Source organism: Prionailurus bengalensis, chromosome C1 (genome assembly GCF_016509475.1).
Source record: "Prionailurus bengalensis isolate Pbe53 chromosome C1, Fcat_Pben_1.1_paternal_pri, whole genome shotgun sequence".
Taxonomy (NCBI): domain Eukaryota; kingdom Metazoa; phylum Chordata; class Mammalia; order Carnivora; family Felidae; genus Prionailurus; species Prionailurus bengalensis.
Window position 1 is genome coordinate 201,494,978 of NC_057345.1, and position 144,179 is coordinate 201,639,156.

General features: G+C 43.1%; 3 protein-coding genes across 6 annotated transcripts in view; 1 reads left to right on the forward strand and 2 right to left on the reverse strand.

The window, feature by feature from the left end:
- Nucleotides 1-24,170: 24,170 nt before the first annotated feature.
- On the reverse strand, nucleotides 24,171-87,397 carry MREG (melanoregulin). Of its 2 annotated transcripts, none has more exons than XM_043577755.1 (5): nucleotides 87,271-87,397; nucleotides 66,253-66,412; nucleotides 28,603-28,693; nucleotides 27,105-27,268; nucleotides 24,171-25,795 (listed from the first exon to the last, which is right to left on the reverse strand). In XM_043577755.1, exons 2-5 carry the CDS (start codon nucleotides 66,343-66,345, stop codon nucleotides 25,661-25,663), a joined length of 483 nt encoding a protein of 160 aa, XP_043433690.1. In that variant the 5' UTR covers nucleotides 66,346-66,412; nucleotides 87,271-87,397; the 3' UTR covers nucleotides 24,171-25,660. The 2 variants fall into 2 exon arrangements, with proteins under 2 accessions (XP_043433690.1, XP_043433689.1); XM_043577754.1 differs by lacking the exon at nucleotides 87,271-87,397 and adding an exon at nucleotides 83,129-83,608.
- A 14,224-nt stretch (nucleotides 87,398-101,621) lies between these two features.
- PECR (peroxisomal trans-2-enoyl-CoA reductase) lies at nucleotides 101,622-130,142 on the reverse strand. Of its 2 annotated transcripts, XM_043577758.1 has the most exons (8): nucleotides 129,896-130,142; nucleotides 125,645-125,778; nucleotides 124,772-124,937; nucleotides 119,512-119,593; nucleotides 114,874-114,970; nucleotides 112,699-112,809; nucleotides 105,428-105,539; nucleotides 101,622-102,257 (listed from the first exon to the last, which is right to left on the reverse strand). In XM_043577758.1, exons 1-8 carry the CDS (start codon nucleotides 130,017-130,019, stop codon nucleotides 102,172-102,174), a joined length of 912 nt encoding a protein of 303 aa, XP_043433693.1. In that variant the 5' UTR covers nucleotides 130,020-130,142; the 3' UTR covers nucleotides 101,622-102,171. The 2 variants fall into 2 exon arrangements, with proteins under 2 accessions (XP_043433693.1, XP_043433695.1); XM_043577760.1 differs by lacking the exon at nucleotides 105,428-105,539 and having other exon boundaries at nucleotides 129,896-130,084.
- Nucleotides 130,143-130,147: 5 nt separating this feature from the next.
- Nucleotides 130,148-144,179, forward strand: part of TMEM169 (transmembrane protein 169) — a 22,978-nt gene continuing 8,946 nt past the window's right edge. Inside the window, exons 1-2 of one of the 2 annotated variants that reach the window (XM_043577761.1) lie at nucleotides 130,148-130,258; nucleotides 132,978-133,034. The gene's annotated coding sequence lies outside the window, so the exon portion shown is untranslated. The remainder of the gene's footprint in view (nucleotides 130,259-132,977; nucleotides 133,035-144,179) is intronic. The other variant, XM_043577762.1, reaches the window with a different exon arrangement.

Here is a 144,179-nt window from a genome sequence, read left to right on the forward strand (position 1 = left end):
GATTCTTTTCCTGAAAATATAGTATGTCTCCCAAAAGAAAATGTTTACTATTAGACAATTAAACGTATAGACGTGTAGGGAAAAATTATAGAAGACTGAGATGGACCAAAAAGAGAACAAGCTGTCCTGGGTGGAAAACTAGGTATTGCCGAAGTATAATCTTTTGAGCTATTTGACTCTACAAGGCCTCTGTGCCTTTCATTGACTTTGAACTATTTTACAACTCTGTAAATTGTACCTGATGGTAATGAAAATGATTCTTGTCAATAGACATGCAAATGAATTTTGTTCCCTGAAAATACCATTGATTTCCCCTCCCCTGCTGTGGAATGAGCCCAGTCCTGCATCTATTTGTAGGTATATTGAAGCATTATTGCTTTGAATTCTCCTTTGAACCACTTGCAACATCTTACTGGTTCCCTCATTAATTAATGATTTAAATAACATCACTAACATGTTAACTTTATACCTGAGATCCATGGTTATATTTTACTGAAAAATCACCCTTTGACACAAGGAATCCAGTAGGCAGTACAAAACTGTTCTTTTCTCACTGAGGAATCTGTGGAGTTCTCTTCAGGTGGGCATTGAAAGCTCCTCCTCTCTGGTCTCCATCTTTGTTCTCTTCCCATCCCCATCCTTAAAGCCTTCTCTGTCTTTTTAATCATTTAGCCCCATGGCAGGCTTTCAGCCAGTCAGTCCCATCAGAAGAGAGGGGAGAAGAATATTCAGATTCCTCCTTTTCCTCAGTAGATAGATAGCAGCAACAGAAAATACAAACATTTGTATTGCTAGTTTTGATGCCCCATCAGCCCAAACTTCTAGTGTGCTGTATTAATTCCAATTATCAAAGATCTCCTCCAACAAAGAGGGTAGGAGGGAAGGCCTTAAAATTCCATCCTGCCACCCTATACTACCTTTCTTTTCCTATTAAAAAGGTGTGAGAAGTAAGTGAGATGATTCATTTTCAGAAATACCAGACCCTTAGACATTTCACGTCCTGGTTCTCCTTCCCCCTCTCCATTTGGCAGGCTTATTTTTCTTGGGCTTTGCAATGAGCATTTGCCAAAGACCTGAAGTCTCTGTGTCATCCCAAGGAATGTACATTTGTTCCAATCAGACTACTTTTGCCTTACATGGGCATAAGTGACTTCTGGTTAAGGCTATAACCTCTATAGTCTTCAGTCAATGAGGAATCAGGGAAGGAACTTTGCACTAGGAGATAAATTTCCTGCTGTAACTGCCCCCAGTGTGCCTGTCCATCAGACACCTGCTCTCGCAAGAATGTTGATTAAAGCCTCGTGTCACTGTGCTCCGAGTCTCCCCGTCTCTCGTTTGATTGGGTCAGTGGGCTTCTTCCTCACAAAAGGCATGATGACAATTTATCTTTCCGTGAATGAAGAGGGCTTCTACTGATCCACTCTACACATTCATCCAGTTTCTATCATGGCTCTCAACCAGTTCTCAACATCAACTGAGCATTTGCTGCATAATACATATTGTTCTATTTGCTGGAGATTCATACAACTCAAAGAGCTCACAGTTTTGAGGAATCATCTCCACATAAGTACATAGTTATAATAATATGTAGCCACATAACCCTTAATAAATCTATACATTTTCAGAATGACCATCGTGAAGATGTCCAGTTTTTGGCTAATTAACACAATTCAGGATATGTCCAGTATATGGCTAATTATATACAATTAAAGCACTCAGGCCTAGGGTCTTTGACTTCTTTGCCATTAAATTTGAATAAACCCAACTACCTCCATTGCTAGGACCTACTGGAACACAAAACAGTAGAGATCAGAGCTTTCAGATGGCTAGCTATCAAATTACTACTCACAATCCAGAAAATGTCAATGCTTAGTTTGGCTTTCCAAATGACCATCCCAATATACAGGATTAACAAAAATATCTTCAAGAGCATTCAAGTGATTGGGCCACTGCACTGAGACTCAACATTTGGGGGCAGGGGGTCTAGTTCTACCTCTTGGGTGCCTTTCTAAAGTGAATGGGCAATTTATTCCCCTGACCTCCAAGAGGCTTCCAGAGTTTGCCATGTTTTATGAGCGATTTTTAAAGTGCATTCTAGACCTCCCTCCTTTTCCAACTGTTCAGGCTTCACCGGGCTTTTAAACTTTCTATTTCATTACAGTACAAACAACTCTACAAGCAGGCCTCCTGCTTCTTCCCTCAGGCTACGTGGAATTATTCATACTCAAGGTCTAAAGAGGAACATCAGCATGAAGGAAAAACAGACTAAAGAGTGAAAACAAATTAGCAATCCAAACAGCCCTCTCCCTGCCTGTCAGGAGCAGGCCTTTGGTGTCTCCTCCCAGAGTCAAGGGGTTTTCTGAGTCAGAGATTAAAGGATACATTTCCAGGGCTCAGAGAACACTCTGTGAAATGTATATCCACCCAAGGCGACCAGGGCAAATTACGCATGTGCAGAACCACGGTGTGCTCTAAACCCTGCAGGAGTCTCCAAAGCCAGATGAGCCTGGCCTGGATGTTTGGTATTCTGCACCCCTGGGCACAGGCCCAAAAGTGCATTTCATATTTTCCTTCATGCTTGGATAGGAAAAAAAAGGGGGGGTGGGGGAGAAAAAGAAGAAGAAAGGTAAGCCATTAAGCTATTTTGGGGAGTGTTGTAAAAACCTTACCTTAAAGCATTTATTCTCAACCCAGGTGATCTTGCCCCAAAGGGAAATATTTGGCAACATCTCCAGATATTTTTGATTGTCACCGCTGGGGGTGGGAGACATTACTGGCGTCTAATGGATAGACAACAAATGTGGGTAAACTCCCTACCTGCACAGCTCAGCCCCCACTACAAAGAATGATCTGGTCTACATGTCAATAGTTCTGATGTTGAGAAACCCTGCCTTAAAGAGACCAAGCAGAGAAAACTTTTTAAAGCTCCTCTCTCTCTCTCTCTCTCTCTCCCTCTCTCTCTCTCTCTCTCTCACACACACACACACACACACACACACACAGCTGGCTTCATGAGTATGAAACCCATGATGTTGCCTAAGGCAACACACTCAGAGTCCCTGGATTTGAGATATCCTCTTCTGTCACTGTCTGGAAATTAACAATTTTGAACAAGAGATCCCACATTTTCATTTTGCCCTGGGCCCATAAACTACGCAGCTACTACTGGATGCAAATGCATGCACATCGAAGACTTGGCCCTTTGCTGGGGCAGGACCGTGACTCCTCCAATGCACCCTCTTTGCCCCAGCATTGCCCTTCATCATAGCAGTGGATGTTCTTGTTCTGTTTTGAACCCCCTTTCCTGGGGTATGGCAGAGCTGAAGGCAGAAAACATACCCGTATTACAGATTTCAAAGGGTCTGCAGACTCCTCCCTCCTTCCCCATCAGACTGTCCAGGACACCCACAGAAGGCATCAAAGGGCAGGCTGCATTATGTTACACGTGACATAAACAGACGCTGGAAAGGAGCTGGAAGGCACTGACCATGGGCAGTATCCTTCCTGCAGAGTCCTGAGATAGGACTTGCAGGAATGACAAAAATAACACAGGGCAAGCATCTTAGTACCTGAAATCAAATGAAATCAGCTCTCACCTCTATCCTCTTTTTGCAAGTCTTTCTTCATATGATGTTCTCCATTGTTAACAAACCTGTAATATGCTTACAATGCCCTATGAAAAACGCAGCAAGTTGCCTACCATCACTTTTTGCTTGCCAATCACCTTCAACGCACTACCACGGGTCCATCAGCAGCTATTTTGTGAGCAATCGTGAAGGGATGTAACACCCTGTTCACAGAGATCTCGCTCAAGTTTCCAAATGCATTCCTTAAAATGTCCTACTTGTGAGATAATCTGTGATGCTTTCAGGAGAAAACCATAAGAGGAACAACAAATCGGACAAGTATGAGAAACCCTGCCTGAAAGGTCCAGGTCCCTTTGTTGGAAACCAACGTCATGTGTCTCTGCTGCCATCTGCTGGTGAACCATCCTGCACACACGGCCGCTAGCATCTGCCAATTGGGATTCCCCCTGCTCACGTTAGAACTGCACTTACAAAGTCAATGGGCTTTGAAAAAAATATTAAAGCACAAATCACAGCCGCTGCCACATTAGTAAACAGTTGAGAACATCAATAATAATTTCCAAGTTTGCAGGCAATTTCACTTAAAACCGTACACACGGAGCAGAATTCAACACCGTGGTCCGTGAGCAGATAGCCTTGACTGGGCAGGGGACTCTTCGGGGACCCGTACAAAGACTGCGGGGAAGGGCCAAGGGAGAGAGTCAAAATGCTCTGGTAATAACAGCTTGAGTTCTTTAGAGGTTTTTGTTCGCCCTCAGGAAGGAAAAAAGGGGCCTGCTTTTCCAGGTAAAGTAGAAATACAGTCAATAACCTTTCTTAGGTTTCATCTAAGGCATGCCTACTTCTTTCTTCTCTGTGTATGGAAACCCAGGCCAGATTTGCAATAATAACGATGGTGGTAGCTGTGCAGATCCCCAGGGGCAGGGACTCGATTCCATTCACTACTGTATCCCCGCTAAAATAGTGGCTCATAGTAGGTGCTCAAGAGATACATGCTTACCAAAGAAACACTCAAAGCTGTCGATTACTGACAATATATCTTATGTCAAGTCCTTTACATTTCTTATCTCATTTAATCTTTATAGTAACCTGTGAGGTATGTATTATTATCCATGTATTATTATTTTTAAAGCTTGTTTATTTATTTTGAGAGAGAGTGTGTGTGTGCACATGCACACGAGTAGGGGAGGGGCAGAGAGAGGGAGAGAGAGAGAATCCCAAGCAGGCTCTGCATGCTCAGTGTGGAGCTCGATATGGGGCTGGAACTCACAAACCATGAAATCATGACCTGAGCCCAAGTCAGACGCTTAACAGACTGAGCCAACCAGACGCCCCTATGTATTATCGATGCAGAAATTGATATTAAGCACACATGAGAATGGCCAGACTGACCAGAGGAAATTTGTGTTATGTTACCAGTAGCCCACAGAGAGGCTGCATAATATTATAAAAACCAGTTGTTGAAAAAAATTACTTTGCACCACGATGGTGCTCAGCATTACTTAACTTACTCTTAACAGTTCAGTGAGATCAATATTACTGGATATTGCCATTTTACAGATGAGGATCAGAGTTTAAGCAATTTGCTGGGCTTCCAACTCAGGACCGCCTCACTGGTGCAGCTCTTTCTCCCCACACATCTTGCCTCTTGGGCTGTATGTCGGGCTGTACTTCTTTCCCCAGGAAGTCACCGATGAGAACAGTGTGAGTCAACTCCAGCATGGAAGGCCCACCTACCGACTAGCTCCAAGATACTTCCCCCTGAAAGACTTAGCAGCCTGAGGACAGAGTAGAAAGAGTCCTGAGGTGGCAATCTAAGGAATCAGGTTGGTTGGTTTACAGTGGAATAGAGTCTCTTACATACAGTAAAAAATATTTTAAAATTTCTTGGATATACACGCAAGAACTTATACACAAATGTTCACAGCAGCATTATTTATAGCAGCAAAAAAAATGGAAACAACCCAAAGCCCATCAGCCAACCAATGGATAAATAAATTGTGGTATATCCATACAATAGAATATTACCCAGTAATAAAACGGAGTCAAATACTGATAAATGCTACAATGTGAATAAATCTTGAAAACATCCTAGGAAGTGAGGAAGCCAGGTAGATACAAAAGGCTACCTATTATATGATTCTACAAATACAAAATGCCTGGAATACATACATCCACAGAGACAGAAAATACATGAGTGGTTGCCTAGAGTTTAAGGTAGGGACAGGGACAGATGTGAAGACGGATGACAGAGTGGCTGTTGAAGAACACAAGGTTTCTTTTGGAATAATGAAAATCTTCTAAAATTGATTGTGGTCATAACTGCATAGCTCTGTGCTTTAAAAAAAAAAAAACCACTGAACTGTATATACTTTAAATAGGTGAGTTGTATGGTGTACGAATTATACCTCAATAAAGCTATTACAAAAAAACCAGTATCACATGCAGGCTTAGAAACAAAATGAATAATTATTAAGGGAAGAAAACTTTTGATCCTGTCCCTCCACCTAGTCTCAGCAAATGGCACCACACTCTTCCACAGTTAGAAAGCCATGAGGAAACCTTGATTTCTCCTTTTACTGGACCACCTCCAAAATCCAAATCCATCAGCAATGGCTGTCCATTACATCTCCAAAATCTGTCTCGAGTTTTGCCCATTTAGCCTCATTCACACGGCCTCCACCCCCCCACCCCTCGTTCCTCACGGATCTTGCCATCCTCTGATCCATGTTCTATAAATTGCAAGAGTGACAGTTTGAAAAGGGACAACAGATTGCCACCTCAGGACTCTTTCTACTCTGTCCTCAGGCTGCTAAGTCTTTCAGGGGGAAGTATCGTGTAGCTGGTCGGTAGGTGGGCCTTCCATGCTGGAGTTGACTCACACTGTTGTTCTCATGGGTGACTTCCTGGGAGAAGGAGTACAGCCCGGCATATACCCCAAGAGTGGCTTTCCCTGGCACAAACCCCTTCAGCAGTTGCCTATTGGAGGATACAACATCTACTTCACCGTTGCCCCAACACTCCACCTGTTACGAGGCTCTAGATGTACTGCTCTCCCTCCCATCCCTCATTTAGGCCAAACTCATTATCATCTCCGGACCTTTGTATGTGCTATTCCTTCTGACTGGACCAGCCTTCTTTCAAATCTTTGTGTGACTGGGTGTCACTCACCCATTGGGTCTCAACTCAAATGCCCCCTCTCAGAGATGTCCCTGACTTGCCCCATATAGAGAGGTCCCAGTATCCAATTTTATGGTCCTTATTTACCTACCCTTGCCTTGCCCATTAGAACCTAGGTTTAATGTTTTCTTTATATTATACTTATAATTAATATAGACATCTTTTTTAATGAAAGAGTAAATGGAAGCCCATAGAAATTCCTACATTTTGAGATTGGTTAGAAGGGGGGGTCCAGTGAAGGAGTCAAAAAAGGAGCTATGTCCCTGCAAACTTAAATTCACAATCATGGGGAAAACAGGATTATAAGATCCTAGTGAGACTACAAAAGATGTTACAATGATTTTATATTTACAGAACTCAAACAATACCAATAGAATACAAGACAAGGGGAATATCTGCAACATTTTATTGAACATAAATTTGTAATATGGGTTAAGAATAATTAATTTCCTCACTTATTATCCTGGTTTGAATTCAACGTTTTGGGATTTCCCTCATAAATAATTCTGAAGACATGCTTATAAATTTGTTCTGATTTGTGTATGTATAATATGAATTAAAGAGGCTTTTTCTTCTGGGTGGGGTTCTCAATCCAAAAGTTGGATGGTTTTCTAAAATTGAACATTTGAGACTTTGAGTTACTTTTCTCAAGGGGTAATAATTTATGCATATGGTTCCAAAATTCTTACTGTTACAGAAGAATAGCACAGCATATTTTAGAATAATTGTTTGGGGATATCAATAAGAAAGGTTCAATCAAATGAGGGGCAGGGAATGAATGATGAGGAAATGAGGTAATTGGGCAGATATCCTGGAGAACTTTGACTGCCCAAGTCCCTGTTTTTCATCCCTCCACCATGCTGAACCTGAGTCCTGCTTGTGACTCAGGAGGCCTGAAGGGAGGGCTAAAGATCAGTACATTTGCAACCCCAAAGGCATTCGAACATGAAGTCAATGTCGGAAAACACAGGCCAGGCACTGTGAAAAGATCAGGTCACATTGGTACTAAGATCACCAGGATTTGATGCTCCCCAAGAGGAGGCCTTGTCTGGGGGTGACAGTCAGAAATGTGTGTTTCATTGCACTATGACAAATGTTCTGTGCGCATTATGAGGGAAGTAAAGAGAGAGCCGTCTCTGAGTCCGTCATATTGGTTCTGGAAAGATGAGGGAATTTTGAGGGCTCATATGGAGCAAGGGCTCTCTATTGTTGTTTGCAATTTTGTGTTTCCAAATAACTTTTAGTGATCTGCTTTGTGAGAGAGGTATTGTCTTTACCACCCATCAACATATCATAGTGTGATGTGGTCTTAACAGGCCTGTGTATCTTTAGTGCTCAGTTTGCTAAAATAATAATAATAATAATAATGGTGGTGATGAAAGGAAGCTAAAAGGACCTGATAATGTTTGTAAAAGCGCATCCCAGCCCACACCCTGAGTGAAGGGAAACCAAGGTACCATTGTTGGATTAGGGGTTTGCCTGTAGTCGCTACAGGAGGGGTCAAGGATTTGAAGGGATTTAAAGTTAGTTCTGAAGATGGAAGATGACCGACTATAAACAGTAAGAGTTAACACAGCTTGCATTTAAAAATATTTGGGTTCTGTGAATGGCCCGATGTCTAGGGGAATTCTCACAGGGGTGTTTCCGTGTTGGAAATGCAAGCTGGAGAGGACCTTGTGCTGTCTTCAACCCTGGCAACACCCAATGGTCTGCCAATTTTACAGCTTTCAAGGGATGGCAAATATATTCTGGTAGTTCTCAATTCCTTTGGAGAATAAAACACCTAACAACACACGCATTCACAATATACACAACTATCATAAATCTAGCTATCGCTAAATGTAACGATAAATTTTTCTCTCCTTAGAAGATTCCTGCAAACGTATCTTAAAAGCTTTTGAAAATGAATGTGTAGGACTGGTCTTCAAGGGAGAACACAGCATATTCAGATATGCACACATATCTGGTAGAAATCAAGCTGAAGAATAGTGTGATAGAAACACTTTTTTGGGGGAAAAAAAACTGGGCTTGAATCAGACTGTACCATCAATTAGTTGTAACAATCTGGGCAGCTGCTTAGACCTTCTGATCCTCAATCTCACTATTGTAAAATGGAGATGATATAAAACCTGCCTGAAAGGAACGTTAAATAGATGATTATGTAAAATTTGGTGGTTTTTAAAGTGATGGGATAGGTTCATGGGGTTTGCTATATTAGCTTTTCTACTATTGTGTTAAAACTGTTTAAAGTGGAAAGTTAAAAAAAAAAAAAACTGAGCAACTAGTAATGGAGAAAAAAAGCTCTGGCGACAATAAAAAATCAGTGGTTGCCAGGGGTTAGGGAGGAGGGAAGGACAAATAGGTAGAGCGCAGAGGATTTTTAGGGCTGGGAAAGTACCCTGTATGATACCATAATGATGGATACATGTCATTATACATTTGTCCAAACCCATAGAATGTACAACACCGAGAGCGAACCCTAACGTAAACTATGGACTTGGGGTGATAATGACATGTCAATATAGGTTCATTGATTGTCGCAAACGTACCACTCTGGTGGGAGCCGTCGATAATGGGGGAGGCTGTGCAAGCATTGGTGCCGGGGGCTGTATGGAAAATCTCTGTACTTTCTCTTCAGTTTTGCTATGAACCTAAAACTGCTCTAAAAAATAAAGGCTATAAAAAGAAAAAAATTCTGTAATGATGCCAACAACCTGGCCTATTGAGTAATAAAGACAACTCTTAGGCATAAATTCCATTACAATATTCAAGTAAATGCCAAAGGTTGAAAACAGTCTGATATGCCACAGAACTAGAGAAACAAGTAGGCTTGTGGGTAACTTGAGTCTTTTTTGGGTGGAAACTGATAGGTACAAAAATGATCTTATCTACAAACCTCTAGTGTGAGCTGGTTGATCTTTCTCCTTTAAGAAATATTCATGCCTCTTTATCGTTCTATTACCTGCCAATTGTCAAGTGTTCTCTCGAAAATGACAACCTCTGAACTTTACTTTTTAAAAACCCTCTAAATCAATCATTAAATGAGAGGAAAATTAACAAAACTTTGTGTATTTACTTAAGCTTTTTTTTTTTTTTAATTGCATCATCCTTACTGAGACCAGGGGAAATTCTAGTATCTAATAGACAACAGAGTGAGTCAACAGTGGCATCTAGTGTTCAACCAGAACCTTTCTGCAAAGCCTCTGGACAGAGACAAGGCTCCCTGTGTTAATGTGGTGCAAATCTGTGACATTTAATCAACTCTCTGAGATCACTGAGGCGCATACACCTGAGCATTTATGGTGCGATTCCTATAGGAATTCATAGGTTGTCCTAATTCCAGAGACACCCAACATCTCTCGGACTTGGAGCATACCTCGAGTTAAGGAGCTGGTTCCATCCCCTCTGCCTCAGCCTCTCCTTCATCCCAAGTTCAAAGACAGGATAATAAGCCTTGAGAGTTCCTGGAGGACAAGAACCCTGGGTGATTGCTTAAGAGCCTTCTCTTGGAGTAAATCGAACAGATCTTGTCAACTTTGGGAAAGAATCTTGGTTTTGCATTAACTTTTTCCTGAGATGCTGAACTCCTCAATGAATAAGAAATTCTGGGGGAAACCATTTGACCTATTACCTTGTATAAAGGAGGGGCTATATTTTCTCTATAGATGCCAGAGGTTTTCAACATTTTTTTTTTACTAGAAGTGGAAACTTTTAGTAGAAAAAGTGAAATATTTAGAATGACAATGTTTCAAAACAGATAAATTCAGACAAAATAGGTGAGATATAGCTGCTCTATTTTAAGCAGGGGTGGGTGGAAGAACCGGATCCTCAGTCACTCAGTTTTCCAGAACCCCACCCTTTCTCTCTCCTATCCCCACCCACTCTCCTTCAGCCACTCCCCCTTGTATCCCATTACCTCAGCCCCACCTGATCCCAGGTTCTGAGGCTTTTCTGCAGAGCCCTACTTCCTCCCATCACAAGCCCTTTATTTTGTTTAATGTTTATTTATTTATTTTGAGAGAGAGAGAGAGAGAGAGCACACGTGCACAGGTGAGTGGCAGAAAGAGAGGGAGAGAGAGAATCCCAAGCAGGCTCTGCACTGTCAGCACAGAGCCCAACACAGGGCTTGATCTCACAAATTGTGAGATCATGACCTGAGCTGAAATCAAGAGTCGGAAACTTAACTGACCCAGCCACCCATGCATCCCATAAGCCCATTAAACATAGATCTATTTTCTTAAGGTGACCGTCAACACAAAAGCACCTGCACAACTGTGCAAAGGATACAAGGTAATATAATATAGGTAAAAGGTGTAACTTAACACACAAAGCTACAGCAAGCAGGAGGCTGGACAGCATTTCCCTAGTTGGAAAGACAAGCTTTCCTTTCTTTCTGTATCCAGGAAGATGCCCCACCCTCATCCTCACCGCCTTGCTAATGACATCACATTTTTGGACGAGAATGCTATCAGATCATTGAGAAACTGCTGTTCTTCCAGGAGATTCTATATGCTCCTGCTCCTCTCCCCAGGACTGTCCACCTGTCTTCCCATAGGTATAATGAAGAAGTGTCCATGCAAGCAAAATTCTGAAGATTACTGGAAGGAGAGTCAATGGTCTGTGTCTCAAGGTCAGTTTTCTAGGGGCAAAATCCCCCTAACAGTCCATGTGACATATTCCTAAAATTTTGTACCTTGGAGCTTTCCCTATAGTTATCCATTCATTCATGTCTTTATTCCCTAAGAAAGCATCATGGAGTGCCTTCCAAACTATCCCAACAACAAGATCAGCATTTTTATGGCTGAAAGCTACTTATTTCTCTTAATTAGGAAATTAATATCATCTTCGAATCAAGGAACCAACAGCCATACCTTATAGCTAAAATGTCATTTGTGTGGTTTTATCAGAAAATAAAATAAGAAAAAAATCCCTTTGGTCCCTTTTACTCAGTCGAGAGAGAGGCATGAGCCTTTGGTAAGCTCCATGTGACAAATTTATTGTCATCCCTACAGAAAGTTTATTCATGAGAATTGACACTTAGTGATTCCTACAGACAGACAGGATTTCTTCTCAGTACCTCATTTTAGGATTTCTCAACCTCAGGACTATTGACATTTGGGATCGTTCTTTGAGGGAAGGGGTGGGGTCTGTCCTGCACACTGTAGGATATTTAGTAGCATCCCTGGCGTCTATCCACGAGATGCCAATAGCACATCCCCCCAGTCAGGACAACCAAAAAACGTCTCCAGACATAACCAAACAATTCCTGGGGAACAGAATTACCTCCTTCCCCAGAGAGAACCACTGCCTTCTGTGAGTTAATAATTTAATTCTTACAAAAATCCCTATAAATTAGATAGCTTTATTTCTCCTATTTTATAGGTAAGGAGACCAGAGTTTAGGTAAATGCCCCAATTCTACACAACCGAACTCAGTTTAGAGCCCATAATCCAACTCCAGAGTACCTGCTCTCAACCACTCTGCTACACCCTCCTCTCAATTCCTAGCCCGCTTATTGCCCAGGACCAACAAAACTCTCAGAAGAGCCAGTAATACGGCTGGCACAGCCACAGTCTTGTGAGAACCTGCCGCCTCTCCCAGAGGGCCATGCTGCGAAAAGAAAGACAAAAGTTAAGTTAGATCTCTTTGAGGTTTACCCTTCTATGGGAAACCATTTCTCAGGCCATGTGAGCTTAAAGGTTGCCGTAAAGTTTCAAAAGCCTTCACAAGACAAAATTTCCCTACCTCCACTCATGGTGGAGCTCCATCCCCCACCTTTAAATTCCTTCCAAAATCGTTGGGTTCCTGATTCCTTGTGGGACCACAGCTAGAGCCACCACAAGCGGGATCTTAGCGGGTACAGTCTGTGTTGATCAAGTTCCCTGCAGTAGCTCACTTGAACGTCATAACAAACGTCTTTCCCATTCTGCTCCAGAGAAAACTGAAGGTTAGTAAGGCCATCCACCTTGTTGGTGACAAAGCTGAAATCTAAGTGTAAAAATCTGTGCTTTTAACTACTAAGATAAACTGTCCCCTTGGCCAGCTATGGTGTCACTGGTCTTTGTGGTGAATTGCGGCTGCCCACACCTGAAGCAGCAAACAACATGCTAAGACCACGGCCTTTGCTGTAGAAAGCACTCATGTCATGCCAACGGCTCACTCTTAGGCTACTCTCGGTACCACTGGTGCCAAACCACAAGCATTTCCCAGTGTTCCAATTTGGGGGAGGGGGGTGGAGACATAAGAAATAGCTTGTTTTGTTTTCTTCTTTTTGTGTCTCCTCACTCTACAAGTCAGCTGTAAGCACATAGTGTCAAAGGAGAAGGAAGACGTCAGTGACAAACCAAGCCTCCCCTCTATCACTGATCCTTTGTTCTTGAATTAAACTCTGCCTCTTGACTCTCTCTTCTCTCGGGATCTGATCTTTCGTCATTCACCCTCTCAGTCAATATTTCGTTGAGCTCTTCCATATGCCAACCACTCCAGGAGGCACTGGGGATAGAATCATGGGCAAAGATAGATGTGGCACTTGCCTGCTTCATGGAGCTTGCGGTTTATGGAGTAGACAATCATTAATCTAATCACTACACGAATAGAGTCAAGATGACAGCTGTGTTAAGGACCATCAAGGAAAAGTGCATGATGCACAGTGGGATCCAAGCTAGTCTGTAGGATTGGGGAAGGCTTTGTTGATGAACATATGTTGAGCCGAAACATAAAGATCTGAAGAACAAATAGGAGGTAAGAGCAGTAATCAGCTAAGGGAAAGAGATGGAGTAGAGGGGACCAGAGAGAATGTTCCAGAGAGAACAGCAGGTGCGCAGGCTGCGAAGTGGGAAGAAGGAGCAGAGCGTGTCTCCGCCACGAAAGGGACCTGTCGTAGCTTCCAAAACTGCAGAATCTTATGGGCGTGTGTAGGAATTTGGAGTTTTTTCTTAAGAATATTGCTTTTAGGGGCGCCTGGGTGGCACAGTCGGTTAAGCGTCCAACTTCAGCCAGGTCACGATCTCACGGTGCATGAGTTTGAGCCCCGCGTCAGGCTCTGGGCTGATGGCTCAGAGCCTGGAGCCTGTTTCCGATTCTGTGTCTCCCTCTCTCTCTGCCCCTCCCCCGTTCATGCTCTGTCTCTCTCTGTCCCAAAAATAAATAAACGTTGAAAAAAAAATTAAAAAAAAAAAAAAGAATATTGCTTTTAGCAGGAGGGGACATGAACCCATTTGCATTTTTAGAAGATCACTTCACTATGAAAGAATGAATGGAAGGATGCAGAGAAGGCATGGACTATTTGCAGAATATAAACGCACCACAGCCAGTAGCCCCCCCCCCCCCGAACCAGATACTGCTGACTGCATGCCCAATCACCATACTCCCAGGATTCTGGTTGAGTGCAAGGTGGTTATGGGCTCAGTTAAAATTCTGCACCTTCTAGTCATGGCTAGCCCAGTGACTCAGTTTTAGTCATGGCTAGCCCAGTGACTCAGTTTTAACCAATTCTATTTTATAAGTGGAACTCTTTTTTATTTATTTATTTATTTTTGAGAGACAGAGACAGAGCATGAGCAGGGGAGGGGGAGAGAGAGAGAGAGAGAGAGATACAGAATCCGAAGCAGGCTCCAGGCTCTGAGCTGTTTGTTAGCACAGAGCATGACACGGGGCTCAAACTCACGAACTGCAAGACCATGACCTGAGCTAAAGTCGGACACTCAACTGACTGAACCACACGGGCGCCCGCCCCATAGGTGGAACTCTTTTAGGCAGGCACAGCTCACAGGCCCTAGGCCTTCTCCTTCCCTGAATATAGAAGCTAAGACTGGAGGTAGCCACCCTCTTATGGCCATGAGAATTAAAGTCACACGTTGAGGAGCAGGAAGCAAGCCACAAACTGCACAGTCGATGCATGGTCTGTCCAATCCCAGAATTCTTGTTGCATTAGACAAAGAAGGCCCTATTGCAGAGGGTTCGCTACTATTCACAGCTGGGCCCGATCGTTGCCTCACCCACTGATCCCTCAAACATCCTCACACTTGCCTGCCTTCCAGAGCGAACACAGCATCCGATCGTTCTCCAAACATGCTCCAGATGTCACCTGCATTGAGGTCCCTGAAGGGGGAGGAGTTCATACCACAGCCTCTCTGCCAAGTAAGCAAGGGTGGCGTTGCCGTGCTAAGTCACGTGGATATGTGTACCTTCCGTATGACAGGATGAAAATGGCACTTCACCTCTGTGGTCTTCCTCCCCATCTAATCACAAGAAAAAATATCAGACAAACCCCAACTGAAGTACGTTCTGCAAAACACTTGACCATTATCCTCAAAAACAAGGGAAGTCTGAGAAACTGCCATGCCCTAGAGGAGCCTAAGACACAACCATTAAATGTAATGTGGTATCCTGGATGGAATCCTGGAATAGAAGGAGGGCATTAGGCAAAAACTAAGGAAATGTGAAAAAGTATAAACTTTAGTCAATAATAATGTATCCATATTAGTTCACTAGATGTGATAAATGCACCATACTCATGGAAGATGTTAATCACATGGTAAACTTTAGCGGGGTGTATAGAGACCTGCTATACTATCTTTACAATTTTACTGCAAATCTAAAACTACGCTAATATTAAAATTTTATTAAAATGATATTCCCAGGGGTGCCTGGGTGGCCCAGTTGGTTGAGCGTCCGACTCTTGGTTTCGACTCAGGTCATGATCTCACAGTTTCATGGGCTTGAGCCCTGCATCAGGCTCTGTGCTGGCAGTGCTTGGGATTCTCTATCTCCCTCTCTCTCTTCCCCTCCCCCACTCATCCTATCTCTATCTCTCTCAAAATAAAATCAAATAGTAAAATAACAAAATGTCCCAGTCTCCATGCTACTGTTACAGAATCATACTATCTTTGAGTGGAACCTGGGCACCTGCATATCTACAAGACCCTCAAGTTTGAAAACTACTAGTTTGAGCCTAATCTGGGATCCCTGCTGCACTTGAAAGGCAAGACCCTTCAGGTCATCTGCTCAGCTGCCACAGAGTAAAATGCAGACCTTTTAACAGAGAGGGATGTCCAGGATATCTATAGTTACTGTTCAGTTTCTAGAACAAAGCAGGCAGTTCCTTTATTGTGTGTATTTTATTGACACCAAATGGATAGAAGTCACCAGTCCCATTCTTTGTCCCCAAACTGGGTTTGAACCTCTGCAGTAATAATGCTAATTTTTATTTCTAATAAAGTACCTCTGTTATTAATAAAGCAAACATTTGATGACTTGATTTTTCTTACTTCCTGGCTCCCACTGTTGCCACTGTATCTTGGAATAAAAGAGTAACAAAACCAATATTTATGAATGTTTTCCAAGGCTCTATGAAAATTTTTCACCAGGCTTGAAAGAAAGAAATCATTATTTTTTGTAATGGATTTCTGACAGGGATGTCCAGAAATGCAGCAATTCATTAGCTGCATTCAGATATATCAGAACCAAATTATATTGCAAAATGTAGCAATGCATGCAGCACCAGAGGAAGGCAGCAAGGCCAAAAAAGGAAGAAAATTAACCTAGAGACCAGAGACCCAGATAGTAAGCCGTGTCGCGGTTACTTGCTAGCTGTGTCCTTTTGGAGAAGTAACCCAAACTCGATCTCTGCATCAGGAAAATGAGCAGTTTGGCATAAACCACTTGTATAAGGTCCCTCTGCCCTCTGGAATTTTGAATCTGAGACCTTAAAGCCGGGAATTAGTCTTGTACCTAATATCCCAATATTAAGACCTGTATTTGTAAACTCAAAATAATTCATAACTAACCATTCAGTATCTAATCCTAAAATAGAGGTATAAAACTGAAGCAGTCTTAATCCTTGAGAATTGTAACCCACCAAATGAACCAAGGAGACACAGCCAGTATTCTATTTGGCCTCTGTTTCGGATGCTGCCGTGTAGGACCGTGAGAGACCGAAGGATGAAAGCTGACAACTAATAGAGAACAAAAAATCCCCATGAAACAGATGTTTTAAACATGAAGAAGCAGGTGTTGATATTTATTGATACCTGGCTGCTGCCTAGATTCACATTGTTGAGACTTCAAAGTAGGAGTCTTCCCCACAAAGGACAAAGGAAACAGACAAGTCACAAAAGAAAGAAAAGTGTGGTAAACAAACACATGAAGTAATGTTCACCCTAACTAATAAACAGACGTGCCAATTAAGTTAGCAAGAAGGTACCTTTTTTTTTTCTTTGCCAGTTTTTTTTTTCCTGGTGTACGTTCCAATGAAAACAAAGATAGGGTGAAATTATATTTTATACATCACTGCTCGATAGAGCAGAAATTGTTACAAATCTTTTGGAAAATATTTGATGAGGTCCGTAAAGAATGATTTAAATAACCACGCCCTTTGATTCTGTAATCCCACCAATACCACAGAACAAAGCAACGCGCATAAAGATGTTCATTGCGGAGAAAAAGTAAAAACACCTCTAAATGTCCAAAAATACATTAAAGGTTGTAAAATGTGTTACATCTACTCAATTTAGTGTTGCACAGCTTTGTAAAAATCATGCTCTCGGAGGCTACTTAGTGATGAAAAATGTTGATGTTTATGACCTGTGAAATGTGGTAAAATGTCAGTTCATGTATATATCTTTGGCTTACACAATGTTTTAAAAATTTTAATTTGGTAACCAACATGTTTAAATTGATAAAGCTTACATAAATTTACATAAAATTCAGTTCTTCTAAAAAACATCGGAATAACTGACAGAACTCAGTCTATTTGCATAGCAACAATCACTTGGAGCTGAGGAGTGATGTTTCCTTTACTTTTTTTTTTAATGTTTATTTATTTTTGAGAGGCAGAGACAGAGAGAGACAGAATGTGAGCCGGTGAGGGGCAGAGAGGGGGAGACACAGAATCCGAAGCAGGCTCCAGGCTCTGAGCTGTCAGCACAGAGCCCGACGTGGAGCTCGAATTCACAAACTGTGATATCATGACCTGAGCGAAGTTGGGCGCTCGACCAACTAAGCCACCCAGGTGCCCCTAACTGTTTCCTTTAGAAAAGAAACATATGAACCCCTTTGATCCACAGTGCCCACTCAGTGACCCTTGGAGCATTGAAGTTCATGACCCACTGAAATTTAATAATCGGGATATAAAGTTGTACATATAAATTTCAAATATGCACATGAAAAACGATGAAATCTTCCAAAATGTTATGAATGACTGTATTTGAATATAGTATTACGTTTGTTTTATTTTCTTTCTATTTTAAAATTTTCTGCCTCACTTTCAAATTTTAAAAATGGGCTTGAGGGGCACCTGGATGGCTTAGTTGGTTAAGCATCCAATTTCGACTCAGGTCATGATCTCACAGTTCATGAGTTCAAGCCCACGTTGGGCTCTGTGCTGACAGGTTGGAGCCTGCAGCCTGCTTCAGATTCTGTGTCTCCCTCTCTCTGCCCCACCCCTGCTCACGCTCTGTCTCTCCCTCAGAAATAAACTATGAAAAAAAATTTTAATGGGTTAGAAATTGACCCGTCAGTGTAACTTTTCATCAAATGTCCAGTCTTTTAGTGAATATCAGTGTTCTCCAGCAATTACAAGAGGAAGGTGAAGAACATAGGTCTCCTCCCACAAGAGCTTGCAACCAGATGGTATGAAAGTGAATCTTAGTCCAAATTCTTCCAAACATACGGCACTTACGAGCCAGGAACTACACATTGGTTTCCTATAATGCCAGAGAATTCCCCCTTTCTTTTCTCAAGACCCTCAATATTGAAATGAAAGTTTGAAAGAAACTTGAGTAAAAGTTTCATTCTTAGGTAGACACAACAATACCCAATAACCACATCAGACAACAGAGTGTTGTCAGCAGGCAGACAAAGGACATTTAGAGCTCTTGGCCTTGAGCACTGCTGGGTTTAACACCGTCTTCCTGCTAAGATGATGGAGCCAGACAGCCTTTCTAGCTAACCACTTGTCTAGACCACTACTCATTTCATAAGTGGAAAATCATTCTGAACATGCTTTATGCAATTTAATGAACCTTTTGGTGTATTTTTGATAAAGATCATTGAAATGATTGAACAACCATCTTTGGGAAGTGGATTCCTAATTAGAATACTTCACATGCTAACCACACGTCTCTAGATTTATGATGAAACTCACTTAACATATTTCACACTGCTAATGCTGAACAATTTGTAAAGTAAATTGCTACCTAAAAACTACAACTCTTAGCTTTTGAAAAAGGAATGGGTCTACAGGTCTGTGCTTTATCTATTATAAATGTCATAATTTAATTTTGTATTTACAATACTGTTCTTTCTAAATTTAATCTCACTTGGGACCCCTGGCTGGCTCAGTCAGTAGAGCATGCAACTCTTGATCTTGGGGGCATGAGTTCAAGCCCCATGTTGGGTGCAGAGTTTACTTAAAGTTAATCTCCCCAAATAATTAGAATATAAATCAGTACAAAATCAAATTAACTCCATTTAGATACTAAATGATTAAACAATGAGACTCAAGCTAAGACTTGGCTCCCTCAGTTTTCCACATTCCACTCTCTTAAATTTTTTTTTTTAACGTTTATTTATTTTTGAGACAGAGAGAGACAGAGCATGAACATGGGAGGGTCAGAGACAGAGGGAGACACAGAATCCAAAACAGGCTCCAGGCTCTGAGCTGTCAGCACAGAGCCCGACGCGGGGCTCAAACTCACGGACCGTGAGATCATGACCTGAGCCGAAGTCGGATGCTTAACCGACTGAGCCACCCAGGCACCCCAACATTCCACTCTCTTAAACCCATGCATTAAGGGATTTGAAAATTGAGATGCCAAGGATCCTCTTGCAGGGTGTCAAAACAGAACATGGCATAGTACTCTGGAGGCAAATAGTAACACTTCTTGAAACTGTAAACTGAAAGTTCAAAGTGGCTGGCCATTTTAACTCTGTGCATGGTAGTGACTCGGAAATTGAGCATACTCCTTTCAGTGCAACCTAATCAAATTTAAACATATTTCTTGTGTTATTAGTGATGGAAAGTTGTCTGAAAAAAATGAATAAATGCATTAATCCAATGGAAAAGAAGCTGTGCCATGATGCCATGATGCCTCTGTGATCACTGAAGAGTAATCAGATAAACTAGTTTCTGCAGCTGTCAATGCCGACCTCTTCCAGGAGCTACTGATTTTAAACTGATAACCCCTAGTGAAACTTAAATGTAATGTCTTAGCTAAAGAAAAACCACTTTTATGACAGTCTTTAAAAACCACTTAACCAAGGGTGCCTGGGTGGCTAAATGGGTAAAGCATCTGACTTGGCCTCAGGTTATGATCTCACGGTTTGAGTTCAAGACCCCACGTCAGGCTCTGTGCTGGCAGCTCAGAGCCTGGAGCCTGCTTTGGATTCTCTAACTCCCTTGCTCTCTGCCCCTCCCCTGCTCATGCTCTGTCTCTCTCCCAAAAATAAACATTAAAAGTTTTTTTAAAAAAAACATTTAACCACTTATGTTAAATGAATTGACAGATCGTGATATCCACCCAAGATAAAAATTTTTTTAAATAATGTCCTAATTTCAAAGATAAATACATTTTTTAAATAATTCGCAACTAAATAATATGTATTTCAGTAGATAAATGCTCTGGCTTGGTTTAGTAACAATAAATCACTATGTATGTGTCATATACAAGTGCAGACTTGGGTATTGTATTGTTGACTCAGATAGTGTCACAATCGAGTTCCCTAGAAAAAAGATTTTGAAATGGAGATTGCCAGGCAAGAAGTTATTAGCAAATACCTATGGAGAAAATATTGGGTAAAATATTATTGAAATGGAGTCACAACAAAGGCCTCAGCCAATCTAATTGGGATCTCCGGAGCTGGGATTACCCTTCCTACACCTGTACCAACGAATCAGTCAATAGACAAAGGGTGCTCCCAGAAGGGGGTGGGGAACCGTGGGAGAGGTAGCTCTCACCAGTTTATGGCAATTCCCAGAGACAGACTCATCTGAGAGCTTAAGCACCAGTACTGTCAGCCGCTGAGGGAGTATTTCAGCCCCCAAAAGGGCAAGGCCTGAGCAGTGGCTCACATCCTCTGCCACAGTCCACCCCTGTGATGCTCAGATCCACGTGTTCTTTATGGCAAGTTCTGGGAAAGGCTCCTCCATGAGCCTGCTGCATTTCTCTTGCTGGGGAAAATCAAATGAAGAAGGCTAATTGGACAACTCACAGCCCCACTGCTGAAGCTGGTCTCAAGGCCACACTGCTACTTCTCATCATCTCTCTCGTCTAGATTTCTGAACTCAAAACTGCCAAGGCCATCAAAAGGAAGAGAAGTCTAAGAAACTATCTTAGGCAAAAGGAACCTCAGGGACATAATGACTCAATGCAATATGGCGTCCTGCATGGGATCCTGACAGGAAAAGACACTGGGCAAAAACTATATCTGAATGAACTATGTAATTAATCATAAGAATGTATTAACATTGGCTCATTAGATGTGACAAATGTACTACATTAAGGTAATATGTTAACAGTAGGGGAACCTTGGTGTGAGGCACAGAGCACCATTGTACAATTTTTGCGACTTTTCTGTAAATCTAACAGTATCCTAAAACTAAGTTTATTTTTAAAAATGACAAGGAAGGGGTGCCTGGGTGGCTCAGTCAGTTAAGCTTCTTACTCTCGATTTCAGCTCAGGTCATTATCTCATGTTTCGTGAGATCGAGCCCCCTCATTGGGATTCTCTCTCTCTCAATAATAATAATAATAAGGAAAGAATTGGACTACTGCTAGACCTTGACCTTATACCTTGGTGGGTCTGATAAAAACCCAGCTCATGATGAGTTTTTCAAATGATGTGTAATTCTCACCTGCAAATGGTATGGCATGCCCCAGAAACTTAGAGGTCTGTGTTGTCATTCTCCTATTGAGTTTTCCATAAATTCCACAGGGCATCTTTTCTTATCCCCAAGACTGTTAACACCAAAGATGTCTACAGGGTTGTAGCGTGGACCTGTTTTGGAGCCTCTTCCTGCCTTAAACCTCCCTCAGAGGTCTAAGTTTTTCACATCACCCAGCTGTACGGGGTGGAACAGTGTTTCCAGGTGAGAACATAAAAAGGCCTACTAGGTATTCTGCTGCCTTCTTAGCAGGGGGAGGTGAAAGATGAAATAAACTGACCTTTCCTTTGGGGAAGATATTCAAACAATGCCCCTGACCACTGGACCCCTAAAACCTTCACTGAAGTGATAGGTCCCCGAGACTTCATAAGATTTACCTCCCATCCTCTGAAGTGCGTGTCTTTTGCCAAAGCCTCCATGCATTTGCCACTTCATACTCCTCAGGTCTGATGTCATTGAGATAGATGACCAATGTGATATTCTGCAGAATGTCCACATGGTACCTGTTCCTTTGGATTATATTATAAAAGAGGGTGGGACACTCTAGCTCTAGAGCAAGTCCATAAATGTATACTGTTGTCCATCCCAAATGAATGCAAATACTTTCTGATCTGCCTTTCTGATGGATGTGGAAAGAACATATTTGCCAGATCAATGGCCACATTCCAGGTAGCTGAGTCTGTGTTAATTTGTTCTTACAAAGATTCCACATCCAGCTCAGCAGCTACAATTAGGGCAACCACGTGATTGAGTCTTCAATACTCCACTTTCATTCTCTGGAATCCATCTAGTTTTCATAAGGGCTAGTATGGTAAATTAAATGGAGTTGTGGTCAAGACCAATACTCTAGAAACCTTTAGGTCTTTACGGGTAGTACTAACCTCTGCCATTTCCCAGGGATGCAATATTGATTTGGGTTTACTATTTTGGCCAGGGGATGGAGTAGTTTCAGAGGCCTCTACTAAGCTTTCCTACTAAGACATTAGTTTTTAACCCACAGACCAAGAAATTAATGGTGGTCTTGCCAAGTCCCAAACACATTCAACCCAATAACTTATTCTGGAAGTGGAGAGATAGATCCATGGAATCAATGGACCTACTGTGGGCTAGACCTAAGATAGGACTCTATAAATCCCATATGCCCCCATTCTAAAAAGCACACTATTATGATACTCTAGTCCCTGAGCGTCAGTGTCATCTTGCAAGTTGTGTCCCACATCCTTAGAGTGTTTTTGTACACTTCCTTCCCCGGTGTACAGTAAATCTAGGTAAATAACCACAGGTCCCTTTGAGGAAGGACTAGGGGAAACATTGCCATATATACTTGGAGTGGTGTTGCAAAGTCCCCCTTCTTGGGGATCCAGACTTTCCTTCAGTCAGTAGTTTTTGGTCTGGAAGATAGCCAAGGTCTGGAAACTTGGCAAGAGATCATAACTTTTTGTTGGGGTTAGCTGTGCCCTACCTATCTCCGGGTCATCCATCCTTGAGCTCTTTTGATGGCATAGGTTGAGCAATATTCTTATTGGCTACCCATCTATTCTGCCCGTAGGGACATTATGTTCTATTAACCATCTCCAACCCTCTCTGCAGGTACCTCTCCGACCTGGCCCCTCATTATGGTAATTGTGCGCACTTCGCTTCTGTGCCACCGGGCCCCTCTTCATCCATCCCCATTGCTATCAGTGAGCCCACTTCTGGAACAGCATCTGGACTACAGGCCTACCACTGAGCTTCTCAGTGATGCTGGTGGCCCCTCACCATGGTCAGTATGTCTACTGTGGTTTCCTGGGTGGCCTTCCACCTTTAAGGAAGCATAAATACTTTATTGTTTACTGCAAGAATATCCATTAAACAGGATATCCATCAATTCCTGATGTGCAAATTACAGAGATTTCCCTCTGGTGCACATTAATATAAATAACTTTTAATGTGGAAATTCCCATTCATCTACCACCTTAAATCACTGTACATACACAGATGAACATTTGAGAAGTACTACACTGGCCAACAGGGAGACATTTCAACAGTAGGAAAACCCTCCAGCCACCTGCACATCTGTGGATCTGGGTCCTGCTGAACACCGTGTAAGTTCCGGAACGCTACCTCAGTCACCCTTGAGCCTGTCACGTACTTCGATGTCCCCTAGACTTGAGCACAGATCTGCCCCTTTGAATGACTTTAGGATGAGGGAAGGTTCTTAAATCCATTTGCCTATCAGTTTCTTTACCCTTTAATTTAAAGGGATTATGGAAAGAATTATCTGTTCCTTATTTCTTGGAACTATAACACACATCCAAATGAAAAGTAAACAGAAAAACTTTTTAATTCCTTCCAAGGAAAATTTCCTGGATAACTCCATGTTTTTCATAATCATTGGTACATTCTCATCCTTATTCATTACCAAAAACAAAGACAATGATGACAATGTATTCTTCATAGATGCAAACATCTCATCAAAAAAGGCAGAAGGGCAAAGAACAAATTATGAGGACAGAAATGAAAACAATACAATTTTCAAAGATTTTTGTTCATTTTTGTTTTTATTTGTTTATTTCACTGTTTATATGTTTATCTTGCGAGAGCCTACAGAAGTGAGGGAAATTATCTGCAGGCTAATTTTAAACAACACAAGAGAGAGATTAAGCATTAAATATAAAAAATAAAACATTTAGCTTACTTGCTAAACTAGAAAGAATCTTCCTGAAACATGTCAGTTAATCTGGTCTACAATGCATTAATAAATGGAGAACGTGTGTCTCCTCTAACAGATACTTCAAACATTGTGTGCACTACTGAAAGAGCTAATCAGAAAGTTTTCAAGTCATGATCCCCTGGACAAACTAATTCAAGTTCCTTTTCACCTGAAGTTAGAAGAGCAAAGTCTGTAAAAGTAAAAATATCGCCATTGTTCTCAGCAATCTATGGGTAAATCCTACAGGTTCTGAAAGTCTTTTCAATAACATGAACCATGATTTCCTGGCAACCTCCTTGCTTAAGTGGCAAGTAACTTTTGAGGCTGGACTTCTCAGTCCTGTGGCTAGAAGCAAGCTGTAATTCAGCACTGCTCCATCTTGGAAATCCTCTTCTGAATGGAAGAAAGTACAGCAATGACCTTCTTCCGTGCAATATTGCCTGCAGATGCAGAGACACAAGTCTGTGCTAAAGGTCACTGGGCAGGTACAACTCTCAGCCAAGACGCCAGAAACAGATTAAAGAGAAGAGAAGGAAGTGGAGGTCAAACATTCCAGTGTACAGATGCTATTCCAGATAAAATATCAAGGGCTTGGGGTCTAGAAATGGATAGTATGCAAAAATGAGGTAACCAGGTATTGCTAATATTTAGAATTTAAGACGTGTGTCCCACAACTGAAGACAGAGCTGAAGGAAGCTCTGCCTGGGATCGATCTATTTGGAACTCCCTTCTGAGCAGCACTCTTAGATATTCCCATCATCTACCGTATCTAAACCTCTGAATACATAACTCATATTCAAAATGATGCCTCTGACACCTCCAAGGTCTTGGAGGATCTTCCAAATCCAAGAAAGGTCGCATAAAGCCTGGCGTTATTTTGGCATTAGCCTATATTATATAATAATTATTTAAAATTCAGTAATCCATATTTGGGCTCAACAATAGCTCTATCAATCTTATTGTTTTCCTAACTAGAGCACCCCATTCCCCCAATAGGCTTAGTGACAAGAGTTTATTGTACAACCAAAACCCAAATGGGGACAATGGGCTCTTGAAATCCAATCCCCCATGAGGAAATATCACCCTAACTCCCTGATGCAAGATCACCAGGCTGTTTCAATTCGACCTGAACTTTTCCTACAGTGGCATCCTCATGAAGACCAGATATCCAAACCCCTAGTTTTTAATAGGATTTAGAATCATTTTTCATTTAACTGGCCCTCAACGTGCTTATGGTCTCCTGTATGCATTTGTCCCACTTGGGCTGGCTGTTGTGTCTCCGTGGGGGAATCCCAGCTCTGCCTCCCAGCCTCTCCTTTAGGGACTTGGAAATGGAAGGTAGTGCAGTTCTTTCTGGCCATCTGCCAGGTTTGGGACCCCAGGTTTCTTGGGATAAGTTCGACTGGCAATTTTAAAGAACTCTTCTGCTGCATCAAGAGCAATAAGACGGTCCTGCCAAAAATTTAAAAATACAAATGTTGTCAAGATGGGAACGAAGCCACGTCAATGGGAAAACAATCTAAACACGACCATACACCCAGCCTAGAAATAATCATGGGCAAGCAAAACACATCTTAAATTTTTCCCAACAAATTTAGAGATATCCCTTCACCCTTTGCTTACATTATTCAAGAAACACTCTACATTCTTAGCGCCCTTTCAAACCCTTTGTTAATCTTAGGTTATGTAAACAATGTTTCTTGAATCTCTTTGACCTACAAGTGATTCAAAAAGCTGACTACTAGCAGAATTAGCTGGAAAGTACAGATTCTTTTTTTTTTTTTTTAAATTTTTTAACGTTTACTCATTGTAGAGAGACAGAGACAGAACCTGAGCAGGGTAGAGGCAGAGAGAGAGAGACACACACACACAGAATTGGAAGCCGGCTCCAGGCTCTGAGCGGTCAGCATAGAGCCCGACCTGGGGACCAAACCCACAAACCATGAGATCACGACCTGAGCCAAAGTCAGACGCTCAACTGACTGAGCCACTCAGGTGCCCCTAGAAAGTACAGATTCTTGAGCCACAACCGAGCCTTAATACGTCTGAGTGCAATCCAGAAATCTGCAAGTGTAAAGCCCTTCCTGTGGTTCTGATGTAGCTAGACCCTGGAAACCCATTCACGACATGCCAGCCTCATCTGCCAGCTCAAACTGGGTATTGCCGGCAGTGCTGGAATAAAAAATTTTAAAAAACACATAAAATAACAAAATAAAAATAAAAAATAAAATAAAACAAAATAAAATGCATAAAAATAAAATTAAAATTAAAAAATACACATAAAAAAATCACACCCACTTGGGGTGCCTGGGCAGCTAAGTTGGTTAAGCGTCCAACTTCAGCCAAAGACATGATCTCACCCTTCCCGAGTTCGAGCCCCGCGTCGGGTTCTGTGCTGACAGCTCAGAGCCTGGAGCCTGTTTCGGATTCTGTGTCTCCCTCTCTCTCTCTGCCCCTTCCCCACTCACACTCTATCTCTCTCAAAAATAAACATTAATTTTTTTTTTTTTTTTTAAATCACATCCACTTGGGATGCCTGGGTGGCTCACTTGATTGAGTGTCTGACTCTTCATTTTGGCTCAGGTCATGATCTCAAGGTTCAGTTCCTAGGATGGAGCCCCAAGTCAGGCTCCGTGCTGACAGCTGAACCCCTGCTTAAGATTCTTTCTCTCTGCCTCTCTCTCTGCCCCTTTCCTGCTCACATTCTCTCTCTCAAAATAAATAAACTTTTATATATATATATATATATATATCCACTTACCACAACAAAGAGATATCTCTCCGAGAGCTCCCAACTTGCTGGAAAAATATTGGTTTCCTCAGCCAATCTTAACAATATCTCCCGAGCTTTCCTTGTGTTTTTGGAATCACTGATGGTGCTGAGTTTCGTCACTGACAACAAAGAGTCTGCTTCCTTTTGAAAGCCTGTGGGGAAAAAAAATTTATCCCTCGTGTAAAAGCAGTCACAGGACACGGTGGTCCTGCAGGAGATTAAGAAGGCACCCAAATGTGGGTTCCAAACACACAGCGGAAGCCAAGGCACCTCTCCATGTGCTACTTTCCAGGTCACTATGATCAGCAGGGTCTTTAATTAAAGCTCATTTGAGGTTTCTTCTTGTTTAATTTTCTTCCTTAGCTTTTGCCTCAGAGGTAAGCCTCAGTTTGCTTGCTGCCTTTTTTTTAATTATTATTTTGTGATTGAAATCCTCCCTCCCAGTCCCTGCTCTGCACCCACCTGCCTTCACAGTTTGGGAGCTACAAAGTGGCCCCCACCTCCAGGCCTCCTCTTCCCCAAGTCCTGATTCCCTTCCCCGGGGCAATAGGTTGCCTGGTTAAAATTACTCACCCAAAATATGAAAGACTCAGCAATTTGTACCCTCCCGGAGTAACTAAAAAGGAGACAATTAGCTCCCAATAATATTGGGTCAATTAAGAGGGCTAGAGGTCCAGCCCATCCCACTATATCCCAATAAAGCAATAGGGTAAGCAACTGGGTACACCATGCTTGAAAAGTTATGACGCCAAAGTGAGTGTCATGGTGTCTTTCAAGGCAGAAGGATTAGGGACTTCAAAACTGATAAATTCACTTTTATTTTTTAAAGTTTATTTATTTTGGGGGGAGGGGAGGCAGAGAGAGATACATGTTTACAGGATCATGACCCTGGCAGAATTAACAAAATCAATACTCAATATCTGCTCTGATGCCACAGGTGTTTATCTGAACTCTGAAGATTTTCTACCTTTTAGTCCTTCTGTAAGTCTACACTGAGTTTTGCTGTCTCTCCTGCAAACAATATTTCTTCCCACCTGCCTCGTCTTACAAAGCTACTACTAATCGCCCAACCACGCTCATCTAATTCAATGACATAATCTAATCTAATCATAGTCATAATCTAATGCCAAAAACATACAATGGCTTCTAATTCAATGACACAATCTAATCTAATCATGATCCTAATCTAATGCCAAAAACATTCAGTGGTAGTGCCCACACGACTGCCCTGTCCTATGACTCCATTGAGGACAGATGGCATAACGCATGGCAAGCTATGTCCTCAGGACATCGGTTGGTGTAACAGAAACATCAGATGTTTATGCTTGAGGATACAAGGCGGATAGGATTGGGAAAATAATTAGTACACAGTAGCTTTAACCAGCCAGTTATCAATATGACTTTTATAAAAACCATGCAGAAGAAAGGGAAGAGGAATGATCACCACTAGTTATTTGTATCGTGTCATAATCACTTCCGGACTCACCTAAATCTTCTAAAATGCGTTTCCACCTATTCCTCACTTCCCTTCGAATCTGTCGCAGGGTGTAGATATCATAGTTGAGTTTTTGCCACTCCTGCAGGAAAATAAAAATTCAGTTTTATTTTTACCCTTTGGCCTACACTGCTATCTAATTCCCAAACATACGCTAGAGACATGTGTGGCTCTCCTCTTCACTAAGCATCAAAACCTTTCTTATTTTTCTTTAATTTTTTAAGTGTATTTACTTATTTTGAGAGAGAGAGACAGAGGAAGCAATAAGGGGAGGGGCAGAGAGAGAGAATCCCAAGCAGGCTGACAGCATGGAGCCCCACACGGGGCTCGAACTCACAAACCCAGAGATCATGACCTGAACCAAAACCAAGAATCGGACGCTTAACGGACTGAGCCACCCTTTCTAAAAGGAGAAAGGCGCTCCTTCAAAACCGTTCTAAAAGGAGAAAAGGACACGGGTGAGAAGAGAGTCAAGAGGAATCCGTCAGCTACCAATTCTGGGGAATGTGCTGTAGTGGGTGATATGACACTGTATACATAAATGATCCTAATTAAATTCCTCACATTGCCTGGTCTCTCCGTTGCAGTGATCTTGCCTGTAAAGTGGGGATAACAATAGTGATGATTTCATTCAAGACTTATAAGATTAAAGGTATGTAAAAGCACAATGTCTGCACACAGTGAGCACCCAATAAAATCTCTGTATGACTAGAGCCATTTTGTACATGAACAAACTAAGGCCCACAAGTTGGTACTTGAATCCAGGTCTGACTCCACAGTTCATGAGAAAAATGACACATACAAAGAATTTATTTCTTCCTTTATTATCAGAATAAAGTAGACCCGGGAATCCCAGGCATCTTGATTGACAGCCAATGTTTTTTTCACCGTATCTCAGCATTGCTCTCTTTCCCTTACATTCCATGACAGGGTGGATCTTTCAAGCATTCAGCAGAATGATTAAAAAGCTCTCATTCTGGGGGCGCCTGGGTGGCGCAGTCGGTTGAGCGTCCGACTTCAGCCAGGTCACGATCTCGCGGTCCGTGAGTTCGAGCCCCTCGTCAGGCTCTGGGCTGATGGCTCGGAGCCTGGAGCCTGTTTCCGATTCTGTGTCTCCCTCTCTCTGCCCCTCCCCTGTTCATGCTCTGTCTCTGTCCCAAAAATAAATTTAAAAAAAAAAAAAAAAAAAAAAAGCTCTCATTCTGAAAACTTCCATCTTATGGGCAGTGGGCCAGCATGTTGGTCCCAAAACAGAACTTGAATCTTTTAGGAGTATTAGAATCTTTATTAAGCTAAGTGTTTCTTTTAAATATCATGGAAATTTATTTTTAAGGAGCCTTATTGATACAGAACAGTCATCTTCTAGCGTATACCTTTTCCTTTTAGCAAAAACATTAACCACACAGCTATTCTAACCACAGCTTAAAAGAACATCATTCTTAATGTTCAATTTAAGACTCAAGTATGTGATATTCTGACTCGTCTAACTGCACATTTCAATGATGCCACTATTTCCCTATCACGTTCCCTTCAAGGCTGGCCTTGCTCATTGCTAATCAACTTTCTTGACTGGTTAAGATAAATTGATTTAGCTGCCATTCCCAAATATTTATAGATACCACTTTGAAAACGAAAAGCCAGCAAAATAAAGAGTGTTTTGTGATGACTGCATCTTAGATCTTATAGCTAGGGATATGCCAACAAAAGGGCACAGGATTTCAGCTATCCCCTACTGGAAACAGTAAGGGGTGAATTTGAGTACTTTTTCCTGGCCCCCTTCTATTTTTTTTTTTTTTTTTTTGACTGAAGGAGTCTCTGTACATATGTGGGCAAGACTCTGTGGCAACTGGGGTCAGGGATAAAGTCTGTGACCCTGAAAGAAAGCAAGGTTAACTGGGTCATCTCAGAAATATGAAACCCTCACCTCACCTTTAGCATCATGTTAAATCCCATGATATACATAATTCCTACAGAGTAGAGTGTATAAATTGTGGGGGGAAAAACTCAAGTATTGTCATTTTCATTAGATGGGCCTCAATGTACCAAAGTGGCCATTCAGTATATAGCACCTTGGAAAAGAACATGGGTGCTGGAGCCATACTGCCCAGGTTTGGGTCCCAGCTCCATTATTTATTAACAGCCCGACTTTGGGCAAATTCAAAACCACGTCTAATGGCCTTGTATGCATAGAGGGATAATAATGCTACCTACCTCATAGGCTTATTCTGAGGATCCAATGTGTTAAATGCAAGCCCTAAAGGTGGCGTTTGGTGCCCATTCTCCTCCAAATCACAATTAGGAAACAATCCTCCAGGACTCAGGATGACTTCTTTTGTGAGGATCAAGGATACACACATTCTATTGTACGGTATCTCATTTGTGAGGACCTCCAGAAGTAAAATTTCTCTGCTCTTAGCAGCAGGTACAGCTTTACTTTTCCTGAAAACTGGTGCATCATTCTGGACATTGTGAATTTTATAACTCATCAGTCTCCAATAGGTGAAAATACAGAGTCCTTTCGTGGAAAATTGATAGAATTTCATGTGCATTTTTGAATGACCGAAATTTCGAGCTACTCTTTATGTCTTTATTCATGTTTTGGTTTTTATCCCTCATGTTCTGGTCTGTGCTCTCTCACTGTCTTTTCATGTGAGTTGCTTAGGTCCTTTCTGATGGAAAGAAGACCGTAAATAAATAAACTATTACACAGAGCAGCGTCGCACTGATTCTCAAGGAAATGTACCCTCCTTCAATGGAAAGTGATGAGATTCTCAGTCACACTTGACTGGCAAGACCCTACATGATGGATCCTCAGACCTCAAATTATGAATCAAACCACTAGGTGGCTTCATTAACTTATGATTCAAGGTCTCAGAGGCGTTTTCTCATCCTAGGCTGATGCCTTAGAACTCGTTTCTTCAACTCGATGTGGCCAGATCTTTGTTTTCAGAGACCCAGCATCACGGGGTCATCCAAGCTTCAGACTTTTTTTTTTAAATATTTTTATTTATTTTTGAGACAGAGACAGAGCATGAGCAGGGGAGGGGCAGAGAGAGAGGGAGACACAGAATCCGAAGCAGGCTCCAGGCTCTGAGCTGTCAGCACAGAGCCCGACGCGGGGCTCGAACTCACAGACTGAGGTCATGACCTGAGCTGAAGTCGGACGCTTAACCGACTGAGCCACCCAGGCGCCCCCAGACTTTTTTTTTTTTTTAACTTTTCTCTTCTTGCTATCCATCTGTCAACTATTTTGCTATTCCTGAATGCCAACACTTAATGTCACACGAATTCATTCTGTTTCAGCGTCTGTTACTCTGATAAGTGTTTGATGGAGAAGCAACACTGTGACATTGAAATATCTGCTAAGGACGGATCTGCGCACGATGCATCAACTGACTGGCACATGGTAGGTGCTTGTGAATGGAGGTGCAGGTGAAGATTAATGGAATAAAACCCTGCATTTCACATATATGTATTATTACTGCCTTCTTTTGACAGAAGAGTCATGGATAATCACATACGAAAGTATCTGGAAGTTCTGTGCAAAATTTAAAGTTCTAAAACCAGTAGGAGCATGGGTAGGGTTTTATCTAAGAATTGGCTTTTGATAAAATAAATGATAAGAGAGGAATTTGAATTTGTCTTTAACATATGAACCCAGGGGTGCCTGGGTGGCTCAGTCTGTTAAGCATCTGACTCTTGATTTCAGCTCAATTCATTATCTCAAAATTCATGAGATTGAGCCCCGCTTGGGGCTCCCTGATGGCAGCTCAGAGCCTGCCTGCTTGGGATTCTCTCTCTCCCTCTCACTCTGTCCCTGCCCCACTCACAATCTCTCTCTCTCTCTCTCAAAATAAACAAACTTGAAAAAAAATATGACTCCAAAAAACAGAATCTAAATCTAAATGCTACAAATGGTGATACACAAAATCTTCCTCACAACTGAAAAAACTCACCAACTCCCTGGTTCTAGAGATAAGCAAGTCTCATGGTGTCCGTCTACAATTTTAACTCGTCACAATGTGTTTTCAGATAAATAACTCAAAATTAACAAAGATCAATTAAATCTTCTTCACAAGTGAGCTGAAATTCAAATCCACTAGACATCAAAAGTTGAAGTCTTATTTTCTAAAATAATCTTTTGTTTGTCTTCTCATAAAATCAGATGTAATATGTTGTGCTCGTCGGTGGTCAGAAACTTTAACAATAAGTAAATTAGCAAAGGCATAATAAGAGAAATAGCACAGAATGGATTTCATAAGACACTTGGGAGCCAAGTCCAAGTGAAAGACGTGATTGAAGCGAGTAACTGAAGGTGCTCAAAGCAGATTCTTGATGAGTCTCTCCTCTCTGGTTGTTGGCCCATCAGATTCGAGCCAGATGAGAAGCCTGAGGCAGAACAAAGGTCAGTCTCCTGCAGCCATCAACAGCCAGCACACCTCCAGATTTCACTCCCATGAGCTGGGCCTGACCTTGAGTTCTGACAGAAGCTCTCAGGGCCATTTCCTCATGCACAAAACAAAAACCGTTCATTCTCATCCGTACCATATTACTGTGAGGTTGTGGACGAATGGGACAGTTTAAAAGTATTTCACATTTCTTTCTAAAAAAAGGTGATTTATACATGTAGAGAAATGTACTCTAATAAGAGGCTACATATATTTTAAGTCATCTTAAACTCAGGCACAATTTCAAAAGTATCAACTTATTTTTTTTAATGTTTATTTATTTATTTTGAGAAAGAGAGAGAGAAGCAAGAGCATGTGTGAATGGGCGAGAGGCAGAGAGAGGGGGAGAGGGAGAATCCCAAGCAGGCTCCACGCTGTCAGCACAGAGCCCAATGTAAGGGCTGGATCCCACGAACCATGAGATCATGACCTGAGCTGAGATCAAGTCAGACACTCAACTGACAGCCATTCAAGCACTCCAGCTTATATTTAGTTATAAAAATAATAGAATCACATAGAAGTAAAAACTCAAAGAGGGGCACCTTGGTGGCTCAGTCAGTTAAGCGTCCGACTTTGGCTCAGGTCATGATCTCGCGGTTTGTGAGTTCAAGCCCCGCATCAGGCTCTGTGCTGCCAGCTGAGAACCCGGAGCCTGCTTCTGATTCTGTGTCTCCCTCTCTCTCTGCCCCTCCCCTACCCATGCTCTATCTCTCTCTCAAAAACAAATAAGCATTAAAAAAAAAAAAAGAAACAAAAACTCAAAGAGGACATAACGGTCTAAAATGAAAACTAAGTTTTCTTTCCCATCCTGTTTCTTGTCTATTCCTCAGTAACCACTTCTTCCTCCTCCTTCCCCTCCCCCTTCTTGTTCTCCTTCCTCTTCCTACTCCTCCTCTTCATCTCCTACTCTGGTAGCTACCTCCATAACTCCAAATATTAGGCTTACATTTTCAATTTCTCATGTATAAACTTTAAACTTTCTTTGTACTGCCTGCTATAGACAATGAGTAATTTAGTTTCTCCATCTCTCTCTCTCTCTCTTTCCTTCCAGATCATTCTCTAACTTGACTTTTTGACCATCTGGTATAGACAAACACAAAATTATAATAGGTATATATATATTTGTTTTACTGAAAATGGGCCCCTAAACATTTACAATATTTTGTAATGCTGTATTGCATTAATCCAAATACTGATCAAAAAGAAGTGATAATCTCTGTCCTCTGCACAGAACTACTGGGGAAATGCCCGAAGAGGCATTTTGTCAAACGGCGGCACAGCCAGGAGAGTACCCAAGACGAGACGAGGTGAGGTGCTTGGAAACCAAGTCGTGGTGGCCTGGCTGACGGATCTGCAAACTAGGGGGCTTTGGGAGTATGTGATGGCATCCTTCAAGCTTAAGCAGTTGCTGTAAGGTAGAAAGATTCCTTTTCTTTTCTCTATATACACTCAAAATGCAGGACTAAGACCAACAGGTAGAAGCCCCAAGAAGGAAGATCAAAGTAAGAAGAAACTTTCTATTCAGAATGAAGTCTTTGTAAGATAATGAGCCCTTCATCATGGGACCTCTAAGGGATACTTTCTATAAGAAATAGACCACCGGTGACACTTGAACAGCTCAGGGATTAGGAGTGCCAACCTCCTCAGCAGTCAAAAATCCATGTATCAGTTTGATTCCCCCAAAACTGACCTACTAATAGCTTCCTACTGACTAGAAGCCTTACTGATAAGATAAACCATCGATTACCACAAACTTGGCATGTTATATGTATTAGGTAGTGTATTCTTATAACAAAGTAAGCCAAAGAAAAGAAAATATTATTAAAATAGAAGAAAATACATTTACAGTACTGCACTGCATTTATTGAAAAAATCCCTTAGATAAGTGGACCTGTGCAATTCAAACTCATGTTGTCCCTGGGCCAACTGTATATAATTTTAAATTTCTAGAAATAGAATTTCTATAGGCTCTTTTGATATAATATTTTTTCCTATATCAACTGACAAAATCCAAAAGGATTTGAAGGCATTTATAAAAAAACAGAGATAGATAGATAGATAGATAAGTAGATAGATAGAATGTTTATAGAGCACTTACTCCTTTCCAGGCATTACTCTAAGCTCTTTACATGGTTTACTCAGGTAATTCTCATAACATGTGTTACTCTGGGCAATGCATATTATTATACATCTCAAGAATGAGGAAACTGAGGTAACTTGCCCGAGTGCATACTAGTAAGTGAAACCTGGGACTTCACATCCCGGCTTGTGGCTGTGGGGCCAATGCACTTAGCCACTGTCCACATTACCCTCTTAAACAGGAAGGGAGGGCTGGGTGGCCAGGTGGGAAGGGAGCGAAGGAAGTAGAGGAAGAGAACAAAAGAACAGCTGATAAGAGAAGAAACCAACCTGAAGCCACAGCAGCTGTGCCTGAGGAGGAACCAAGAAAACACAATCGAAGTCTTGGGAGAGAACTTTTCTACAGACAAAGTTTTCCCAGGTTCTAGCCAAGAAGGCTACCAAACCCAAGAACATCTTTTCCAAGGGTTGGCTTCCTGGGACTTAATGCTCTGGTCCTTCCTTTGGGGACTTCAGTTCTGTCTCCTGTCCGGAGAACAAGCGGAAAGGAGCTCAACCCCCTCCCACTTTCCCCCACCCTTTCTTCCCCACACTCCCTCCTGTCCCCCCCGTTCCCATGTCCTCTCTGAGGAGGGAGACAAAGACAAAATCGTCCCCTCCAAGGCACGTGGAGGCGAGTGGTGAGGGAGGGGTAGCCCAAGCTGCAAAGGTTTGAGATTCTGAGGACCAAGGAGAAAAGGTCAATATTTTGGCCTGAACGGTGTCTGTCTGCAACAGGGAGCCGTGAAACTCCCCATACTTTTCTGAAACTATGCTTCAGGCTCCAAGACTGAGGAAAACCCTAAGTGTCTCAGACTGACCAGAGGTACTTCCCCTGCTCCTCTCCCTTGCTGCCCCACCTCTCAGTCTGAAAGGAAGCCAGCCACATTATCCCCCCTTCCTTGGAAAAGTCCCTGGAGAGCATGCAGCCCTCTTCTGCCACACTTGCAGGATTACAGGGTTACAAGGATGCCTGATTCAGAATCCCAGCCACGTCCTCCCCAGAGCTCACATGACAGACGGCTGGTTCAACGCACTCATGTGATGGGCTTCCTCCTCCCAGAGTTAACCAGCAGGCAGCTTTAAACAGACACCCAAAAGCTTGGCCTCATGTGCCACATCCAGGAAAAAGGATTTTAGAAGGAACTGGCTCACTCTTCTTAAAAGGACAGCTGGGTCACTGACGCAAGCAGCCCCTGTACCCCGCTGGCTTCCTCAAACTCCATCCCATTCCCCAGGCCCCTCCCTCACTGCCAGATGGCTCGGCCCGGGGAGCTTCCACTTGCTGTTGTCACTTCCTCATCCCCCACCCACTCACCAGCCCCGGGCAGTCGGCCCCCGTCAGATCCATTACCCACAGAAAGCGCTAAGGTGTTTTCCCCACCTTCTCATCTCACTAGTGACCAGTCAGGGGTGGCTCTTGTCCCCTCCCGTGGCCTTTGCCCTACCTAAAGCATGGATTCCTGATGGCCATCCCCTTGTAACATGCCTCTCTGGAGAAAGGGAAGAAGGAACGCACCTCTGAGAAGTGCCCACTCAGTGCAGGAGGCATGGACTCATCCACCAGCCTCCATCCTGATATTATCAGAGGTCCGGTATCTCCCTGGAGTCTGCAGCAGCAGGTCCGAGATTTGGGGTCTGCTGCCTCTAGAGTGCACCCCCCAGCTGATCTCCCTCCCCCCCCCCCGCCCCCCTCCCTTTCCTTGGCAGGCTCCTCTTCTCCCTTTGCCTCTTCCTCCCTTGCCATTCTGCACCAAGGCTCTGTCTTGGGCCTTCTTCTCATCTCCATCTGCCCGGATGATTTCCCCCAGCGCCTCAGCTCTGTAGGTTACTCCCAGTCTCCTACTTTTTCCTGACCCCAAGCCTCAGCTTCAAGTCTCTCCTGGCCCCTCCTCGGGCTGTCTGTCTACAGAACCCACGAGACTCCCTGCCAGCCTCCCCGAGGCAGCGCCCTCCCTCCCATGCGCCAAGCCTGGTTCTCTGCTGCCCGCTCCCCTTCAGGCCAGCCCTCCCAATCCAAACCAGTCATCTGCTCCTGCTGATTTTCCCTCTGCCACACGATTCCCACTGCGTCAGCCTTAACTGGCCTGCATAGCTGCAAACTCACTGGTCCCTCTGCTTCCAGAAGCTAATGTCTCCCAACCAGCTGTCTTCAAGCGCTCTGCTCAAAAGCTTTGGTGGTGCCCCACCTCTTACTGAATAAAGCTGCAATCCAGATCAGGCTCACCATGCTCTGACTATCCAGTCTCCTTTGGCCACATCCTGCCACATGTGTGAGCCCCTGCCACACGGGACCACCAGTCTATTCTTGAGCACACTTTGGACCTGTGTGCCTTTGACCACGTTCACTCACCTGCTCACTAAGCCATTTAAATCCTATTTACTCTTCAAGGTTTGGCTCCAATATCACCACCTTCAGAAGCCTTTGCCTTTCAAACAATCGAAAGTAATTGTTTTATCTTTTGAAATTCCTCAGCCCCTTTATGAAAACTGTTGTAGAGATATTTATGGTATAGACATTGGTATAAAGGTATTTGCAACGTCCCCTTTGCTACTAGATTGTAGGGTCCTTGGGTACAGGAACCTGGATTCATCCCTATCTTACACAATTTTCTGTACACAGCAGTGCCCCATGGGGCTTCTGGATTCAAAGAAATATGACAAATCACATCCAAACTAAATTCTGCCAGTGACTCAGTGCCTATTTTAATCTAGAAACCGACACTAAATCTTATCAGAAAAAGTCACTTAGGTTCTCATCCATGCCTTTTGTGGACAAGGCTGGATTATATAACCAAGATATGTTGATTTCCCTATTTTCGGGAAATGATAAATTCGAGAAAGGTGGAATTAAACAAAATAATCCAGTCACCTCTTCCATTCTGTGCCTGATCAAGCATTTGATATTTGAAAAGTTGTTTTCACGTATGTCTCTTTATATGATAACAGCTGTTGAGGCTGCCCTGATGTCAGGCTCCCTCCCAGGGACTCTCCAGGTGTTGTTCTGTCATCATCAAGTCCAGGGACAGTTTTATGGGGCCCTTTCTAGCCACATGTTAAGAGAGGCTCTGGGAGTTTAAGTAACTCAGTTGAGATCCCACAGGTCTTAGGAGGAGAACCTAACATTTAAACTCAAGTCTGTCTGACTCTATAACCCATGCTCCTCCTGGTATCTTATGCTGCCACTCAATTAGGCCCAAGTTTAGCCAGCTACATTGTCCTTTCCAGTCACCAGTATGGCAACTGGGACACAAAGAAAGAAATGGAACATAACATGCAGAGACTTCCATTCCAAACATGGCTTTCAGCATGGCCGCCCAAGTCCAGGATACACAGAGGCCGCCTCCTCTGTCTCAGTCTACCCCTTGTCGACACACTCCTCGATGCCCTGCAGCCAGAGGAGAGATCATGCGACCAGATCCCAGGGCAAGGGTCAGGCTCAGGAGACCTGGGCAGGAAGGGAGGCCACGGTCGATTATACAGAGGAGCTTCCTTTAAACACAGCTGGTTCTGGACCGTGTCAAGGCCACCCACCCAGGAGGGGCATCCTCTTTCAGGACTATAAAAGCCTATTTTCTCCACCCGCCAGATATGGTGTGTAAGTGAGAAAGATAGGATTGTATTTCACTGTTCCTAGACATCCAGGCCGCTCATTAGCCCTCTGCCTCCACCTCGGCCCAAATGGCACAGGATCAAATGACAGAGCAGAGAAACTCAGAATAATAGAGGATAAACAACAGATGAGATGAACCTTGGAGGATGGGGTAGTAAGGAGTGGTGACCAAGGAGGGCGCAGGGACCTCGCACTTAGGGCCTTGGGGGCTCCAGGGCCTGGAGGGGCCTCCAACTGCTCCCAACAGTGGCTGGATTTATCGCTACAGCCTGGACATCTCAACAGTCTGGAACACTCACTCCAGGAAAGGTCTGTTTGTACCTAGAGTCTACAGAAATGAGCCTTTTCAGCTGGGGAGGTCAGGGTCCCGTGCTATTATCTCTCTCCACGTTTGATCAGACCCACCTCTTTAGTGACATAAGAACAAAACTCTTGGTTTGTTACAGATTTGCATCTAGCTCTCCTCCCTACTGACCTTCCAGAGCTATCTACTTGCCCTTCTTCTGAATCCCAGAGAAAGCTGGGCCTCAGTGGGGTTCACAATACCCCCAGTCTAGGACCAGCCTGCTGGGCTGACCACTAGGCCCTGAGGCCACACCCCAGATGCTCTGATACTTAAAAGATAATGGGGCGCCTGGGTGGCGCAGTCGGTTAAGCGTCCGACTTCAGCCAGGTCACGATCTCACGGTCCGTGAGTTCGAGCCCCGCATCAGGCTCTGGGCTGATGGCTCAGAGCCTGGAGCCTGTTTCCGATTCTGTGTCTCCCTCTCTCTCTGCCCCTCCCCTGTTCATGCTCTGTCTCTCTCTGTCCCAAAAATAAATAAACGTTGGAAAAAAATAAAAGATAGTAAAGCAAACCTTTTCTAAGGTCTGGCAGTTTGGGCAGCCTGACTCTATATACTACTCAGAGTCTCAAACCCCTAACACCCATCCTGGAGTTACTGCTTGGGGCACCTTGGAAAGGGACATCCTTACCCTGGTTGCTAATGCTGTCCAACTGCAATGCTCATGTGTTTTGACCCAGAACTAAAACTAGAATTTTGACCTAGAACAAGTCACACGTAAATGCCAAGCAATGCCTTTCCAACTCTCCCTGTTTATTTTTATGCCACAGCTCCACTGGAGTTCTGGAATCAGACTGCTTTGCAGCCAGAGGCCCCTGACCTAATTCTTTATCTGGTTTTAACCAGATTAAGCCAAAGGCTAGCTCACAGCTCCTGCTGCCAAAGTCTGCCAGCAAAGCCATGAAACGAACTGGACTTCTGAGCAATGAGATTGCAAGTCAGTTTTGTCTAATTTGGGGGGTTCCAGCCCACTTCCGGCTTCAGAGTTAGGAGAAGGGCCAAACTCCGGATGTGATTTGGCTGATGCTGCAGGTGGGAAGAATCAGAGCATGGAGTTTGCATGTGACATTGTTATTCCTAATCAACTAGCTGGAACCAGCTCAGCGTTCTGCTGCTCTCATCACTGCAGGGGGGGACCATTAGTTGCCGTCACCAAAAGCAAAGAATAATAAGTCTAAATTCCTGTTCATGGAGAAGAAAGGGGGACTTAAATTTCTGGCAAGGCAGAAATAACTAAATCATTCAATGACGTTAAGCAGTGTACCCTTGAGGAAGGCTGCGTCTTCCAAGTACGGAGGCAAGGTTAGATTTAAGGATGGGTTGTCTGAATCCAGAGTCTAGAAGACACGCGCGATCCAGCTACCTTCAGCATCCAGCCCTGTGCTGTCCAATTCGGCAGCCAGCTGCCCCGCATGGCTAGTAAGCACTCTGAGAGCGGCTGGTCCGAATCGAGTGGCTAGTCTGTTCCTTTTATTGCTAGCGTGTCTTTCAGTTTAACAAAGTGCTTTCCACCCACAATCTCAGTTAACTGATACCTACACCTACACAAATGTCCTATTACCTCTTAAGTACCTCCAAGACAACAGAAAAGTATATCATTTGACTAAATAAGACCCCAAAACTTTTACACAGCAAGGAAAGAAAATAATAACACAGACGTAAGCAACATGCTGGGGAAGTGTTTGATACAAATAATAGCTAGGAGTTAACATAAGAAGAAAAATCACACTAGTGAACAAAGAGTCATCAAGAGAGAATTCACAGAAGGATCAATTGGGGAATAACACCTGCACTTTAAGAATTCTCAGTACAATAATGAGTTTGGTGTTGCTGCTGTTGTCTAGCTAAATCATCCATTAAACATAAAACGAGAATGTCCAAGGCTGGGAAGGGTGTGAAGAAAGGGGCTCTTTCATTAAACTGAGAGTTACAAGGGCACCTGGGGGCTCAGGTTGAGCTTCCAACCTCGGCTCAGGTCATGATCTCGCGGTTCATGAGTTCCAGCCCTGCATCGGGCTCTGCGCTGACAGTTCACAGCCTGGAACTTGCTTCGGATTCTGTGTCTCCCTCTCTCTCTCTGCCCCTCCCCTGCTCACTCTCTGTCTCTCTCTCTCAAAAATAAATAAACATTAAAAAAAAGGTTTTTTTTTTTAAAAAAAATTTTTTTTTTCAACGTTTATTTATTTTTGGGACAGAGAGAGACAGCGCATGAACGGGGGAGGGGCAGAGAGAGAGGGAGACACAGCATCGGAAACAGGCTCCAGGCTCTGAGCCATCAGCCCAGAGCCTGACGCGGGGCTCGAACTCACGGACCGCGAGATCGTGACCTGGCTGAAGTCGGACGCTTAACCGACTGCACCACCCAGGCGCCCCAAAAAAAAAGGTTTTTTTAATTGAAAGTTATAAAATTGGTGTCATTTTATTTTTTTCACAAACAGTGACAACTATTTGGCAATATGTTTCAATATATATAAAAAGGGGTAAAATATTTAATCTAAGAATTGCAGTTACAAGAGTCTGTCCTGAGGAAATCATCTCAAATACAAAAAATATCAATGCAAATAATGTCCGTGAAAGCACTAACTGGAAATGCAAAAAGGTGAAGACAAAAGACCTAAGATACATGAGTCATCAGTGTTAAGGCAGAATATTTATTTATTATGATATATATTTTCGAGACAATTATATACATAATGTATGTATATTGTACATTTGTATATACATGCACATATATGTGTGTTGTATAAATATATGTATGTATATATATATATATATACATACAGTGTGTGTGTATATGTGTGTGTATATATATAAACACACACACATACACACACACATACATACATTGTTGTCTCAAAAAAAAAGAAGAAAAATGCAATAAAATAGTATACTAATATTTATCTCGGGGTAGAATTATGTATAGGTGATTTTTTTCTCCTATGTTTTCCAAATTTTCCACAATGGTTACATACTTCTTTTATAATCAGAACAGAGACTTTAAAATACCTAAAGAAGACTATTTTTACAGTTTCCTTTGTTAACCCCACCTAATTCTACTTACCTCCCAAAATGAAAAAGTCTAGTTATGGGTACTATTCTCATTTGAATTTATTTAGAGAAGTATTTACTATGTTCTGGATGACAACTGACAGACCCTACACAACTCATATGACTTCAAATGAATGCTGTCAAATTGAAAATCCTGTGGATAAATTTGTAAGCTCCTGTGTGTATGTGCGTGTTGTGATACTTAGCTGAAAACACTTGCTCCTGTGGGGCATTGACTCTGGGTTGCAGGATCTCTGCCAGCTTTCAAGAGGAGGAGGGAGACAGAAAGCAGGGGAACAGAGTGAGGACAAGGGCAGGTGTGTTGACAAAGAAGCCCCAGCAGAGTTGAGATTACCTGGGGGTGGCAGGCAGTCAGAGGAGCCAGGTAGAAACACAAGGAAGAGAAAGGAAGGGAAGAGAGAAATCAGGAAGTTATAATTCTTTTTTAAAAAGCAAAAGCAAATCCAAATGTTTCTCATTATTTTTTTAACCCAAACGTTTCTTATTGTCGGGGTAACTTTTTGTAATTATTCTTCCTGCATACCTTATCACAAGGGACCCTACTAATAATTGTTCTTTATTTATTTGAAAGCTGTCAGCTTGTTTATTTCTCCCTGGCACTGAAACTTATCAGTCCTTTCCATCTTCGCCCCCCACCACCGCCCCCCGCAGAAGGAAGGGTTTAAAGCAGGTGGCCAGTGATCCGTTCACTCATTTGGGTGTGTGTGTGTGTGCGTGTGTGTGTGGGTGTTTTGGAGGAGAGGTATGCCGCCCCAAAAAAGAAAAGAGGACTAGGGACCGTGGCAGGTGTCCCTAATTTCTTTATCAACCAAATTTCCTGGTAACTAGAGGTATGATATCTGCTAGGAGGAAGAAACTGTATCTATAGAATGCCCTTAGCAGTATATCTCTGGCCAAAGCATTTCTTAGACTCAAGACACCCAACATCTTTGGGGTATTGCTCCCTGGAGCCATAAGCTACAAAATAATGAAGGGGTATAAAATGGAGCCCTTTCGCAACTTAAATGCTTTCCACTATGTGAGGTAACCCAGTGAACCTCATTTACACACATCTAGTACTGAGTCAGAGGTGCATGTCCTGTGGGGGAAGGGCATCCTGGGGTGACCTTCTCAATGAACCAGAATGCTCTCTGCTTCATCTGAACCTCTGGATTGCTTACGTCTTTGAAAGTATTAGCAAACCTTGATACTGGCTGGATAAGATCTATGATCCACGTGACTCTGATTTGACAATCTATGATTTGCTCACCCCACCCCTCCCCCATCACTTGACTCGGAAGTTCTAATTTCTCCATATGTTCACTGTATACTCTAGACCTCTAAGTTATTGATATCCTTTTTAAGACCTAGAACTGCAAACTAAACTACTGCCCTAATCACACCAAGCAGGTCTCCAGTATATTACAGCCCCATGAACACAACCCGAGTCCTACCGACCCTTCCACAAGAGGAAAAAGATGCTTACTCCCTTTGTCACCTGTCAGTGACAACACAGCCCCAGCAACACCTAGGAATTGTTATTCCAGTCCAAGCCTTACACAACTTTTTTCCTTACAATTCCAGCCTCCCATTCAGCATTCACTGCCCTCTTCTTATACCTCTCTAACCTTCAGCTTTGTCTCCAGGGCTGACTCCCCAACTCAAGCGTTTGGGGGCTACTCTGACAAAGCCTCACGCATGATGTGATGCCACAGCCTGAAGGCAAAATAATGGCTCAGGCAGAAGCAGTCCTGTAATTGCCTGGAAACAAACTGGCTAACACTTTTGTTTATAATTATCCCAGTCTTTCCTGGCTATTACAGACACAGGGATGACCCTGTGCCAAGCCAATTAGGAAGCTGCCTCGTGAATCCTCAACTCAGCAGCCATTTCCAGCTGTCAAGACCTTGCCTTCTCAATATCTGCTTGGTTCGTCATCAACATGGCAGGCGTTAGTTAACTCAAGCAAAGCCCCTGACACAACTCCTGTGCAGTGGAAATCCCAGCATGGGAAGGGAAAACGGTGGTGTGCCATTAATCTACTACACATTCAATGTGTTTGGAAATTACAGTGTATTTTTTTAAATTGTGACTAATCTTACAGACAGGTCGTTGTACAGTCATTTTCAAAAGGAAAAGAAAATCATCGGTAAATGAAAAATGTCTTGCACCCATAAATGAAAAGGCTAGAAGAGTCCTTCCGTTTCTAAAGAGGATCTCTTGCAAAGTATCACAAAGCAGGGCAGGGTCGGGGATGTCACAGGAAGTCTTCCTCAAAGGAGTTGGTTGTGTGCCCTTCATGTATGAAAAATTAGATCCACACAGGGGTGCCTGAGTGGCTCAGTCAGTGAAGCATCTGACTTTGGCTCAGGTCATGATCTCACGGTTCATGAATTCCAGCCCCGTGTTGGGATTCTCTCTCTCTCCCTCTCTCTCCCTCTCCCCTGCTCTCTCAATCTCTCTCAAAAATAAATAAACTTAAAAAAAAAAGAAAAAGTAAATTCACACAATCATTTGAGCAAAGTCTACTGAGTGCTCAAACCAACAGCAAAGGTTGCATGATCTCAGGACAGGGGGTAAATGTTTTAGTGTTTACAAGACATGAGGCCTCTGCCACAACTAACCCAACTTGGTCAATGTAGCACTAAAGCAGCCAAAGACAATATGCAAACAAATGGACATGTTTGTGTTCTGATAAGCCTGGATTTGGCAAAACAAAACAAAAAAACCTGGATTTGGCCTGTGAGCCACAGTTTGCCTGAAATGTAGAGAAAAATGTGGCACGGAGAATCAAATCGCCCAGTTTTACTCTCTGAAATGTCCAACCCCCTCAGGTCATGATCTCACGGTTCGTGGGTTCAAGCCCCGCGTTGGGCTCTGTGCTGGCAGCATGGAGCCTGCTTGGGATTTTCTCTCTCCCTCTTTCTCTTAATCTATGCCTCCCCGCTCCTAAAAATAAATAAACTTAAAAAGAAAGGAAAGGAAAGGAAAGGAAAGGAAAGGAAAGGAAAGGAAAGAAAAGAAAAGAAAAGAAAAGTCCAAAGCCCATTGCAAGCACAGTGCATGTATCTTGCTCAGAGGACATAAATGAAGTCTAGCTCTGTAAGACACAGGAGTAGGGGAATGCAACACTTCATGTTTCTTGGGCTAAAAGCCAAGTCACTGATCCATAGTTCACAGGCCTTTAAATATGGGGACTTTGAGATCCTGTCCTTCATACCTCCCTCCGATAGACGGAAAAAACAACAACAACAACAACAACAAAACAGGCCCAGAGAGGTTGTGTGGTCTGCCAAAGGTCACACAGCAAATGAGCAGTTCAGTCAGGAGACAGAGTTGGGCCTGAATCCCAGGAATCCTTTCTGTAGCACCGCCCTCCTCTTCCTGCCCATGAAATAAACATCTGCTTTCCTTTTTCACAACCGTTGCCAAAGCCCCGGGGTGACAGGGTAAAGTGGATGAGCTCTCAAATTTGTGCCGGCAGGGGAGTCTTTTTTCCAAATGATAGCTCACATAGAACCCCAGTATAAAACATGTGAGAGTAAAGGTGCCTCTCTCCCTCTGCCTGGTCAGAGCTCGTGGGGCACCCGGAAGGGATTGTGAGGATCAAGGAAACCAAGTAAAGACCAAGCAAAGAAGGAAAATCCTTTCCACAGTAGGACGGAGGGATGCAAAAGAGCGAGTGTCGGGAAGGGCAGTTCAAATGTGATTTTATTTATCGCCTGCCGCCCTCCCCATACTTCCAGTTTCCAGCACTCTCTCTGCTACTTTTCAGTCCTGCCCGGATGCCCAGGGCCAACCACGGTAGTGCCCCTCTCTCTCAACCTCCCCCTCCACCATATCCCGCAATTGTTAGTCCTGGGTTCCATTCCTTTGAAAAAGTAATTTGGGCTGACCCTTTAATGATACTAATGACACGTAAATTCATTTTTGCTAAGACATAAAGCAATCAGTCTCTGGTAAGAATTAATGTATTATTGCTTCCAGAGATCAGATTTGAGGGGGTTTTTTTAAAGTTTATTTATTTATTTTGAGAGAGAGAGAAAGCACGAGTGGAGGAGGGTCAGAGAGAGAGGAGAGAGCAAGAATCCCAAAGCAGGCTCCACACTGTCAGAGCAGAGCCTGATGCAGGGCTCGAACCCACGAACCATGAGATCATGACCTGAGCCAAGGTTGGACACTCAACCGACTAAGCCACTCAGGCACCCCCAGATTTGAGTTTTAAAGGGCTTTTGCAGTAGCACAACATAGTGTTTTTGATATTATGTGGGGTGACTTTTCCAAAGATGCCTGGGCAGGAGCCGGGGAGGCTGCCTGAGGTAAGGAAATCTTCACCCAGAAAGGTCTTAACTTCATCAGTTTTCTGGTAGATTTCATTGGCGGGTGGGGAAGAGTTCCAACTCTATTTTAAGAAGTTTAGAAACCACAGACAAGACACCAAAGCATTGGCCCACGGTCAAGTTCTCAGCCTTGATGCCAACACAGAAGCTATTCTAAGGGCGTCAAGAACTGCGAGGCATCTGAGATTTGACTCCCTTACAAGGTAACAAGTTCTCCTGCCACAGTTTCATGAGATACGGCAAGAAAAAACCCCAAGAGATTCCTGGTAAGAGACAAAGGACCCAGCAATTACAGGTCGGCACTTTTTATGGTCGTTTCTCCGAGCTCCAATTCCAAAGCAGGAATGGGAAGGGGGTCAAATAATCCATGCACACATAGTAGGCTGTTTTATAGGAAAGGAACCCTAAACTGAGGGAACCTGAGTTATTTTGTTTTATTTTATTTTTTAATGTTTTTTTTTATCTTTGAGAGAGACAGAGCGTGAGTGGGGGAGGGGCAGAGAGAGAGGGAGACACAGAATCAGAAGCAGGCTCCAGGTTCCGAGCTGTCAGCACAGAGCCCTACGTGGGGTTCGCTCTCACGAACCGCAAGATCACGACCTGAGCACGCCCTGAATCTTTCATAATGAACAGTAAGCCTGTCTGCCCTTTGCTCCAGAGAGACGGCTACCTACATCTCCCAGGCTGTTCACTATGTAAACTTGAAAAGACAGTCCAGAACGAAAGGCAGGCAGTGCTTCCTGTCATAACGCGTGCAGAAATCAAGAGACCCGCGGAGAATTCTCTCCCAACGTTCAAGGCCAGGCCTACTTAGGACTCCCAAGGAATGCGAGCTTCCCAGATTGGGAACAACAGGTCCATAGGAAAAGAACAAATCTTGCACAGGCTAAATGAGCATTTTTTTACTTGTTTAGTTTAGAAAATGCTCCCCATTCCTCTTAGAATAAAATTCAAAATCCTCGCCATACCCCAGCGGGCAATCCTGGTCTGGCCCTTGCTGGCTTCCCAGTGCCACACCACAGAGCCCCTTCCCTGTGTCCCTCTGCTGCAGCCACACAGGTCTTGCTGTTCCTGGCACACACCACGCTCCTTCCTGCCTCCGAGCCTTAGAGTCTGCCATTCCCTCTGCCTGGAATATTCTCCATGAGGCTCACTCTCTCACCATACTCAGGCCTCCCCGCCCCCACCCAGAGTCACTTTCTGTCTCCTCAGATTGTCTTATCTTTCTTCAAAGTGCTCATCACAACCTACTTTTTCTGTATCTGTTGTCAGACTCCCCTCAGTACAACCTGAGCTCCCCCTGAGAGCAGACCCTTTGTTCACTACTTGCCCACAGACTCTACATCTGACCAGCAAAAGAAACAACTATTTTGTAATCCTATCAATGGCATACCTACTGTTATGGGTTGAATTGCAAATTCCTATATTGGAGTCCTCACCCCCAGTACCTCAGACTGTGACCCTATTTGGAGATCGTGTCTTTAGAGAGGTAATCAAGTTAAAATGAGGTCATTAGGGTGGGCCCTAATCCAGTACAACTGGTGTCCTCCTAAGAAGGGGACATTTGCCGTGATTGGTTAAAAAACGTCAACTGCTATCCACCCTTGGAGGGAGGAATTCAGTACAAAATCATCGCTCTGAAAACACGTCGGTGTGTGCTCTTTCTAGTTTCTACATACCCAAAGGTGCTTTCTGTTCCCTGAATGTCACTTTAAAACAGGTAAAAAGATAAATACTATGTCATGGATTAAAATGTTAAGGTGAACGGGCACCTAGGTGGCTGAGTCGGTCGGTTAAGCGTCCGACTCTTGATTTCGCCTCAGGTCATGATCTCACGGTTCATGAGTTCCAGCCTGTGTGGGACTCTGCACTGATAGCTCAGAGCCTCTTTAGGATTCTCTATCTCCCCTTCTCTCCACCCCTCTACCCCGAAATAAATAAGTAAACTTTAAAAAAATTTAAAGATAAAAAATAAAATGAAACGTTAAGGTGAGAACGGAGGCCTCCACGAAATGCTACATGTTTCTAGATGCGCAGCCATCAAAAGCCTGGATCCCCCAGGGGCTGAGCCAGTTCCTCTCAAGGACCAGAACCTCACCTGGATCAGCTGACATATTTACATAACAACAAGCCACAGCTGGCAAACAAAAGGAATAGAGGGATGGATGAGACCCACAGCGGTCTGCTTGTCTCCCTTCCCAGTGGTTTTGCATAGACCTGCTCTAGGCTTCCGGTGGCCGGAAACAGAGTCGGAGGGAATCGGAAGCAGGAGAAACAAGAGAAGAAAACACCTTTCAAAACTAGGGCGGAGGAACAGGTGGAGCGAGTGGTATGAAGGGCAGTTAGTGTTTCAACACCAGCCAAGGATCTGCCAGCTAGACGGGAGATTGTTTCTCAGATGTCCCTGCCTTACCCAACACCAATGGGACAGCAGGGACACCCCGGCACCCCCAGGTAGTTACCCAACATTCTCGTGCAACTCACAGATGTGTTCCATGCTGCCTGCCAGCTCACGTCAGGGTGAACCCCTCTAACAAGTCAGCCCCTGGGCCCCACAAAATCCTTGGGACATGAAGCCATCTGGCTCCTCTGGTGCCTTGGCCTCCATCCCTGGGGTCCTCATGCAGGACCTGTCCCTACCCCAGAGATCCTGCATCTCAAGGCGCGGAGCAGCACTGCCAACGTGGCGAGGCTGTTCCAACCCCAGTTCCGGAAAGACCACAGACCACAGTGACATGTGCACGGACGTGTTTGGAAGCCCCGCAAAAAAGCACTGAGTGGACCTTCCTCATCTTCACAAGTTGTGATGAGTTTGGCTTCCCAAGTTCCTCTTTCAAATCATTCACACTCTCCACTGAAATCCTCTGGCTTTCTCCTAACACCTGCTTCTTACTAACTTCTAACTGAGCTGAGCCTACACAGAGTAAATGGATGTTTAACTGGGTGGAAAGAAGGGAGAAAAAAAAATGGAGAAGGAATGGGATACTCAGCAGGGGAGAGCCTGGCCTGGTGGGGAGCTAATCCCAGGGGGCACAGCCAGAGGTTAACATGAGAATCCTAGAGGGGCCTCTGGAAGTAAAGAGGGTCCCAGAGGGCAGAGAAGGTTTGGCATGTGAAGGCTGCCCATTCTGCTGGTCACAAATACACCCCTGGAGTAATCCCTATCAAAATAACACCAGCATTCTTCACAGAGGTAGAACAAACAATCCTAAAATTTGTATGGAACCACAAAAGACCCCAAATAGCCAAAGTAATCCAGAAAAACGAAACCAAAGCTGGAGGCATCACAATCCCGGACTTCAAGATGTACTACAAAGCTGTAATCAACAAGCAGTATGGTACTGTCATAGAAACAGACACTCAGATCAGTGAAACAGAAGAGAGAACCCAGAAATGACCCACGAACATACGGCCAACTAATCTTTGACAAAGCAGGAAAGAATATCCAATGGAATAAAGACAGTCTCTTCAGCAAGTGGTGCTGGGAAAACTGGACAGCGACATGCAGAAAAATAAATCTGGACCACTTTCTTACACCATACACAAAAAATAAACTCAAAATGAATGAAAGACCTAAACGTAAGACAGGAAGCCATCAAAATCCTAGAGGAAAAAGCAGGCAAAAACCTCTTTGACCTCAGCCACAGCAATTTCTTACTCAACACGTCTCTGGCGGCAAGGGAAACAAAAGCAAAAATGAACTATTGGGACCACATCAAAATAAAAAGTTTCTGGGGGCGCCTGGGTGGCTCAGTCGGTTGAGCGGCCGACTTCAGCCAGGTCACGATCTCGCGGTCTGTGAGTTCGAGCCCCGCGTCAGGCTCTGTGCTGACCGCTCAGAGCCTGGAGCCTGTTTCGGTTTCTGTGTCTCCCTCTCTCTCTGACCCTCCCCCGTTCATGCTCGCTCTCTCTCTGTCTCAAAAATAAATAAATGTTAAAAAAATAAATAAATAAATAAATAAAATAAAATAAAAAGTTTCTGCACCACAAAGGAAATAATCGGCGAAACTAAAAGGCAACTGACAGAATGGGAAAAGATATTTGTAAATGATATATCAGATAAAGGGTTAGTATCCAAAGTCTATAAAGAACTTATCAAACTCAACACCCAAAAAGCAAATAATCCAGTGAAGAAATGGGCAAAAAACATGAATAGACACTTTTCCAAAGAAGACATCCAGATGGCAAACAGACACATGAAAAAACGCTCAACATCACTCATCATCAGGGAAATACAAATCAAAACCACAATGAGATACCACCTCACACTTGTCAGAATGGCTAAAATTAACAACTGAGGCAACGACAGATGTTTGCGAGGATGTGGAGAAAGAGGATCTCTTTTGCAATGCTGGTGGGAATGCAATCTGGTGCAGCCACTCTGGAAAAGAGTATGGAGGTTCCTCAAAAAATTAAAAATAGATCTACCCTACGACCCAGCAATTGCACTACTAGGTATTTATCCAAGGGATACAAGTATGCTGTTTCGAAGGGGCTCATGCACCCCAATGTTTCTAGCAGCACTATCAACAATAGCCAAAGTATGGAAAGAGCCCAAATGTCCATCAATGGCTGAATGGATAAAGAAGAGGTGGTGTATGTATGCAATAGAGTATTACTTGGCAATTATAAAGAATGAAATCTTGCCATTTGTAACTACGTGGATGGAACTAGAGGGTATTATGCTAATCAAAATTAGTAAGAGAAGGACAAATATCATACGACTTCACTCATATGAGGAATTTAAGATACACAACAGATGAAACTAAGGGAAGGGAAGCAAAAATAATATAAAAACAGGGAGGGGGACAGAATAGAAGAGACTCATAAATATGGAGAAAAAACTGAGGGTTACTGGAGGGGTTGTGGGACGGGGGATGGGCTACATGGGTAAGGCACATTAAGGAACCTACTCTTGAAATCATTGTTGCACTAGATGCTAACCAACTTGGATGTAAATTTAAAAATTAAAAAAAAAATTTTTAATAAACAAATAAAACTTGATGCTGAGCTATATCAAATAAATAAATAAAAACAAATTCACCCCTGGACATTTTAGTCCCACTTCCTATGGTCCACTTCATCCTCACACATTACCCATCCCCTCCAGACTTCAGCCTGGAGAACCAAAGGGTTTAACAGCTTAAGGGTATGTACTTTAGTGATTTCCCATTAGAAAAAAACCTGGAACCTTACTGCCTTTAGACAGGTCACAGCATCCATGATATAAGAAGAGGGCATTTTAGAATTAATTTTTGGAGACTGCCATGGTTGGGTTGAAAGGACCCATGGGCAACCCCGCTCGAGCATTCCTTGGTTCGAAGGTCTCTCTCTCCTTACAAGCTGTTGCCATTCCTGCTTCTACCTCCCTGAGAGCACCCGCAGACTGTAAGTAATAGTTGGGAAAGGGGCCAGGGCTAATGGGTAAGAGGTCATAGTCATGAAGCATGGTCTATGTTTAGTAACACCTCAACTGCAATGGATTTTTATCACCACCACTTTATACTTGGTTTCAAAACTTTCTGGTAAATTCACCAAAGCTGACAAAAAAGAGAAGAAGAGAAAAATCAGCTCAGACAGACTGGAGTGCGTTCAGCTGTAAAACTGAACAAATATATTCTGGTTGTGCTTCAAATGACTCCCTCATCACTTGCTCAGTATCTGGGCCTGGTTAATCAGCAAGAGCACCTGATCTTCTGGTTCTTGGTGTGAAAAACTTGATTCCACAGCCAAGAATGGCAACACTGTGGCCCCAAAATACATTTCCCACCTGCTGGCGGCCTCCCTCCTACTGCAAAATATTATTTACGGAAGAAGGAACGAGGTTAATTTTGACTCAGGTCTATTGAAATTTGCTCCAAGTTAAGTTTTGGAATAATAACAAAGACAATAACAATGTGATGTAAGAGCTTGGGCATGGCTTTACCTCACCTAATTTGTAATTAAACATGACAAGTATTTCAAGAGGGTGTATACCCAGTTTCTCTTCATGAGCCATGCGACCTGCCTCTTATTGCAAAACCATGCACACAGCTCACTCCTGCACTGTAAGCAGCACGATCCTGTGGAACCAGGTAGCCAGGGCTAGGGCACCCAAATGGAAGAGTGGTTTTATAACAAGAAAAAGATGTTTCCTTCCAGAACACTTCAGGGATTTTAAGTCTGAGAAGCAGCAGATCTGGGCCCCCACCAGAACGCCATCGAGTTCAATCAAAACCAGAAAGCAAGCCAAGCTGTTCTTACAGAAAACTCTTCGGGAGCCTTCCCGAAATCCCCCAGCCGAGCACATTCACATCATGAAGTCCCCGCGTGCCAGGATCCAGGACTCGCACAGGCCCTGTGCAATTAAGAGCCATTTTCGGTTATTCTACCATGAATGAAACCAACCAAAGGAAGGGGCGGGGTGGGGGTAGGGGGTTGAGGGGGAAGTGGGAGGTGAAGAAGCCAAAAATAAAGCCCTGTTAATTACCAACTGCACCAGGCAGTTGGAGGGGAAGGAGCTTCAGAGAAACAGCCCAATTTAGCAGAAGAATGTGACAATGTTGAAAAGATAAATACTGATTGCTTCACGCACTGTCTGCCTCAGTCCATTTCAGCAGAGTTCCTCAAAGTTTGCTCCAGCTCCTCGTAAATTAACTCTCATTCTGTCTCCCCACCACCACCACCCTCCCCTTCCCCTTTTTCCAGCACACCCTCAGTACAACACACAAAACAGTTTGGAAAGACCCAGCGAAACAGCCACCATAAAGGGTGCTATGAAATAATTATTGTACATGAGATATATATATCTATATATCTATATATATAGATATATACTATATGTATATAGTATATATCTATATACATATAGATATATACTATATATATAGTAAAACATGCATATGATCTAAAACTGTTTTCAGGCAGTACATGTTTCCCTGAAGTTAAAGGAAAGTAGAAGTCCCCCCTCCCTGAACCCACTCCTCCTCCCCAGGGGTCACCATGACTAACAAGCTTACAGGTAATCTTCCAGAAATTTCACTACTATGTATTAGCATTTAGCTTTTATACAAACAGGATGACATTATGCATATCCACTTAGCAATAGATCCTAACTACCTTTCCAAGTCAGTACCTATAAATCCTATCTCATGATTTTTTTTTAACTAGCACTTTCATTGGATATTTTATTTCCAGCTTTTTACTTTTTTTTTTTTTTCCAAAACAATCCTGCAAAGAACATGTATCTGTTTAACCGCATGAGACTATCCATAGGATGGATTGCCAACAGAAAAACTGCCGAGCACGCTGATTTCATTTAGATTCAATATTTAGGCTACTCCACCTTAAAAAGACTTTCAACCTGGTGAAATGTAGCCAAAATGACAAATGAGGAAGCAGAGGCGCTATTTTGGTCACAAGGGATACCATTCTGGGGCAACAGCTTCCCATGGGCTCTCTCGTTTCTCAGCCAAGAGAAAAATGTAGGTCTTTACTGAATGCTGCCGCAGGCTGCTTGGGCAAAGATTCCTCAAAGCTCAACAGTCCCATTGCTTTCTGTGCCCTCAGGCCAGCTTTATGTATTAAATAATAAACCAAGAAAATGAGTTAAGACTTCCATTGCAGAGTGTGACTAACTATGGGCAGCAGGGACGGTATCAGTACTTGGTTGAGAAAACAGTCAAGAGGTCTCCTGGGAGAAAACGAGCTACAGTAGGACTCGCGGAGCCTTGGCGGTGCCTTAAATTCTATTTGTAATCATCTGTGTGCTTCACTTGGACTACAATGTCTAGAGATCCCTCCTTTCTATTCTTAATCTGCTGACTCTGTGTGGGTATTTGCCTAGCCTCTTCACCAAGTTGAGCCTTTATTTGAGATACTGCTCTTGCTCTCAGCCCCAGATTCATCCACTATTACATTAGTCCAGATTTCTCTTGATTCCACATTCTGCTGCCTGTGTCCAGTGCCTGAGGCTACTGTTCACCTAGGGGTGATGTTCAAAAATATCTATCTACTACCACCAAGGGGCAAGGTGTCTAACCAAATTACATGAATAACTTTATACTGGAGATGAAAGCATCAGGTTATCATTATCACATCTGGAAGACAATGGTAGTGAGCCTAGTATATGAAACATACTTAGAGCAGCACCTGGTACACAGTAAATGCTCCATAAATGTCACTTGCCATGATTCCTTATCACCAAGCTACCTTCTGGTCTGGTCACTGATTTCCCTTACAGATTTCATTATAGAGGAGAGACTGCACTGACCAATCAAGTTTATGGCCCACTAAACAGTTATATATATTTGGGTTTATACAGCAGTCTCTTGTGAATTTGGTTACCATGAGTAAAACCCCCTGGGATGGTTAATTAGATGTCAACTTGTCTGGGCCACAGTACCCAGGTATTTGGTCAAACATTATTGTGGATGTTTCTGGGAAGGTATTTTGGGGATGAGATTAATATTTTAATTGGTATCCTCTGAGTAAAGCAGATTACCCTTCATAATATGGATGGACCCTAACCAAACACTTGAAGGCTTTAATAGAACGAAGGGCAATCTTCATGCAAGAAGGCAAACTGCCTTTGGACTTGAACTGCAATTCTTCCCTGATTCTAGAGCCTGCCAGCCTCCCTCATCAGATTTTGGATTCACCAAGCCTTCACAACTGTGAGACATTTCCTTAAAATAAATATCTCTCAATATCTATAGATAGACAATAGATACATGGTAGATACGCAGATAGATAATAGATAGATAGATAGATAGATAGATAGATAGACAGATCCTGTTGTTTTTTTTCTCCGAAGAACTCTAACACCCTCTCTGTGTTCGTATAGCTCTATGTGCTCTGAAAAATTCAAGTTCAAAATTTGCAAAGCTGATCACCAGATGTTGGGCAGAAATGACACCACATGCAGTACTGAAAGCCTGTGAGCTTCGCACGAACAACTGACCAGCTTCCCTCACATACACACCCATCACACTGACCTAAGAATAGCCGTGAACCTGGAAGTGGGTCTTTTTATGAGGAAAGTAGAAACTCTAACTTAATAGAAGTATCAATCAACCAGTTAGTTCTCATACTGAGTTGAGAGGTGGGGATATAGGAAGGACAGAAAAGAATTTTCCTACATTGTTGACACTAATTAACATCAAGACTAAAAAACAACTAGCCTTTCAGGTATGTGAAAAAACAGACAAGACTTTAAATCAAACCTACTTGATTCATCGTTAGACATGTAATTTTTTAAATGTTCATTTTTAGAGAGACAGACAGACAGACAGAATGAGAGAGGGAAGGACGGGCAGAGAAAGAGGTAGAGAGAAAATCCCAAGCAGGCTCCATGCTGTCAGCACAGAACTGGACGTGGGGCTCAAACCCATGAACGATGAGATCATGAGCTGACTGAAATCAAGAGTGGGATGCTTAACCAACTGAGCTACCCAGGCACCTCTAAACACATCATTTTTAACAAAATTAACCAATAAATAAACACAACAGGCAGAATTTGAGCTTCTGTTGAAACAAATCATGTATATCAACTTTGAAAAAATAATCACACATTGGAGTTTCCTTAAGAGGGAAATAAGTTGGACAGTGTCTTATACTTTTTCTCCAAAGTTCTATACCTATCCATTTATTTGAACACCTGTTTATTACTGGTCACATTTATTTTTTAATTTTTTTAAATGTTTATTATTTGTTTTTTGAGAGAAAGAGACAGAGCATGAGCAGGGGAGGGGCAGAGAGAGAGGGAGACACAGAATCCTGAACAGGCTCCGGGCTCTAAGCTGTCAGCACAGAGCCCGATGCAGGGCTCGAACTCACAACTATGACATCATGACCTGAGCCAAAGTTGGACACTTAACCGACTGAGCCACCCAGGCACACCTAATCACATTTAAAATAAAAGATAAAGAATGGGGCACCTGGGTGGCTCAGTCAGTTGAGTGTGTCCAACTCTTTATTTCAGCTCCTAAATCTCTCCCCTGTCTCTGCCCCTCCCCTGCTCATGCTTGTTCTCTGTCTCTCTCAAAATAAGTAAAACATTAAATAAATAAATAAACAAATAAATAAATAAATAAATGGCAAAGAAAATCATTTATCTATCTACCCTACATCTCCAGAACCTGATGGCTTTCCTTCTCCACTCCACAGTCAAGGGTAGTGAATGCTGAGTCAGAAACTCATTTCTGTTTGGACACCATCAAGAAAAGTCACTGAACCTCGTTTTAATAAATACCCTGTCCACATCAACAGACTGTGGTGAGAAGGCAGGTAATGTATGAGAGGGCACCGCGACTGTATGACCAGCAGGCATCTCTGATGATCTCATTTGTCCTAGCAAAAAACAAAGCTACTGGAGGCTTAACCTGGTATTAATCCTGGGTGTTTCAAATTTATAAGTGGTCAACTGTAATTTGTAGACATTACAACGTTGAGGCACTTTCATGTTTTCAGCTTCTTCTCAGACTCAATTGGTTTGTGTGAGTTGTAAAAAAAAAAAAAAAACTAATGGAAAAATACAATTGCTATCAATGAAGCATCCTGCACCTGCTTGCCAATAAATATGTGGCCTTCCTTCTGGAAATTTCCACCTCACGAGCACACTAACTCCAGAAACACGGACGTGCAGCCACCGGTTACCAGAACAGTGAAGTTCTGGATGTGGAGGAAGCTGGACTGCTTCCTGCCCATCCCCCTACTGCATTTTCCTGGAGATCCCCAAGTCCACGTCCCTCCTCTGTTTCATTGACTCGTCAGTGCTCTCAAGGTGCATTATCTACTGGCTTGCGTGTATCTCTCCGGGGCCTAGAAGAAAGAGGCCCAGGAGGACGGAGTCTAAGGAACAGCGAAAGAAAGAGGCCTGGCTATTCCAGTGTAGTATAGGGATGCCCAGAAAAATAGAGCAGAATTTAGGCACGACAAGAAAGCTCCCCCACCCCGCCCCAGTCTTCTGTCCTCTCTACTTCCTTTCCACAACCAAGCAGCTCAGAGGGAGGGTCCACCAGACATCAACCTCTTCTGAGTTTACGGCCCTAATGCGGACACTTAGCAGCAATGACCAGCCACAACTGAACCCACTCTATGTGGATGGGGAAACTGATCAATCTGGAGCCATCAGCTGTTCCGTTGATCAATCTGGAGGTTAAGAAAGGTGACCGAAATAACAACTGTTAGCAAGGATATGGAGACATTGGAACCTTTCGGCAATGATTTAAATGAGGATCTAAAATGGTGCAGCCTCTGTGGAAAACAGTGTGGTGCTTCCCCTAAAATATTAAATACAGACATTCCATATGATAAAGCAATTGTACTTCGGGGCAAATACCCAAAAGAATTAAAAGCAAGAACTTACATAAATGTTTGTACACCTGTGTTCGCGGCAGTATTCCTCAGGAAGCAGGTCAAGTGCCCGTCAACGAATAAATGGGTAAACTGTGGTTTGTACACATAGTGGAATATTATTCAGCTTTAAAAAGGAAGGAAATGCTGACACCTGCTACGATGTGAATGAACCTTGAGGACATTATGCTAAGTGAAGTGAGCCAGTCACCAAACGTCCAGTCTTGTACAATCCCACTAGTATGAGCTACCTAGTCAGATTAATAAAGACACAAAGGAGATGGGGCGCCTGGGTGGCTTGGTCGGTTAAGCGTCCGACTTCGGCTCAGGTCATGATCTCACGGTCCGTGAGTTCGAGCCCCGCGTCGGGCTCTGTGCTGATGGCTCAGAGCCTGGAGCCCGTTTCAGATTCTGTGTCTCCCTCTCTCTCTGACCTTCCCCCATTCATGCTCTGTCTCTCTCTGTCTCAAAAATAAACATTAAAAAAAAAATTAAAAAAAAAAAAAAAGACACAAAGGAGAATAGTAGTTACCAGGAGCTAGTGGGGAGGAGTAATGGAGACTTCTTGTTTAATGGGTATAGAGTTTTGTTTGGGAAGATAAAAATGTCCTGAAGATGCATCAAGGGGAAGGTACTCAGGCCACTGAACTGACACTTAAAACTGGTGAAAATGGTACATTTTCTATTTTATGTTATTTACATTTTACAATGAAAAAAAGAAAGGTGATCCTATGACCCAGCTTGTCTAGGGCAGCCCCAGTTTGTATCTTTGGCCTGGCATACTTCATATTAGCACCTCCTTCTCTTTACTTGAGACTTGTGACCGTCCCAAACGGGACTGCAACTAGCACGACAACTCTAATGTTAAATCACCATTCAGTGTCTCCCACCCAAGTACTAACCAGGCCCGACCCCGCTTAGCTTCCGAGATCAGACGAGATCGGGCGGGTTCAGGGTGGTATGGCCGTGGACACTATTCAGGGTCTCTAGCTGAAACATGGGATGGGTATAACTCCCACCCCAAATCTATCTACCTCCAAAGCCCGTGCTTTCTACCAGCTCACACCCTAACAATATCTAATGATTTTCCCTGTCTACATCAAGCTTTCTAATATTTATTATTTCAACTCTGCTGGTTTACATAGACCTTTGATGTGCTACCTACTTCATAAAAAACATTACCTTAATGCTAATCTCCAGAAACAGGCATATATATATATGTGTGTGTGTGTGTGTGTGTGTGTGTGTGTATATATATATATACATATATATATATATATATATATAATGTTTTATGTCTATTTGCTTACTTTGAGAGAGAGAGAGAGAATGCAAGGGGAGAGGGGTAGAGACAGAGGAGAGAGAGAATCCCAAGCAGGCTCTGCACTGTGAGTGTGGAGTCTGACGCAGGCTCAATCCCACAAACCTCAAGATCATGACCTGAGCCAAAATCAAGAGTTGAACACTCAACCGACTGAGCCACCCAGGTGCCCTTACTTATATATATATATATATATATATATATATATATATATTTTTTTTTTTTTTTTAAGTGGGTGGACAAGAATAGAAAGGAACATCACAGACCAACAGAATGCCTTCTGGTGTGGTCCAGTGGATTTCTGAACATGGAATGGTTCCTGGGGTGTTAAAAAGTCCCAAAGCAACAGCATCTGGAGGATGTTACATGCAGTGGCCAATACAGGTTGACATGAAACACTACGGAATCACTCGGTGACTCCACTGATAACAGTGTGTGTGATATCAACAAACACAAAGACCAGAGCATCTGCTTGAGGCAGGAAGTCAGCATCCGTTTGGTAAGTTCCTCTTTGACCAAAAAGATTCCACTGAGGCTATTTTCTAAGCTCACTAGAGAGATGGGAGCAGTGTTTCCCTACTGGCTTCTGGGTCATCCAGATTGAGCTGGGATCCTAATTTCGCCACTCATTTCCTCCAGCACCGTGCAAAGATGACTCAAAGTCTCTAATGTTGTGTCAAAATGCCTCCTTCGTGGGGTTACTGTGAGAATTCAGTATTCGCCTGTAGAGTATGGTGCATGCTGCTTAGCACACAGCATAATAATACTGCCACCTAGAAACCAGAGGGTAAGACCACTTGATTCTCAGATCCTCATAAGCATTTTTATTCTCTCCCCCGCTCACCCAAATATTCACCAGCACTGGCAAAGTAAGGGAAAGAATGGCTGCATTCAACAATCCAGATGATCTGGGTTCCCAAAGAAAAAGGCCTTTGGGAGAACCCAGAGTTATCTGGAGAATTGCCTCAATGTTCCCCTATTCTGCTCTCCATGCTCGGCATAAAGCTTGCAGTCCTTTCTCCAACAGTAGCCAACGTTCACCCACTTCCAGCACAGGTCCTGTCCCACGTGTGGGGACCTGTACAGACAGTCACGCAGAGCCCAGCTGGACTATCCCGGTCCTCGAGGGCTCTGAACTTCTGTGGCTGGTACATGATCCTCTCCACCCTCCCTCTCATTGCCTCACATCCTCTGACCAGATACTCCACTCACCTCTGGCTCTGTCTTTCTTTCCCTTCAGTACCAGGGATATGACAGGCTAAGTGTATCATCCAGACACTGCCAACAGCCCCTGGGAAGGTCTGTCGCTAATTTAAACGTTTTATAGGACCTGTTTACAAAGCCTGCCAACACTCTTCAAAGCAGAATCCCAACACACAGGAACAGCAAACTGTAAACCAGGAACATTTTATGTTTTTGCTTCTGTGGTCTTAAAAAACATACCACGTGTGTAGCTGCTCCCCAGGGTCCAGCAAAGTGGGGCTTTTATGGGATCACTCCAGCTACACAAGCATCTAATGTTCCCAGGGATCCTGCTGCTGGTGTATAAATACTGCTTTGCTCAGTGACAGGGAGGCAGGCATTGGTCATGAGAACAACATACATTTCTGAGCACGTGATGACTTAAGGGCTTTAAAATAGGCATAGAGTGGCACCTGGGTGGCTCAGTCAGCTAAGCGTCTGAGTTTGGCTCAGATCATGATGTTGTGGCTTGTGAGTTCGAGCCCAGCTTCCGGCTCTGTGCTGAGCCTGCTTCAGATTCGCTGTCTCCACTGCTCCCTGCCCCTCCCCCGCACTCTCTCTCTCTCTGTCTCTCTCTCTCTCTCAAAAATGAATAAATGTTAAAAAAAATTTTTTTAAATAGGCATAGAATTTCTATCACTGATTACACCAAATAAACATTACCAATGTTGCACCAAATAGTGCTTAAAAGTGTTCGGAAGAATGATCTGGTTTTTAGCATTTATTTTCATAAAGAAACTGGTATAAAAAAGTCTTTTTTAGCGGAATAAAAATGTTGACTGCTACTGAACGCTCAGAAGAGACACCAAATAACCTAAGTCAGAGAACACCAAACAAAGTGGAGAAGGGATGGAAGGGAACAAGAGAAACCGTCTTGGAGCCATTAAAACAGAAGCCCGGGATAGGAGCCTTAACTACTGCCATCAGCATGGATTAGCACCTCCCCCGCTCCCCTGAAAAGTCTGCTATGTCACAACCAAGTAAGTCAGGATCCTCAGACTCAACATAGCTCTTGTCCCACTGATCTGAGAATGCTGTTCACTCCTCTGGCATCAACAAGTCACAGAGAGAGACTTGGGCCAGACGTGGCTCACCCATATTGACATCTACCTCGAATTGCAGACAGTGTCTATTCCTCTCTCGCGATTTCAATCGTGGTGCTCTTTACAAAGGACCTCTCTGGATTCACAAAGCCAAGACTCAAATCTCAGCTTCACACTTCTGGCTGTGTGGCCCCAGGCAGGCGGCTTCCAAAAGAAACAGCAACTGTACCTGCCTCACTGAGTTGTTGTGCAGAGGACACGGTTAGTATATGTAAAGTGGTTGAACAGTGCCTGGCACTGTTTTCATTACTATTAATATCTTGGAGGACAAGACCACAATGATTAAAATTATCTATACAAATAAATAAAAAAGAGGCACTGAAATTTCATAAGCCATCATTAAGCTCCCTAGAACTGGGTGCACTATGTGAAATACGATTAGTTCAACGAGAATGAGCTAACGACACTGAGTTAGTGGCACTACTTACTCGCAAACAGAAAGTATTTTACAGCATCATTCAAAGTCAAGAGCAGTAAGCTTTCCACTGCTTGGAGGTCTGTAGATGGATCATTCCTTCTACCAAAAGTCTGTTTCCAATGAGCTTTTGAAGCTTTTGCAAATGAAACTGCATTCTATTCGATTGCAATAAATGTTACTTTTACATTTTCTGTCAGTGCAAGTCACTCTAAGTTCATGCTTTTGCTTCATGATTTACTCTGCATATACTTCTTTTCTGATTTTTTTTTTTTCATTTTGGGAAAAGGCTGCAAATTTAGCCTTCACTATCTGCAGCATTTCCTCAACTAGGGGAATGGAGATAGTACACACACTGTTTTGAAATTATTTTTCATTTTTCGGAGACTTCCGAATACGGACATTCTCGGCATGCTACTGCTACTCAAGGGAAAACATAACGTTCAGTTTCCCTGAATACCTTGTTTGAGCTTCTGAATGGTACCATGCAGGCATCTCTAGGGTTTCTTATACCTTACCAGGTAGAATTCGTTTTCCTTTAGGGGCACCTGGGTGACTCAGTAGGAGAAGCATCTGACTCTTGATTTAGGCTCAGATCATGATCTCACAGTTCAGGAGTTTGAGTCCCACATTGGGCTCTGCACTAGCAGCACAGAGCCTGCTTGGGATTCTCTCTCTCTCTCTCTCTCTCTCTCTCTCTCTCTCTCTCTCCCTCCCTCCCTCTCTTCCCCTCCCCTGCTTGCACATTCTCTCTCTCATTCTCTCTTTCTCTCAAAATAAATAAATAAACTTAAAAAATTTTTGTTTTTCTTTCAGAACTAAAATCCTGTTTTATTAACATTGTACTAGTTTTATCCTTTGTGAAAAAGAAAATGAGCAACAGTAATAAACAAGGAACTTATTCAAAACTTAAAACACAAGCCCACGGACTTCCCACTTCCACCCACTTAATCAATGGTGGATTCATTTTTCACTCATACTAGACAACATAACAATAACAATACATAGTAGTCACTCTTGTTGTAAATGTTCCCTAAGCATTTGCAGCCCATACACACATTTTGTTAGCTGACACTTTTTTTATCTAAAAATCTGGACATTTTATACGTAAATCTGGATTTTCAGCTTCCCTTAAGAATCAAAAGCTCTGGGACTTCCAGATCCACATTTTCAGCCAGGCCACCAGCTCTCTGGAGCCCAGCAGCTGTGCCCCTTACACACCGTGTGAGCCTCCAATACTCTTCAATTTTGCAGCCCCCACTGCCTTCTCCTATGTTCCTCCAAGTGGGGGCGCCGTGGCCATTCCAGCATCCTCTTTGACCCAGCAGTTCTACTCCCAAAAAATCTACCAAAGGTCACGTGAGTCTATACGGATATCCACAGCAGCACTGCCTCAATACACCCGAATCCACATGAACATTCGTAGGGCCTGCTTGAATAAACGATGGCAAACCCAGGTGAGAGAATACTAGGGACCCCTCCCCCAAAGCAATGACATAAATCTAGAGCATCCTGAAATGGATCTATGTCTAAAACATATTACTGAGTAGAAAAAAGCAAGGTGAGGAACAGTAGGTAATGTGGGGGAAAAGAATACGTATATTAATATATGCTTTTCTATACATTTCAAATTTCTGGAAGAAAATATGAGAAACCTTTTTTAACCATGTGTACATATTACATAGACATATATAACATATAACAATACCTACACATATAATAGGATTGGATACAAAATATATACAATATATATAATATAATATATATATAATATATACCTTGTGTATATATACATATATATTTTATACTTAGAAAAAGGAAAGACCATGAGCAGAGATATGTGTTTATTTTTTATATATTTATTATATATATAATATATACGCCTTGTGTGTGCATATATACATATTTTACACTTAAAAAAGAAAGTACCATGAGCACAGATTATGCGTATACTTTATAAATAATATATATACTCTGTGTGTGTATGTATATATATTTCACACTTAAAAAAGGAAGTACCATGAGCACAGATATGCGTATACTTCATATATATATATTATATGTACATATAATATATATATACCTTGTGTACATATATATATTTTACAGGTAAAAAAAGGAAGCACCGTGAGCAGAGATATTTCAAATCACTTCACGTGTGGTTATCATCAATCTGTGTATTATTTACTTGACTGCCGTCTCAGTTACAGAGTACCTGCAAAGCTGAGCCTGACTCCAGTTCTCAGGCGAGGGGAAGAAAAGGCCTCCCGCCTGGACCTCCACCCAGGCCCAAGAGCAGAACAGAGATGACTCAACAGGCCACTTGGGAAGCTGTGCTTTTCCACAGTATTTCACAGCTTGAATTGTCTTCTGCACTGGCTTTCCAACAGGAAGGACAAACGGGAGCAGAGAGGCAGGAGCTCCTCCAGGGAGAGCTGCTGGGCTCAGCTCCAAACACCCCTTCCGGCCCCTTCCACACTTACTTGGGGCCTTGGAGAGAAGGGTGTGCCGTGTATTAACGGCCCTGTTGCTGTTACCCGAGTTGGGCTTGGTGGGGGCATGGAGTCTATTCTCACCAGCAGAAAGAAACCCTAGCCGGTCAGCCCAGTTCAGCGGAGTAAGGGGTTGGCTCTTCTCACCAAGGGAAAGCAAGGTGACGCATTCCTGTCCGTATGCTCCAGGAGGGCGGCCAGGCGGCAGTGTTCGGCCCCAGTGGCTTTAGGATGTGCTTTCGGTGTTACTAGGAGAGAAGCGAATTGTGCCAGGGACAGGGGATGCCAGGGACAGCCAGGAACACAGCCACTCGCAGGATGCTAGGCCCCTGAGTTAAACCCTGTGACAAATGTCCAGCAGAGGCTGTCCTCTCGGCACTCCATACTCAAAAAAGGACTCTCATCAACAGCCCCTGTGGACTTTCCAAGCCCGCCCTCCCCCCAGGCGTCAAAAACCAGAGGCAACTTTCAGCCCTGCCCCCACCCTGCGATGCCCCCCTCCACACTCACTTCTAACCCCCAAAAGTATCCAAGCCGCACCAGAATAAAAGGACATATGCAACTTCTAAAAGTTATCACTTCCTGCTAATGCAGGTTCGGGGGGGGGGGGGGGGGGAATAGTTAGCAATTAATTAGCAAAAATAAAGAAACCTAGATAAGGAACAGATGACTACGCCCCCCCATCCCCCGCCACCTGCCCCCAACAACACACATACACCCTTTTTGGTACTTGATTTCAGAGCCAGCGCCTGGGGTTTGCAATGTTCCTACTCTTAGGTCCTATAAGATACAAAGTAAAACATGCAGGTCTATAGTTAATACAGATATCTACTCAGAGCTAACTGATAAACGCAGAATTTAGAGAAAACCTAAGTAGTATTATGTGGAAAATTACACCCACAATACTATATTATATTGTATTTATATATAGTACTATAATAAGAAAATAAAACATGACCCCCCTCTTAACTTATTAGAGTTCTCTCCTTTTCAATATTCTAGTGTTCCTGTACCAGTAACTTGGGGGTAAGAGTTCATTAGGAGTGTTTCCAGCACCTGCCATTATCCATTTATCAAAACCCTTAAAACATACGCTATGAAGAGTGAACCCTGATATACTGTGGACTTTAGCTAGTAATAATGTATCAATCCTGGCTGTAACAAATGTAAGTCACTGCCATAGTGCAAGATGTTAATAATGAGGGAAACTGTGGCCCCTGGAAGGAGTGGCTGCACTTTTCTGCTCTATTTCTCTAAAACCCTAAAACAGCTCTGAAAAAGTAATAATTTTAAAAATTGCTACTAACAAAAAAAAAAGATGGATTTCATGCCTCATCACAAAAGTTACGATACGCTGCCATTTAATCAAGAGGCACAATTTAACAAGCGATAAACAGGAAAAAGAAATAAAATGAATTCAGGCTCCGCTGATTCACAATTAGTGATAACACAAAATATCCTTCAACGTCAGTCTGAATCTTCTAACTGTGGCTTGCTACACAACCGGAAAAATTACAGAAGCACCGGTTAAGCCATGCAAGATGATCAACTGCCTTCACCACCTTCGGCAACATTGCTTTGCTGTTTCTGTAACCCTTGCATAATTGAGGTAATAACTGGAAGTCAGTCTTATCTGTTTATCGAGCCGGTCTACCAGGACCAGCTATAATTAGCAACCACAGGCTGCTAAAATACCTGCCCTCATTCCAAACATCTCCCCTTTCCTTCTTTTCTTTATTCCCAGCTGGCCTTCTCACTCACCGCTATGTGTTATTGGCCATTGTCGTCGGCACAGAGCAAGATCTCAAAAGGCGCTTGCTTACCTCTGAATCCTTGGCCTGCTGATTTCGAACGACTATCAAATTGTACAGGATTCGGTCGTCATCTGCCTCTGTGTGGGACGCATCGTGAGGCATGCTCCACAAATTCTTTTCATCATCTCTCACCAGCGTCGCTCCAAATGAAGAATATGGATTGCTATCACTGTGGTGTTTAAAAAAAAAGGGTATAAGCATTTCATAATGTATGTAATATATATAATATATGCATCCCATGTATGTAACATATGATAACAATAAAAGATACACTATATACCCTATAATATAAAACATAATATATAAATACATATATTTCTAATGACAAGGTATGAATTATTGTCTCCAATAATTAAGCATAGCACAATAGAACAATTTTAAAAATCACTTTGAAACTGGCAGAGAACAAAGCCTGAGTGGCTCAGCCGGTTAAGCGTCAGACTCTTTGACTTGCTCAGGTCATGATCTCATGGTTCATGAGTTTGAGCCCCAAGTTGGGCTCCTCACTGACAGCACGGAGACTGCTTGGGATTCTTTCTCTCTCTCTCTCCCTCTGCCCCTCCCCCACACATGCAATAAATAAACAAATAAAAATAAATAAGTAACTTTGAAAAAGGCAGAGGACAGACCAGACACCTGGGCAGAGGTAATTTCACTATGTTAAACATGAAATTTAGCACTACATATCCCAGCAACAAAAACAAGAAGGAAAATCCAATGGGAGAATAAAATTCTCGTGAGATTAAAAGAAGAAAACAATTCACAAGAAGAGGTGAACCTTTCACCGGCTCTGAATTCAAGGAAGCACCATAAATTTAGAGCACAATGGCACGGAATAGCCACCAAACTCCTTCCAGAAAATGAAGTGATAAAAATACGCGTATCCAAATACTTCCAGTAAACAATGTGGATGTTGAGTAAGAATTTCAGTAGCCCCCTTCTTGTATGTTTGCTTAACGATTTACCCTTCACAAGGTGGTACCCGTGCTTGGGCTTATGGAGGAGGTGAGCCGCAAAGTGTCATACTCAGGACATGCTTGTACATGGCCCTGGTTAGCTTCTGTGGGACGCACAGGGCGGGTCATGCCGAGGCTACTTCCTTCACCTAATTATATGTATGAAGCATTGACTTCATGTTAATCACAGGGGTCAGTAAAACTGAGTGAAACAGACATGATCCCGGTCCTTGGACCTCACTTACAACGCAGGGAGGGGAACACATTAATGATCAGGTGACTATATAATGAAAAATGGAGTAAGTGCTATAAAGGGGGAGTTCAGGGAGCCTTGAGAGCCAGTGGGAGAAAGCATCAGGTAGACACCATAAAGAAGGGGTGCTTGAGCTTTAAGTTGAAAGAACTATGTTCTAGGCAAATGAAACAACACATCCAAAGGCCCTGGGGTGGGAGAGAGCAGGGTGTAGGAATTGGAAGAAAGAGAACACTGGTGACAAAGTGATTTGGCCATAGTGTTTTCTAACATTGACTAGAAATGTGGTCTTTATTCCTAAAAGCAAGGTAAGATGTAAAAGGGCTTCAAACAGGATGTGATATGACATGCATAGAATTACATCTTCAAAGCCCTTTCTGGTTATAGTGTGGAGAATGCTTTAGAAGGCCAAGAGTGGATCTGGGAAATTCATTAACATGCAAGAGAGGTAACTCGGGTGAGACACGACAGGTATGAGGATTAGAACAGTGGTGTAGAGAAAAGCACACTATTCGGGAACGTGGACAAGGTAGGAGCTCTCTGGCTTGTTCATCTGGATGGTGAGGGCTGTCATTTTCTGGAGCAGAGCTCTAGAATGTCCCGTGATCGTGGGGTGGCCAACACACCTGCAGATGTGACGTGAGACAATGACAAAGGAGGACCAGAAGAAGACTCCCAGATAAGCAGACAACCCCTGGGAAGGAGGGATAGGAGTAGCTGACAGACGGGCTGGAGGTCAATATTGAGATTTAAACAGAAGCTAGCACTGGGGAAATCTTGTAATAGGAAGCGAAGTACTAGTCAGCAAAATGGGGTTCAGCAGCAGCAGGGGTGTGGGGGGCAGGCTACCAATCAGAGACTCAGACTTAGGAGAGCTGGCCAGGACCCACTTGTAGAAACTGGAGGAAAGGTGGGGATGGGGTTTTCGCACCAAGGCCATCAGGAGGCCAGCTATCTACATCAGACAGAGGGCTGAGACACCGGATCCTCAAATCCCTCAAGCTGCATGGGGGAGTGTAGGGGCTGGGACTGGACGAAGAGGTCAGAGCATTCCAGAAAGGGGCCCCCTGTGGGGAAGCAGACACAGCACAGCCACACTGTTATCAGAGCCTCCCTGCCTCCACATAGGCTGCCCGACATGCAAAGGCTGAAATGCAGAAAGCCCTTCTTCTTAAGAGTGGTGAGCCAACGAAAGAGGACACAAATGAGGCCTCGGTGCCCTGGCCACCCGGGCTTTAACGAGCATGTCAGATTCCTTCCTTCCTTCCTTCCTTCCTTCCTTCCTTCCTTCCTTCCTTCAGTTGTTTATTCGATGAACACAGAATGGACGCCTGCTGCATACTGGGCACTAGGCTGGGTGTTTCGGGGGGACTTGAAACCAAAGAGGACATTGCCCCTACCCTTAGCGTAACTATAATGTAATGAGAAAGTGAAATTTTAAAAAGTTAAGTATAAACAGAATGTCGTAGGGGCAGAGAAGGAGTGACAACCTGTGTGTAGATAGGAGTTCAAGAAAGTTTCATGAAGGTGACATCTAACCCAGACCTGATGAAGGCACAGCCTGTCGGCAGGAAGAGAAGCCCAGGGAAAGGAATTCTTGCAGAGGGAACAGCAGGAGCAGCACACAGAGGCTTGAGGGGCCCACGGGGCTGGGGAATTTCCAGCGTCCCTGAGTGGTTCCACCACGCGGGGCACGCACACAGGGAAACGGAGGGGTGGGAAGAAGAAAAGGTCATTTGGGGTCAGACTGATGACAGTGCTGGGGCTCGGGCTTTAGTCTCTGAACTGTGAAAAAGTGAACGGGATTTTGAGCCTTGTCGGGTCTGGGTTTCAGAAATAACTCTGGAGGAGAAGGAACAAGGACAAGGCTTAGGAGGCTTAGGAGACAGTAGGTGTGGTGTTCACGGCCTGAACTTTGAGGTCCTATGTCAGGGCCCGGGAGCGGCTGTGGGGGTGGAGTGCAGCAGGGGATGGGCAGGGCTCCCCTGGCAGAGAAAGAAAGAAGCCCACAAACCAGCCACAACAAGAACGGCCGCTCAATTTAAATCTCATTTGCTGGGGTTACAAGGAAGGTTTCTTTGGGGAGGTGGAGTTCTGCTAATAAAAACATATGTCCCCATCATGTGAAATACTGGTTGGGGTGAGCACGTACGACGGTGTGGCTGGGGAAACGGGGTGGGGACGGTCATGAGAGGCTGCGCCGCAGTGCAGTGAGGCAGGCAATGGCGGTGCTAGTGCCCTGTGGCACGCAGCCCGGAGGTACGAGGAGAGAGTCAAAGCGGATGTGGGCCAGGGATGCCTTTAACTGGGACGGCGCAGAGGAGGGAGGCCAAGGCTGACCTTGAGCTCACAGGGCAGTCAGAGAGGGGTCAGGATCTGGGTTTGGGAACAAGGATGGGGCCGGACATGTAGACGAGGGAGAAATGCACCTGCGTTTCTATCGCCTCGACAGCCTGGGGAGTAAGGAAAGGTCTCACGGGGATAGCTAGACTTAAAAAGCAGGGATAGTGGGGTGATTGGAAACAGCAGGTGAGAGCCGAGGAAGACAGAAAGCTGGGCCAAGAGGAATACCAAAGGGCAGGCAGACACCGGAGAGGTGCCCGTGACGCGAAGGGTACCGTCGTCACTTGCTTTCCGCCTGACAGATTTTACAGCCACTGACATACCATCTCTGCACCACACAGCGCTTTGCACAAGGGCTTCCACGTCCCATCGTTCCTGTTACACAACCATCTGAGGTCAGAAGAGTAAGTAACACTATCCTGCTTTGCAGACAGGGACCAGCCTTCAGAGTTGCTTGACTTTCGTTGCTTAGGCGGCCAGCTGACAGCGTCCTCCCAGCATGAGGTCCCCTGTGGGGTGGCTCCAAGCAGTACATGTCACAGACGTGACCTCCAAATGCCGTGACAGGGATACACTCACGAATGGAGTGGCTCAGATAACAGCTACCCATGTCAAGCGCTCCCTGCACAAACCGGCAAGTTCCCCCGGGGGTGTCCCCTCCTGGCATCCAGACCCCAGGGGCACACAGAAGCTGCAGCCATGGCTGCTGATGCCATGGTACACATCCCTCTTGGGCCACGAAACCCTAGTACTTTCCTGAAGCCACTCTTTTATTTGTCCCCGAATCGGTTTCATTTGTGTAAGTCTTGACTCTTCAACGAGCTGGTGAGTTCCTCTAGGGCAGAGATTGTACCCTGGACCTTCTGACATTCCACATGACCGGGCAGGGTCGGGCACAAAGAAGGTGCTTCAAAAGTGCTTGTCAAAAAAGTAAGTAAATAAAAAATAAACAAATAAAAGTACTTGTCGAAAGCAGCAAAGTGACCTATTAAAGGAAATCTCAGACATAATTCATTGTCATCACCTTTTTAAAGCTTCCCAAAAGCAGGTTTAGAAATTAGCCAGAATCCACCTGCATAATCGGTAACTGACAACATTTGACCATGAATACTCTAGCCACTTTTCTAGCAATCCACAATTTCTTTGCATGTTTTGAGATTATGACAGGTGCCTCCCTGGCAAGCCCCCTGCCTCTAACAACCAATCTCTCTCTCCCTCCCTCTTTGTCTCTCTCTCTTCTCTTTCACCCAACACACACACACTCACACATGAACATGCGTGGCTCTGGCCAATTCAAAACACAGCCTCTCCTGCTTAATCTGCACACCTAAAGGACGCTCTACAGGACAGCCAACACCAGGCCCGTTTAGAAGGGCTCGTGTCTCCAGACAGGGGCTGCCTCCAGAGTTCTCTCCATGCCTCGCCCTTCCCTAATTGCGAGCAGCATTGCCCTGGCATCCTATGAGTGTCAGACTGCCTGGTCACTGACACCTGGGGGGGACATACAACAGGAAAGAGAATCGAGAGCTTCTGCCTCTGGGTGAGCAATAACTCTGACCCGTGGTGTTTGCTTGTGGCCCCCAGACGTCCTCCTGAGTGTGGAATCTGACCTGTGCATCTGGTCAACCAAACACTGGTCAAGGTGAAGGTGAAGGAGGGTGTGTGTTCATGCAGAAGGTTCTGTCAGACCCCACCCCAACTGGCTCACTGGATCCCGGATTCTGTGCTCTGGCATGCTAGTCCCTGCTCCTTTTATCCTGTACCGCTACTTACCAACAGCATTAATCCACTTTATTTTAAAATTTTAAACCCTTGGAGTGGAGATACCAGAAGAAAGAAATGTCTAAAGCAAACAACTAGAGAGCTTGGGAACCTCTGTGTGCCAGAGACTGTGAAGGGAATTTTACTGTGTAAAGAGAATTCAGTGCAAAGGCCCTGAGGTCTGAGCCCAGGTAGCCCAGGGAGGACAGAAGGCAGGGAGGGAGGGCAGGTTGAGTCAGGAACTTCATTTTCTCTCCCTCCCCCCTATAATGTTTCTAAAAGGTTCTAAAGAAAGTGAGAGCAGCTGTTTTGCCCCTGGCCACCATCTGCTGATGATAAATATTTTATTAACCTCGGGTATTTGAGAGGTGGCTCTGAAGTTACATTAGAAGCAGAAGCGGCTTTCACTCCCAAAATGTAGGATGATTCTACCCCTAACCCCACCGGGGAGCACAAGACTGAATCACTCCAAAGTCTCTCCTTTCCACCCATCTACAGCTCACAGGAGACTCAAGACCTAGCAACACTGGACTTCCCCCCTGGGGACTGCGGGTGCAAAGTGCCGGTGGGCATTAAGGCTGCTTACCAAGAGTTTCCAGAACTTTCCATGAGTCCTCACTACCAACCATGTATAAAAGATTCTGGAAGTCCCCACAGCATACCAGGCTGGCTGCTGATGCCCACAGCTGCAGTGACTTTACTGTTCTCCCCACAGACAGGCTGTGTGTCCGTGTTCTCCAGTTTAAGACTGAAGGCCTGGGTGGCACAGTCACTAAGTGTCCAACTCTTGACCCCAGCTCAAGTCATGAGCTCATGGTTTGTGAGTTTGAGGCCCATGTTGGGCTCTGCATTGATCATACAGAGTCTGCTTGGGATTCTCTCTCTCTCCCTCTCTCTCTCTCTCCAAATAAACTAAAAAAAAAAAAAGAAAGAAAAAGAAAAAGAAAAAGGAAAAAGATTGAAATCCCCAAAACAGTGAAGACACAAAATCTCCAGTAAACAGCAACCAAATGTCTCAAAAGGCAGACCCCGAAGGCTGTCTGGTGGCACCCCCTTGACTACTTAAGGACTCCTCAACTGATTTCCCACCAAGAACTGAATTGCCTATGGAGCCCCTGGTTTCCAGAACTTTCCCTTCCTCTCTAAGGAAACCTCCCAGTGACAGGGCAGGTGGATCCAAGATCCTCTCCCTCTCCTTCTTTTCCCCTTCCCCCTCCATCTCTCTCTCTCTCTCTCTCTCTCTCTCTCTCTCTCTCTCTCTCCCTCCTTCCCCCTCCCCCTCCCTCCTTCCCCTCTTTCTTCCTGTGTTTCCTCCCTCCCTGCCTCCCTTCTTCCCTCCTTACTTTCCCCCCCTTTTTCCTTCCTTCCCTCCTGCCGGATACTCTGGCTCTTTCTCAAAGCTTACAAGATCCATTATTTAACCGCAGTGTAAACATGGCTCCACAGATCTGGGAGTTCTTCTCAGCACGCCACCACCGAAGTCCATGACTTCCATCAATGCCAGAGTCACAACCCGCCTCAGCGTGAAGGATGAAAAGCAGCGACGCGGGGCCTGTGCTGTGGCCCTGCTGCCTGCCCTGTGCTCCTGGGCTCCCTGCCTTCCATGGCCATTGTGTCTCATGCCTTTGTACGGTGTCGTCAGGCCTGCAGATGGCCCGGACAGAAACCCTGTGAGGCGGGCAGGGAGGCTGAGGAGACACCAGGGCTCGGGAGAACGAGACCCAGTCCTTGGTCCCTCCTCTGCTCGCACTCATCCTGGTCACCTCACCCAGTCTCAGGGGTTCAAATACCACCTACGTGAGGAAGGTTCCTAAGTCTATACCTGTGTCCGCAGGCTCCTACGCCTCCTGCCTCTTCCCCATTTCTGTGGATGTGTGATAGAGGGCTCGAGCACACCGTGGTCAAAGCCAAGAGCCTGGTCCTCCCACGGGCCTCCCCACCAGCAGGCTCTGCTTGGATAATGGAACCTGCATCCTTCCAACCGTTCAGGCCAAAATCTTTGACGTCATCCTCGGCTCTCTCGTCCCCTACCTCCAGTCCATCAGAAAGTTCTATTGGCTGTACGTGAAAAAAAATTTCCACCTCTGCCCCTGCGACCCCGAGCCAAGGATAAAAGGAATAGGCACTAACACACCACAGCACGGAGTCTGGGATCTGGTGAGCCAGGGTGGGATGGTACATCTTATATAAGAATCCCTCCAATTATTTTTTCCGCTGGTCTACCTCTTGCTACCATTGCCTCCCACCAAATTCCATCCCTAATACAACAGCCAAAGCGATCCCTTTAAGATATAAATCAGACCGTGTCACCCCTCCCTCAAAACCCATTCGGTCTAGAATATAAGCCAAAGTCATCCAGTGTTCTATGAGGCCCCATATGACACCCCAGGCACTCTGGCCTCTTCGCTGTTCCCTGAACCCCTCAGTCACACTGGCTGATCCTTCTACCTAGAATGCTTTCCCCCAGGTATCCACACACCTCACTCTCTCCCCTTCAAATTTTTATTTACACATCAGCTCCTCGGGGCGCCTGGGTGGCTCGGTTGGTTAAGCGTCCAACATCAGGTCATGATCTTGCAGTTCCTGAGTTCGAGCCCTGTATCGGGCTCTGTGTTGACAGCTCGGAGCCTGGAACCTGCTTCGGATTCTGTGTCTCCCTCTCTCTCTCTGCCCCTCCCCTGCTTGCACTCTGTCTCTCTCTCTCAAAAATAAATAAACATTAGGAGTAAATGTTTAATAAGTAAATAAATAAAATAAACACCAGCTCCTCAATGAAGCCTGCCCTGAATAATCTACTTAAAATGGCAAGCATGCTCCCCTGCCCATGCTCTGCCTTTTCTTTTTCCTGTGCACTTACTTACCTTCCAATTTACCTATTACGTTTGCTGCTTCCTCTCCCACTAGAATAAAAGCCCCATGGGGACAGGATCACTACCTACTTTGCTCAGTGATATACTGCAAACGCTTAGAACACCACCCGGCTCGTGGAAGATGCTCAAAAAATATTTGCTGAATGATGAATTGTTGTTTCCCGAGTTCACAGGGCTCTGAATGGCAGAAATGAGTCTAGAATCCTTGTGTCCAGACTCACAGGCCAATTAACATTTTTTAGCTATTTAAGCTTATAAAAGTAGGCTCACAGTCTTGTGGGAAGAAGCAGACAGTTATGTCAGGTGACACTCAGTGCTCTGAAGCCCTTTATTCACATGGTGGATGAGGGACAGAGAGAGGGCATGGGGGGCACTGTTTTAAAAAGGGTTGTGAGGGAAGCACTTTATGACAAAATGATTTCGAGCACTGACTTGAATAAAGTGAGGGAGTTACTCACACAGGTAAGTGGAGGAAGAACATTCTAAGTGGGCAGGGCAGGAAGTTCAAAGGCCCTGAGGCAGCAGCGTGCTTGGTGTATCTGAGGCCAGTATGGCTGAAAGATGAACAGTTTTACCTTATGTGCTGACTCTAAAATCGAAACCTTGTATAATAGCCCTAACGTGGAAACCACCCAAAAGTTTGCCAACAGAACAGATGAGCAAAACGGATGCCCTATAAACCAATGAGAATCACAAACCAAGCTATACATAGCAACTTGGATGGCTCTCACACAGTTTGGTCTCATTTAGGTAAAGTTTAAAAGCAGGCAAAAAATGAAAATACACTTTTAAGGTGCACACATATGTGGGAAAGCTATAAAGAAAAGCCAGGAAATGACTATCACAAAGGTCTAGATACAATCAGGAGTGGGGGGATACAGGATGAAAGGCAGCTATCTCTTGCCCTGGAGGTGGTTACAAGAATATTCACTTCATAGGTATTGTTTATACTGTACCTATTTTTAATTTTTATATGTTTTTAATTTCTAATATTATACATATAAACCTGAGTTTTTAAAAGCTAGGGAAAAAATAATAAGAGGCAATACAGTAAACTCTTACCACCTTTCAGGCAGTATAAGGGAATGATAGATACACAGTGTCTCACCAAAATTATTCCCTAAAAAAAGCACAGAAGAACAGAGTGCACAGCATACAGTTGGTACAAAACTAGTATTTATTAACCAGACTAAAAAGGATTTCCATCACTAACTGCAAAAAAAAAAACACACCTATTTTACCCAACATTTAAGCAGAATTTACTTTTTAAACAAAGGTGGAGTGATAAGATCACTTCAAGAGATCTAGAGAATGAAAAGTTCCAGGAAACCTAGATCATGCGATGCCTAAGGGAAAGAAATTTCGTCTTCTCAGGAACTTCCAATGTCACTGAGATTGACTTATGCGACTCACGAATGGGGAAGAGGGACACTGGAGGTGGCCTGGGAAGAAAACCTTTAAAAGTCATCCTTAGACCAACCATGAGGGGCTGACTTCTTGGTAAAGCATTTACCTCCTACTCATTGGACGTGAGGCCCTGTTCTGGGAACTGTGCCCTTGACCTCCACCCCTCTTCTCTTTTAAGAAGGTAAATGTACAGGCTTTGCAACAGATCCTTCCAGCCCCTTCCTGCAGCAGGAATCTTTTGTGCCTCTCTAGGCGCTTCCTGTGAATCACCGTCTGGCCCAGGGCTCCAGGCTTTGTACCTGCCAGTTCTGCAGGAAGTCATGGGTGAGCTGTGTTAGCTCAGAGAAGACTGCCACACATAATGGGAAAAGAGTCAGGCCATCTGGGCCCCGGGCTGAGAGATCTCACTGACACAAACACTTCAGCCAACATTTTTTAAAACCCTTCCGAGGGGAGAAGACAATTTATTCAACTCAGAGGTCACGGGAGCCCACGCCGCGAAAGGAAAAACTGCACACATGTGAAGAAAGGATTATTGTCCTTCTTGAGGTGGTGGTGACTGCCTTCCAAATAACTTAAACCCACCACTTTTCTTTCCCACAGGCACCTGCTTTCACCAGCCTGAATCAGAACATCGGGTCCAGTGGCTCTCGATCCCAGGTTGTAAGGATTCAGGGCAAGTCTCATCCGTCAAACACAGTTTCTAGCACACAGCCCATAAGCCGCTAGCTACACCCCTCCCTGCATACTAGGCGGCCCCTGCTATTTCTACGGCACTAGAATAGAATAGGAGATGAGTCCCAGCTCAGCCAGCTATGCCTCTGAGCTAGCTACAGAAGCTCTTGTGCCTCAGTTTCTTCAACTGTCAGGTGGGGATTATAGACCCAATGACAGTTGAGGCTCCTCATTACCATATCTGTACCTTTTCCCACGTACTGAAATTTATCTGTCCTCCGAAATCAAATCACCGATGCTGGTGGTGCTTTGGCAGGACCCGAGGGAGGGGCACGTCCCCAGCTGAGGTCCAACAAGGCAATGCTCTGCCTCTTTGTTTCAGCTGTCATCCTGTACACGAGTGGACTTTTCGTGGTGTATTTAATGCCGCGTCATTTGCATTTTTGTGCTATTTATTGGTGATTCTGCTGTTGAGAATGGCCCCCCAGCATGGTGCGGCAGAACTAAAATATGTGTGTTCGACGAGCCTCACTCAGGCATCAGTCACAGTGCCGCTGGCCCTGAGTGCAATGTCAATGAATCAACAATATACTAAAACTAAGGTGTCTTTATGCCGAAGCACACAGAAAACAAGATACGTGTGGACCAGCTGACAAGTCGACTCACAGGACAACAACCCTGGATTTTCCCCTCGGAGCAATGAGTACTTTCAGTCACCATCTGCGGGGGCCACAGCACATAGCCACAAAGAATAACGAGAATCGGGTGTACCTCACAGGGTTACGGCAAAGATTTAAGTAACAGGCATACAGACAGCGCCCAGTACACGGGGAACGCTAAGCACGACCTATGAAAGGTCAGGAGAGCTGAGCGGGGAAGGCTCCTGTCCCCACCTCAGTCCTCACCCCCATCTGCATACCCAAGCAGGAGCTGCAGACAGAACGTTCCTCGATGGTCCGGGAAGTTCCATTCTGTTGCCCACACTCACACGCCCTGTTCCAGGCCTTCTCAGAACCGCATGAAACAACCATCAAAGAGCAAACTGAGGTTTTATTTTATTTTTCTCTACTGGGGACTCCAGGCACTGCAGAAAAAGGAAACCCCGGCGGCTGTAAATTCTGAGAGATACGTCCGTAAATTCTGCTATCCGGCGCAGAGGCTGTGGACGGGCATGGAGGAGAGCAGGGAGCCAAAGAGATGTGGAAGCTCATTACGTGGTTCACGTAGGTGGCTGAAGGGAGAGCCACAAACGAAAACTCAGCCGTGGTTGTAATTCTCCCCCTTTCTTCCTTAGCTTTTCAACAAGTGGACGGTCATGGTGCTTATCGGTTATCGACAGCCAACAGAAATTAGAGCTTAGAGTAAGTAACATTTAGAGAGTAAGAATTGTACTTCTCTGCAAAACTTCAGTGACCCTCGTGAGATATGCTTTAGTGTCATTCCGTGGCAGGCTCTTCCAGGCCCCCCATGCCCGTCTGTATTGGATGTCATGTGGCAGTAAACTCTGGTGCCAGAGGGCCTGGACATCGCTCTGCTTAAAGGCTGTGCCGACTGCAGCTGCGCCTCTAGAATCATATCATTTCAAGGGTCACAACTCACGCTCATGGGGGATTTTTATATGGCAAGAGTATGCTTTCATCGCCGATGGAAGAAAGCCATGGTATAAAAGTGAAATAAAAGCCAATGCATTAAGCTCACTGAGCTCAAACATTTTCCCAAAAGTACCCTGTAGTGGGTTGAATAGCATCCCCTAAAAGGATACGTCCAAGTCCCAACCCCCGGCTCCTGTGAACGTGACCTTATTTGGAAATAGGGGTTTTGCAGGTGTGATTAAGTTAAGGATCTTGAGACATGATTAACCTGGATTTGCAATGGACCCTACATCCAGTGACTGGTGCCCTGGCAAGAGCAAAGAGATAGGCATTTGCGACAGAGGAGAGAGCACAGGGAAGAAGACAGAGGCAAAGTCTGCAACTGAGCTGTCAGAAGCCAACGACACCAGGAGCCACCAAAAGCTGAACCCTGCAAGAAGCAATTCTCCCTAGGGTCTTTCTGGCTTCCAGAACTGTGAACGAATACATTTCTGTTGGTTTAGGCTACCAAATTCATGGTAGTTTGTTGCGCCAGTCCCAGGAAACTAACGATACGCACCCCATATGTTCCTTTTAATTAGTAACATGAAACCTCGAGCCAAAAAGTCATTCACTGTTTTACAGACAAGTGATCAATGGGCTCGCCATCCCAAAAAAATCCATTTGTCCTCCATGCACGTTGGTTCGTTGTGGTTTTGATCACTATTTACATTAGGGAAAGGAATTAGTGCAGGGGAAGAATGGCACGCAGAACCTCCGACCTTCCACGGTGATCGAAAACAGGAGTCTTCTAGGATTCCGTCCTAAAATCGGAGTCAAGGGCAGAAAACCGTGAAACTGAACAAAACCTCTGCTTTTCTTTGGGCCTGGAGCCTGGTGTCAAGGTCAGGCCACGTGTCCTTTCTCCAGACCTACTCTCAAGCTTCCTGGCTTTAGAGATGACTGCTCAGCTCTTTGCTGGTGAAGCAGCCCCGGGCAGCTAAGGAGTTGGGCAATCTGGCTGGGGTGGCAGCACCCACCTTCAAACTGTAATAAGCACAGGTGAGTGACCGAGGGATGAAAAGGAAGTAAAGAGAAACCATCACAACCTGGGGAAACTTTCCAAGGCTTCATCACAAAGCTGGCAACTGACATGGGCCTTAAGAAGAGTAGACTCTTGGGGCGCCTGGGTGGCTCAGTCGGTTAAGCGTCTGACTTCGGCTCAGGTCATGATCTCGCAGTTTGTGAGTTCGAGCCCCGCGTCGGGCTCTGTGCAGACAGCTCGGAGCCTGGAGCCTGCTTAGATTCTGTGTCTCCCTCTCTCTCTGACCCTCCCCCCGTTCATGCTCTGTCTCTGTCTCAAAAATAAATAAAAATTAAAAAAAAAAAAAAAAAGAAGAGTAGACTCTTGAGAAGTAGGACAGAAAAACAAAAAGTGAGGCCCCTGGGTGGCTCGGTCGGTTAAGCGTCCGACTTTGGCTCAGGTCGTGATCTCACAGTTCATGATTTCAAGCCCCGCTCTGGGCTCTGTGCTGACAGTTCAGAGCTTGGAGCCTGCTTCAGATTCCGTGTCTCCCTCTCTCTCCTCTCTCTGCTTGTCCCCCGACCATGCTTAGTCTCTGTCTCTCCAAAATAAATAAACCTTAAAAAAAATTTATAAAAAGACAAAAACAAAAAGATGTTTAGCGAACAAATGTGACATGGGCAAAGACACCAGGAGGGAAAGCAGTGTGACTGCACCTGTCACAAGCAGAAACTAGAGAAAGCAAAATCAGAGAATCCGGGGAAAGAGGAAGCACGAAAGAAGGTGCGGATGGCCAGCACAGAACTGTGTCCTGCACACTGAGAATACAACATCACACTTCTTTCTCTTGTAACCTTCAGGAGAGCAGTGTTCATGTAGTCAGGCAGGGGGCAGAAACCAGACTTCACGGTGGATGGGTGCTAAAGAAGACAGGGAGCGGGGCACAGTGAACAACTCTTTCAAGACATTTGTGCCAGCCACAAAGGAAAGCAAAGGATGGCAATTAAAGGGCTTGGCCCTATCAGGATGAATTTTCAGTCAGGGGAGGCCTCAGCATATTTCTAGAACAAGGGGAAAGAAAGAACCAGTGGAACAGAGAGAAATACAGATTGCAAACCAGACAAGGGACAGGCTTTTCCCTTCAGGTACACGGTTCCAGAAAAGGCAAAAAGAATGAGGTCGAAACATAAAAGGCATGATCAGACTGGCAAAGGAGGAGAGACTAAGAGCCGGTTTTCGGGAAAGAACAAGAATCCCTAGTGCATTCTGGAACAGGATTGCAGGTGACCATGCAGACAAAAGACAAGTGTCATTTCCCCAACCACACCTCCTCCAGGCACCGTTACCTAAGGGCATGAAACAAAACTTGAAAACCATTACTTTACCATCAAGGACTTAGCTGAGAGGAGGGCATCTATACAAAACCTTTCTTTATAAATGAAAGGAAAAAAAAGAAAAAAGATGATGTAAAGAATGAAGTTCTCCATAAAATTAAAATTAAGGCCATCTGGCCACATGATTTCACCACATCAAGATTTGAAACCAGTCACTCTGGAAAATAATCTGGCAGTGTGTCAAAAAGTTAAATGTAGAATTACTATACGACCCAGCCATTCCACTCCTAAGCATATACCCATGATCATTGAAAACACACATCTGCTCAAAAACTTGTACACAAACGTTCACAGCCCAAAAGCAGAAACAACCCAAATGCCCATCGGTTGATGAATGGATAAGACATATGTAAATCTTACATCATGGATGAACCCCCAAAACACGATTCTGAGTGAAAGAAGCCAGACGCCAAGGCCACATATGTATGATTCCATTTATACCAAATTTCCAGAATAGCAAATCTATGAAGACAGAAAGCAGATTAGTCGCTGCAGGAGAAGGGGCCGGGCAAGGAAGGGAGAGTGGCAAGTGACTGCTTAATGGGTGTGGTGTTTCTTTCAGTAGTGATAAAAATGTTCTATATTAGACAGTGGTGATGATTGCACAACTTTGTGAATATACAAAGAAAAAAAAAACACTGAACTTCTCACTTTAAGAATAAATAAACAAACAAAAAGGATTTCAAACCAGACCTCCTGATGACGTGAGTAGGAAAAAACATACAGGTACCCACACACACACCTATCACTGCCCCACACATCAATCACTAAGTGGCTCTTCCCAAACCTTGCTACCCTGAAATGATGCCAGAATTGACACTAAACCACAAAAGACCAGTCCACTCATATTCACATGCTCAGAAGAATAACAATGATAATTAACAACAACTAGAATTTATTGAGTGTTTACTATGTGTCAGACATTCTACTAAACACTTACAGGGATTAGCTCATTTCATTTCTCATGGAAACCCTTTGAGGTACACATTGTTCTCATCCCCATTTTATAGATGAGGAAATTAAGGCACAAATAAGTTCCATAATTTGTGCCCAGTCACCCAGTTGGGATTTTCACCCCAAACAATCTGATTCGTGAGGACTATACATACTGTTCTGTCCCCCATTGGCTCCATCCTCCTAAAAATCACTTGCAAAATGTACTGACTTACAGTAAACCAGGGCAGGTCAAGATTTTTAACTCCAATAGCAATCCTGGATGGAAGACTGGAAAGACCCAAGGCACTGAGAAGGAGTGCTGTATTTCTAGTGACAGTGAATATCGACAACTTGGATGTACAAGCCAAGCATGAAATTCTAGGTTGTTACCCACTTCATTTGGGACCAAGGGAACTTCACCAGATGTCTCCGTGCCCATGTTGACCTAACAATCTAAGTGGGAAACCATCAGCAAGGGCACACAAAAACATTGTGTACTGTGTGTAGAATTGTTTATATATAAAAGAACGTGACCTGTATGTTTACATACATGTGCGCTCACTAAGCAGTGAGGGGCAGATGGTAAATCCCAAACCCTAAATCATAGGAGTGAGAGATGAATAAGCAGAAAGCAATCCAAGAAGACTGCTTGGGGGCGGGGGTGAGGGAGGGTGCTGAGAACCAGCATTTAGGAGGGGTGGGAAAGATAAAGGTCACTCCTTGAGGCAATCGTGAGGGGAATAAGAAGGCTGGATTGTTCCTAGAGCGGCCAGGATGCCTGTCTGGTTAAATCAAGGAGTCCGCAGTATTTAATATGCTGGAAAATAAGAGTGGGCAGGCAGTAAGGGGATACATAAGACCTCAAAAGTCAAGGCAAGTGTTTGGACCTGACAGAGTAAGAAAAGGTAAATCATGCTTTGGAAAAGTAACGAAAGCTTTCTCTTGTCAACTGCACATTGCATAAAAAAAACACTGGCTTCAATATTTGCTTACCAAACCCTTGACTTTCACTTCACGTACTGTTTCCTAATTTCATGTTAAATCTTTCGTTTCTATCCTGTCTACCTCCAAGGCATGCCCTTGTGGAACCTTCGTCTCATCAAAGCGGAGGTACAAAATAATTGCTTAAAATGACAGCCCCGAACAAAACTGTGTCGTACGGCCCTTCAACGAAGCCACGCCAAAAGTGCATCCAATTTCCTCACGCTTCCTAACTTCACCTGTAATGAGACCACATCCCAGTGAACAGGATGCCCCTTCAGAAAGTAGGCATTTTTTTTCATGTGAAAAATATCCCCTGTGCTCAGTCACTTAAATTGTCTGTCTTTGGTAATAAACTTGAATGCAAAGTATCCAACTTGTTTTTTTTCCCCCTGGGTGAAACAGAAACTCACAGGCGTCCGTTTCACTGAAATACGCCTATCCGTACGCAGTCGGTCACAGCAAAGGACCCAAATCGAGCCCCTTTGCAAACTTCTCTCCGGTCCCTCCCTTGGCGCGGATTTCCACACGCATCCACCCGGGTCTCCGGCGTCTCCGGGGATCTGTGGCGGCGGGCAGAAGTCTCACCCAGGGGGCAGGGTCTCCAGGAAGGGACCAAGGGGCGCCTCAGGGGGCACCGCGAAGCCCAGCCCGCCTCCCCAGCTCGGACCAGCGCGCAGGCACCAGGCTCCGCGCGGCCGGCCGCGCACCCACCTGACCAGGGGCTCCTTCTCGGGCACGGCGGGCCCCTCCAGGCACCTGCACGGGCAGCAGCAGCACACGGTCCTCAGCCAGTCCCGCGGCCCCATGGGGAGCGAGGTGCCCCACGGCGCGGCACACTGGGAGACGGCCGCGGCGGCGGCGGCGGCGGCGAGCGAGCGCGGCTGGGGCGCGGCCACCCGGCCGGCGTCCAGGTGCGGGGACAGTCGCGGGGCCGGGCGTCGCGGGCCAGTCCGTGCGCATCACGCCGCGGCCGGGGACGCGGGCGAGGCCGAGACGCCTGCACGGCCCAGGTCTGCGCGGCCGCGCGCTTTCCTGCACTTAGGTTTTGTTTGGGGCGCGTGTTGCGCTGGGGCTTTTTCCCCCCTCTTTTCTTTTAATTCCCCGGGCGCAAATTGGGACGCATGCGTCCCCGACACGCTCTGCTGCTGCCCTCTAAGGAGGAAGCAGGGACTCCAGGCGGAGGGCAGCACCGACGGGCAGCCCCGGCTGGGGGGAAGGCGGGGCAGGCCCCCAGTCGCCGAGCACGAGGTTGGCCTGAATCTATTCATACTTTTTATTGGCTTCACTCCCGGAGGAAATAAAAGGTCCTCCTTCCTACTCCCGTGCCTTCAGAGCAGTGCTTAGGGCAGATTTTTACCGCGTCAGCTCCACACAGAGTAAAAGCTACCAGAAGAGCACGCATTGACACATTACAGAAGTGGGTTTCTGGGTTTTTTTTTTAAGATCTTTTATTTTTAAGTCATCTCCACACCCAACGTGGGGCTCAAACCCCCCAGAGCAAGAGCCCCACGGTCCCCCACCTGAGCCAGCCAGGCGCTTCCAGAAGTAGGTTTTTTAAGAGTACTATGTCGCGATGATTTTTTAAGTCATTTTCAGGGTCACTGGTCCTTAAATAACTCCCTTAAAAAAGGGGGGGGGAGTGTGTGGGCAACCTCTATCATTAGTTCCCTGCAATTTTCCAGCGCTATTTATACTCTTATTTATGCTTGTAGGAACTTGCAAGTATATGTACTTACACCCCCCCCCCTCCTTTTTTCACCCAAAGGGTGACATACTCCACATATTTCTGCCCTGGCTTGTTCCACTCAGTACATCATGTAGACTGTTCCACATCAAGCCGTGTGTTTCTTCCTTTATCACTTTAACAGTTATATATTGTGGAGTCATACTGATGCCCGTATATGATTCAACCGGACCCCCTATTCAGGGACGTTTAAGTTCATTCCAACTTTTTGTCACTAAAATAATGCTGCAGGGCACTGGGTGGCTCAGTCTGTTAAGCTAGGACTCTTGATTTAGATTACCATCTCAGGGATGGTTCCTGTGATCCAGGTGCGCGCTCTCTCTCTCTCTGCTCCAAATAAATAAACTTAAAAACAACAACAACACATATATCTATTGAGTAAATGTTTGGCAGCTAAATGCTGGGTCATAGGTAAGATGCCTTTTTAAATTTTGATGGATCTTGTGATTGCTCTCCAAGGAGGCAATTCCAATTTGTGCTCTGACAGCAACATGTGAAAGCATCTATTCCCGTATGCCCCCACCAGTCAAGCTACCATCTAATTTTTCATCTTTGCCAGTCTGATTTACTCAGCAAATACTTTGTAAGCATCCGTTATGTGCCAGACTTGTACCAGGCGCTAGGGATACAGCAGCGAACAAAAGAAACAAAAATCCCTATTCTCTTGGAGCAAACATTCTAGGCAGAGAGTTAGACAAACAAAACAAGTGTGTTCTTTAGTGTGTTAGTAGGTAATGTGGGCTGTGGAGGAAAAGAAGGCACAAGAAGTGCCAGGAAGGGGTGTGTGTGTGTGTGTGTGTGTGTGTGTGTGTAGTGGGGAGAGGGATGTTGTCTGTAGTTTTATATAAGGTGGTCACAGAAAGCATCCTGATATGGTGACGTTTAAGCCAAGACTTGAAGATGAGCAAGCCAGCTATGATATCACAGGGAAGAGCATTTCAGGGAGAGTGAGACTCTGTGCAGAATCCCAGAGGAGAGAGAATAAACCATAGGGTGCATAAGAAAGAGAATTCTAGGGGCCCTGGAGAGGTGTGGGCCAGTAGGAAGAGTAAAAGGAAATGATGGAATCAGGGACCACGTAGGACTGTGCAAGGATGCTGGGTTTTGCCGAGCTAAGCTCCGAGTTGGAGGGTTTTGAGTAGAGGGAGTGATATGGTCTGCCTGGGTGGTTAACAGCATCCTTTGGCTGCTGTCCTGAGAAGAAACTGGCTGCAAAGGGCTGTTCAGAGAGATACAAATGGAGGCCATTCTAATGATCCAGGTGATGTACCATGGAGAGAGCAGTAGAGGTGGTATGGACTCTGGATAGAATTTGTTGTTTGCTATTATTGTTGTTGTTTTAATTTTTATTTATTTTTGAGAGACAGAGCGCGAGCAGGGAGGACAGAGAAAGAGGGAGACAGAATCCGAAGCAGGCTCCAGGCTCCGAGCTGTCTGCACAGAGCCCGACGTGGGACTCGAACTCACGAACAGTGAGATCATGACCTGAGCCGAAGCCAGACACTTAACTGACTGAGCCACCCAGCCACCCCGTGGACGGAATTTGAAGGTAGAGCCAACAAGAATTGCTAAAGGATTGGAAATAGGGTGCGAAAAAAGAAAGAAGTGACCCTAGGTGAGAGCTGACCAGCTACAAAGGTTGAATTGCCATTGATTGAGATAGAGAAGAGTGTAGGGGGAGCAGGTTTGCAGGGGTGAGGAGGAAGAGCAAGAGTTTATTTTCAGAAGTGTCTACTCTCATGGGCAGTGGATTAATTTTTTAAATGTGTTGCTACACATAAGCGTGTCCTGTTGTGGCTACATTATAAGGCCGAGGGAGTTTATCAAGTGTGTGTTCGTTGACAGGCTGGCTACCGAAGGATAGGAAGCGGAAAAGGAGGTTCCTGTGACTCTGACTTAGCTGGGGAGACTGGATGTGGACCCCTCATGAAAAACTAACATGACAAAAGTAGCAGCTACTGGCAGGCAGCACGGGGCTGTGGTATCCAGCCCGGCACCAGGCCATTTATCACTTGCATCTGTGGCAGGACGGAGGCTGAGTGTTGCCCTGGACAGCAAACTTCCCACTAGCTGGAAATCCCCTTGGGTGAATGCACTAGGTTCTAAAACTGGTTTTTGAATGTGCATCAACCCACTTAGGTTCAAGCAGAAAGTCGGTAGAGAGGGCTGCCAAAATGTGAACTCAGCCAGCAAAAAGATGAACTCTCGGGTCTGGCAGCTACTATTAACTACTGGAGTTGAATTTATCGAGTGGATGAATTACAAAAGGCTTTCAGCTCTTGGAAGATGTAGGTGCCCTGCCCCTTTACTGGCTTTGATCTTAGACAAGTCACTTTTCTGAACTGCAGTTTTCCAATCTGTGAAATGGAGACGATGAATCTGGCCCTACTGAAGTAGATACAGCTGTGAGATTCAAATGAAAGGGTTTAAAAACCATAAAGCACCTTAGAAATATCGAAGTTCAACACTATTTGTTGGGGTTATTACGGAGGATGGCGAGATTATACACAATGCTTGGCTAGCTAAAATGTAACACGGAGATCTTGGTGGGGGCATGGGAACAGAAGGGGGTTCCCCCCATTCGGGTGGAGGCAGCGGGAAGCTACCTACATTCCCAATGGCTTGAGGAGTCCTTTTCACCTCTTTCTCAGGACAGAGAGGTAAAGTAACAGCCTCCACGAGGCCCTTACCCGGAGGAAGGGATGCATCAGGAAGAACATCCACGTGTGAAGGAGCCAAAGCTGCTCGCACTGACCCCCGTGTTTTTAGGGCAGAAAGAGGGAACTTATAACCCTGTTCATGCTTCCGTTTCAGATTGGCACCCACACGTTGCCAGACGTCGACATCCAGAATGCCGTTTTTGGGAAGCCATGGGTTAATATCTAAGGCAACCCGAAGCATATGCTGTAATTGTTTCTCATTTCTATCTGCCCCACTGGCTTCAAGTCACTGCTTTAGGACCTTGATACATCGCCTTTGTTCAGAGCATGAGGCTGCCCCATGTAGAAAGTCTTAATAACGCACGAGAGTAAAGAGAAAAGGAAAACAAAACCCAGGCCTGAAAAGTTCCAGAACTCGGCTGTTCTCGGAAGAGAAGCCGACGACTTACTGTGCAGACTTTCATTTTCGAGCGTCCCTTCGGGTCGGTCTCAAGCACTCACACGGGGCACCACTTGCCAGGAATGGATGGCAAACCCTGTGCTCATGGAGGAAAGATTACTCCACACTTTGCTAGGAGAGACAGGAGAAGGCCTGGGGGTCAAAGTTTGTATTCTCGTTTATTGTGGTGTCAGATTAATCATAAATCTTCGTGGGCTTGTGTACAGAGGGCGTATGACATTCCAGGCGTGCAGGAACAAAGGGCAGACGACTTAAAGGTGCACAAGCACAAGAGACTAATAAAATCAGAGGTGGGCAGCAAGGGCCTACGTGTCCTACTGTTCTGCTAAATTGAGAATACAATGTAGAGATAACAGAGTTCCCCAAGGACTGCAGAAACACTTGTCAGGGCCACCTAGGCATTCTGCAGGCAGGGGGGCTATGCAGGCCTGGGCATTCCAAGGTGCCCGCACCCCCTCCAAGCTTAACTGCAGCCCACCAGAGATCTCCGTGTTACATTTTAGCTAGCCAAGCATTGTGCATAATCTCATCATCCTCAGTAATCATCCCAACAGCTATTGTTTTTTAATGCTTATTTAGTTTTGAAAGAGAGAGAGAGAGTACAAGCAAGGGAGGGGCTCGTCGAAGCAGGCTCATTGCTGACAGCAGAGAGCCCAACGTGGGGCTTGAACTCACCAACTGCAAGACCATGACTTAAGCTGAAGTCTGACGGTTACCTGACTGAGCCACCCACAACACTATTGATTAAATCCAGTATAGGCCTGTTGGGCAAATGTGGATTCCAATGTTATTGGGCTTACCTATGACAATACTTCTTTTCATGTTTGTAACTCTGCCTTGCGTGGGCATCTTTTACGTGGTCTGTGTCAGACATGATATTCTAGAAAGCCAAGGAACCACGTCTACTTAACGAACGTGATCAGGAGGTTAATGTCCCGTGCCTTACGAAGAAGTCATGTGTACTGTTGGCCTGCTCTAACAATTGTTAACATTTTTCTTTTAAAATTAATTTTAAGTTTTAAAACTTATAAATGAAACGTTCCTCTAAAAAAGTTGAAATTTTACAGGGTAAGTTCCTTCTGACCATGACCCACAGTCCTGTTCACTTTCCATCCTGTCCAGGGTAACCTTATTATCAGATGGTACCAACCTGTTTCTGGACAGACATGCACTTACGTGCCCCTGTGTTGTCTAATAACATCACTGTGTGTGTCATTATTTTTGGTAGTGTTTTGTTTTAATAGAAAAGGCACACATTAACCTGCCAGCTTTTTCCACCTAATAATAGGTCTTAGATGTCTATCCGATTAATGCATATAATAGTACCCCATTCGTTTTAGGTGATGTGACTCTTCTATTTATCAATTTTTAAAGGATTGTTATATCTGTGTTTTTGTAGTGCTTCTCTTCCCAGAAGTTAAATACCTGTATGATTTCCCTGTTTTTGGTAAATTGGGCCTTGGTTAGGAATAACGGTGTCACCAGACCCTCGGCTTTCAGACCCGTTTCAGACCCGTTTCCTGTTTCAGACCTCATTCGCAGGAGAGTAGCAACCGTTCCTTTTTTTAGAGTGATGCTAGATTGTTCCTACCGCCAAGTTGACACCAACACCACCCACCACAAACAGTAGCATCTGACATTTACCAAGAGCTCTTGGGCACCTGATGTCGGTGACTAGGCAGTCCCCTGGGGCAAATGGTGACTCACAGACCCATCAGCTGCTTGTGTTCAAGGCTGAACTGCTGGCCCATGTTGTCAGATTTCTCCGTGGCAGGAAAAACTCTAGAATCTTCTTTGCAAACAACTAGTATACTTTAAAAATTTATTGACAATTCTTGAGAGTTGGAGGCAAAGGCACATGCAGGGCAGGAAAAATGAGAAAACCAAAATACTTAAGCTACAACAGCACATCATGAGTGCATTCCACAGGAAAGATCTGCTTGTAACAACGTAGGTCAAGCTGATGTTGTTCATATAGTCGTTCAACAAGCGTTTATTGAGCCAGGTACTGGGCATACAATGGTGAACTAGAATGTGGGTTTTATCCATGAAGACAAGAACTTTGTTTTGTTCTTTGCACTATCTACAACCGTGCAGATCCATGGTAGGGACTCAACATAGAAGGATATTCTGTATCACAACATCTAGAACAGTGCAGACACATAGTAGGCACTTAACAAATACGTTGACTAAACACATGAAAACAGAAAAAGAGCTGTTTAGTGAGCCCAGAGTTTGCACGAAGTTATGTTTAATTTCTGAAGAGCCCATTCACGAGCTACCCAAATGCAATAGAGACCTGCAGGGCACTGTCTTCCTTTTAGAAAACAGACAAGTTCTGAAACAAGCCAGGATCTCGAGCCAACCTCAGCATTATCAGTCACCCTAAGTGACCCAGGATGGACAGCTAACATGCCTCCCATCTCTGGAGAAGTCACATCAGGGAGTAAAATGAGTGGATGTCACCAAGGTTTAGCAGGGAGCACCCATGGAATCAGCACCTGTGGAAGAGAAGGGGAAGAAAGAGAGCAGGACCAAACCGCAGCCCTACAGAGACTCCACGGGGAAGTATGAGAGGGTGGTTTACACCCTCATGATGATCATCCTCTGGATGAGGGCCACCGAGGAAGAGAACGTGACCTTGGCTGAGGCCACTGTCTTTGGTTGAGGTTATCCAGGAAGGGGGCTGACAGCTGAGGGCTGTCTGCTGCCAGCATTTCCAGAAGCTGTCTGATAACACCTTTCTTCCGGAGGGAGGACCATAATATCCACTGCCTCGCAACCCCTATACCTAAATCCATCCCTGTGGGTTGTTTTGTAAGCTCAGAATCTCCTCCTTCTGGACATGCCAGGAATTCTTTTATCAGATTACTTGATAAAATATGTAGATTTATTTTTTAATTGTGGTAAAATAATAAAGACTCCCAGGCATCATCACTAAAGCCTTCTACGCTTAGAAGGGAACATTCTAGAAATATGGTTCAAGGAACTGTATTCACCAGTGGAGGCAATCCCATCCATATTAAACATATTAAAAATCCAAGCTACAATGTGGATGAACTACAAAAACATTATGGTAGGTGAAAAACAGGCAGACACGAAAGGTCACGTATTGTGTGATTAATTTACATGATATGTCCAAAATAGGTAAACCCAAAGAGGCCGAAGCTCATCTGGTTGCCGCCAGGGCTGAGAGGAGGGGAAATGAGGAATGACTGCTTAATGGATATGGAGTTTCCTTTGGGGAATGTTTTGGAACTGGACAGAGGTGGAGGTTGTGAATATACTAAATGCCACTGAATTGTTTGTTTAAAATTGTTAATGGTAAGTCAATTTCACCTGGATTTTTTAATTTTATTTAAAAAAATATTTTTAGTGTTTATTTTTTTGGGGAGGAGGGGCAGAGAGAGAGGGAGACACAGAATCCAAAGCAGGCTGCAGGCTCTGAGCTGTCAGCACAGAGCCCAATGTGGGGCTCAAACTCACGAACTGTGAGATCATGACCTGAGCCGAAGTCGGACGCTTAATTGACTGAGCCACCCAGGTGCCCCTCACCTGAATTTTTTAAAATGGGTTAAAAAGACCTCTTTCCTGGGGCACCGGGGTGGCTCAGGAGGTTAAGCCTCTGACTCTGAATTTCAGTCAGGTCATGATCTTGCAGTGGTTGTGAGATTGAGCCCCGCATCAGGCTCTGAGCTGTGTGGAGCCTGCTTGGGATTTTCTCTCCCTCTCCTTCTGCCCCTCTCCCCCACTTGTGCTGTCTCATTCTCTCTCTCAGAATAAATAAACATAAAAGAAAGAAAAATTAAAAAAAAAAAAAAGGACCTCTTCCCTGGATGCGTCCATTATATTAAAATTAACCCTCTACTGTAGAAGGCTTCACTTTTGAGTACCTGGATATTATTAAAACGTTGTTACTCTGTCCTCAGGCTAAATTCATTTTCTACAAGGTGAGTCAAACTATTTATATTTAAAAATCTATGTTCCTGTTCAACTAGTAGACGCTGAATAGGTACAAAATTATGTACAACAATAAGCAACTCCTTTAAACATAGAAGATAACTTCTGTTTGTAAGAGTATTTTTCTTCAAAAGGAGTTTAGAGTTGTGTGATTCACACACCATTAAAAGTATATTGAAATAAAAATAATGCTCAGAGATTTCAGGGTCTCCAAAATGATTATCTATTTGGAAAGGGACACTCCAAACAAACTTTTATTTAAAAACACCTAATAAAAACCATTCCTCTTTTATTGCTAAAATGTGAAGAATTGCATCTGAATATTTTGCTTTAATGTGTTTGATATTTGGTGACAGAAAGAATAACAGTGCAAATATATTTGTTTGAAGCTAAAATTTCTGTGAATTAAAGGATATTTAAACAAATAAGATCCTTTCGGCCCCACCGCCTCTCCACCACAATTAGCCAGCATAATCTGGAGTTCTCAAAGAGAAATAGAACTTGGAAGCAAAGAGAATAGTCCAAAAACCATGAAATAGTTAAGATACCAGAACCTTCAAAGAAGGAAAGAAAAAGAGTCAGTTTAAAATATGCCTTCGTGGGGCACTTGGGTGGCTCAGTCGGTTAAGTGTCCGACTTCACAGCTCAGGTCATGATCTCACAGCTTGGAGCCTGGGACCTGCTTCGGGTTCTGTGTCTCCCTCTCTCTTTGTTCCTCCCCCACTTGCACTCTGTCTCTCTCTGTCTCTCTCTCTCAAAAATAAACAAAGATTAAAAAAATAAATAAAATAAAATAAAATAAAATATGCCTTTGTATTCTGTGTGTCCAAAAGACTCCCATGTCATACCAAAATTCTCAAGTGTACCGACCTTTTACATTCTTGTTTTTAAAGATAAAACATAGGGGCGCCTGGGTGGCTCAGTCGGTTAAGCGTCCGACTTCGGCTCAGGTCACGATCTCGTGGTCCGTGAGTTCAAGCCCTTCGTCGGGCTCTGTGCTGACAGCTCAGAGCCTGGAGCCTGCTTTGGATTCAGTGTCTCCCTCTCTCTCTGCCCCTCCCCGACTCACGTTCTGTCTTTCTCTGTCAAAAATAAATAAGTTGTCTAGAACTTATATATATAGATATAAAAATTCTTCTTTTTTGATGTTTATCAAGACATTCTGTCCTTAGGTTTAAATCAAGCTCTATTTAAATTTGAAAAAAAAAATTCCAGTTTTGATTTTAAAAATAATAATAAAAACAAAAAATAAAATAAAATAAAATATGCCTAATAGCAACATGCCTAGGTGGCCCGGGGGATTAAGCAGTGGTCTTGATCTCAGGGTCCTGATCTCGGCATGTGCGCTGGGCTCTGCACTGGGCATGAAGCTTACTTAAAAAAAAAAAAAAATCATAAGATAAGATAAGATGAGATAAGATAAAATGCCTAAGAGCAAAACTTCCTCTTCTAGACAACTAGGAGTTAAATCACTATCCCCCTTCCCCCCCTCTGATAAAAGAGCCATTTATAAATGTCATTATTTTTCTAAAGCATTCCAAATTTGAGAATAATGTATAAAATGCCTTCTAAATTTCAAAACACATTTAAAAGTTATTATATAATGAAATTTAAATTTTTAATGTTTACCTTTTCTTCAAGAATGCAATTTTCTCAGGGTGCCTGGGTGGCTCAGTTGGTTAAGCCTCTGACTCTTGGTTTCGGCTCAGATCATGACCTCACAATTTGGGAGTTCAAGTCCCATATCCGGCTCCGTACTGACAGTGCAGAGCCTGCTTGGGATTTTCTCTGCTTCTCTCTCTGCCCCTCCCCCACTCATTCTCTCTGTCTCTCTCAAAAATAAATAACCTTAAAAAATGTTAATCTCCACCTGGGTGGCACAGTCAGTTAAGCGTCCGACTTCAGCCAGGTCACGATCTCGCGGTCTGTGAGTTCGGGCCCCGTGTCAGGCTCTGGGCTGATGGCTCGGAGCCTGGAGCCTGTTTCCAATTCTGTGTCTCCCTCTCTCTATGCCCCTCCCCCGTTCATGCTCTGTCTCTCTCTGTCCCAAAAATAAAATAAAAACGTTGAAAAAAAAAATTAAAAAAAAAAACAAAAACAAACAAACAAACAAAAAAAGTGTTAATCTCTTTATTAAAAAAAAGAATGCAATTTTCTTTTTTTCCCTCTTCAGTAGTTACTTCAGACTGAAAAACTTTTAAATTTGAGGCCCAGCATTTCGAATTTCATACAAGAATTTGGATTTCTGAGCCAAAAAATAAATACCTGAAGCTTCGTGTAAATGTGATCTAAAACAGTACTTTAAATGGAAATAAACCACATTTGAAGTGTGTGGTGTTTGTAAAACAAAGATCTATTTTATAAATTGTCTCCAAAAAAATCCCTAGATCATCCAAAAATATATACAAATCAACAGAAGAGTTTCCACTCGATCTTTCTAGACAGTGCTTAAATGTGTAATATCAGGCATTCGTTGTGTATTAATTTAACTCTATTGTATCTTGATATACTGTGGATGTTTTTCAAGCATACTTGGATTTTGGAAATTTAATTTTTGGATAGCATGAACATAATGCCTATTTGAATTTATCCTCAGTTATTTTAGCAAGTGGTATTCTGCCTTGGGGTAGACTTAATGAATGAATGAGGGATCATAAATAAATAAGGACCATACACCTAAAAATAGTTACAATGGAAATTTTAAATTATATATATTTTGCCACATTAAAGAAAGAAGCAAAAAAGTAAGAACCCATCTATGAGAGAGAGAGAGAGAGGGAGAGAGGCAGGTGTTTCTGATTATTTTCCCCATAGAAACATAGAACTAAGTGTAGACCACTCAAAATATATAATGCTGTGATCAGAACATTTACAAATAGCAATTCCAATAAAAATACTAGTACAGGGGCGCCTCGGTGGCTCAATCGGTTAAGCGTCTGACTTCAGCTCAGGGCATGATCTCACAGTTCGTGGGTTCGAGCCCCATGTCCGGCTCTATGCTGCCAGCTCAGAGCCTGGAGCCTGCATAGGATTTTGTGTCTCCCTCTCTCTCTCTGCCCCTCCCCACTCGTGCTCTGTCTCTGTGTCTCTCCAAAATAAACATTTAAAAAAATACTAGTACAATCAAAAAGACATGTAATATTCTTAGTAAATAAGTTACCTTTAAAATAAAAGATGAAGGTAACTTCATGGGGATTTGAGGATTGAGCTGCTGGGTTAGGGCAGCAAAGGCAAATGGGGAAGACCACGCAGAAAGTAGAATCAGCAGTTCCCACAGCCTGGAGGCTGGCATTCGGGCTGGCATGTCTAAAACCTCAAACTTACTATTCCTCTCTTGAGATTCCTCAAATTCAAGGATGCTGAGTCATGCTCATAAACTCACTAGGAATTGAAGTACGTGGTGTAGTCTTACACAACACTCTCGCAGTGGCTAAACATTTCAGTGGACCAGAGCAGCCCATTAATTCCCCTCAGGCAAAGCTGCACAGAAAAATCCAATTTTTAGACTTCTTTTTGGGCGTGGATTCAGAGGGGAAGGAGTTGGTTTCATGAATTCGGTTCTGAGAGTCTGATGCATCTTTCTCCAAAACAGGTACCCTACATGCCAAGCAAAGCACACATTTGTAGCCCGTGGGTGGGGCTTGTGTGTCTTTTGACCAATGATAGGTGGCAGCTGTTGGTGGTGGCCACATGGGCTTTTCTTACATTGCCATGGTGACCACTGTCCCACTTTGGTGAGTTGCATGTTTTTCTGTTCACATTAATATTTCAAATCAAAATTAATTCTTGATGTGAAATGACAGGAAATTTGGAATTTACTCTAAGATACTTAGAAATCAAGTAGGAGAGAGAGATAAACAAATTTGAGAAAATATAGATCATTATTAAAGCTGGGTATTGGCTTTTATTATACTCTTCTCTTTAGCATGTGTTTAAATAGTTCCGTTAAAAAAAAATTTTTTTTAACGTTTATTTATTATTGAGAGACAGAGAGAGACAGAGCATGAGCATGGGAGGGGCAGAGAGAGGGGGAGACACAGAATCTGAAGCAGGCTCCAGGCTCTGAGCGGTCAGCTCAAACTCACAAACCTCGAGATCATGACCTGAGCCGAAGTCGGACACTCAACTGATTGAGCTACCCAGGCGCCCCTAATTTTTTTTTTTTTTTTTTTTTTTTTTATCTCTTGATGCCTTGGTGCTAGTCTGTCTCTCTCAGTATGTTGTGTTAGTCACCAGCTCTACAGGTAGACCGTTTTCATTCAAATCCCACTTCTGCCATTTGCTAAGTGAGATCTTGGCCTGTTTGTGCCAATTTTCCCCACTATAAAAATACTGGTAGTGGAGAAATCTACCCCACATGGTTTTCGTAAGGTTAGGATGGCATCATTCATGGAAGGCGTTTGGCAGAATGTGGCATATAGTAATCACTCAATAAATGATAACTATTGTTCTCTATCATATAGTGATTCTACAGCCCTGTGGGCAATATATTTCTACTCTCCAGTTTGAACTCTCAAGACAACCACAAGGACCATTTCTACAAACACACACACACGCATACACACTTTGCTTGCTCATCAAAATGTTTTCTTCTGTATCTCCCTGAACGCTCCTCAGGTTCCTTCCTCTAGGTAAAATGTAAGAATGAATTAGAATCCAATAAAGTTACCCATCCTCCCCAATTCCCCTACTCTCCACCCCAACAATATAGAAGAGAAGGGTTGCTTAGTCCCCTGTCCCTCCCTGCCACAGTCCATCTCACCAACCCCCAATCCAGACTCAATGCCTCACATGTGAATCTTTCCCCAGGAAGAAAGAGACTTGTCCTCTCTTTTTGGTTCATCTGAAAACAAGAAGCCAAAGAAATCTAACAAAATAAGCTTTGGTACCCACAGCCTTGACTTCAGAAGATCAAAATTACAAGGTAAGAAATTCTGATTGACAATTACTATGAATCACCCATAGCAATGACTCCTTTTTTGAAAAGGAGTTTGTGATAAGTATTTAAGTTTAAACTATTTAAGTTTGTGATAAGTATTACATTTGAAATAAAAGGTAATTCTGTTGAGTCATACTTAAAACTACAAACTCTAACTGAATTTGTGACTGAGTCTATACATATGAAAACAGAAGCTTAATGGTCCAAATAGTCAAGAGAATCAAGGAATATTGTTTGTACTTTGCTTATTTGTTTGGGTTCTTCCAAATTCACCAATTGGATATCATTTCCCTATTCGAGCATATGAACTCAGGAATATCAATGTTACTGAAATAAATGGACTATTGTCCATATCTTTCAAACCTACATGTTTACTCAATCAGCTTGTGCTGGAGCTGACTGATAATGTTAACTAACCAGTGTGGGAGGCTGGCCAGGAGCACATAGGCTATGCCCACTGCCCACAGGGCAGAATTCAGGTTAAGAGGCAATAGCTTTGTACCACCAAAACATATTCTGTTTGGAACCTGGTCTTTCACTACGTTTGCCACATCCATGTACCCCCATGAACCACTGTATGTCAAGTGCAAACTCTCTCCTAATTCTCCCAAATAACCTTTATTTACAGCCAACCAATTCTTCCCCATGTTACCCTATATCCAAGTTATGAATGAGACCATTTTCATTTTGCAATTTTTTTTTTATTTTAGGAAGTTCCAAACTTACCCAAAGGTAGAGAGAAGAGTAGAATTAACCATCTAATGTATAATGTATCTATCGCTGGCCTAGATAATTATTAGCATGCTTCCAATCTCGTTTCACCAGCTCCCCTCCCTTCCCCAATTCGTCTTCAAACTGGAGTATTTAAAAGCAAATCCCAAATATAATTTCTTCCCGTTCTAGGTAAGGACGTTTTTTTAAAAAGTAACTGCCCTGCTATTATCACATTGAATGACCAGTAATTCTTTAATAGTATCTACTCATCCCCAATCCATATTCAAATCTCTCCATTGTCTCCGAGCTGTGACAGGAATGAGTAAGCGGTGGAAACTGGGAATCGAACCTAGGCCGTTGGACTCCAGTGGACCCAACAGCATAACCCATGGAAGGCGAGAGTCCACCAAGAGCTCTGCAGGGACAGACAGGAAAGGGCAAAATAAGCAGGGGGATAGGATGCACGAGTGTAGTAAGCAGAAAGGTTGTTAGTAACCTCAGCGAAGTGGTCTCAGTCAGAAGGGGTTTTCAAGGTTTCCTTTCAGGGAACTGACAAGCCCTAGGACAGCAAGTTTGGAGGCTACAGATGGAAACAAGTGAGAGAACCTCGCTAGATAGGAAGAGGAAGGAAACCCTGGGAGCGCAGCACTGAAACTAACAGCTTTAGGACTTTCAGGTCCCCAGCATCTGACTCCCACTGGGACACAGTGTAGATTTGCCACTGGCTCCATGGCAGAGCAGAAAAGGACATGGGTGGCACGGCTGGGTGAAAGTAGACACTGGCCAACAGAGGGCTCTGCTTACCACGCAAATCATAAATAGCATTGTCTGCAAGATTCAAAATATCCCTTTGGATAACTGGAGATTTAACTATCCTTTTGGATAACTGTCATAAAACAAGGGCTAGATAATGCCTAGCTTTTAATCTCACACCTTTCTGGGATGCAGTTTCAAACCTTCCTGCCGGTTGATCAAATTTCAACAGGCAGCTGCTTCCGTGAAGTGAACCCCTTGTAAACGAGGAGTGCGGAAGAGAAGAACCTAAAGTGCAAGCAGAAGCTTTGCAGCCAGGTCTCGGCTTCCTAAGAAGGGAAGGCACTGTCTGTCCAGACAGGCTGGTGTTCCACAATTAACCACAAGGGGACACTTTTTTGAGCCAAGCCCTGGAATAGTGTTGAAAATTAAAGGGGCAAATGGTAACTGTTTTACAGCCACCCGATATAGGCATGTGGCAGCTATGAAATACACCATTAGGCCTTGGGGAACATAGTTAATTGCCGTCTCAGCCCTAGTAGGAGATTATTAGCTACTCATTGTATCTGCTATTGCCGTATTCTTTTTTTTTTTTTTTTAAGTAATCTCTATGCTCAACTTGGGGCCCCAACTCACAACCCTGAGATTGAGAGTTGCACACTCTACCAACTGATCCAGCCAGATGCCCCATTCCCATGTTCTTTACAGTTCTCCTTACTTCCTACTAGCCAATCTCTCACTACCCCCTTCCCTGTGATAGCTAATAATGTTTTACATTAAATTTTCCATGCTCAAGTGACCATATGGTCCTCATAGTGACAAATGCCTACTCCCAAGTTAAGAGTTTGCCTTTTCTGTGAGTGAGCAGGGACTGAGATACCACCACTCTAGATGCTTATACAAATCCTGATCCATAACCATCGAATCCCACACAACAACATCCAACCAGGTGACCCACATCCCAGTAAAATGTACGAGAGTGGGTCCCTGATCATGCAACCATTGATTGTATCACACACCATGCTTCCAGAAGCAACCAGCCTCACAGAGGGCTAGAACAACCAATGCACAGCTGAAGTGCCAGCAACCTTCTGAAAGGAGGGAGAACCATCTTTCAGGACGCATGGCCCCAAAGGCGTTGGGAACGTTTCTGGGAACCAATGAGTGGAAGAGGGAGTGGGCCTACTTACTATCACTTCCAAAGATCCACTGTGGGACTTTGTGCTTCCCATCCATTTCTGGGCTCTGCAGCACTGGAAGTCATGGTCCCAAAGGAGGCGACTCTTGCCAGGGGACACAGTAAGGTCCCCCTGAACTACAAACTCGGGCTGATTCCAGGGCATATTAGCGTGCCTGTACTCAGGCAGTAGTAGCTGGTGAAAAAGGAGCCACCCTCACCAGCAGGAGGAGCAGAGCTACTGATATATAGTAAGGACAGGGTGTTCACATGTGGAACCCAGGTAATTCTCCTGGAACCCCCTTGCTCATGAGTGTCTCCTGGAACCTCCTGGCTCACATGCAGCAAGCCTGGCCTAAAAAAGTTTCTTTGATGCAAGCTGAGATGCTTCCTGCCCACTGTCTTTGTCCCCTCCTTACAAGGTGGGAAAGCAAGGTGTCAGACTTGCTCTACAGCCTGAAGGCTGTTGCTGTCTTCCTGCTCTTTATCCTCCCTGGGCATGTTCCCCAAGTCTCACGCACATCTCATTCTGTGTTGGCATCTGCTTCCCAGAAGACCCGAACTAACACAAGCCATGAAACAAAAGATCAGTGTGGGGGGGGGGGGGTGGTGGAGGAGATAATGTCAACAAGGGTCATCTTAATCAACAAAGTCTTTTAACATGATTAATAATTTGAGTTGCTTTTTTCCCCACTAGATGTCTTTTTCTTCCTGTTACATGACTTTAGCACCATGACCTTACCCTTTATGGCACTTAGAACACTTGGCGGGGGTGGGGGGGGGGAGGAGGGGTTAAATTTGTATGTGGCTTGATTAATGTTTCTCTCTTTCTCTCTCTTGCCCTTGTAAGCTCCCTTGAGACAAAGTCCATGTGGTTTTTTTTTTCCAGTACTGCACACCCAATTCCTACTGTAATGCTTAGCACATAGTAGGGGCTCGAAATTATTGAGCGAATTATTACTGAGTGATGAAACTTACTGAGGAATATTTAGTCTATAGCAAAATTTACTAAGTGTAGTAGCAAAAGAATATTATTGACAGGACACTATCACAAAGTGTACAAAGTCCTGGGGAATAGATTTTTGATTCTAGAATACTGATAATGGTCAGCTGCCCAATAATAGGTCTAACAAGAAGATCTAATAAGGAATTGTAGCTAAGTCTCATGCTATGTGGGGTGACCTCCGTTCCTTAAGCAGAAATAAATAAGTGTCAATACTGTGGGGCTTTATGGGATTGTTTGCAGGCATCAGCATGAGGTAATTTGAAAAGCAAGCCCTGCCTCTTCCATCTTCCACACCAACCTGTGTTAGGGCTAGCCTGCCCTCTAGCCTGGCTTGTAATTCTTAGCAACTATGATATTATCATGTCCAGAAGGCCATTTTAAAGTACTATCTAGCAGGAAAAGATTTCTGATCTTTCCACATTAATAACATGGACACAAAATATATGGCTGTGCTCGCTCTCAGGGGCGACTCTGCACTCGAGCAAATGCAAGAGTGAGCACCTCCTTAAATGCGGCACTCTAGGCATCTCATTGGTCTCCCCCTGGTCCTGACCCTGCATGGGAGCCTAAGAAAATGGCAGATTCAGGGGCCCCTTCCCAGAGCTTGGTAAATTACATACAACTGTCGCCAACTTAACGATGGTTTGACTTACGATTTTTCAACTTTATGACAGTGTGAAAGTGATATGCTTTCGGCAGAATCTGTACTTCGAACTTTGAATTTATCCCGGGCTGGTGATATGCAATACCTATTCTCTTCTGATGTTAGGCAGTGGCAGACAGCCATAGCTCCCAGTCAGCCAATTGCGAGGGAAACCAACCAATACAACCATTCTGTACCCACACACCTTTTCTGGTTTTCACTTTCAGCACAGTACTCAATAAACTGCATAAGATAGTCAACACTTTATTGTAAGACAGGCCTCGTGTTAGACGATTTTGCCAAATGTTGGCTAATGTAAGTGCTCTGGGCATGTTTAAAGGAGACTAGCCTAAGCTATGATGTTCAGTTAAGCTAGATGTATTAAATGCATTTGTGACTTAATGATATTATCAACTAACAGTGGGTTTATCAGGATGTAACCCCTTTGTAAGTCAAGGAGGATCTATACTTTGAACTGAGAATTACTGATAGAGGGAAATATCTACTTGACCTCAAGAGGGAATAAGTCAATTGGAAGAGGCTTAATTAAGACAAAAAATGAATGTGCATAATTTATAAGTGGCATTTCCGAAATCAGTTTGCCAGAAAAAATCAAGTGAAGGCAGAATGCTGAACCCTAACACATTTGTATCACATTTAATTAAAATGTTTGTATTGTCAATGGAGTACTACCTGGCAATGAGAGAGAATGAATATGGCCCTTTGTAGCAACGTGGATGGAACTGGAGAGTGTTATGCTAAGTGAAATAAGCCATACTGAGAAAGACAGATACCATATGTTTTCACTCTTATGTGGATCCTGAGAAACTTAATACAAACCCATGGGGGAGGGGAAGGAAAAAAAAAAAGAGGTTAGAGTGGGAGAGAGCCAAAGCATAAGAGACTCGTAAAAACTGAGAACAAACTGAGGGTTGATGGGGGGTGGGAGGGAGGAGAGGGTGGCTGATGGGTATTGAGGAGGGCACCTTTTGGGATGAGCACTGGGTGTTGTATGGAAACCAATTTGACAATAAATTTCATATATTGGAAAAAAAATAAAAATAAAATAAAATGTTTGTGTTGTATACAAAAGGAGAAACATGAAGTAAAGGGAATACTTTGGATAGGAAATCAAGACACAAATCAAGTACTGCAAAGAAATACTACGTATAACTTTATTTTTCTTTTGGATTAAGAAGGCTTATACAAATTTGACTTCATGAACAAAACAAATCCCATGTTGGTAATCACCAATAAGGCTTTACTGATCCAAAAATATTTGCCATAAGAAATGAGTCACTGTGTATCTCTCGTTTTAAGAATCACAACACTGTCACAATTTAAATTTATTGCCCACCTTTCCAATTAAATAGCAAAATCTTTTGGGAGATGATGATACCTCCATTTTTAATTTGAAATTATTGCATTTTTCAAATATTTTTCTTAGAAATAAAAAGTAAATCATAAAGTGTGTTAAGTCCATTCCTAAAAAAATCTTTAATCACAGGCTCAACCGTATTGGTTGGGACTTAAAAATGCTTTAATTTCAGGAATAGTTTTTGTACAGGCATGATTGATAACATTAAAAAGGCAGAAAGCAATTGTTCCATGCAAATTATTAGCTCTTATAAAGTACCAACGTGTATTCTTGAGATGTTAAGGCATCTGGGGACAAAAGACACCTCTAGTTTCCTTGGCTTAGAGCTTGGATTTATTCTTGAAAGATTCCTTCATCCTTTTGACAACAGAAATGTCCCCTGCTCCCTCAGGCCAGTTGTCATGATCTGTTAAGTAAGTAGAAAACCTCATGTCCAGCACAAACCTATGAACCTCATTAATCCTCTTGGTTTCCAATAAACCCTCCTATTTTCCCTGGTTCACCCCTCTTCTCAGCGGGAAAAAGATATCATTAGGACAAATGGCAAAAGTCCTGAGAAAAACCTGCTTTGGAATCCCAGGTCTTCCCTGGACTAGCTCTCTAGCTCTTCCAAATGTGGAGAAGTTACTCTTCCTGAACCTGTTTCCTCATCAATTATCGGGGGGTGTAACAACATCTGTTTTTTAAAGTCATGAAAATTAGGGGCGCCTAGGTGGCTCAGTCAGTGGAGCATCCAACTCTTGATCTTGGCTTAGGTCATGATCTCACAGTTCGTGGGATAGAGCCCCATGTCGGGCTCCGCGCTGACAGCGTGGAACTTGTTTGGGATTCTCTCTCTCTCTCTCTCTCTCTCTCTCTCTCTCCTCTCTCTCTCTCTCTCTTTCTTTCTCTCTCTCTCTCCACCCCTCCCCCCCAAAATAAACAAATAAACTTAAAACCAAATAAATAAAGTGAAAATTAAATGCGACAGCCTGTATACAACACTTGGCATACTGAAGACATTCAAAAAATCCTACTTCCTTAATAACCAGGATGAATTTAAAACCATGTCCTTACTTTGCACTGGGCACATATAGCTGCCTTTCCAACATCCAGTCCTTCACCCTGTTTCCAGTAACCTCCACTTCCACTTGGGAATCCATGAGGTTCTGGGGAAGTGACCCCACTTAGGTTACTGACTGAGCTAAGTCAAACAGTGCACTCCATTCCCCTGGCTGTGGTTATTGGTTGAGGATGGCCATTCCCATAAGCTGGTCCAAAAGAGAGGGGGTCTCAGAACTCTGATAGAAATGCTGTAACCAAGTCATTCCCCTCCTCTCTCTCTCTGTCCAGATGGCTGTGAACAAAGAATCATGGCCTGTTAGGGGTCCCAGGCAGCCTTCCTGTAACCAGGAGAGTCAATCTTAAGATAAAGCCAATACTGCATTAGCAAAAACAAAGGGAAAAGAAGAAATTTATTGTCCTTGATGAGATCTATGAGCATATGATTCAAGTCCGGCTTGCTTTTCAGTTATTCAGGCCAATAAATTCCTCTACTAGTTAGGTTTGAGCTGCAGCTAAAAGCATGCTGAACCAGGGCTTTCAATGTGCATTATCTAATATAATGCTCCCAACCGTTTATTCAATAAATGCTATAAGTGACTCCACTTTACAGGAAAGAAAGTGGAGGCCTACAGAAATTAATTTTCCCCAAGGTCACACAGCTAATAAGGGCCTAGCCAAGTCTCCATCCCAGGCCTTGTCACTCCAGGGCTGGCAATATTGGTAGGTTTTTTGTTTTTCTGTTTTTTTAATTTTTATTTATTTTTGAAAGAGAGAAAGCACACAAGCTGGGGAGGGGCAGAGAGAGTGAGAGGAAGACAGAGGATCTGAAGCAGGTTCTACACTGTCACTGTAGATCCTGATGCAGGGCTCAAACTCATGAACCATGAGATCATGACCTGACCGATGTCTGACACTTAACCGACTAAGCCATCCGGATGCCCCTAGGCTGACAATCTTAAAGAAAAGACTGGATGCAAATGCTCAACATTCCCATTCATTATTTGGGGCAAGTATATTCTCGAAAAATAGATGTGGCTGATTTCTCCCAAAATTTCTTTCCCTTTATGAAGGAAAAATGAAAAATACCCTCAACTCCACTGGTGAGGAAAGTGGAGAGCTTCCCTCCCACCCTGGCCACTTTAAATACTTTCAGAACACAGAACTGCAAAATGTAGGCATTTCTGTCTTTCCAACCAAGATCCATCCTTAAAACCGTGGTATCTTATGCACATCACCACATTGATGTTATCAGTAAGGAAATACAGATAGGGGAGGGGAAAATGATAAGTAAGACTGAAGTCCCATATTAATCATTTATTAATGCAAAGAAGGTCTTATGTCTTGATTAGACTATCAGTATACAGAAGAGTAGGGTGAACGAACCCAGGTCCCAGATATGAAATTGAAATACATATGCATTACATCGATCACGTTTTTTTAAGTTTATTTATTTTGAGAGAGAGAGAGAGAGAAAGAGAGGGAGAGAGAGAGAACCAGTGGGGGAGGGGCAGAGAGAGAAGGAGAGAAAGAGAGAATCCCAAGCAGGCTCCACACTGTCAGCATGGAGCCCAATGTGGGACTGGAACCCATGAACCATGAGATCACGACCTAAGCCGAAGTCAGATACTTAACCGACTGAGCCACTCAGGTGTCCTTACATTGATCACATTGTAGTTGCTCGTAGCCACTTACTCAACACTCTTCAGCAACAGTGAAAATATGTCTGAATTTTATATTTGTGTGCAACATCTATATTTGGTTGAGCCGTATAAAACTACTGCTTTTGTATATTAAGAATGGTTGAATACAGCAAATTCATATGGTTTTGCTGAGTCTATATCCCAAAGATAATGTAAAATAATACCATACCACCACCCCCCCCCCCAGCCCCAGCCTACCACCAGGTCTGATTCTTCTGTTCAGATACACAAGCCCCTTATTAGAGGAACAGAGAAATTAAATCTTAAAAATATGGCAACCTCTTGCCCCTTTGCTCTCTCCTCCTTATAAATGTATACTCATATAGAGAATAGTTTTCATGACTAAAATTCCACCAACCTATGCACACACAGGCAACTTTTTAAATAGATAAAGTTGTGTGCTATAATAAAAATATTTAGATATTTTCTTTGACTGGGATCATTTCCTTTAAAGATCACATCAGGAATATAAATATTTTGTACATTTTTGATGTTCCATAAGAGAAAACCCTAATCCCTTTTGGGTTTTTTTTTTTTTTAATGTTTATTTATTTTTGAGAGAGAGAGAGAGAGAGAGAGAGAGAGAGAGAGAGAGACAGAGCATGAGCAGGGGAGGAGCAGAGAGAGGGAGACATGGAATCCAAGGCAAGCTCCAGGCTCTGAGCTGTCAGCACAGAGCCCAATGCGGGGCTCGAACACACAAACTGCGAGATCGTGACCTGAGCCACCCGGGCGCCCCTCCCTAATCCCTTTTGTAAGTGCTTAAGAAATTTTGAAAACTTGAACATGAAAAGGCATAAAGTCAGTGACTGCTCCTTTCTTGAGTGCTCACCTGGTACATCATATATTCGCGTATATAGAGACTGGCCCCCGTCCACCTCCACCAACTGTCCAGTGATAAAGGAAGCTGCTGGAGACAGCAGGAAGCAGACTATCGGGGAGATCTGGAAACAGAAGTACACACATACAGAAAAGTGGTTACAACCCATCTGGGGCTGTTTCCATACCCAAGGAAACATATCTCAAAACCCATGACTGTAACATGAATTCTACAGTCCGTGTGCACCATACTCTGACAGAACAGACAACTGCCTTTTTCTGTTTGAGCACAATTGAAAAAAAAGTGACTAGTGCAGCAAGATAGGAAAGAATCTAGACAGTGTCAAACAAGCTACACGATGTGAATAAGCTGAAAGTGATCACTGTGCTTAATCTTTCCCAAACAACTCAGTTCCTTCCACACCTTTCATTGCCCGCCATAACCCCACTTTTCTTCCTCTTCTTTTTTTCTTTTAATGTTTATTTATTTTTAGGAGAGAAAGAGAGACAGAGCATGAGCAGGGGAGGGGACAGAGAGAGGGAGACACAGAATCAGAAGCAGGCTCCAGGCTCCGAGCTGTCAGCGCTGAGCCTGACGCGGGGCTCGAACTCACGGAGCGCGAGATTATGACCTGAGCCAAAGTTGGATGCGCAACCGACTGAGCCACCCAGATGCCCCATAACTCCACTTTTCAATGCCATCATATGCCTTTTATATTTTTGTCCCTGAAATAGCCAATGCATCTATATAACAATAAATTGGCATTGTAGCTTGCTCAGTCAATGGTCTTGCAGGCTGCAAGGCCAGGAACTCAGACTACAGGAGCTTCCTACAAGGGGGACTTCAAGACCCCACTGCATCCCCTAAAAATTCAGAGGTAGATGATGAGTACAGAAACATCTACTCCCAAAACCAAAAAGAAAGAGGACTTATTTCACTGGACATAAAGGAACTCTCTATGAGGCTATTGGCACAGGAGGAGTTTCTCAAAGGGAGATCCCAAACACCTGCATTAGAATCCTTGGGTCCCTACCTGAGACCTTCTAAATTGTAAGCTCTGGGGTTGGAGACCCAGAATCTGCTACTTTATGAAGCTCCCTAGCAGAAGTGAGACAAGGGGGAGGCTAATGGTGCTTAGGGTGCAGTATTTAAGGAGGCACTCACTCTCAGGGCAGACCCTGCCCTTGTGTGACCCTGAGAGTGAGGCACATCCCTAAGTTTTATGTCCATGCCTTGCTTGCCTCACCCCAGTCAGGGCTGTGTACCTAGAGTGTTCTCTTACATAGCTATGCCTCTTTGAGACTGTGAGACCCTGGAGGGCAGGCATAGCCTTCTCTCCATGCTTGTGTCCCCAGAAGCACTGGCCACATGACACAGCTCACTTTCCGTATGGCTAGTCTGAACTGAGATGTGCTCTACATGTAAAATACACTCTAGATTTTGAAGACTTGGTCTGGAGATAAGAGGTAAAATCTATAGAAGAATGTAAAATGATGTTTTAGATACATTGGGTTGAATAAAATTTTATTAATAATATTTAATTAAATTCTTATATATTACATATTGGTTATAACAATATTAATTTTATATTTTTTTACTCTTTTTTTTTAAGTTTATTTGTTTTGAGAGAGAGAGTACGCATGCATGAGAGTGGCAGAGGGGCAGAGAGAGGGGGAGGGAGAGAATTGCAAGCAGGCTCGACACCTAGCGAGGAGCCCAACACAGGGCTCGATCTCACAAACCGAAGATCATGACCTGAGCCAAAATCAAGAGTCGGATACTCATCCGATTGAGCCACCCAGGTGCCCCTTTACTTTTCTTAATGTGGCTAGTGGTTAGCTTAAAATTACACGTTTCACTATTACGGTATTTCTATTGGACAACACTCGTATAGAGAATTAATCATTGAAAAGTTTCCACGTCTCTGAGAAAGGGGAGAGAGTTCTGACCTATGATCAAAAGAAACCACCAGAGCTTGCATTAACCTGTGTTATCAATCAACAACATCTCACCCGATGAGTCAGGAAGACTCCACTCCAGTATGCTCCTTCCTGAATGCCAGCCAAACAAAAACCCTCTCTCCCCGGTAATCATGCCCTCCAGAAATCTGCAAATCCCTAAAACCACACTTGCCCCAGGAAAACAGAAAGAGCCATAGTCTGCTCTGTTCACAGAGACTGTGCCAGACTAGTAATAAATGTGGCTTCGTGCTGAATTTTGTTTGAAATATTTACTGATGGCCTCATGTGTTTCGTATCAAATAAGCACTTAATAAACAGAATGAAAGCTCTATATACATCCCTTGCCTAAAATGAAGGGAAGTTACATCACCCAGCTCCTGCTACAGTGTTTTGCCCAGAGACCAGGCACCACTAAATGATACTGAATTGAATTGAAGCTATCTGTTAGGTAAAAGATAGATAAATATTCATAGCTCATGGTTTACTTTAGGAGCTCAACGTGGAGCTAAACTGAACTAATACAATTTTTATAATCACCAAATTAACTAGGCACTATTGTAATATCTTCCAATAGACTCTTCTAAACTTTGATTTTAACAAAATCCATTTGATGGATGGGTTTGAGGAACCAAGCCATTCACAAGAGTTTTATCAATCAGTAAACACTATTAAAAACCAGCAGCCGAGGGCACCTGGGTGGCTCAGTCAGTTAAGCGTCCGATTTTGGTTCAGGTCATGATCTCGCGGTCTGTGAGTTCGAGCCCCGCGTCAGGCTCTGTGCTGACAGATCAGAGCCTGGAGTCTGCTTTGGATTCTGTGTCTCCCTCTCTCTACCCTTCCCCATTGCACTCTGTCTCTGTCTCTGTCTCTCTCTCTCAAAAGTAAACATTAAAGACTGGCAGCTTGTCTCCACTTTATCTATGTGGGTAACGCCTCTTTTAGCACAGTTACCTCTTTACTTTCTGCTCTGTTTATTAAAGACCCCGGGGATTTTAAATATGCAAGCTGGGGGATGAATCCCAGTACCATGAGCCATGTATGACCATAGACAAGTTACCGCACGTCACTGGCCCTTAGTTTCTTAATTTCATAAAATGAGAAGGCTCTGCCAAGTGCTGCATTCCTTCCCCCAGAATGTCGAAGGACACCCTAGGAAGTCTAGGCCATTCCTTTTAAAAGTACAGCTAGGTTCTGACCCTCCTGACTCTGCTCCAGGGACTGTCACTTAAAAGCCAGCAACTCAGTGAAAGCAGTTCAGTCAATGGCCTAGTGTGAACGTTCTGCCCCAGGGAGGATTTGCTGGGGCGATGAGAGTATCTTGGAAACACGACCTGACCGAGGGATACCAGGACAATCAGGCAGAGGCACTCCCTTGTTCTGCATCTCCCGGAAGCTCCCACCCTCTCTCCTTCCCCTTCACATCTAAACTATTTGAAGGTTTCACCTACATTAGTCAAAGTATGGTCAGCAAAACCCTGGGCATACCTAAGACCTTTTCAGGTGCTTTGCAAGGACAAAACTGTTTTTGTTATAACACTAACTTTTCATTTGTCTTTTTCACTGTGTTGACATTTGCATTAATGACGCCAAAGCAGTGGTGGGAAAAACTCCTGGAGTCTCAGCTCAGAAATCAGCAAATCATGGCAGGAATACAAAGAGGAACCAGGTCCCTAGGCTAGTAGTGGTCATTATATTCTTCACCGGCAAGTACACATGGGGGGAAAGGCCTGTTTCACTTCAGAATATCTTTGATGAAGCAGCAGAATTTATTCATCATATGAATCTCAACCAGTGGGTACACACCTTCTTAATATCCTGTGTTATAACGTGGGAATTACTCATTAAGCTTCTCTACTGCAGTGGAAGTAGAAGAGTTGTGATCTGAACTAGTCACTCTCTTCATGAAATACAATTTTTCACTGGGATAAATGACTAACACGCTACGGTAATTCCCGCTGGGGTATTTGGCAGCCTTTTTTTTCCCCCCCCAAAAATGAACAAAGTGAGAATGTCTCTTCAAAGGAAGACAATTGTTGTTTTTTCGTGTTTGTTGTCAACAATAAGATCTGAGCTTTCGAGTGAAATGAGGATTTTGGAAAACTTGCACGTGTCAACATGAGCTTGACAATTTCCTAACACTTCAAGATTTTTCTGAAGAGATCAGTGGTGATATTAACAAACGTGATCTTTTGTGTAAGGGATTTTTTTTATATAATGGATTGCGTGTCGACATCCAGAAGATCCCCATAACTCAGTGAACCAGTTTTTTACCAAACTGATGCCAATAACTGATGTTATAAAAATCGTGTGTGGCTGAAAGTCCCAAAGTGCAAGAAAGACTAATGGATTTTAATGTAACAGAGCATAAAAGATTCACTCACATGGTTTGAGATTGATGGCACACTGCAACCTATCTTTAAGAAACAGACACTTGTCAAACATCAAAGAAGAATAGCCACAATTATCTGAAAAGTCCATTAAAATGCTCCTTCCTTTTCCAACTGTACATGTACATGAAGTTGGATTTTCTTCATATGCTTTAAACAAAACAACATATTGCCAACATATCAAATGCACGTGCAGATAAGAGTCTAGTTGTATTCTATGAAGCCATACGTTAAAGAAATTTGTAAAAGTGTAAAGCAAATACAAAAAATGGTTTTCCTTTGCTTTTTAAAATACAGCAATTTTTCATTAAAAATATCATTCATGTTAACACGTAATGCCTTTATTATTTTAAATGAACTGATCCATATTTCTTAAACTTCTCAATTTTGATTTCTGTGCAGTAAATATAGATAATATAGTTCATATAAGTGAAGGGAAATGTTGTGTCCAATGAAAATTTAATTATATCATCTCCTTGATTAAAATCCTTAAACCCCTCTTAGTTTTCAGAATAGAAATATGAACACCTTGTTTACAACGGCTCATGAAATGTCTGATTTAACAGTACCTCCCAAAAACTTAATATGCAAAAGTATTTTACTTCAGGAATTCTAGAAAAGTTACTTCTCACATAAGAGTGCATGTGTGTGTTTAAGGATGTTCACCGAAGAATTACCACAATGCTGAAAATATAAATGGAATCTAAATGTGCAACAATGGAGCCTAATTAAATATATCATGATCTATCCTTAGCAAGCTGCAGAAAAACACACACAGTAGAATCCCATTTTGTAAAAAAAAAAAAGTCAATAAATACAGGTATTTTTGTGTATGCATAGTAAACTTCTGAAAAAATATACATCAAAACAACAATGAAAGCTAGTTTAGGAATTAGAAAACACTTTCTCTTAAGGGTTTTATGGTTTTACTTTTATATTTAGCGTTTTAATATATCTGAAAATGATTTTGTATGTGATACAAGATAGGAGGCCTAATATATATGTATTTTTTAATGTTTCTTTATCTTGAGAGAGGGAGAGAGAGCACACACACATGCACCGTGCAAGCGCAGCAGGGGCAGAAAGAGAGAATCACAAGTCGGCTGCAGCCTCAGCACAGAGCCCTACGTGGGGCTTGATCCCCCCGACCATGGGATCATGACCTGAGCCAAAATCAAGAGTCAGACCCTTAATGGACAGAGCCACTCAGGCACCCCAGCCTAATTTATTTCTAGTTAAACAGCCAATTGCTGCAAAACTTCTGCTAAATGGTCAATCCTTTCCTCACAGTTGTGAAATGTTACTTTCTCCTTATAAACTCCTCGTGTATACATGGTACTGATGTAAGAGTGCATTCTGTGCCACTAACTTTATTTATTTATTATTTTTTTTAACGTTTATTTATTTTTGAGACAGAGAGAGAGCATGAACGGGGGAGGGGCAGAGAGAGAGGGAGACACAGAATCGGAAGCAGGCTCCAGGCTCCGAGCCATCAGCCCAGAGCCCGACGCGGGGCTCGAACTCACAGACCGCGAGATCGTGACCTGAGCTGAAGTCGGACACTTAACCGACTGAGCCACCCAGGCGCCCCATAAGAGTGCATTCTGTTCCACTAACTTTAATCTGTTCCCGTGCCAATACCAGATATTGTATATAAGTATAGCATTATAGTATGTTTTGACATTGGGAAGGTCAAATCCCCTCCATTATTTTTTTCAAAACATTTTTTGGCTGTTTTTGCATAAATATTTTTCTAGACAAACTTTAGAATCGGTGTGTTGAATTCTGAAACTACATTAAACTTATACATTAACTTAGGGAAGCTTGATTTTATTTACTTTTGTTTTTTTACCATTATTTTTTTAAATTGAAGTACAGGAGCGCCCGGGTGGCTCAGTCAGTTAAGCAACCGACTCTCAGTTTTGGCTCAGGTCATGATCTCACGGTTCTTAAGTTTGAGTCTCGCATCAGGCTCTGTGCTGACGGGGCAGAGCCTGCTTGAGATTCTCTTTCTCCCTCTCTCTGCCCATCCTCCACTAGTACTCGCGTGCTCTCTCTCTCCCTCTCTCAAAATAAATAAACTTAAAAAAAAGTGAAGTAGAGTTGACACACAATGTTACATTAGTTTCAGGCCTATGACCTTGTATTTGACAATTCTGTCTGCTATGCTATGTTCACCGTAAGCGTAGCTACCATTGGTCAACATACAAAGGGAAACCTGATTTTAATAAAATTGATTCTCTCCATTGAGGAATAGGACATGTCTCTGTTTATTCATTTTTTTTCTGTTTTTTAGTAATACATTTCTTTTTGTTTAGAGCTAAGTTTACACCAGGTATTTCTGTTTTTCCTATTATTGCAGGAAAGGCATCCTTTTTTTCACTATATTTTCAGACTGTGTTTTTAAGACTATATTTTGAGATATTGCTGGCCTTTAATAAGTCTACTGATTTCTACATATTAAATATGGCCCTTAGAGAAAGCACGTATGGAACTTCACATAGCCATAATCATCTGACTTTGCTTAGGGTCCTGGGTCCCAACAAAGGCCATGTGATAAAATAATACAGCTGAAAAGTGCAATGAAACATTAAGACCATGCTGTTCTTAATTCACACTGCATTCAATCCTGAATAAAGATCAGGATCTTTATTCTGTGGGCGTGCAAAGCAGGGAGCCAGAAGATAACAGGGGAAATGGTCTGGTAGCAATGGGAGCACTCATGTCTATCAGCCAACCAGACCGTGTAAAAAGGACGCCAAATGTTACAAGTTTCCAAAGTATAAAAGAAAGTAATAGGGGGTTGGCTGGCTGGCTCAGTCGGTGGATCATGCAACTCTTGATCTTAGGGTTGTAAGTTCGAGCCCTATGTTGGGTAAAGAGATCACTTAAAAAAAAAGTAATTAGAATCGATATTATTAGAAATATACATTACCTCCTCAGGAATTCCAATTCGCTTAGCTGGGATTCTCTTAAAGTACGCAGCAAAAATGTCTTCTGCTAAAGGACCATAGTTGTCAACAGCAGTCGGGGAATAAATGACGCCCTATGTTTAAGAATAAAATGAGACAAAATAAAGCACATAAAAACTAAATTTTAATCTCAAAGACATCAAGGCAGTCTATTGCCCAATGCCAAAAAGTAAGTGGGTTAATTTTTACAGAAAAGTCAACATCTCCAATATTAATTTTTCTCAATATTGTCAAAGAAGTGCAGCTACCATGTTACAAATGGATTATCTGAATACTCACTTTGTGACCTCCTCTCCCTTAATAACCAGACAAGCCCTAGATTTTTTCTGAAAAGACTTGCTTTCTAAAAACATAACTGTGTGAATAGATCAGACAGGCACTTAACTAGGAACAGCGGGACAGGGGAGTCTACTCTATCTTCTGCTAAACTTCTCTGTTTCATAACAGAAGCCTAGGCTATGGTTATGTGAGACTTAGAAAATGCAGTATTTCCATGGGTTTTCTCTATAGTGATATCACAAATAAAATATTTGAATCCAGTATAAATAAACCAAAATTTTAATTTTTTTGGAATTCTTTTATTTAGCTTTACTAGCTTTCAAGGGTTTATAAAGCCAAGAAAATTACTCAAAAACTGTATAACACACAATAAAGCTATTGGTTATGAATCCATCCCTACAGCAGAGGTTACAGCAGTGAGTGAGGGAGGAAACCAAAGGGTTTTGGTGGTATTCATTACTCCAAATGATAATGGGGCACTGTACTGGTTTCCAATGAAACAATTTGGAACTTTTATTTAAAGAGGATGAAACCTTCTAGAAGTATTAAGGTTTAGACATTTAACCTAAAAACATCTTCTGGAGATATATGTGACTTTGTAACACTAACATACTATTAAATGTTTTCAAGAAATGCACTTCTGGGGGCCAGTATTCGAAGATACCAACACGAAGAATGAAACTGTAATGAATTTTTTCCTACAAATACTTGAGTGTAATACGGGTAAGGTGATGTCAGCTGTGAAGGACTGAAGAGATATGAAATTTCTGGCTAGGAGCCTGCAATTTGTTAAAGATGAGATTTCTCTACTCACTTCAAGTCAGTTCTTGCTTAGTTCCTACCCAGTAGCATGGATAACAATATCTATAGATATATGGACAGGTCTGTAGATATTATAACCACAGATGTTATAGTTTCATATATAGGGATGATTACTATCTTAGAAAAAAAGCAAGAGACATCACAGAGAAGTGGATTTAGGCTGAGTTTTGCCAGATGAGTGAGATATTTCACATGATCTCTCTCTTGAAGTACACAGCCGGTATGTAATACCCAGGGAAGCTTAAGCCAAATCTTATTTCACACACAAAAAAAATGAAATTGAACATATTGTGATTTGAACATATAGTGATTTCTCCCCTATAATTTACAGTATGTTGCTGAGAAATTTTCTCTCGACTTCTAAACAATCTTTAACTTGAATTAGACTTCAGATTTTTCTCTCTCTCCTTGTGATGAATTAATGATATACCAAGAAATAACAAAATAATCTGGCAAAATTTGTTCTTTAAAGCAGTGGTTCTCAATCTTCACTGTGCATTTGAATTTCCTAGGTGGCTTTTAAAAATACCAATGCCTGGATTCCATAGTTTGGAGTCAAGTGTACATATTGCTAGTTTTTCAACATTTCATAGATAATTCTAATATATTGTCAAGAATGAGAATCATTGGCTTAATTTAACCTTCTTGACAATCTGGTTGTAGATCAAAGAACGCTTCTTTCTGATTTTACCTATTTAAAAAAAATTTTTTTTAATGTTTATTTATTTTTGAAGGAGAGAGAGACAGAGCATGAGCTGGGAAGGGGAAGAGAGAGACAGGAGACACAGAATCCAAAGCAGGCTCCAGGCTCTGAGCTGTCAGTACAGAGCCCGACGAGAGGCTCAAACTCACAGCCATGAGATCCTGATGTCAGATGCTTAACTGACTGAGCCACCCAGGTGCCCCTGATTTTACGTGTTTTTAAAAACCAATCTTTTCTAGTATACATGAGTATTAACAAATACCTCTATCAACAACACAAATGGAATCAGAAGAGAACAAGTTGTCAATAGCTTTCATATGGAACGTTTACCTACAGGGGCAACACAGTTGATCCTTATTCCACTGCTGGCCCATTCCACAGCTAAGGTTTTGGTGAGGTTATAAACACCTTCTCTGGCAGCTCCACTGTGCCTTTAGAAGACGAAACATAAAAATTATAGCCAGCTTCTGCTGTTTCTCTTGTTAACTGACGGATGTGCCAATGACCTGTCAGAGCCCCACAGATATATTCTTGTTGAGTCTGTCTTTTTGATCCTTTTTCTGAACACGGGGAAGGAGGGGGGGGGGTCCTTCAATGTTAAAGCCAAAACACAGTTATATGATGGTCAAACAAATCTTACATTATAGGCACACATAACATCCTCCAAAACACCATGACCGTAAAAGAAATATTTTGAAGATCTTTTGATTACATAGAAAAACTAACAAACTGGTAATTTTAAGGGTTACAAATGTGTGGGTTTTGTTTTTTGTTTTTTGTTTTTTGTTTTTTTTTGAAAGAGAGAGAGAGAGAGAGAGAGAGAGAGGACACAAGCAGGGGAAAAGGACAGAGGGAGACAGAGAGAGAATCTCAAGCAGGCTCCAGGCTCAGTGCAGAGCCTGATGCAGGGTTTGATCCCATGACCCTGGGATCATGACCTGAGCCAAATTCAAGAGTTGGACACTCAACCAACTGAGCCACCCAGGCACCCCACAAATGTGGTTATTTTTTAAATCAATTTTAGATGATTAGGGATAAGAATTCATACATTGGGCTAGAAATAGTATCAATAGGCTTTCTAGACACCCCAAAATTTAAATAAATTTTAATATATTTCCAGAAAGGAAGTGCAAAATACTTAGGCCTGCATCCATATGGGATCTCATGCATAAAGTACAGATATAATGTTGCTTAGAATTTCTAATTACAAGGTCTTCAGAACCAAGCGTGTGAAACCCGGGGGTATATCCACTTCTCACTAAAGACCTACAGAGTCCAACCTTCTTGAAGAAAACCTATCTCTGTTCCAGTGTTGTCTGCAGCAACCCTGGCAGGACTCCATGCAGAAGCCAACTTACTTGGTCAGAATCACCCAAGTGATCCCACAACTACCCAACAGGGCCACAACTTCTGTTGCTACTGAATCCAGCAGTCCAGGGTGGATCTACAGAATACGTTCCCGTGTCCTGTCTACTGCCACCAGTGCAAGGAGGGGCTCAATTGCAACACTCAGCTGGGACAGATAATTGAAATTGAAAACACCAGGAGCAGGAAACAGGGTCAGGAAGAGACATGCTTATATAGAAGCACAACCGAGTCCTGACTCTTTCCTTTGAGGAGGACTAGAGGTGTTTGTCCCCTTGCACTCAGCCCCCTGATCACCAGGGTCACCATGTGAGGTGACCTCCTCATAGAAAAAGGCTCAGCAGTTACAGTGAGCCCCTGAAGAAACAAGTGGCAGATGTTCAGAAACTGGTAGGCGCCCGGAGCACCTGGGTGGCTCAGTCAGTTAAGCATCTGACTTCAGCTCAGGTCATGATCTCACAGGTCGTGAGTTCAAGCCCCATGTTGGGCTCTGTGCTGACGGCTTCAGAGCCGGGAGCCTGCTTTGGATTCTGTGTCTCCCTCTCTCTCTGCCCCTCCCCCACTCATGCTCTGTCTCTCTCTCTCTCTCTCTCTCTCTCTCTCTCTCAAAAATAAATAAACATTTAAACAATGTTTTTAAAAAGAAAGAAAGAAACTGGTAGGTGCCCAAGAGAGAAAGCCGCTAGAATGAGAGACAGAGGTGGAAAATCAGAGACAGATATTAGTGAATCCCCATCAGGACAGAACAGATGCTGGACAATTCAGCTTTGGAGTGATGACTATGTCACATGAAGTGCTGTTCCAGTCACTCTTCTGCTAAAGGAAACACCGAGAGGGACTGGCATTTATCTGAACTAGGAGTTGAGTGAAATTATATTTTACCATTTCCATGACAAGCTCACATCCTCTTTCAATGACCAATTTCTGTATCAGGTAATATCTGAAACCTCTTGCAGTCTGTGTGAGAACAGATTACAAGTAATAAACTGCCTTGAAGGCTGTCACATTGCTTCATTTTCTTCCTGTCATTTATAAATAGGAGGCAGGATGATGTACAACTGTCAGTGAATAGAGCACTAACAAATGTTTCAAATGCTTCTGCAACTTACACACATAAAACCATACAGTATATGCTCTTTTTCACTTGGCTTCTTTCACTCAGAATAATTATTTTGAGATTCCTCCATGTTGTTGCCTGAGCTAATAGCTCATTTGCTCTTATTTCCAAGTAGTAGTCTGTTACATAGATAGACTACAATTGGTGGATTCATTCACCCGCAGATGGGCGTTTGGGCTACAAACTGTCTATCCATGTGAAATGGGAGTTAGTTTTTTGGCTAATCTTTTGCCCTTGTAATCATGAACAACCACCCAAAAGATCAGCAGGTCAGGCTAAACTCCCCCACATAGATGTAACAGAAAAAATGTAATGTCTTAGGCAACATTAAGAAAAGTGTGCCAAGGAGCAACGCAGTTCAAACACACACACAAGATACCCAGATAGCCTTTCAACAAATCAAAAGGTGCTCCATTGAGAAGATCATTTCTTGCCTATCAGAGTTGTCTGGAAGTTGTTAACACACATTTTGGGTGAGGCTCTAGGGAACATGCACACTCATATTTTGCTGGTGGGAGTGCAAACTGGAAAGAAATTTGGAAATACCTAGGAGTTTTGTTTTTCTTTTTAAGTTTTTTAAATGTTTTATTTTTGAGAGAGGGAGAGAGAATGGGGGAGGGGCAGAGAGAGGGAGACACAGAATCAAAAGCAGGCTCCAGGCTCTGAGCTGTCAGCAACTCAGGGCTTGAACCCAGGAACAGCAAGATCATGACCTAAGCTGAAGTCGGACACTTAACCGACTGAGCCACCCAGGAGCCCCTGGAATTACCTAAAAGCATTTACCTTTCACCTTCACCCAACAATCCATCTTCCAGAATGTATGGTAAACATATAACTCCACAAATATGAAACAAATATGTACAGTGTTATTCACTGCAGAATTATTTATAATAGCGAAATGTAGAAACAATATAAATTTCTATTAACTTTGAGCTAATATGTGCATTTGGAAAGAGGAATTTGAAAATAAGTCCATAAGTCCATAGTGGTATACTAAAAAATTTAATGATAATAATGATAATTGTAATAAATATACAGATAAGGAAGGAATGGCTGTTGCAAAGAAGTCTTTTTATGAATTACCAGCTAATAAATATAGAAGCAATTATGAAATCAGAAAAATTAACACTGCCCCACCATTAACGTAATAAATGATTCAGGTAAGAATCACCAGTGGTTGCAAAAATCACAATGGAAAACAGAATATTCCCGCAATACCAAAATATCACCCGATAGATTACAGATGATGGACTAATAATAAAGGAATTCAGATCACTGTCTTACTTAGTTAAAAGGTTTTTTTCTGGGATGAGAAAGGATAGAGCATTCAACTTTGTACCTTATGCAGTTTTGTATATATATAAAAACTAGCATGCATGTTTTTATAACACTAAGACCTATTTCATAAAACATTCTATGTTGGAAAATGAAATTTTTTTCATAAAAAAATGGAAGGAATCAGAACTTATAAAAGACATGAAGGAAATCAGCAAAACGAATTTTTTTCTAAACCAGACTTTTTACCTGCTAAACGTGTGGTCTTCAAGTAGCTTCCTGGCACATTGTTTTTCTCTTTGTTCTATGTGGATGTCCTTTTAGATTATTATGAAAGAATCTACTGAGCCAGTACAGGAAATTAGTTCATTGATGGACTTTAAAAAAAAAAATCAGTTTCCAACATAATATTTTACCAAAATCAGAATAAGAGTGAAATATGTCAAATTCCACTATGGAGTAACAATTCAGCAGTTCTGTCTAAAAATGAATAGGCATATTCACAGTATTCTAATCTAAATTAGCCTAGATTAGTTTTATTTCCACACGTTAACAAAAAAAAGATATCTCCAGAAAATGATGACAAGTTTAGCAACATCTGGATAAGGGTTACTGGATAAAATATAGAACATTCCGTTAAATTTGAATTTCAGATAAATAACAACAACAACAACAACAAAACTTTAGCATAAAGATGCCCCATGCAATATTTGGGACAGACTTATAATAAAAAATGTAATGGAGCATCTGTTTTTCTTTTCTTGGTAAATCTGGCAAGTCTCATATGGATGGAAATTTTTTGGAAGTACATTTTCAACATTCAAATAAAGGGAATAGCTAACTATTGAGATTGAAACTTATTAAAGGATTAAGGATCGTGATTTATGACGTTTTCTCCACCCTACTCCCCCCTATTCAGAAGACAAAACCCAAAGATATAGAAAAATATACAGGGGCGCCTGGGTGGCGCAGTCGGTTAAGCGTCCGACTTCAGCCAGGTCACGATCTCGCGGTCCGTGAGTTCAAGCCCCACGTCGGGCTCTGGGCTGATGGCTCAGAGCCTGGAGCCTGTTTCCGATTCTGTGTCTCCCTCTCTCTCTGCCCCTCCCCCGTTCATGCTCTGTCTCTCTCTGTCCCAAAAATAAATAAACATTGAAAAAAAATTTTTTTAATAAATAAAAAGAAAAATATACATATATGTATGTGTGTGCTTACACAAATCCTGGGAATCCATTCTTAGTAAGGACAGTGATATTGACAATAGACCCTCCATGTTCTTTCATCCACGAGCTGTAAACTGCAGGAAAAAGACCAGTGACAAACGTGTGACTCTCATCCCCTGTCCCAGCATATTGCTTTTTATTTAAAAATTTTTAATTTCCATTTCCTTTTTATAAAAAGCCTGATTGGGCATAATGTAGGGACCACAAAATTCATCCACTTCATGTGTACAACTTCAAGACTTTTAATAAATATACAGAGTCATGGAACCACCATCACAATCCAATTTTAGAATATTTCCATTACCCCCCAAAAGTGCCTTGGTACCTTTCTGCAGTTCAAGCCATCCCCAAGCAAACCCTCATCTACTTTCTGTTTATATAAATTTGCCTTTTCTGAACATTATGTATAAAGGAAAACACACAATATGTGGTCTTTTGTGTCTGGCTTCTCTCACTTAGAATAATGTTTGTGAGCTTCATCCAGGCTGTAACATGTGTCAACAGTTAACTTTTCTTGCCAAAGAGTATTCCATTGAATGGATATGCCATATTTCATTTATCCATTTACCAGCTGATGAACGTTTGGATTGTTTCCACTTTGAGGTGATTATGAATACAAACCTTTATGTGGACATATGTTTTTATTTCTCTTGGGTGGAAGTGCTGGGTCATATCATATGGTAACTGTAGGTTTAACTTTTTAAGAAACTGCCAGACTATTTTCCAGTGTCTCCACCATTTTACATTCCTACCAGAAATACATGAGGGTTCCAGTTTCTGCACACTGTTATTGTCTAACTTTCTGATTACAGCCATTCTAATGGGTATGAAAGGATATTTCACTGAGATTTTTTTTAATGCTTTTATTTATTTCTGAGAGAGACAGAGACAGAGACAGAGCAAAAGTGGAGGAGGAGCAGAAAGAGAGAGAGAGGGAGACCCAGAATCTGAAGAAGGCACCAGGCTCTGAGCTGTCAGCACAGAGCACGATGCGGGGCTGGCACCCATAAACCACGAGATCATGACCTGAGCCGAAGTAACGCACTTAACCAACGGAGCCGCCCAGGTGCCCTTCACTGAGCTTTTGACTGGCATTTCCCTAGTGACTAATGGTGTTGAGAATCTTCTGATGTACTTGTTCATCATTTATATATATTCTTTGGTGAAATATCTATTTAAATCTTTTGCACATTTTTTAATTGGTTTGTTTTCTTAACATTGAATTATAAGAATTCTTTTTACATTCTGGATACAAATTCTTTATCAGATATGTGATTTGAAATCTCTTCTCCCAGTTTATGGCTTATCTTTTCATTTTGTTAATGTTATCTTTTGAAGCACACACGTGTAATTCTTATTAAGTCCAGTTCATCAGTTTTTTGACCTTATGCATTGCCTAAGCCAGGACTCATTGCCTAAGCCAAGGTCATAAAGATTTTGTCCTTTGTTTGCTTCTAAAAGTTACAAAATTTTACTTTTTGCTTTTAGGCCACGGTCCATTTTGCACTTTGGGTTTGCTTTCACTTATGGTGTGAAGTAAGGATCTTTTTCTTGTATGTGCATATCCGACTGTCCAAGCACCATCTGTTGAAAAGACTATCATTTCCCCAAACAAATGCCTCGGTCCCTTTGGCAAAAATCGTAAATATAACGGTTTGACCACAAATATAAGGATCTATTTCTGGACTGTCAAATCTGTCCCAATGATCTATGCATCTATCCTTATGCTAGTACCACACTGTCTTGAAACCAAGAAGTAGAAGTCCTCCAACTTTCCTCTGTTGCAAAACCGTTATTTCTGAAACATTTCGAAAATTTCTAAAAAATTTCGTTATTTCTGGCTATTCTGAGTCCTTTGCACTTCCACGTGTATTTTAGGATCCGTTTGTCAATTTCTGCAAAAATAATAGAGACTGCACTGAACCTACAGATCAACTTGGGAAAAACTACCATCTTAACAATATTGTATTTTCTAATTCACAAACATCAAATGTTTTCCCATTTATTTTCATCTTCTTTCATTTCTGGCAGCAATGTTTTGTAGTTTTTAGATACGAGTCGTATCCTTTTCTATTCTATCCTTTAACTTCATTCTTTAAGCATTTTACCTTTTTGAAGCCCCATTTGATATTTAGCCATCAAGTCCATTCATATAAATCAAGACAACGCCAGAGATGTTCCCTCAAGACTAGCTTTAATAGAAACCTAATTTTTAATGATATTTATTTATTTTTTTAAATGTTTATTTATTTATGAGGGAGAGAGAGAGAGAGGCAGAGTACAAGCGGGGAGGGCAGAGAGAGAGAGAGAGAGAGAGAGAAGGTGGCACAGAATATGAAGCAGGCTCCAAAGCTCTAAACTGTCAGCACAGACCCTGACACGGGGCTTGAACTTAGGAACCCCAAGATCATGATCTGAACTGAAGTTGGACACTTAACTGACTGAGCCACCCAAGTGCCCCAGAAATCTAATTTTTAGAATGTAAAGGCCAGAGAAAAATTCAAGACCCTCCTATTAAAAGTTCAGGCAAAAATAAGAGTGCCTTCCAATTACTACTTAATGCTTTCTAGTGAGTTCTGACCCATTCATAGAGTATGACAGAAAAAGCAGGTAAAGCCACTAGAAAAGAAGATATCAAATACAGTATTTTAAAATTCTAAGACAATTCTTTCATATTATTTTCACATTATTAATTTTTTTAGATTTTATTTTTAAGTACTCTCATCACCTAACATGGGGCTCGAACTCATAATCCTGAGATTAAGAGTCACGTGCTCTACCGACTGAGCCAGCTAGGTGCCCCTATTTTCACATTTTTCAAACTGGGATATGTCTTACAGTTGGTGGCTTCTTAAGATACACAAGGCACTGTTTGTACTTTCTTAGTGATATACAAAATGGTGCATTTCTGAATTGACTATATCTTTGACTCAATGAAATACAGTATTTATGTTTAGACAACATGATTGTACGTCTAAAACACCCAAAAGACTAATTAAAAAAAAAACTGTTAAAGCTACAAATTGCTAGATAAAGTTACAAGCTCAGCTTGAAAAAATAATTCTTCTATAAACCAACAATAATCCAGTTGAAAAATAATTGGGAAACAGCCCATTCAAAATAGCAAGAGTCATCAAAATACCTTAGCATAACCTTAATTAAAAAAAAATATGTGAGTTCTATATGACAAAAACCACAAATCTTTGCCAAAAAATATAAAATAAGTATCTATTAATAGAAAGACATGCCATTATGATATATTCATTACTTTAGGGTAATAATTTCACAGGTAGACACATTTGTCAAAGCTGACTACATTACACTTTAAATGTTCATTTAATATTTTTACCTCAATAAAGTTGTAAAATGTGAAAAAAAAAAAAAAAGGAAGACATGCCATTATGGAAAGACAATATTTAAACATGGTAACTATTTTCAAATTATTGACAAATTTAACACAATTCCAATCAAATTCCCCACCAGGATTTTTGAGGAAAAAACCTGAATATAAAATTCGTCTGAAAGAATAAAAGGTCATGAATAGCCAAGAAAAAGTTTGAAAATGAAAACAAATAAAGCACTGCGTGCCATACTGAATATCTAAAAAACTTATTAAGAAAAAAAAAAGGAAGGGGAATAAGTTTATTTAAATGACCCTAACACAGACTTTCTGCTTCTGTTAGCACTCTGACGTCATTTTTGTTTTTCCCCTGACACTTTTCCTGGGTATTACAGGAATATTTCTTCACGCTATTTGAGAGAATCAGACGCCAATCACAAGTGCAGCTTATTTCCCTGTGCTTCAGACCAACTGGCTATAAATCAGAAGTTCCTATGAGCTCTTCCTTGGATTTGACTAATCTGCTCTTGAACTCAGGAAACTAGTTCACTCACTAAATTACCCATTTGTTACAAAGCATATTAAGGGATATGAACCAACAGGCAGATGAAGAAATACACAGGGCAAGGTCCTGAACAAAGAAGCTTCTGTTCTGTGGACTTTGAGCCTGGCATGGTGTTACATGTTCTGATTCACCAACCCTATCCTTTGATTTTTCATTACAGAGTTGTGACTGATTAAATCTTTGGGCACTGGTCACTGATTTGACCTTCACCCCTCTCTGCTGCCCAGAAATCAGTGTTGGTTCCCTACCAACCAGCTCGTACCCCATCTTTAGGGAATTTCCCAAAGTCACCTCATTAACATACTCAGTTGTGGTTGAACAGGGCTTGTTATGAATAACAGACACTCATTTCACCCTTTCGGTCCTAAAGCCATTTCAGGTACTGAAGATAAGAAGACCAAGGGTTATAACAAAAGACTCTCCCACTGTTCTTAATGCTCAGGAAATTCCAAGGGCCAATGGGAGCTATGAACCAGGAACTGGAGACAGACCAAAACATACACTCATTACAAATCACAACATCACAGTCCCCAGTGATTCTGGAACTACCGTGTTATCCCTAACTACTTACCTGAACTTTTTACATGAGGGTGAAACAAACTATCTTATTTAAGCTCCCGTTTTTTTTTCTATGGTCTCTACACTGGAACAGCTAGTCACAACTAATATAAAGCTTTATATTGCCGGTTAGATAAAAAGGCTGGGAATGTCTGCAAGCCTTTGACTTAGAGATATTAAGAAGATAAAGCCTAACCCATCTTGGGGTAAAGACCCTTTTGGTTGGAATTATACTTGTTCTGTGGTTTTTATCATAAAAATGTCTTGGAAAGTTTGCAAGAAAACCCTTGAGTTACTCAACTTCAGGAGTTGAGCATCACCACCTTAACACATGACTTTCAGTCCAAAGATTATGCATGCTAGCTAATTGTTAGCTGGAAAGAATGTGGACTCTATCCAGTGTTCTCCCTGAAGATTTCATAAGTTAATGAACAGGCCCTTATAACAGATTCATTTCTTTAAAACAAAGTGTGAGAGGTTTTTTGTTTTTTGTTTTAAATTTCAGGGACAACTTTGTAGCTATATCTTTGTACAGATCCATAATAATTTTCTCATGACAAATTCCTAGAAATAAAATTACAAGATCAAAGCATATCCATATATTATAAATACTGCCAAATTACTATCCAGAAAGGGAACAATTTACATCCCTGTGTTGTATGGGAGTGAACCAGGGCAGTAAATGTTGATGATATGGAGTTTCTGCACCTCTAACAATTCTCTTTCAAGATTTTCTATAATCTTTAAACAAGGACACTTTGACTTTTTTGGGTTACTGATCATACTTGCCTGCTTTGCACATGTAGAAAGTGCCCGTCAAGTTGGTTTCGATCACAGCATGCCATCCCTTTGCACTGATGTGTTCTGCAGAAGACATGAACTGGCCTCCTCCATTGTTGACCAAAAAATTGATCTTACCATAAATATCTAAGGTGGATTTGATCAAACTGTTCACCTGAAGAAAAATGTTAAGAGTAAGGTGGTTAATAACCTAACTTGCTACTTGGACCGATAGCTTGCTCTAGAGAGGAGAAGAACTTGCAGTCTGTAATGGGAAATGGTAACTCTGAGTACCATAATACCCACAGATCAGAAAACTAAATTGGTAATTCTGATGACAAGATTTAGCCAAGAGCCTGGATCACTTCTGAATACAAGCCTCCTGAATACAAGCACTTCTGAATTTGTAAGCTGTAAACCCAGAATAATGAATAGTACTAAAATAGGTTAATGTCAACATTTAGAAATGACTTAAAAGGGGTGCCTGGATGGCTCAGTTGGTAGGGCATGTGACTCTTGATCTCAGGGTTGTGAGGTCGAGCCCGATGTTGGGTGTAGAAATTAACGATTACTTATACACAAAACTTTAAAAAGAAAAAAAAATTTTTTTTTTTAAAGAAATGACTTAAAGGGCAAAGGGCACAAAAGGTAATCTCACTGAGACCACATCCTTTCTTTGCTTCCTGATCTTGTTTCTCTCCATCTCCTTCTCTGGACGTAATTCACTCAGTAAATCATTGGCAAAAGAATCTCTTTCATAGGCTCTGCTTTTAGTTAACCTCATCTAAGACAGTTACCATAGGAACATCTGTAGCACAGGTTTAGAAGCTACTACTATAAATTAAAATAAATGAATAAATGATATAGACATATTTGTATTACCTCCTCTTCTTTGCGAATGTTGCATTTTATGGGAGTGACCTGAGCCTGGTTGGTGTGGGGCAGGCTGGCTTTCAGTTCTTTTGCAGTCGATTTTAATCTATCAAAGTTACGAGATGCAATGACCACATTACACTCTGAAAAGAAAACAGAGAACAAGTAAATATGCTTTCACTGGTTGTCTAAATTTTTTTTTAACTTTTTTTCAATGTTTATTTATTTTTGAGAGAGAGAGACAGAGCACGAGTGGGGGAGGAGCAGAGAGAGAGGGAAACACCGAATCAGAAGCAAGCTCCAGGCTCTGAGCTGTCAGCACGGAGCCCGACGCGGGGCTCGAACCCACGAACCATGAGATCATGACCTGAGGTGAAGTCAGACACTTAACCGACTGACCCACTCAAGTGCCCCATTGATCGTCTAAATTAAAAAAAAAAAAATACTAATGTTTAGGAAAAATTTCACGTGTTCCCATAAAAAAGATTTAAAAATAAAAGATGAGTCGGGACTTCTGCTTCTGGTTACGACGGAGCATCAATAACCAAGTTTACCCTCCAGACCGAAACAACTGAAGAACTAGACAAAGTATATACAACCATGGTTTTCAGGCACAGGACACGGGTACCATTACACAGCAATCTCGGAGAGTGGAAACAAACACTGTGAGTCCTATGATCATTCCAGCTTACCCCCTGGAGACAGTGTCCAAGGTGCAGCACAGGGAGGAGGAGGAAACAATTCAGAGCCCAGGAAGAGACGAAGATGGGAGTCCCAGAGGCCAAAACTAGGTTACATAGGGCAGAGAGAGAAGATAAGTCACAGAGCAATAACTCCAGAGATCTGCAGAGTTCCCTCAAATATTCAGCTGAGCACTGAACAGTGCATTGAGTGAAAAAAACTATCTGAGGCTGGGGAAAGAACCAGCCCAAAGGAGCAGAAACAACAGACCCTGACATTCACACAGCACTGAGAATAGTGTTCCCACCAGGCAAAACCTTTCAAGGGCCAATGGGAAAAATACGCAGAAGAGTATGGCCTCAGTAGTGAAGCAAAATTAGCCCTAGGTTAAAGGCCATTCAGGTCAACACTTAACATACAACAAGCCTCTCCTAAGATATCAAACTGTTTCCAAGTAACTTAAGTGCATCTTAAAACAAAACTCAAGAATATACAAATAACCAGCATTGAACAAGGTAAAATTCAAATGTCTGTCATCCAGCAAAAATTTTTCCAGTCATGCAAAGAAGCAGATAAATAGAACCCATAACGAGGAGAGAAGTCAATTAATAAAAACAGAACCAGAAATGGCACTGACGACAAAATTAAACAAATTCGTGATAAAGAGAAAAATATTAAAAGCAGTCAGAGAAAAAGAACAGAACAAAAAGACAAGGAAGACAGAAGACTTCTTTTTCAGAAATATTGCAAGCCAGAAGACAGTGGAAATGGCTCGAAAGTACTGGGGAGGGGCAGAGGGTGGGCATTTGGGAACCCAGAAATCTTGACCCAGTGAAAACAGTTTTCAGAAATGATGACAACATGAAGACCTGTTCACACATATAACAGCTGGAAGAGTTCATTAAAGCAGACCTGTATTACTTAAAAGAGTAAAGGAGGGGCGCCTGGGTGGCGCAGTCGGTTTAAGCGTCTGACTTCAGCCAGGTCACGATCTCGCGGTCCATGAGTTCGAGCCCCGCGTCGGGCTCTGGGCTGATGGCTCAGAGCCTGGAGCCTGTTTCCGATTCTGTGTCTCCCTCTCTCTCTGCCCCTCCCCCGTTCATGCTCTGTCTCTCTCTGTCCCAAAAATAAATAAACGTTGAAAAAAAAAATTTTTTAAAAAAAGAGTAAAGGAAGTCTTTCAGATGGAAGGACAATGATACAGATGGAAATCTAAATTACCAGAAATGCCAATTATGTGAGTAAATACAAAGACTTTTCTTCTTTCTATTCAAGTCTCTTTACTTTTTTAAATTTTTTTAATGTTTATTTATTTATTTTGATGGGGCGGAGAGAGAGAGTATCCCAAGCAGGCTTTGCACTGTGAGTGCAGGGCCCGATGAAGGGCTTGGATCCCATGAATCGTGAGCTCATGACCTGAGCTGAAATCAAGAGCCAGATGCTTAACTGACTCAGCCACCCAGGCACCCCTATTCAAATCTCTTTAAAAGGTGGAGATTGTTTAAAGTAAAAATGGTAACAATGCACTGTAGGATTTATAACCTATGTAAACATAAATGTGTGGGAACAACAGTGTGATGGCCAAAAAAGGTGAAAATAGCAGTACAGGCAGTCCTTTTGCTCAGCTCTAACACGCACGAATTTCAATTGTGTAAGCTTAGTTGAACAACATAAATCCCTCAGCAACATGGTTCAAACTTCAGTTACCATGACATATTAACGGTGAGTAATTGTATAAAATACAAGCTGTTCCGTCCACAAATCACCATTGAATAACAGATGCGCATCATGATCAGTGACTAATCATGTCACTTCTTTCGATGTCTGGCCATGATTGGGCACCATGCATGCTTTCTTCAATTTACACACAGACAGCAAAGAAATACAGTCATGTTGTGTCCGGGTCTCCCAGTGATAAGCCTATGATTCAAAGAGGGCTGGTCCAAAAAGATGAAAATACAACAAAGAAATAAAAATTGGTAACACTGGAAGTGAAATTAGAATTGAATGGAAAGGGAGTTATAAGAGGAATAGTCGTTCAGGGGCATACTGACACTGCCATCAGTGTTTTCCTGAAGTACAAATTCTAAGCTATGACATACTGGAATATCTACTCACCTTACTGAGTGAAAATGAACCTTAGCGTCCACTGTCGCCTGATGTCTTAGCTCCTCCTAAAGAGACTGCTTCCCTTTTTTCATAGACAAATGTATAAATGTATCAGAAATACTGGCCAAGGCAGCCTCAGAGCACATAGAGCAAGAAGCCTTGCCAACTCTGGACTTCTCAGATGTACACAGATTTTAATTAAACTATACTGATAATTACAACTATATTGATAACTCTCCTCTCTCTCCCTCACCAAGCCGAGGCTGGTACTCCCTTCTACATGCTACTATACCCCTGTCCTCACCCTAACACAGTATTTAAGCCCATGTTACATTGTAATGACCTGTTCTTAAGAGTCTCCCCCACACGCTGGCTGTCACCCCCAGAGGATAGGGACCTGTTGTTACCATAATCGTTACACTAGCACAAAGTCCACATTCAATATACACATGAATAAATGGAGTTTATAAAGGTAAACAGTAAGAAGGGTCTCCACGTGACCACAATTATTTTAGTTGTATGGGATGAGCGAGCTTCTGCATATCAAAAGAAGGCACTTAAAGAAAACTATTTTTCAAGTTCACGTTGTAATTTAGTAATCTCCAATAGAGACAACTTTTGGAAATTCTGATGGGCATTCTGAAAGCTTTACAAAGCAAACACTGAAAAGATTCACCATGGGTTCCTGGTAAAACAAGACTAACTTTAAAACAGAATTAAATTTATCAAAATGGATGTGTAACTTTCAGCACAGCATCAATTATACTGTTAGGAGAACTCTTGTTTCCTTTTAGCTTGTTACCAGGTAGGCTCTATGCCCAGGAGGGAAAATAAAAATTTGAAATAAAAATTTGGCATATTCTTTTCATATGACTTTAAACTTTATTTACATGGTTTTTTCATTCAATGAGGATTTACATCTTCGTATAAGTAAACTTGTCCATTTTCCCCTTTGTGGTTTCTTTACTTGTTTATGTGCTTACAAAATCCTCCCTTTCCCCAAGTTCGGGTAAATATTATAACAACTGTGTCCAGATTATATACGATGGGAGTCTCTTGGGTGTTAAAACCTTTAACAGTTAAGTGAAGTGAAATGAAGTTTTCCCGTGTTTCTTCATTAGGTAATACATAAAATGGATTAATTTTAAGCACACATCTACAAATACTTCCACAGCATGTTCCCAAAGGTGTCCTTATTCCTCACTTCGGGCAATGTATCTTTGATTCTAACTGTTCCCTTTAGCTTACAAACAATGGTTTCATTACTCAACGTTTCCCCACAATTTCTTAGGAAGGACTCTCTTCTTCCCCTCCCCCGCCGCCGCTCTGGTTTCAAGTTCACCCACGTCTCCAGCTTCTTTGCTTAGCAAGTCCAGGTCTCCGAGCGGTGCCTAGTAGCTCCAGGCACCCCGACCCCAGGTTATGCCAGGGTATCTCTGCGTTGTCTGGCCCAGGGGCTTGCTCACGTACCCAGGTTCAGGAGCTCGGTGGCGATGGCCTTTCCGATACCCGTGGCCCCGCCGGTGACGATTGCCAATCGGTCCTTCAGCAAGCCGGCCGCCAAGCAGCTCTTGCCCCTTCCCGAAAGGCCCATCTGCACGGCGCGTCCGAGTCCCAGGAGCACTAAGGTCCCTCAGCCTGGGAGGTAAGCGGGGCCTTTAGTTACTGGTCAGCCCTGGCCCCGCCCCCGTGGCCCCGCCCCGTGGCCCCGCCCCGTGGCCCCACCCGCAAGCCGAGGCAGGTCCCCAGCCTCCCAGCGGATGGCTGCTCCCGGGAGGCGGCTTCCTGACTCCGTCTGGGTCCTCCGCTAGACTTTGTCCCCGGCACGTGTAGGTGAGACTGCTTGTTCGTTGCTTTTTCTTTCTTTCTTTCTTTTTTTCATTTCGATGCCATTGTGGGGACCGGAGGAAGGGAAGCAGACAAAAAGCGGGCGTGTGCTCTCTCGAAAAATTCAATCCTCAGTGCTATAGCTCTCGTGGTTAATTAAGATGAAATAAATCTCCAGGGCATCTGGGGAAAGAGAAGCTGCAGCTCGGGAGCCCTGCTGCGCCCGCCTGCCTCCGACGTCCATGGATGCTCTGGCTCCAGTGGCTGTGGACCTCTGCTGGGAAGGAAAGAAGCAGGATTAGCCGCGGGGGAAGAAATCTGGCCTCCAGATCCTTTCACCCTTTGGAAGAGACCCCGAGGAGGGGGTGAGGGGAGGGAGTGAAGGGTGCCGTTGCAGTAATCCACAGAACCAAGATACTAAATGATTTTAAAAAATAAACTAGAACCCACCTCCAACTCGTCTCCCTGAAGAGGCAACATTTACCAGGTTTGAGATCTAATCCATTTCAGCCGGGCAGCATAAATTGATGAGTCTGCGTGCTGCCTGCAAGAACGCATCTGTAGGTGTGTGAGATCCTATCCTCCAGTTCATTCCTTAGGGAAGCGAGCATCCTGAGGATGGGGGAAATTTCTTACCGGCGGTTTGATACCCAGTAACGGTGAGTTATTATTATTCAGATCCTCCTCCGTATCGGCTAGCTTCATGCTGTCAACCCACCAGAGTGAGCTTATACCTGGACTGGCCTGGTGAGACGTGGCCTAAGAATTTGGCAAATCTGGGGGATGTGTGTGGTGCTGTGGTCTTCACAATCCAGGCAAGATGCTATTTCTAAGTCTGCAGAGTACTGTATTTTCCCCTGCAAGGTATTGAGATGTTGTAAAAGCAAACAAATGCCATCGTTCTTTAGTTGGGCCCACCCATCAGCTGGTTATTCACAAAGCTAATTAGAAATGGGGTTTGTTGAAAGTGGAATCAGATATCACTTCCTCTCTGGCCCTCCATCCCCCTGCCCTTCTCTGACCTCCTTTAAGAAATACTTGCCCGTCTGTCTTTGGAGATGACAGCTTCCAATCTACACTCATTAAAGAAGGGAAGAAATCTCTTTACCCTCCATTTGCTAGATAGTGATTTGATTCCAGTGACAAAGTATTTTTCTTAAACAGGAAGAGAAACAGTGAGTCAATTCTGAGGGCTTTCCTATTCCAGAAAATTCCATGCTTTCTTTCTTGGGAGCAAAGAGCACCTTAAATTTCTTTTAAAGATAATTTTATCAAAGATATAATTTAATGTGGTTTGAGACATGGTTTGGACCTGTGGATTCACAGAGCTGTGGCTGCCCAGGTGGGTCAGTGTGTGCCTGGCTGTGCTGCACCTTTGCGCGGCAGTTGGGCTGGGGGCGGGGAATTGAGGGATTCTGCAGTCCTCCAGTGAGAAGGTGACTGCACTAGCTTTAAGCCAGTTTTGCCTCTTGAGGATGACAAGGAGCCATTCCTTGGGTGCAAGGAAGTTGCAGTCTGAACAGTCAGAAAGCTCTATTTTTACAGTCCAAAGAGAATCAGTGATTACGAGAGATGTGGGGTCTCTCTTGAGAGATCCTCTGTTAAAATGAAAGGGCCGCTGCCTCTCACTTCACTGAGGGTTTGAAAGTCTGATTAACCCCCAAAGGCCTGGAAGTACAGAAACAGCTGCCTCTTGGAGGCTCTTTGTTTCCAGATTTTAATTCTGGCTCCTGTGTGAGCCATCTCCTCTGTGGGCATCTACGCCAGGCTCCACTGACATTCCTTTGGCCGAATCGAATGCTACCCTGTGCTCTGCATCACTGCCCCCTTTGTCCTAGGGAAAAAGGCATCTCCAGGGCCATGATCCTTCCACACTCCCCCTCTGTCATACCCTATTAGCACTGACTATTGACTCCCTGACTGACTGACTATTGACTCATGCATCTTTCCACCCCTGCCCCCCACCCCTCCCGTCTGCCTGGTAACTTCCTTTTCTCCTGCCTCAAAGCAGCTGCTGGCTCCTACTGACTGAGGCCTGTGAGACTCAGCATTCAGAGAATCTCGGTGCTAAAAGAATGTCAGTGAGGCATCTCGTCACTTCCCACCTAGAAGAAAGAGCAGGCCTGAACCAACTCACCTAAATAAGATTCTTAACCAGCTTTTTCTTAACCAGTATTTTGCCAATATTTATTGAGTATCTGCCACATGCTGGGTACTGTTTAGGTGTGAATCATACGGTACGGGGGACAGTACAGTTAGGTGTCCTGGCCTTTGGAGAGCTTTTTTTTTTTTTTTTTACTGTTTATTTATTTATTCATTTGAGAGAGAGAGAGAGAGAGACCAAGAGAGAGTGCGAGTGGGGGAGGGCAGAGAGAGAGGGAGACAGAGAATCCCAAGCAGGCTCTGAGCTGTCAGCACAGAGCTCGATGCGAGGCTTGAACTCACAAGTTGTGAGATTGTGACCTGAGCCGAAACCGAGAGTTGGATGCTCAACAGACTAAGCCACCCAGGCGCCCCTTGCCTTTGTAGAGTTTTTATTCTAGTAAATATGTGTGACGGCAGTGGGAATGGAAGGGTAGAAGGGGTATTATGTGTCATGGGAGGTAGGACAATAAACAAATAAAAGATTAGACAGTGAAAATCCAGTTTTACAGCTCTTCACAGTAAGATGTGCAAGCTCCTTGTAACCCACTACCGTCACTAACAGGAACTCTTTCCTCTGTAGACAGTCAGATGCCTCTGGATGATGAACCAGCCACAGTGTGAAGGCTTTTCAGGACAGGTAGGTTGAGCAATGACAAGAGAAATACTGCTCCCAGGACCATGAAGGAACAGGGTATAATCTAACTCACAGCCAGTTTGCAGTAACTGGCAAGAAGTTGGGAGGTTGGCAGGTCCTGTCACCTCATTGTTCCGATCACTTGTCATCAGTCTGAGCTAAATTCCCTTCCACCTTTACATTGGTGCGGCTGTCTTCTTGGCAGGGGCCAGTGGTAATTTTCAGTGGTAAAATAGTTAACATTTTTTTTTTCCTAGCCGGCCTATTGCATCTCACGGTGGTAAAACCACAATGCTACTGGCAGAGTATGGAGACTCCAGACAGGTGATAAGTGGCCCTTTGGGTGACAGATACAGGAATCAGAGAAGAATTGAAAGAGCAGTAAGGCTGGAGCAAGGCACAGTTCACTGCAGTAATAGTAGAAATTAACTTGAAAATGATCATGCTCTACCCTTCCAGCCCCAGTTCAGGTTCCTTGGAAGAGGGAGATGTGTCCATATGGGAAAGGTACAATAAAACAACTCCTGGGGGGTGGGGAATAAAAGAAAACCAACCAAACAAACAAAACAAATAAAACTCTTGTTTGTTCTTAAATCAATGGCACAGGGCACCCTGATTCGGAAACTGTATAAACCAAAGGTGGCAGAATAGCAGACCATTTATGTTCTGTTTGGGTTATTTGTGTGGTAATTTATTTAAATTTGGACTAATCATGATAATAAAATCAGGAACTTTCACACGAAATTCCAGACAACCCATACCAAATGGGCCTGCATTTCTCTGTGAAAGCACTTGGTTGAATAGTGGGCTTGGTGGGTTGAAGAGAGGGAAACGATAACTTCCTGTTTCAGACAAGACCTGAACTCTTATGCTTACCATAGCCCCCACCACTCCTTACTGTAGCCAGATGTTGAACCTTGTTGTCATTGCCATTTATTAGCTTTTTTCCAGCCATAATTCATCCATGTGAGTTACTTTCCTTCCTGCAATTAATTGCACATAAGGGCAGAGGCTTCAAAGCTTCCTGGTTTCTCCCCCCACCAAATCCCCAAGTTCTGCAGGGTATCTGGATGGGTTTGGAGAAGGCGCTGGATCACGTTTGCTCCGGTGACCATCTGGGAGCAGAGAACTGTGAGCAGACTCCAGGAAATTATGCCTAATAGTGAGAGGTCCTTGAACCAGCAGTGGAACACCACTCTGGAGGTGTGTGTTTTGAGCAGGGCTGGGGGCAATTAGTGACTGAGCGATTGGAGGGGGACTGGCCAGCAGGAAGCAAGAACTAGAGTCCTTTGTGATGACTCAGCCCTACAAAGGCATTATAGCTCGATAGGGATGCTCATTTTGTGGTGTTGTGAGTCTTTGGGCTTTTACTGAATGCCTAAGAGCTGTTGGTTTTCTTTTAATAAAACTGCTTTGGGGACACTGTTGGCTAGCTTACTAAAGCAGAGAACACTATCTGTCTTAGTCTGTCCAAGCTGCTATAATAAAAATACCATATACTGGGTGGTTTAAATAACAAATATATTTTTCTTATAATTCTGGATGCAGGAAAATCCAAGATCAAGGTACTGGCAGATCCAGTGTCTGGTAAGAGCCTGATTCCTAGATGGCCATTTTGTTGCTGTGTCTTCACAGGGTAGAAAGAGCAAGAGAGTTCTTTGAGGTTTCTTGTATAAGGACACCAATCTCATTTGTGAAGTCTCTACACTCATAACCTAATCACCCCCCCAAAGACCCCCACCTCCTCATACTGTCACTTTGGGGGTTAAGATTTCAACACATGAGTTTTGGAGGGCCACAAACATTCAGTCCATAATAACATATAGTATATGGACTTCTAGTGGGTTTTTGGTGGGGCTGAGCCAACATCAATGTGACATCCTTTGTACTCGACGGCTGAGTTGGTTTTTTTTTTTTTTTTTTTTTGAGGGGGATGTAGGGACAGAGGGAGAGAGAGGGAGAGAGGGAGAGAGAGAGAGAGAGAGAGAGAGAGAGAGAGAGAATCATAAGCAGGTTCCATGCCCAGCACAGAGCCTGATGTGGGGTTCAATTTCACAACTGAATGAGATCATGACCTGAACCAAAATCAAGAGTTGGACACCTAACTGAGCTAAGCTTTAGAATTTCTGGCCCACCCGGGAAAATAAAAACTGCTTAAACCAGCCATTACCAGGTATGATGTCATTTTATGCTCTAACTTTGAAATGTGTATCCAGATCTGCCTATGCATCAGGGCCGACAAATTAGAACACAGCAAAGAGATTAAGACATAAAATAACTTCTTGGACAATCCTAGTATATTAGGTAGGAGTTTTGTATAGCTGCCTTAAGAGACCAAAATAATCCTGGATTAAAACACGGAAAATACTTTTCTCTCATATTGCAACCCAGAGGAAGAGAGTTTATGGCTGTCCCAGCGACTTTGATTCTTTCCATCTCAGTCCACTGTCATCCTTAAGGGGTTGTTTTGTCTGCATGGCTGAAAATGACTCATCAAGTTCACATTCCAGCTCTCAAGAAGGTGAAAAGAGGAAGGAGAGGGCCACACAGGGAAGTTGCACACATCACATCTAATCACATCTTTTGGCCAGAGACTAGTCCTACGACCACACCTAGCCTCAAGGGATGCTAGGACATGTTATCTTTAGGAGGGAAGTAATGCGACCAGCTGAAACCTCCATTATTGGAGGAGAAAGTGGATACAGGAGAACCACTTATCAACTGTACCATAACGGGGCTTATTAAGCACAGGGGAACTGTTTCATGTCTCTTTATTAAACTTTTCTTCAGCCTCAGTTTTTGACAAAATCAGGCCAACCTTTAATTGCTACCACTTTAGACTGCCCCTCCCAACCCAAATCCTTAATCCAGTCACTTAAAAATTTTTTATTGAACACCTTTCGATGGCCTACTTATACAATACCATTTCCTAGACCCTATAGTCCAGTAGAGGAGATAAACAATAAACAAGTAAAATAACAAGTAAAAGTTACAGATGTTGATAAGTCTTGTACATGAAATAGGCTGTTGTGAGAAAGAATAATGAATAGCAGGATGGGAGCCTAGTTGAAGGTTTGGTGTTGGGAAAGCTCTGGAGGAGGTGACAAGTGAACTGAGACTTGGGAGAGAGAATGATGGTGGCCATGTGACAGGACGAGATTGGAGCAGATACCAGGCGAGGCACACAGTATTTAAGGCCTCAGGTGCTCCTGAGGAATACATAGGCAGCCGAAGTGATTGTAGTATAGGAGGTATGTATGAAGGAGGTGGTATATTGCATAGGATGGCAGGGTGGGGAGGGGCCACATCACACAAGTCCTTAGGCCACCAGAAAAAGTTTGGATTTTATTTTATACCAATGAGAAATCACTGGAGGTTTTAAGCAAAAAACAGCATGATTTTATTTGTTTTCAAAAGATATTTCTTACTGCTGAGTGGACAATTGATTGGAAAACAGCAGGAGTAGGAGCCAGAAGACAAGAAGCATTTTTTAGAACCACAGATGAGAAAGGATGGCCCCTTAGACAAGAATGGTAGCAACAGAGATGGGAAAAAGTGATGGATGAATTTAAGAATGCTCTGGAGAATTTCCATCAAGAGTGACTTAAAACCAGTTATTTTATGCATACGAGTCTAAGCATGCTCTTTAAAACCTAGTTTTCCCTTGGGATGACTGAGAATCCAGAGTTAGTGGTTGATTGAGGTTAATATCCTGCTGTACTATATTTGTTAATCATTGGACTTTGCCATAAGTGGAGAATATGCAAGGCCTGCCTTCCAGAGAAAAGAGCAAAGCCCTGTCTCTCCTCTGAATTCTATTGATTATGAAGCCTTGGAAACAGGGGAAATGTGTTTCACTCTCTCTTTTATGGAATCTAGAAGGAAGGAGAAATGTTCAGAACCTGCTTCTCAGATCAAATATTAATGGAATAAAAATGATATTACCACATAATAAAGTGGACAAAAATGGGGAAGATAACTTCCTTTCTTAACAGTTATATCCTATTTCTGAATAGGCATTTTCCTTTCTGCTCTGTCCTATCAGATCAAAAGGACATAGTGTCTACTACGTGCCCAGTCACAGGGTCTTACCATGGGAGGTGAAGAAGCATAAGACAGTTCCTGATTTCTAAAATTTTATAATCTCCCTGGGAAGATGAATGAGAACTAATGAGGTCATTCATACTCAATACAAGATGATATGAAATGCTACATAATTAAGCACTGAGAGAGCATAGTACCAATAGCAGAGGCTACCGAAATACAGAGTAGGAGAAGGCAAAAGAAAGGGATTAGCAACTAACATTAGGGAAGTATCAATCCATCCTAGGCATTTGACCCTTGAACACTTAGTCCATTGTCCCCACTGTTCTGCAACAGGACTGGGGTGGGGAGAGATGGGTGTGCTGGGGTAGTCACAGAAGGGGACACCAGTGATTGAGTCTGTCTTGCCCCCGGCTTGAAAGGGCTGGAGGAAAGTGAAGATGGTGTTAAAAGCAACATAAGTAGATATGTCAACTAGTCATGCTGTGGGGAAGGGGAAAAATTGCTACTGAATCCAAAGGTGGGGCATGAATTGGAGAACCTCAACCACCAAGCAGACCCTTTAGATATATTTTAGTCCAGAATGGCAAGATAGTGATGATTACTGGACAACATAAAAATGATGTTTTGTTCTGTTAATCACCATTTAAAATGGTTGATGAAGAATTCTGGAATGAGAGGCTGAGAAACCAGCTTGGAGGAAGTAGTAGGAGAGTGTGCTCCAGCGTGGGGTGGGGTGGGGGAGTAGAGAGTCAAAGGGAGAGATGAACAAAGAGATTTCCTGGGAATGACTGGCAGGACTCAGAGACGGATTACTATTAGAGACGTGGGAATATATCCCTAATATGCGAAACGGACTCATCAAAGACAACTCTAGGGGTTTAAGTATAGAATCTTGGGTAAATGTTGGCAGGCAGCATGGCCCGATGAATAGAACATGGGCTTTGAAACTAGCAAACCTGGGTTCAAGTCCCAGCCTCATCACCATGTCACCTTGAGCAAATTAGTCCTCTAAATGGGGATAATAATAATACCTATTAAAACAAAATAGTACCTACTTGATTGGTTTGCTGTAACAATTAAACAATATGATTACACCAAGGAGTTCTGGTTTTTACTGATTTTAAGTCCAAATGTCCTCATTCGTAAAACAGTATTTGTTTTATAAGATTGTTGTGCCTGAGACAATTGTATAATATCTGGCACATAGTATTGTCCAAAAAATATTAAAATATAATTAAATAGGAAAATGCATATATAAGCAATTAACACAGAACCTAACAAATTATACAGTCAGTAAATGTTATCTTTTATGAATAGGAACGGCATAAATGTTGTAGGGTTTCCTTCTTCATCCCTTTCTCCTTTCCTTCTCTGTTTTCCTATCCTCTTGGTAATCTAAGAGGTTAAGTCTGCTAGAAATAAAAATGATGAGTTTGGTTTGAACATGCTCAGCCAGACATGGCAAGATATTTAAGTGGAGAATATCTAGATGATATATTAATTCTATATAATTAATTCTATATTTGGGCATTCTTGGCATAGAGGTATCGATAGTCAGGAAGGCTGCATATTTCAACAGGAAGAAGAAAATGTGCTGTTGAGAATACAGGGCAGTCAGTTGAGAATTGAGTCTCAAAAGCACTGGCTATTACAGTTGAAGGAGACAAATAAGGGAGTAGAGGCAGACTGAGGGCATGAGAAGTAGCAAGAGAATGACGGGAGAAAGTCAAAGGAAGGGGGCGCCTCAGTTGGTTAAGCAGCTGACTCTTGATTTCGGCTCAGGTCATGATTCATGAGTTAAAGTTGTGAGCTCAGAGCCTGCTTCAGATCCTCTAGCTCTCTCTCTCTGCCTGTCTCCCACTTGTGCTCACTCTCTCTCTCTCTCAAAAATAAATACACATTAAAAAAGGAAAGAAAGAAAGTCAAAGGAGGTAAGGGAAGGTTCAAGAATGACTTGTAAATAAGGAGAATCAGATGGTAAAATGATCACTGTGGTCACACTGGTGACTTTCAAGGCTGTATTCCACCTAGAAAAGAGTGGCTCTATCACCAAAGGCAAGAGGAATGAGGTTGAGATAGCAAAAAGTGAAAAAACAAACACAAATCAAACCAAGAAAACAGAAATACAAACTCATCAGCTGTCTACTGCAACCACCACTAACACTTGACTTCTAAATCTTGGTTGGGGGGTGCCTGGGTGGCTCAGTCGGTTGGGCGTCCGACTTCAGCTCAGGTCACGATCTTGTGGTCCGTGAGTTCGAGCCCTGCATCGGGCTCTGGGCTGATGGCTCAGAGCCTGGAGCCTGCTTCCGATTCTGTGTCTCCCTCTCTCTCTGCCCCTCCCCCGTTCATGCTCTGTCTCTCTCTGTCCCAAAAATAAATAAACGTTAAAAAAAAATTAAAAAAAAAATAAATCTTGGTTGGGAAATTCTGGGCTTTGAAGTTATGCAAAGGCTTATATTCAAGTTATCACACTTCTTTATATAATGGTGAGCTTGTTGAGATGTGGAAATGAGGTAACGTGTAAAAAACTTACCTTATAGCCTGGCACATAAGGCTTGGTAAATGCTCATTTCCTGGCCTGTTCCTTATCTCTCCAAATGACTTACCTGTGTGTGTGTGTGTGTGTGTGTGTGTGTGTGTGTGTGTGTGTTGGAAAGGAGTTTGGGAGTAGGGAGAAAAAGATGGTAAAGGGAACAGGACATTGGGAGGAAAACTGGTAATGAGTGACTATAGATTATTTGGTGAAGAAGCTTAGTTGTGAAAGGGAGAAACAGGACATCATATAGAATAAGTGGCAAAGTGAAACCAGTTTTTCTAGGCAGGGAATTCTGGGATTGTTTGTAGTTAAAACGGAACCAGTGAAGGGGAGAAGTTGGACGTATTAGAGAGGGAGAAACTCAAGGATGTGGAAGAGGTAGGATCAAGAGTACAGTTGAGGGGCGCCTGATTGGCTCAGTCAGAAAAGCATGTGACTCTTGGTCTTGGGGTTGTGAGTTTGAGCCCCATATTGGGTACAGAGATTGCTGAAAAAATAAATAAACTTAAAAAAAAAAAAGTACAGTTAAAGTAGTCAAGAAGAAAATCTGCTCCCAGATCACTCACTCTGGGGGAAACGAGACACTGTTGTGAGGAGACTCATACAGGCCATGGAGAGGCCCAAGAGGAACTGAGTCAGCACCATGTGAGAGTGCCATCTTGGAAGCAGATCCTCTAATCCCATCCAAGCCTTCAGATGACTGCTGCCCTGCCATCTTCAGAGACCTTGAGACAGAACCATCCATCTAAGGCACTCTCACATTTCTGACCCACAAAAGCTATTCACGGGAGAGCCACAAAGTTATTAAGAGAATTAAATTGACAGAATACTAAAGGGTTCAGAGACTGTCCAAAAGAAAAAAAGGCCTTTGGATCCCCAAATTCTTTAGGTAGAAAGCAGACTAAGAAGCCTACCCACCACTCAGCTGAGACGCTCCCAGATTCCCGACACACAGAACTGTGTAGGATATAACACGGTTGTTTGTTTAAATCTCTAAATTTGGGGTAATTTGTTACATGACAATTGATAACTAGTATACTTTGCTCTGAGACACATCTGATCAAATGAGATCAGCAAACAAATAGAATTAAAAAGTTCCCACAAATTTAGGAAGAACCTTGATAACAAGTAATCACCAGAAGTAGTTTTAAACCTGTTTGATCAACAACTGCCTATGTGAATATGCTTTTGGATATTCCCAAAAAGCATGGCCCACCCATCAGTGAAAGCCCCAGTCGGCCAGTCAGGGGCAAATTCACTAACCTCACTGGCTTTTAGAAATGAGATACTGACTCTAACGGGCTGGTTTCCAAAAGCATCACTACTGAGGGAAGTTGTTGATCAATTGAACAGCTTTACAACTCGTTCTGATGGCTACTTTTTACCACAGCTACAGAGTCATCTTTTCCTAAGTTGGTGGAACCATTTAGTACTCTCAAGCCCCAAGCATGCATTTATTTTGCCCTACCACATCCCCCTAGGTGCCACCCTGTCAACAATGAGAGAGAACAAGTTGAACAAGAAAAATGGGGTTTGCAAGTTGGCCTTCTCTCCTCTAATCTTTGGAATTCCCATCTCCCTCTAAACATGTTAGTACATCTTAAAAGAAGAGGAAAGGGGTACAGAAGTGAACCCACTCTGGGGAAGCTTTGGTCCTTAGAAGATACCTTTCCTCAGCCTGAGATGTGCTTGAGGGCTCCACCCCTAGTTTAAAAACTCCCACTGTGTAGAAGGGTCAGGGAAGGCCCTTCGCAGGCTGCCTGGGAAACTACAGAGGAAAATAGAAGCTCTAAGTTGGAAAACACTGGATTATACTAGCCTCCTGTCAACCTTAAAAATAGAATATCTAGTTATTTTACCAGCAGAATGAGTTTATGCAGGAATGGCAAAGGAATTGCAACTCAGGACAAGCAAGCTATGATGAACCATAGACAAGTCCCAAGAGACAAAGGGAAGGTCCGCTTTTACTCGGTTTTAGGAGGAAATTGGGGAGGGTTGTTTTGAACAAGTTCATTGAAGAACAAGAGTTTAAGGCTGTGGCAGTTTCTCATTGGCTGCAAGCAGTGGTTAGTGAATTGTTGCTGGGACAGAAAAAGATCCGCCTTCCTTTTCATAAAAGCAGGAGATAAAATTCCAAGTGAAAAATGGCCTTAAGATAATTGTCCAGCTAGGGCGCCAGGGTGGTTCAGTTGGTTAAGTGGCTGACTTCAGCTCAGGTCATGATCTCCCAGTTTGTAGGTTCGAGCCCCACATTGGGCTCCGTGCTGACAGTTCAGAGCCTGGAACCTGCTTCGGATTCTGTGTCTCTCTGTCTCTCCAAAATAAATGAACATTAAGAAAAAAAAAAAAAAGATAGTTGTCCAGATAATTCTTAATTGTCTCTCTCTGCTGTTTGCACAGGTTGCACAGGTTGAGTGATACCTGTGTGACAGTTCTCCCGTCAGGGCTTCTGGACTCCATTTAAAAAAAATTTTTTTTCAACGTTTATTTATTTTTGGGACAGAGAGAGACACAGCATGAACGGGGGAGGGGCAGAGAGAGAGGGAGACACAGAATCGGAAACAGGCTCCAGGCTCTGAGCCATCAGCCCAGAGTCTGACGCGGGGCTCGAACTCCCGGACCGCGAGATGGTGACCTGGCTGAAGTCGGACGCTTAACCGACTGCGCCACCCAGGCGCCCCTGGACTCCATTTTAAATGAAGTTTCTTTTATTTATTTTTATACTCTCAAGCTCTGAGATTTGTACGTTAGGGTAAATATAAAGTGTTGTGCTCAGAGGTCACCCACATCCTAGAATTACCTTGGTATTGATGGGGTTTGAAGTGTTGGGGTTCCAAGCTGATGACCAAGAAAGAATTCTTGAGACGTCTTCGGTGCAAAAAGGTAGTTTTATTAAAGCACCAGGACGGGACCCGCGGGCAGAAAGAGCTGCCCCGGGATTGTGAGGAGTGACTGACTATACGCTTCGGAGTTGGGGGACATAAAGGCAAGGGAAGTTACACGTGTGGGCCTTCCAAAGGCAAGGGCATATGCCAAAAGAAGACTCACAGGATTCTGGAGGCCTGGCTGTTGTCAGGCTAAGGTTGTGTTTCCCTCTAGCAAAGCGTTAACATTAAGACAGTTAGGAGTTCTTGAAAGAAATGTTATATTCTGCTTGCACTGAGTCTTTGTCTATGGGCTGCAGGTTATAAGGAAATTTAATTTTATCTACCATTTCCTTCTGCCTTTGTTTCGCACATCAGCATGACTTACCGAGCATCAGTTTTACTAGAGGACTTGCACCAGGGAAAACATTTTTATATTAAATGCAGACTCTTAGAAAGTAGAATTCAAAATTCACAAACATTTTTATTTTTTATTTATTTTTTTTCAAAGTTTATTTCTGACAGAAAGAGAGAGAGAGAGAGAGAGAGAGAGAGAGAGAGCTAGAGAGCTAGGGAGGGGCAGAGAGAGAGGGAGACACAGAATCCGAAGCAGGCTCCAGGCTCTGAACTGTCAGCACAGAGCCCGAGGTGGGGTTCGAACTCACGAACCGTGAGATCATGACCTGGGCTGAAGTGGGACGCTTAACTGACTGAGCCACCCAGGCGCCCCCACAAACATTTTTAATAACAAACCTCTAGCCTTAGGGAAAGCTACAGCCTAACCTTCCAGTCCTTTCTGGCTGGATGTCTACTCTCTTCTGCACTGGGGCTACTTTGGTAGGAGAGCACTGTTTGAGCTTCTTGATACCATTAAGGCAAACATAAATACTCCTTAAGGTAATGTCAATATTCTAGTGATTGTGTTCTTTGTCTTCTAGATATGTTTATTTCAGGAAGCCTTTGTGTCCTGGATCACTCTGTTCTTAGGTGTGTAATCTAAGATGTCTTTTAGTCTGGCCACTTGCACGTGTAAGATTGTGAAGATAATGAAGCTCTTTCTGTTTAAACAGCCTCCCCTTCCCCAGGCAACGTCAGGCTGTGAGGACTTCCATAATGTTCCACTTACACCTGTGGGCATCTTCAGTTCTGTCACTTAGCACCTTCTTTGTCCCAGTCCCTGGGCAATGTGTTCCAGATACCTGCAAGGTGATTAGGACTAAGTACCTGCCATCCAGTGGAGAGACTGAGAAGAAAATTAACAACTGGAGGACAAAGGAGAACCTGGGCGAGAGGGCAGTAAGCCAGAGCTACTTGCTGGGAAGGTAGTTCAGCCTTTCTGGGCGAGGGGTGGGGGGGAGGTTCCATTGGTCTTAAGATGCATCCAAATTTTAGAAACATTAAGATGAGGAAAAAAATGTGTGTTTTGGCATTTGAAGAAATATGATATAGAGTCGGCCTTGTCACATGATAATATCAAAGATGCATAATTTTAATACAGGAGATTTGCTTCAATTTGAGTAGCGCTTAGAGCCTAGTTAGATTTTTTTGGTCTGTTATTTTTGCCCCCCTGGCAGAGCCAGCCCACTAAACATTAGGACCATTTAATACAAATGAGAGGAGAAGCCTTGTTACTGAGCATAAAGAGAAACCAAGGAGTGTGCATGTGGGATTGAAAGAGAGGAAAAACTCAGAGACCAC

What these genes read in the sequence shown, in the direction of transcription:
- MREG (XM_043577754.1), bottom strand. Translation starts at nt 83,223, where the DNA reads ATGGGGCCGCGGGACTGGCTGAGGACCGTGTGCTGCTGCTGCCCGTGC. An exon ending in AGCAGGCCAAGGATTCAGAG is followed by an intron (nt 28,694 to 66,252) that starts GTAAGCAAGCGC and finishes ATTTTCCTGCAG; the next exon opens with GAGTGGCAAAAACTCAACTA. An exon ending in AGAGATATCTCTTTGTTGTG is followed by an intron (nt 25,796 to 27,104) that starts GTAAGTGGATAT and finishes AATTTTTGGCAG; the next exon opens with GACCGTCTTATTGCTCTTGA.
- PECR (XM_043577758.1), bottom strand. Translation starts at nt 130,019, where the DNA reads ATGGGCCTTTCGGGAAGGGGCAAGAGCTGCTTGGCGGCCGGCTTGCTG. An exon ending in GGATCAACTGTGTTGCCCCT is followed by an intron (nt 112,810 to 114,873) that starts GTAGGTAAACGT and finishes TCTTAAACATAG; the next exon opens with GGCGTCATTTATTCCCCGAC. An exon ending in GAATTGGAATTCCTGAGGAG is followed by an intron (nt 105,540 to 112,698) that starts GTAATGTATATT and finishes TTCTGTTTCCAG; the next exon opens with ATCTCCCCGATAGTCTGCTT.